The sequence below is a fragment of the Eretmochelys imbricata genome, chromosome 25 (genome assembly GCF_965152235.1).
Source record: "Eretmochelys imbricata isolate rEreImb1 chromosome 25, rEreImb1.hap1, whole genome shotgun sequence".
NCBI lineage: Eukaryota > Metazoa > Chordata > Testudines > Cheloniidae > Eretmochelys > Eretmochelys imbricata.
Genome location: NC_135596.1, coordinates 13,340,703 through 13,477,400, shown reverse-complemented (window position 1 = coordinate 13,477,400; position 136,698 = coordinate 13,340,703). Strand labels below are relative to the sequence as shown.

Genomic DNA, 136,698 nt, shown 5'->3' with positions numbered 1-136,698 from the left:
GGCGCTGTACAAAGGCAAAACAAAAAGATAGTCCCTGCCCCCAAGAGCTCACCATCGCCCCAGCTTCATTCCTGTGTCACCTGCCCCCGAGGCGCTCAGGGCACTTTGCACAGGTCAGTAAGTCGCTAGGAGGTAGGAAGATACCGTCTCTCTATGACAAGGGAGTAAATGGAGTCACCGAGGGGTTAATAGACTGATTTTCAGCAGGGGTGCTGAATACTCACCACTCCAACTCCCATCAGTGGGAACAGGGGGTGCTCAGCACCCCTTAAAACTCAGGTCCCAGGGCTAGAATTTTCAGAGGGGCTCAGCACCCCCCAGACAGGGCCACACTTTCCCAAGAGCGCTGCACTTTGGGTGCTGAGCCCTTGGAAATCCGGCCTCAGTGTCTCAAGTTGGGCACCAAAACCCAGTGGCCCCTTTAAAGGACATCAGCATGAACTACCCTAGGCCAGCTGTCTGTTCCCTGCTATAGATTTAAACCCACGCTGGCCCCAACAGAGTCGCTCTGGATTTACATCCGTGTAAGTGGGATCAGAACCCGGCCCTTTGCGATTACCTTTGCACAAGCGCGGGGAAAGGCAGAGCCGTCATGCATGTGTGGAACGGACAGAAGGGCCGCACCCCGGGGTCTCAGATAACGGGGACAAAGGCATCACCCGGTTGCCCAGGGCGATCAGATCTTACGAGTGGACAGAGGAATAACTAATAATCATGCTGGTTGCTCAGGACTCTGTCTCTGTACTTCCCCGGGGGATGGTTACCGTGGTAGCTGTGATGGTTTCACACGGCCTCCCTGGCTCTTGCGAGAGACTTTTATGTGGGTGCAGGACCCAGTGGTTCCCAGTGCGAACGGGGAGACAGTGGGTCCTTTATTGTCCTGCATGTGAACTGCAGGGTGACCCAGTCTCCTTGCATCAGGATGGGAGCTGTATGGGTCGGGCTTTGAGCTTCCCCCCGAGCTCGCGACGTTTGCTGGCTGCCCCTTGGCTTCGGCGCCGGGTACCCTGGGAGAGCTCGCACAAGGCCAGCGTGAGAGCAGGAAGGACAACAGCAGCTTCCCCATTCCTCGCTCGGCGCCCGCTAAATGTCTAAGCTCGCCGGAGGGCTGGTGAGTGGGCAGCAGGTCACGTGCGTCTGTGTCCCAGCGTGTCAGCATGCGTGTGTCTCCGCACGCTTGTGTGCGCTCTAGCCCACGCCTCACAGAGCACGGGCGCCTTTCAGGACGCGGGCGCGAGCCGCCACATCTCACGGCGGGTGTGCCTTCCGGGGTCTCTCTCAATGCGATCGTGGCTCAGGGCAGCAGCGGGCAGGGGTGCCCACCGCTCTGGCTGTGCAGGGGTGCCTCCGCGTGGGCGTGCACGTGGCTCGGGGTGCCAGCGGGCACCCTGGAGGGAGACGGCGCGTGGGCTGCCGGTGTGGAGTGCGAGCGCGTGCCCGGGGACAAGGAGGTAACAGCCACTGCCCAGGCTCCTGGCACTTCACTGAGCGAGGGTACTCTGAGGACGTGAGGAACCAGCCCTGCCCTATGCCTTGGGGCAGCGGGAAGGGGCCAGGATTTAACTAGATTGAGGGGAAGTTTCGTTATCTGCCACAGCAGGGTTAACAGCCATGCTCGCAACGCCCTCCCCCACGGAGTGGCACCAGTACACAGTGAAATGGGGTAACGCAACCACCCTCCTTTGTAAAGCACCTTGAGATCTGCTGCTGAGAAGCTCCAGATAAGCTCTAGAGAGGGGTATTCGAGAGAGCCAGGCAGTAACACCAGCAGCTGCAGAAAGCCCCCTGGTAGTGGGGCCAAGGCAGAAGCCAAGTACCCCTCCCTCCAGCCTGTACAACCTCGACGGACGCCCTTGTGTCTGACCCCCCGGGGGCTGATCCAGGGACCTAAAAGCACGAGCTTCAGCTTGAGCTCAAGAACGAACCCTCCTCGGTGGGCCTGTAACAGACTCACGCACTCTGTGGATGGGGACTGTCACCCACTCATCAGCAAACTGCGCAAGGTCTCACCCACCTGAGATTTCAGGAGGGACGGGGCTAGTCTGGGTCTGAGCAGGGGGCTTCCTCTTCTCACCAGTTAGTGGATGCAAGACCGTCCCACCTGGAGTCACCCAGGTGGTCAGTCATTTAATCCTTAGGACCAGAGCTGGTGGGGAAATTCACTGGTTTTCCCCTGCAAAAAAATACTTCCACAAAACTCAGATATCCTGGTTTCTTTTCTGTCTGTCTCCATGTTTCAAGGCCAAAAACATGCAAAGAAAACAGGCTTTTTTCACAAAATCTCTGCTCCGTCAAAATACCCTTTCCTGTTTTAAAACCCTTTCAGTGGAAAAATCCCAAACTTGCTTGACTTAGGACCCAAGGGTTTCAAACTGCTCTGCAGACATCAATGAGTTAAATCTCACAACAGTCCTGCGGGGAAAGGTTATCATTCCCATGTGACAGAGGGGGAAACCGAGGCATGGATCAGGCTCCGAGGCAGGAGTCCTATGCTTCAATCACTTCCCCACTCTCTCCTCACCACAACCCAGGGGTCCTGGCTCCCAGACTCCTTTGCACTAACCACCAGACTTTTCTCCCTCTCCAAGCCAGAAGAGAACCAAGGAGTCCTGACTCCCAGTCCTCCTTCGCTCCCCACCTCCTAGAGCTGGGCCAAAGCACCCAATGTCCTGTCCTCGACTCCTGTGCCTTAAACACCTTCCCTACTGCCCCCAGCAGGGCAACAGTTTCTGGTCCTCCCCAGTCTGATTGCACTTTGGGCCTCCCTTTTCCTCTTCCCAATGTCCTTCCCGAGCCAGCCAACCGGCTCCCCTCCACCAGCTCTGCCAAGACCCTGCGCAGGCCCCACTCGGCAGAGATAATGGGCCGAGGGTTCCTTTAAACCAGAGCCAAGCCGATTTCCCACTAAATAAATAAAGAAGAGACAAGCCCCAATGGGAGACAAAAGGCTCCGCGGCTCTTTGAAGCCTCATGAATCTTGCGTCGTGGGCGATTCCCAGGCGATGCTGAATAAATCATGGCAATCAGGAAAAGCCAAGGAGATGCTGCCAACGGGGCCAGCCAATCACAGCCGGGCCAAGGCTCTCTGGTTGCTACGGTGACAGCCAATAGCATCCCAGCAGCCGGAATATAAAGGCAAAGAGGCTTTCAATTTCTTTTCCTGGGCTCTCGACCATGCCATCAAATATAGATGCAAGCGTGCTTGTTAATTCCAGCTCCATCCTGGGTTTCTGGGCCCAGCTCAAGACATCAACAGTCTGTGGTGAAATAAAAAGTGAGGGTCGGCGTTGTGAAAAGCAGAACGCTGGTGCCGATCAGCCAGCGTCTTCCCTTGCAACGGGACAAGCTCCCCAAAACCTTCAGGGACTGGGGCAGTTTTTATCAAAGTCTTTACTCAGGTTGCAAGCTCTTCGGGGCAGTGTCTCTCACTGCGCATATGTACAGCTCCCAGCACAATGGCCTTCTGATGCCTGACAGACTCTGGGCGCATCCGTAATGCACATAATAGAAGGATGTGAGCATATAAAACTCCACCAGCTACTAGATGCATGGGGCTATTAGTAGAACCAAGAATGCTGATCTAGAGCCCAGTTTAACTCTTTGGGGCAGAGACTGTGTCTTTGTTCTGTATTTATACAGGACCAAGCGCAGAGGCCCAGTGCTGATGTCTCACTTTACACACACAAGCTTCAGAGCAGGATCTAGCCAAGTGGTCATCAGGTTGACATAAAGCAGATGGGTCTGAGTAAAAACCACTTCAGCCTATTTCCTAGTTCCACCTATAATACCTGCCTATTACATAGCGCTTTCAGTCATTAGATCTCACAGCACCTTACAAAGGAGGGTGGTATCATTAGCATCACCTTAGAGATGGGGAAACTGAGGCACAGAGAGGGGAAGTGATTCACCAGTGGCAACACTGAGACTAAAACTAAGGTCTCCTGACTGTCAGGCTGTACCCTCTAGACCTCCAGCTAATGGGGTTTGATTGCCAGATGCAGACAGGGCTGCAAGTGGGTTGCTAAGAAACCCAATCAGGAAATCATAAAGACCTTTACATTAAAGGAAAATTGGGGAGGTTGAGGACATTTCCCCTCCTTGACACAGGGACCCTTTGTCTGAGTGATGCGCTCAGAGCACCCGTGGGCATTAGAAACCAACAACAAATAATAGAAAGCAGTGGAATTTCCACCACAGAGTAAATCCAATCCCCGTCTCTGACTGCACCCGGGCAAGTGGCAGAGGATCCCCGCGGGACAGCCCTCTGTAATATCACAGCATCACAATGGGTTTGTTTGCCTCCGAGGAAGGATTTAATAGGAAAGCAATAGCACCCCCTGCCCCCACCCACACCTTGCACGCACCCTTTGCCCATGGCACACAAAGCCCCCTCCAGCCAGCCTTTCCATCAGCTGCTTTAATCAGCATTTGTCTTTCTGCTCCAGCGGGCAAATGAATTATTTAGGTGCCCCAGGTTCCCGGCTGTGATGGGGAATGGGGTGTGGCTGCTGGCAGTATTTCCCCAGCCTCGGCTCCTCCATCCCCCACAAACTCCATCCCTGGGAATGCTACTATGCCTGGGGGAGGAATTCCTATAGGACACCCTCTAATCCCCACTCTCTCCCACAGTCTGGTATCTCCTTCCCCACCCCTCCTCCACTTTTCCTCTTGTGCTCTGTCTTTTTCTCCTTCCACCTTTCATTCCCTTCCTTGCTCCTTGTTCCCCTGACTTTCTGCATGCCCTCACTCCTGTTTCCAATTATCCAGCCCTTCATCAGATCAAATGAGTTGACCCCCCCCCCCGGCATCTGTTTAAACAGCTCTCATCTCCAGATCACATATTGTTCATCGAACATCTAAGCCCAGCTCCCTTGCTGGCGTGAATGGTCATTGCTTCCCTGAAATCAATGCAGACATGACAATTTACCCCTGCTGACCACCTGACCTCTTGGGCCCAATTCCTCATAGCCCCAACCTGGCCCAGCCATTTACACCAATCAAAAAGAGCATAACACACAATCAGATCAGACCTACATCCATTCTGCACTGGTGCTCGTGAGCACACAAGGAGACCTGTGCCTATCAGCTCCTTGCTCCCGCAACTCCTTCAACTGGCAGACGCCCACGCCCCAGAGAGAGAAGCAGCTCAAAGAATGAGAAACATCGACTCTAGAGTTGGTGTAGATTGTTTCCCTTAAACCGAATGCTTTTAAAAATCATTCCCTCATTAACCTTCATACCAACCCCAGCCCAGCCGCAAAGGGGCAATGCTCACACAGATGGAGAATGCAAATTAACCCTGGCTGCTGGGCACATGCTCCATTCCCAGAGGTAGAAGGTAGAAGCCAGGGTCAGAGTCCAGCTGGGGCATGCTCAGGTTCTAATGAAATAGGAGCTGCATTGGAGTTTCCTGGGGCTGAGGTGGGTGTTGAGATATTTACCAGGGATCCTGAGGACCTCCCAAGCTTTGAGGGCATTTTCCGATCTTTCCTTTGCTGTGCTTGCCTTTCGCGCAGCCGGGGAGATGGCCCAGTGCACGCTGACGTCAATGTGGAAACTTGCGGTTGACATCAGTAGAAGTGGGATTGACTCTTCTTTTGCGGGGGCGTAGGCAATTTGGTTTTAAATCGGGGCTAGCGGAGGGACCGAGTTACAAATGAATATCACTTGAATGAATCGTTTTGTTCCGTGGCAAAATTTGCCCACTTCAAATCAAGTGAGATGGATGAGCTTCTGTTCCGCACTCAGCATTTCCTTTGTGCATGAATGCAGTCCCAGAAGAATGCACTCCCTAAGGCCCATGCAGACTGAGGGCTGGGTTTTCCATAGCGGGCATCACCCCGCTGGGGTTCTGTGTTCGGACTTCCTGGGCTTCTCTGAACATCTGGCCCTTCGTGGAGCCATACACTTGTAGGGACCGACATGACCATCTAGTCCAACCTCCGACACCAGATGGGCCAGAGTACCCCACCCACCAATTTCTGGGTCGACCCCACAGCGTCTGTTGGATCTGCAGCACCTCTTTTAGGAAGATGTCCACTTGCGATTGAGGGACTTGAAGTGATGGAGACGCCACAAGACCACTAGGTCAGTTGTTGCCGGAGTTAAAAACGAGTCCCTTATTCCTAATCTGAACTTGTCTAACTTCTGCTTCTGACCATTAGATGCTTGTTCCTGCTAGATAAAGAGCCCGGTACTAGGGAAATCTCTTCACCATGCAGGGACTTGTAAACCATGATCAGGTAGGTCACAGTCGTAACGCTCCTTTGGATAAAGCAGATAGGAAGCGTTTTTCACGCCAAGGCATTCTAACCACGTCAGGGAAGAAATATATTGACTCCTTTTTAATTAGCTTCGATTCCCATCCTAGCATCTTTCTGTCCTTGGCCTCAGATGCTACCGATGGCAGAAGCAGGGCTCCTCCAGTCACAGCCGAACATCTTATTCACTTTATTTTGCAACATCAGTTTCTTTAATGAAAACAATCCAAAGTATTCGCTCCCCCACCCTCTCACTAGACACGCACAGATTGTAAGGTCAGAAGGAAGTATTAATCTGACCTTGTTGCATAGCAGAGGCTGGGGTGAATAATGAAATATCTGCAAGATAAAGAGGGAAAATGAAAACCTGTCCAGTTTTCTTAAACCATTACATTCAATTTGGTGCCACAAATTTCACTTTTCCCCCCTACTAAATATTTGAAGAGTCATTATCTTTGGCCCCCTTGTTATTCACCTCTCTGAAGGCTCTTGTTCCCAAAGGAAGGCTGGCCTAATGAGTAGGATACTGGACGGGTGACTAAGATCTAGGTTCTATTCCTTGGCCTGCCTGTTACCTTGGGCAAATCACAGCTGCCTTGCACCTCAGTTTCCCCAGCAGTAAAATAAGGGTAATATTTCTTCCTGACCTCGCAGGATAGAGAAGAACTGTACCTTGGGAAGAGGCATGTTGCCTGGGTCACTGTCTCTCTTCCTACCCATTGTCTGTCACACCTACTGAGCTCATCGGCTCTTTGGGGCGGGCCCAGCCCCTCCCTGGGTGCTGGTGTGGCACCGAGCCCCGCAGCTGGAGCTCCGAGCTAGAACGCAGATAACAATCATCTGCAGTTTGCTGGCATGCACACCGCCACTTTACCTTGCTGTGCTCCAGGCCGAGTCCAAGCACTGTGTCATGTTATTCACGCCGTGCTGTAACCGCTTGGCGACTCTGTAGCGCTTCTCAGCCATAGATCTCCAAGCGCTTTACAAAGGCAAGTCAATGTCACATCCCCATCCTACAGAGGGGAAAACCGAGGCATGGACAAGTTCTCTCCACTGGGGGCGGAAAAGGCATAACGTGCTTGATGTACAGCCAACAGCCCCATCAGCCTCCTCTTAGGTCTCCCCGTCTGCATGGGCGTTTTGGTCTGGGGGAACCTGAGTGAGTCATAGATTTTTATGGCCAGAAGAGACCATTGGAGCACCAGTCACCCCTTTATTGAGCCCAGTAACGTATGTTTGGCTAGAGCAGGTGTCCCAGACAGGCACCTTTCCAGAGAAGCTCTAACATTCGCTTCAGCAACGCAGGGCTCTTCTCTGGACCGGAAAGTGCGTTCTGAGCGTCGGAGCTCACTTCTTCTCAATGCAGCCGGCACGCACGTGCGCGCTCTCTCGCTCACTCAGACACACACAGTGACAGGCTGAGCCGCGGGACAAGCAATCTGAGGCCTGTGTTATTTTAAGGTTCTCATCATTATAAATTAATGTCATGTTCTCCCACGAGGGGGATTTAATTCTTAGCAGCTAGGTAATTCTTCACACCTTCCAAAGGCAAATCAACGCAGCACAAACCCAGAGGAACGAGTGACCCTATGCTCGTTATTAGATCCCCGGCCCCAACCTGAGTCTTTCTGCTCCGGTGCCATATCTGGGCGCCAGTTGTTGTCCCCATTTTATAGCTTGGGGAAACTGAGGTAGTACTGGACTTGCTCAAGGCCACTCAGAGTCAGTGGAAGAGCCGGGATTAGAACTCAGAGCTCCTGTGCTCACAGCACCAGCTGCTCTGAATGTTCCCCCCACCTTTTTGGATCCCTCCCCATGGGCAGCCACCATCTTTCTGACTACAGGCTGGAAGCCAAGGGCGGGGGAAAGGCCTTGGGGTGAGTCATTCAAGCTATAATAAAAAATACTGGATAGTAGAAGCAGTAGAAGTCTAACCCCCCTCACCCCACCCCATGCACAGGGGTAACTGCGGGGTTTATGCTGCCGTATGGAGACTCCCATTAGACAGTAGCACAGGCCAATAGATAGCAGCAGCACTTGGCTGGGACTCAGGAGACCTGGGTTCTAGTCCCAACTCTGCCACTGACCTGCTGTGGGACTTTGGAAAAGTTGTTCCCCCGTGTGTACCTCAGTTTCTCCCCCCCACTCCACTCTTTCCTATTTAGATTGGAAGCTCTTTGGGGCAGGGGCTCTCTCACTGTGTGTATGTGCAGCACCTTGCACAATAGAGTCCTGATCTCACTTGGGACACTCAGTGATTCAGATGCCCATAGTAACTCCTTGTGCCCAGCCCCCATGTAGGGTTCAGCACCATGGACAGAACTTAGGGTCTCTTCTGGCCTAGCCACATCTCTGGAAGAGGCCAGTGGCTGACATTAAAGTGACATAGGTGGAGGTAGAGAGTGGCCATGTGGACACGCACACACAATTAGTAGATAATTAGCACATGCAGACTGACCAAGCAAGATTGAGAACATGTAACAGGGAGCAATGTGGGGCTCGTTATTTCACTATAAGGCGGGTGGCACTTTGTGTAGAGAACTGATGTGCACCTGGCCCAAGTTGCTAATAGTCAAGGGCCTGTGGCAAGGCCAGTGGAATCTAGCGACCAGAGCAGAAGACTGGGAATCAGGACTCCTGGGTTCTATTCCCAGCTCTGGGAAGGGGAGGGTGGTGTAATATTCAGGACATCTGGGTTCTGGTCCCAGCTCTGCCATTGACTCACTGTGTGGCTATGAGCAATGTCTTTTCCCCGCTCCAGGCCTCAGTTTACTGATCTGTAACTGTACAGGTTCTCAGGGAAGCGACGGTGCTTCATTATCTGACATTGGCCAAGCCTTTGACGTAGAGGTCATGAGCCAGGCACCCGGCGGCGCAGATCACCCCCCGAGGATCTGGCTCAGTACCGTTATACACTCCAGAGTGTTTTGATAGTTTTGGAAAAATATCAGCCAGGAAATCAATTAAGAGACACGGCTCCTGCCCCCTGCAAAGCCCTTATGTAACTTGGCGGCAAGCTCCCAATGCGGCTCCCGGCTCTCACTGCCAACCTAAGCCACTATCCCAGTCACTAGCCCTCATCAGGCATCAGCTGCTGGCCTCTGTCCCAGCAGAACCCCAAGACTTTGCCAGCAGGGGGAAGAAACTCCACTCTCCCCCAGCCTTACGGTTGATCAATGCACACAAAAAAAGCCTTTGATTTCCAGGGCCAGATCCCCATCTGGTGCAGCACTGTAACTCCACTGAACTCATTAAAGGTGACGATTTACACACGCTGAGGACCTGGCCCCTGTTCTAAGTCTGGCACAAACCTGCCCCTCTGAAGTGTCTCATTGCACCCAGCAACACAGAAAGGGATGGAGCTTTAGCCCGCTGCACAGCAAGGTCTAGCCGAGGGCACCCCCTCTCGTGACAGCCCTCTCGACAGTGACCAGCGGAGCTAGGCCATCTGGACCTGCCAAGATGGCAGAGACCCATGTGCCATCTCCAGGGGCAAAGAGGAATTTCATTCGCCCTTTGCCCCCTGGGACTATCAGTGCTCCCCATACACTCTGGTTCCCTTCCCCAGACCTGGAGAAGAGCTCTGGGAAGCTCGAAAGCATCTCCCTTCCTGCAACAGAAGCTGGTCCAATAAGATGTATTTCCCCCCCCCCCCCAACCTTGTCTCTGTTTCAGCCTGGGACCAACACTGCAGACGCTCCTGTGTTCATTTCCAGGAAGTCTAATTCCCTGCAGCCCTGCAAGAACCCAAGCGACGGTATCCATGGATACTCCTGATGAGGGGGAAAATCTACTGGTCCTGACATTCGGGAGCCTTCCTCTTCGTCGTGGAGATCTGCCGGGGACACAACACGTCACCTCGGCCTGCGGCTCTCACGAGGCAACGGCCAATTTTAGTCGATGCAGCGCAAGGAGGGGATGCGGGGGGGGGGACGGGGGAAACAATAGCATTGTGTTGATTGGCTCCTCCATGTGCTAGAATTAAAATCACTGCTAGGGACTAGATCTATTCTGCACCATCCCCAGGCTCAGGAGTCTTCGCTACCAGCCCAGATGTTGCGGGGAGATTCCTAGGGTGGAAAGTCAAACCAGCTTCCCCTTGCTTAGCCAGGAGCTGGCTTTGTACCCAGAGGGGGCTAGAGGTAGGTGGGAGAGAGCCGGGCATTCATGGGTGGGGGTAGGGGGGTGCGAGGTGCTTCTGCTGTCACCTGGTCCTTCTAGGGCGTAGGTCAGCAAGGGGGAAGTAGGCGACTGGGTGTAAAGCATCTGCCTCCATCTCCTGTTGCTACAACCTTGGCCAATAACAGGAGCTTCTTCCCTAACACTCCTGGCCTTGTGTCCCACCCGCCCCACCCCTAGGGGAGCTGGTTCAGTTCCTGCAGGGTTCACCCTGCTATGGGACGTTTGATCCCCAGGAGCACGGGGTCAGAGGGGAGCTGTGCAAAAATGGGACGGGCGCCCCCCCCTCCACAGGGGGGCTCCCAGGGGAGGTTTATTCTCCATCGGGACCAAGCCAGTGGAAAGAGGAGTTTGTGACAGTGAACAGAGGGTGAATAATGAATGAGCAATCAGCCTGCTATCGCCCCCCCCGCAGCTGCGAAAGGCAGCTGCTTGGCCACTCCGCACCCAGCAGCTGCTGTCACACAGATGCCTTTGGGAATGGGGTGCAGAGAGCTGGGTGGGGGGAGCACGAAAGGGAGAGGGAAACACACAGCGAGGTTACAAAGGGGTGTTGCGGGAGGGGGCTGCATCTGCTGTTGCCTGGCTTCAAATTAGTGCAGGTCAAAACTCAGACTCAGACCCCACTCTCACCCCCAGGGGCGCCCTCCAGCTCAGGAAGGCCAGCAAGGGGGGGCTGCGTGGGTGGGGACAGAGGCGCCGGGGGCTGCCAGTCACACGCAGCAACTGCAGAGAGCAGAGGACAGCCCCGCTGGAAGAAAAGCAAGCACGTCCATCACAACAGACACCTCCTCTGCATGGCAGCCCCCTCCCCGGCAGGTCCCAGGGGGCATTAAACAAACACCATGTTGTTACCAGCTTCCACTAATTGAAACCGGAGTCAAGGCTGGTTCCAGGCGAAGGGGGACCCAGCTGGGGGAGCGAGGGGGGGGGAGAAACCCAATAACCAGCAGCACAAACAGCCCCAAGGGAGGGTTTGCCAGAGAGCTAGCCCCACCCGCCTCTGAACATATCCCAGGCTATACTGCAGGGACGATTACAAACCGGAGGCAGCTCAATGCATCCACTCCCCCACACCAATAAAGCCAACGCAAGCCTCTCAGGAAGCAAGGGGGCGTCAAGTGGGCACAGAGGGGAACAGAGAACCCCACACCAACCAGGCCTGGTGGTCCGGGTTCTCTCCAGCAGCCTCTGTGCACAGCCCAGTCTCCAAGGCACAACTGATGGGCTCATAAGAAAAGATGGAGAAAGCCGGAATGAAATAACGAGGCCACATCTCACAGAGCGAGATCCTGCACAGATGGCCCGGCTGCAGCACCTCCCCGCCTGGGCACGGCCCGACAACCCGCCACGATCCCGGGGATCCGTATTCATTTCTTATCTGTTTTTGCTCTGAAATAAACAAAGTGTCCCGGGCTCAGGACCTGCCTTGGGATTTTTATATTTCCACAAATCACCAGGAACCAGGATAGATCCTTCCTCTTGGCACACACCCCTGGGCAGATTTGCGTCTGCCAGCCCCTGCTCTGGGGGCCGGGAGACCTAGTGGGAATGATTAAAGGGAGGAGAGATAGGAGAGGAAGTAGGAAAGTGAAGGGAGGCAGCAGGCCAGATCCTGATCTCAGGGACACTTGGGTGAATCTGGAGTCGCTCCACTTAACTCAATGGATTTAGGGCTAGATCCTGATCTCAGTGGCACCCAGAGTCACTCCCCTGACTTCAGGATGTGGCCCTCATGCCCAGTGAGGCTGGTGCAAATTCAGAGCCAGTCCCCTGACAACTCTGATGAAGCTACTCCAGATTTGCACTGACATCCCCGAGATCAGGATCCAGCCCCCAAGAGGAGATTCAAATTCTGCTTTCTGTTACCCCCACACAATCCCCCAGAAGTCCACAGGAATGGAAGGCAGAACTGGCCCCAGTATGGGTTGTATACACAAGAGAGCAGAGGTGCTAGAAATGGAAAGACCTAGGTGATTTAGGATCTCCATTGGAGGCCTCCCCTCTCACTGCCTCAGTTTCCCCTCCCAGCCTTTATCTATCTGGTCTCTTAATTGCAAACTCCCTGTGACAGGGACTGTCTCCCACTGGGGCCATGCAGGGCCCGGCACAGTGGAGCCTCTAAGCAATAATACAGCATGTTTCACAGCGCCCCGTCCAGCCTGGATTTAATGGCCACCCAGGGGAGACTCTTCAACTGTCTCCAAGATCTCACTGCCAGGATAAGAGTCCAAGCCCCCCTGTCAACACTCCCATGCTGCCCGAGTTCTGTCAGATCTCCCCTTCGCCGTCCCTGCCCCTCCCTCCTGCCAGCACCTGCAGGCGCAGCGATGGGATGCGGTGGGCACCTGGGAGGCAGCAAAGCTCGATTCCCAGGGAACTAGGACGGGTCCCAGACCATTTCAGGGCAGAGCAACATACCACCTGCAGTCACACCAGCAGGGCTGGCCTTTGATTAGGGCGCTGGGACGACCCCAGCCAGGCTATTGCGTTTCTGCCTGTTTTCAAGCCTCCCCTGACTAAGGTCTCCAGGCCCCTGGCTTCGGGTGGAGCTCCTCGCAGCAAACACGGGGTGGGGACAGGCTGTGAACTGAAGAACAGCGGAGATGTGGAGTGGGTACAACCCCAGAGCGGAGAGGGGCAAGAGACAACAGTGGCCAGGCAGCAGAGGGGAAAATAACGGGGGGGAAGAGGACTGGCTGTCTCCTATGCCCTGGGATCCCACCTCCTAACCACACCTGCCCCAGCCCCGGTAAGTGTCACCCAGAATTAGAGGGTCCATTAGCACAGGAGCATCAATTCACCCTGAAAAGGGAGGCAGAGCCCTCCGCCTGCATGGCAACGCTACGGTCAGGTGACCTGATTTTACAGGGACAGTCCCAATATTTGGGATTTTTCTTATATAGGCTCCTAACACCCCCCACTCTCTGTCCCAATTTTTCACACTTGCTGTCTGGTCAGGTCACTGCGGAGAGAGCCGGCCACAAGAATACAATGCAAGAAGCTGTTTAAAATCATCTGCCACTGTCCCTCAATCCTGACGTGCAGCCCCCGTTATCTCAGTCCTGGGTTCCCCCCAGCCCCCAACCCCCAGCTCTTCTGGTGCCCCTCAATCCTGACTCACAGCCCCCCTGCTACTCCAAACCCAGGGCCTCCCCTGCCATTCCCAACACCCAGCTCCGCTGAAGACCTTCAGTCCTGCCCTGCACTCCCCTCGGCAGCTCCAGCCCCGGGTCCCCCCCCCCGCAGCAAGACATCAGTGCCTTGGAAAAGCTATTTCGCAATGAAATTCAGGCCGGTCTCTACAGGGCTGTCAGATACTCAGCATTCCCGAACGAAGCCAGACACCAAGCCCCAGTTTAACATTCTGCCCCTCCCAATTATGCCCCAGGAGTACAGAACTCAGCAGTACAATTCGAGACGCCAGCCCCTGCCCCCCTCCTATGAAAACACCCTCCGGATCCAGGAGAGACGTACAAGGCCCAACCGTCAGGCCTCCGAATTTCAAAGCAATGCTGCCAGCAGGCTTCTAGGGGCGCTGCACGGCCAGGGGGGCTGTTTGATGTGTCATCGCAAAAGACGGAGGCCCAGACTGCTTGCGGTCACTAAGATATCCCCTGGCATTTTCCCCACGAGACAGGAACCCCAGCGTCCTAGCTAGATCCCAGCATGGGGCGATGGGGGGGGTTATGTGCTCCCTGAAATTCCCTGCATCGAAGAGACGTGTTGGGCCATGTGTCTAGTGCAGCACAGCTGCTGAGCTCCACCCCAGAAACAGCTGCAGCTCAGGGAGTGCGCGCAGGGGCGGTCTGGGATGCTGCTGGATGAAAGGCAATATGATATCAGGCCAAATTCCTTCCTGGTGTAACTCCACTGGAGTCGGTGGAGTTACACCCAGGATGGAGCTGGCCCATCATTGTGACTGATGGCTAGGCTGTGAGGGTAAGAGGATGATCAGCCAGAACAACAGACCCTGCATCGATCCAGCTCCACCCCGCACCCACCACCGGGTCACCTCCCCGTCCCCCAGCACAACAGAGGTTCCAGATCCCTGCCTGGCTGGGCAACAGACACCCCCCCCCCAACATCCCTGCAATCCCCCTGCCATGGAATCGGCAAGCTGCCAGGAACCCAGCAGCAGCCCGCCATGCCCACTGGCACCCAGCCGCACTGTAACCCTTTGTGGGAAGCCCAGCCACCCAGAGTCCATAGCTGCGTAGAGGAATCCGAGGTACAGAGCCCTCCGTGCAGAGATGGGGATGGAGAATCAGCCCAGTGCATCACCGTATAGACACAGCGGCATGGAGAGGTGGGCAAAAAAAGACAAACAGAGCCGCTGTCGTGGATCTCTCGGTCTCTCTCTGGGTAGAACCTGCCCTACCAAGCAGCACGCGCAAAGCCCTGGCTGCTTGGCCCACAGCTAGCCCTGCTTGGTCTGTTATGCAATTAACGCCTCTAGAAAATGCACACACACCTTGCCATTGTGCCGAAGCCATCGGCAGCCAGGCAGGGCCAAGGCTCTGCCTCCCACTGCAGGGAGCTTTGTTTCCGTTCTCCAACTCAAAGGGTCCCCATTCTGGGCTCCCCACTGAACCTGCTAGATCTGATTTGTCATCACAGCTCCACATCGGACTCAACCCGAGCCAGGACACACATTCTGCGGCCACGTCCCCTCCAGTCCAGGCACCTCCCTGCGCCATGGGGCTAGACATGGAGGAGATGATGATGTCGACCGTGCCCCAATCTCCCTCCAAATAAAACAGCGCGTGGATCAAAAGCCCCACCGCGATCGCTCCATGCGGAGACCACAGTCCCCAAACATGCCCCCCACCCTCTATGTCTCCTGCACCAACCCCCCCCAAGATCCCCTGCAGCTTCAGGGAGGCTGCTGCTGACCCTGCTTAATATGCAACTCAGGATGGCAGCCGGAATATACAGCTACCAGCGGGGGGGGGGAGGGGGAAGAGGGGGAATATCATTCCTTTTCTCCCCCGACCCTCGTCAGCTGGCTTTGCCAGTTGATTGCACCTGAAATATCCATCGCCTTTTGCTTTACCTCGTCTCCAAAGAAGGTCGAATGCAGAAAGGACAGGAACCAAAGCAGTCCCATGTAGCCCGCATCCTGCAGCTGTATCTGTCTCTCTCTGTCTCCTCCTAAAGGGCTGGGTCCTTGGCGTGGAATTTTTTACAAGTGTGTGGGGCTCCCAGCCCTAGGTGGCAGCAGATCCCATTTGGCTCCAGCTATTAGATCTAATGCAACAGCAATGAAAGAGGAAAATTCAAGGGTGCAAGGCAAGCTGCAAAGGAGCGTGAGCCTTGGAAAAATATGGGGTGGGGTAGGAGCAGGGTGGTGAATACACAAGACCTGAAGAGACAGCCAGGGAGACGCTGACGGTGCCAGAAGCATCAGGGGGACGGCAGGTCGCATCTGAAACCATCAGATGAAAATACACAAATCTCCTCTTAGACTAAGCGAGGCCAGTGATCAACTGTTCTCCACAGGCCCCGGCTGCAGGCCGAGAAGAAATCTGCTAAGTTTGCGGCAAGGGAGATTTAGGTTGGATATTAGGAAAAACTTTCTGACTATGACGCTAGTTACACTCCGGAAAAGGCTGCCACGGGAGTTTTTGAGAACAGGCTGGAGTGGACAGCCACTGCTCGGGGACGGTCTAGGTTTACTTCATACCGCTTCAGCGCAGGGGTTTGGACCTCTTGAGGCCTCATCCAGCCAGATGTTCCTATTATTCTATTCCATAAACGGACAAAAAAAATGTTTCCAGAACCCCCCCGAGATTGTTAGAACCAAGAGAACTTTAACAATCAAATCTGTTGCTTTACCATTTATTTCAGTTCAAGTAACAATTCAAAAGCTGCCGAGCCACGGCTGGAGGTGCCGTGACACACCATTCATGCCACCGTGCTGTCTCAGCTGCATTACTACAATCGCTTCAACGGGAGTTCAGCTGGCCACTTGCAGAAACTCCTTCCTGACCCTTATTATCCGAGAAGCAAACCCTCCACCGTTTCCAAACCCCATCCCCATCAGACACTTGTCTTCTCGGATTCTCCGTTAGGTAGGGTGACCAGACGTCCCGTTTTTCAGCCCTCCTGCAGGTGTCCCAACTTTTTCTTAAAAATGGGCAAATTGTCCCATATTTTCTGTCTCCCCCATTTCTTTTTAACAGGGGCTCTGTTCACTTGATGTTAATTTGAACGTTTGTACTGTATAGTTCTGACTGATTGCTGTTGAACTTGCTCGAATAAGAGTAATTTAACCAGGGGGTCCCGTATTCAGCAGAGGGAAATATGGTCACCCTGCCTTTAGGCCCTGATCTTGTAATCCTTCAGCATCTGCAGGATCGAGCTCTTACTATTGAATTTCACCCTCTGGGGGGAGAGGGGGGCGCAGAGCGTGGCCCCATTGAAGTCAGTGGGGGCTTTCTATGTCTATTTCTAGTCAGTTTCACTTCCTGGTTCTCAGGCCCTCATACTGAGGACAAGTAACAGCCCTTAGTTATCTGGCATCTTCAATCCCTAGATCTTAAAGCCCCTTCGCAAGGAGGGGTTAAATTTCACTGTCCTCATTTTACAGATGGGGGAAACTGAGGTGCGGGAAAGGTGAGCCAGTGAGTGAGAGGCAGAGCCAAAAAATAGAACACAGGAGTCCTGACCCCAATGCCACTCCCTTCTCATCTCCAGACCGCATGCCCTTCCCAGAGCTGGGAGTACAACCCAGGAGTCCTAGTCCAGCCCTTCCACTACCTCAGCCTATCAGGGTGATTTCCTCCCTTTATACCCTCCTGTTGGGCAGCGAGACTGCTTCCCTTTCGCCCCTTGCCCCAGCCTTTACAAAGCCGGGGCATAAAGGGGAACAGGGGTTTTGTAAGCTGCAAAATCAACACCTGGACCTTGCAGGATCCTACAGGATGTGCGTCAGAAGGGGATATTCCTGATCCTCAGCTACACTTGTGCCCTGGAGCATAGAAATCGTACCTAAGACTTCAGAGCAGTTCTCGGCAAAGACCCCCACCCCTGCCCTAACGGTGGCACAGAACAGGGTCTAAGTTTAAAATCAGGCCACTCTCCCTGTGCTTACACCTCTCATGTGCCAGCAGTACAGAGGTGAATCGAATGACCCTGCAGCCTCCCTGCCTGTGCAATCACATCCTGCTCCCTTCCCCTCCTGAGGGCTCCCGGTCAGTTCTGTTCTAGCCTCTTGCCCAGTCCTGGCTGCTCCAAACCAGCCCGAGCCATGAACACGCCTGCACCTTGCATGCTACTCCACCCCCCGCTATTTACAGCGAAACAAAGCAGCAGCGGGAGAGGTCCCTGGGCATTTCCTGGTGTCCTCAGTGCCTGGGAGGAGAAGGGTTGAGAACGGTGCCGCAGGAAAGGACCATGCAACTCCAGGAGATTTCACTGAACAAACTCTAACGACCTTGATGCAAACTCCCAGGTAAAGGGGAAGCTGGGTTGGATCCTCCTCCTTAGTTTTCTCACTTCTGCCCTGCCCTGCCCCTGGACCGTAACTAACTGGCCACATCCCCAACAGGTGTAAACCGGGGTCGCTCCCATTGCCTTCCAAATTAGGCTAATGTACGCCCGGGGAGGATCTGGCCTGTTATTTTGTGAAAGAGGAAGGCAGCACTGCTGTCTCTCACGGCATCTCACACTTTTCTTGAAGCCCCAGCACTTTGGTCCACATGATTAAGTGGAAAAGAGACGACTGAGGGAGGATAGGCTAGAGATCTATAAAATCTTGACTGGTGAAGACAGTGAATCAGGAAGTGCTATTTACCCCTTCTCATAACACAGGAACCAGGGGTCACCCAATGAAATGAATAGGCAGCAGGTTTAAAACAAACGAAAGGAAGTATTTCCGTCACACAGCGTGCAGTCAACCTGTGGAACTCCTTGCCAGGGGTTGTTGTGAAAGCCAAACTTATACCGGGATTCTAAAAAGAACTAGATACGTTCATGGAGGATAGGCACATCAATGGCTATTAGCCAGGATGGGCAGGGATGGTGTCCCTAGCCTCTCTTTGCCGGAAGCTGGGAATGAGCGACAGGGGATGGATCACTGGCTGATTCCCTGTTCTGTTCATTCCCTCTGGGGCACCTGGCACTGGCCAGTATCAGAAGACAGGACCCTGGCTAGATGGACCCTTGGTCTGAGCCTGTATGACTGTGTCAGGCCCTTCTGGTTGCAGAGAAGAGCATGAAAATCTGACTTGCGGGGAGGCTAAAGGCTGAGAAACCAGGAGACAGGGAAAAGAGCCCACGTGTTATTTTAAATCTCCTCATTTCTAAACCAGCCTCAGGATTTTGAGGGTCTGGATCATTATTTTTGGTTGGGGTTAGCGAGAGAGGAAGGGATCTGATTAGGGGTCAATCCAACAGTCACCATTTTCTAAAAAGTGAGTCTGGGCACCCCACTCAAGACCCCAGACGTCTCCATGTCAGGGCATTTTACCCACAATCTGGGAGGTTTCCTCTCTCTGCCCCCCCCAGCCCCAGCCCCAGCCCGGCCGATTAGCGCAGTTCATGGAGGGTTCCAAGAGCAGCTCCAGCCAGACCCCAAGGGGCTCAATAGCGTTGAACGGAGGCGTGTGCCCTGCCTGGACTCCGCAGCCGCTGGCTCCGGCCACATTAATCTCCTTTGCCTCCGAGCGGCCGGGGCTGAGCGCGCTGGCCACCGACTGCACACGCTTTCTTCAGCCCCTGCTCCTCGCTCCTGGCACCCACTGCCCCCCCCCCGCCGCACCTCCCCCGGCTATTCCAGTCCTGGGCTTTCCCGTACACAGCTCTGCCAACGCCCTGAACTGCAGCCCCCCTGTTAGTCCTGCTCTGGGATCCCCACCCTCAGCTCTGCTGCTGCCCCACAGTCCAAACCCACCCCGTTGCCCCTCACTCCTCAAGTACGAAGTATTCCATGCCTGGGCCACTCCTGCGCAGAGACTGATGATGACTTTGACTAATTGGCTCCCTAGTTAAAGCCCCTCCTCCCCCTCCCAAGGATCAGCTGTCAGCTTTCCACGGGGGTAGCCTTCTCCCCCCACCGTCCGCCCATTTCTCTTTGTCTGATTTCAACTTTCTTAATAACTAAGATGACAATTTGAAGTCCCAGCTGAGATCAGGGCCCCATTGTGTCAGGCGCTGCACAGATGGAATGAAACCATTCCTGCCCCAAAGAGCTCCCGGTCTAAATATACAAAGGGGCAGGAGAGGAAACTGGGGCACAGCGAAGGGCAGGGACTTGCCTACAGTCAGCCAGCAGGTCAGTGGCAGGAATAGAACCCAGGTCTCCTAGCTCCCAGGCCACAGGACCAGCAATAGCCATTCTCCCACTAGCCAGGCCTGGTACAATCTCAGCCAATCAAGATGGCCAGCATGAGGCTTACCAGAGCAGCTCAGCGGGTGAGGGCCAGGCCCTGCACTGTGCCAAGTTTAGAGAGTGATGGAGCCATAGCTCTGAATACAGGGAAAGGCCCCTGGGGCTCTGATCAGGACCACGAGGCATGAAATCCTGACAAACTGATGCAGAGATGCAAGAAGAACAGCAGCTTCCCCTCCCATCACTGACCGGGGGTGGGGGGCAGGTGGAAGCTCCACCAGGGTCCCTGCTTTGATGGGCCAGCAGAAATCATTGTCACGTGACAGCCTCCAAAGAGCCTGTTAAAGAACCCACCGGGGAACAGGCAGGTTGGTCTGCAGGAAGGGCCCAGAGACGCGGGAGGAGGAGAGCTCTCCTCCAAAGCTGCAAGGGGCAAGGTCACCCCGGTGCCCCCTGAACCATTCCTTGGAACCTCGCCAGAGCAAGGGAGCAAGGAATGGGAAACAGGCCTCCTGGGTGCTGCGTCCTCCTCTGGCAATTAGGACTAGTGGCTCAGAACAGGGGGCTGGAAGTCAGGACTCCTGGGTTCTCTTGCCAGCTCTGGGAGGGGCATTGGGTCTAGGGGCTAGAATAGACGGGGCTGGGATCCAGGACTCCCTATCAATGACAAGCTGGGTAAATGAGTGCCATTTCCCCTCTCTGTGCCTCAGGTTACTCCTCCGGGAGGGAAGAGAAGTTGGAGCCCTGCAGATGCCACGTGAGACAGGCTTTGAGGCAGAAAAGCAAATCACCCAGAGTCTTCCCTCTGTCGGGTCTCAGGGAGGTAGGAACATGCAGCCCCCATCTATCCGCACTAGGGTTTGCGAGTGAGTTTCCAGCACCTCACCATCGGTGGTATTGACAGATCAAACAACGTAGCACCAGAGACAATACCTGATCTTCATCCACCGCCTGGAAGAGATCATCTAGCCAAAGGCCGGTGCAGCCTCCGTGCCATGGTCAGGTCTGTGCCCACTGCAGCTTCTCTGCCAGGCCCAGGTCTGTCCCAGGACTGACGTGGGTCAGGCAGGCAGAGGCTCTGTCTCTCGGCTCCACAGGATCGGTGCTATAGACCCAGCCTTGGCACTGTCTCTAAGAGGAGCCCCTTCAATGCGCCAGACCCCCTAGGGCGTCTCACTCTGCCTCCCGGGGAAGCCAGGCAGCTGGACCTCTGGGCCTGGTTCACACCGTGAGCTCCATTCAGCGAGTCCCCTGAGGGAGACTTTCCTGTCTGCAGGGATTAGCACACCTCGCCCAGTGTTTACAGTGACACCCACACGGCGCTGGGAGAGTCCGGTTCCTCCATTAACTGGAACCCAGCCTAGGAAGTTCTTTGGGTAGGCTAGAGAACTGAAGGGTAAAGCAGAGCCCATTTTGGTTAGCCCAGAATGCTGTAGGGAACCCCTTGGTTCAGGCTCTGTCTGTCTTTCTGTCTGACCTCCTTTGAGAGAGCCCTGACTCCTTCCAGCAGCCAACTCTTACCTCCACACCTCACCCTCTCCAGTCCTTTGATCTCGAGCTGGGGGAATTGTTCATCTGCCCTGAGGAGCGACGGGAAGTCCATATCCCTCAGGGTTGTTGGTTGCTAGGTTCCAATGTCCTGGCGACTGGATTCACCACTGTCTTCTCAGATGCTCCATTTATTGGAGGTTAAGGCCCAGACAGCCAGGCAACACCCATACCTAAGTCTCTTTGCCTGCCCCGAAAGCAAACAGTCCTTTTCCATCCCCACTGGGTAACAATGCAGCGCATGGGGAAACTGAGGCACAAACAGGACTCAAAACCATTACAAAATATTCCCACTTTGGGACACTCTCCCCCTAGGGAAGCAGGCAGACTGCTCCCACCATCCCTGCTCAGAGGCCCAGCCCACGTTCTGTCAGCTCCTTCATCCTGGCTAATGCTGAGCAGCTCTGAGCTGCTCCTTCTGAGCCTCAAAGACCTGATCCTTCCAGCCGGAGCAGCTCGTTACCTGGCTGTCTGTGGCAGTGAAGTCCTCTCTGGTAGAATCATAGAATATCAGGGTTGGAAGGGACCTCAGGAGATCACCTAGTCGAACCCCCTGCTCAAAGCAGGACCAATCCCCAATTTTTGCCTGATCCCTAAATAGCCCCCTCAAAGATTGATCTCACAACCCTGGGTTTAGGAGGCCAATGATCAAACCACTGAGCTCTCCCTCCCCCAAGGGCATGCACCCAGACAGGGTACGTGTCCTAAATGTACGATCCGAGCCTAGGAGCTGGGCCCCATCGTGCTGCATTGACACAGTGAGACTGGCCCTGCCTCACAGAGCTGGCAATCTAAGCACACCAGATAGACAAAGGGTGGGACGGGAAACTGAGGCACAGAGTAGGGAAGTGACTTGCCCAAGGTCACCCAGCAGGTCAGTGACAGAGCCAGGTCCCCCAGTGACCACGCCCGCGCCTTAATCACTCGCCTGGCCTTCCTCTCGAACACCCTTTCCATCCATGAGACAGTATTTCTAAGACTCCGACTGGGCTGATCTCTAATGTCATCCAGAGGGTTCTGGCCATTTCTCCCCTCCCCGTGCTCCCTAACGGCCACGTACCGTGTATACTCCTCTGCACGACCCACCTACATCTCTCCTCCTCCGCCCACAGGCTGCCATGGGGTTGGACACCGTCGCGAGCCCATGGAGCGGCACCAGCAGGCACACCCCCCCGGCTGCGTGGGGCTGGCTTGGCCGGGGTCTTCACGCTGCGGCTGGGTGCCATGGCGGTTGGAGCCGGGACCCTGTGGCGGGACGAGGTGGGAGACTTGGCCCTGCAACGCCAGCACGGAGAGCTGCCGCCGCACCTGCTTCGACGCCGCCTTCCCCATCTCGCCCTGCAGCCTGTTTGCCCTGCTGCTGGTGGTGATCTTCAGCCATGCTCTGGCCAGCTCCTGGCACTTCCGCCCACACGGCGAGGCCAAGGGCAGCTGGCTGCAGCCCAAGCCCGGGGGTAAGCAGCAGCGGCTCTGGCTGCTCTTGGGAAGTCTCTTGGCCAAGGCTGTCCTAGAAGGCATCTTCCTGGTGACGTTCCACATGCTTTACAGCCACTTCCCCGCGCTAGTGCAATGCCCTCCCTCTGCCTGCCCGCCAGCCGTGACCTGTGCCATTCTGAATGCCAGGGAGAAGGACATCTTTAACCACTTCATGGCCGGCTCCTCCTGGGCTGGTCTCCTGTTCAGTCTGCTGGGGATGCAGCACGCCGCCGTTCAGATCTTCCAGGAGGCTTCTGGAAAAGCTCCGCGAAAAAGCACATCCAGGAAACTATGTGTGTAACTGGCCAGGTGTCACGGTGACTCCTCTGGGTCACCAGCAAGGGTTGAGCCCATGACTTTCAGTGCTAACAAGGAGGAGCCACTATTGCTTGAGCTAAAGGAGTAACTCCTCCAGCTGATAGCACCACTAGGCTATTATCCAGCCGCTAGCAGGGGACAAAGGCACACTCTGTGTGAGGGTGAGTTGCATAATCACCCCAGAGGGAGAATGAGGATGGTGATGGAGGGGGTGTATATAGGAGTAAGGGTCATGGGTTTTGTCATTGCACCATCGATCTCACACAAGAGTGACAATTTAAGCGACTCCGAAATGATCCCCAACAGAAGATCAGACCCTTACGTAACAAAGGATGGCAGCTCTTTGGGACAAGGACTGTTTCTTTGTGCTGTTTATACAGCACCTAGCACGATGGGGCCTGGCGCCATATCGAGGGCCCCTGGGTGCTACCATGATACAGCTAATAGGGTGACATTTAGATGGGGGAATTTAAGCCGGATAACTGGAAACATATGCTAAAGGGCAGAGCTGATTGTGTGAAATAAGCTCCCAAAGGGAACTAAGAAAGGGCTCGTGGTTAAAGACATTTAGAGTTGGAGTAGACAAAGCTCTGTTTATCTACTCACATGGCCCACATCAGCAGGCCTCCATTAGCGTTTATGCTCACCACCCCTCTACAGCGCATGGAAATATTAGTCTCATCTTAGAGAATGGAGGTGCAGTGTAAGTGCAATGATTTGACCAAGATCACCCAAGAAGCCTGTAGCAGAGCCAAGAAGGCCCAGGCCCACGCCTTAACCCCAAACCAGCCTTCCTCCCTGGAGAGCCACCCTGCACTGGCAGGAGCTGCATGTGGATGGCTTCTCCGGCTGCTACATTTAAAAGCCAGGTGTGTTTGAAAGTGCGTTGAGAAAAGACAATAGAGAAGAGCCAAATGAACCTAAAAAGCTGCTAGGGAATTTCAAGTTGTGCATCCAAATTCTAGCTGAGAGTCATGCATCTGATTTAAACTCTTCATCTCAGGAAGGGCTAAAAGCTCTGACCCCAGCAGCCAAACCCACACTGCTGCTTCAGAGGAAGGATTTTGCAATGCAAATCCTCTCTGATCACTGGTCAAAGAGAAAGAGGCAGTAAGCAAATTTCACATGATCTCCAGAAATATTGACCAAATGGGAATAATCTCACAGCGACATCTGCTGGCCAAAAAACATTACCCGGCTGCAAGCCAGCCTGGCCTGCAAATATCCTTCTGGCTCTCAGGCGGGGTAGCCTGGAGGTCATGCGGTTTTACAACAGCCTGGGCAAACATCAGTCTTCCAGACAGTTTCTGGAGCCATGGTAACGGCCACGTACGCTCATGCCTCCCAGAGGCAATGCACCGGCGTGATCTATAGAGCATAAAACACCTGGCCACATGGTTCTGCTGGATGAAGCAGAAAATGGTGTTAAGAGTAGCGGGCAAACACACCGGGCACAGGGAACTGCTCTTCCCCTTCGGGGATCCCACTGCCCCACGCGCCAGCCACTTTGCTGTGCCATCCCCGGCATCTCGTTATCATGCAGGATGGCGCAGTACAACTTCTTTGGCGCTGATGCTCCTCGTGGGTTAAGAGAGCTGCGTTCTTTACTCAGACCATTGCTGGGGTACCTGGAAAACAAACGGGTAGCAGTGAATGCCTGTCCCCGGCCATTCACATGGAGATTAGCTTTGGTGCACAAAGGACATTCCGACACCAGGCAACGCAGTTCTCTCCTTTCCAAAGCCATCCAAGTCCTGGGTTATTATTTAAGCTCCTGGACAGGCAGTCATTCAGGGACAAGGGGAGGGTGCAAAGCCCCTTTTTGAAGCTAGGCTACTCCAAAGAGAACAAAGCCGGTAGAGCATGAAAAGGCTTTTTAGAACCAGCCACAAAGATCCCCTTTTGAACCCCGCTGCTAACTGACCTGACGCCCCCATCGTACGTTCCACCAGATGCTAGCACCAACAAAGAGCAAGTAAATGCAGGGCAGCCATGATGTATTCACCGCGGGCGCCGGGCCGGGCAACAAGGCTGCAGCAGTTGTTTTGGTGGGGGAGGTAAATCTAGCATTGGTGAAAGGTCCTAGATTGGTAGATCAAGGCCAAGCCGGAAACAGGTACAGCACAGAGAACAGCGATATGAGCTTCCCACTAACACACCTGTCTGTATCTTGTCATATTTAACTGTAGACTCCTTGGGGCATGGGCCAGCTTTTAGTCCTATGTCTGTACCGCACCTGGCATAATAGGGTCCTGCTCCAGGAGTAAGGCTCCTAGGGGCTACAGTAATACAAATAAATCTCTTGGCCTGGCTGTAGAAAGACCATCTTTTTGAGGGTATCCAAGTCCCCCGACTTCTCTGCTGAAACTACAATGATGGTGATATTGTGGACGCATGTCCAATAGGAAATGGAACGAGACCCACCTGTATTTTTCACACGGGCCATCAAACAGCCATCAGAGTAGTTACCATTCTGGTTCCGGTTGACCTGAGCCGAATTTGCTATGTTCATTACCAAGCCCCTGCATGGGGAACCGAATGGACAGCAATTGATGCGAGACCACTCTGTAGCATCTTTCAGCCCCAAATGCTCCAGGCTAGTTTACAAATCAACCTACCACTGGAGTGCAGGGACCTTTGGGGAGAAACATGGCAGCCGTTAAACGTGGCTGGGAAAGTGGCATTACCAGCCTCAGTTATAGGGCTTATAGAACAGTCAGAGCTTCATCCTAGGCACACTAGAGTTAGAGGAGTTATTCTCCCTACCGCCCAGGATTCATTCCAACCCCCTCTAGCTGTAGTGTGCGAGAGGTATCCAAGCCTGACCTCACTTAGCTTGCAAGATTATAAAAGCACAGGCCAAAGGGAGACCTCAGTAGTTTGAAGAAGAAAAGGAGCCAGGTTGCTCCAATCCCTGTGTTTTAAAACATGTTTTCCATGAGGCATAATTAGAGGAAGCTCCCAAAACTCTGCATTTCAGTCTGAGGGAATGGAGGGACACCAGAACTACCCAGTGGCTTGCAGAACAAGGAAAAGGGCTACCGTTTGTTTGGGTCATTGACTGACGTTTCATACACCTGCTGCCACACGCAGAGGGGAATCTGTTGAACCCACTTGGGATTAGACCCTAGAACAAACAGCCATGGCAAACCACATGGACTTCTGTTTCACCTTAATATTACTAGATAAGAGAAGGAAAAACTGATGAGACTAGAGCTGTGTCAGGAGGACTGAAGAACCAGGGTCTGAATACACAAGCCCTTTTATAACCATGTTTCTGCCATCGGGAACCTTTAGTAAAATCCTGTTTCCATGGAGTATCAATTACTTTTCAGATTGTGCTACAGAAAGCAATGCAGCTGTAGGGAAGCATGCTTAGGACATGGTATTTTAGACAAGTCCCATTAGGGTTTCATTTATTCAATGTTGTTTTTCTTTCTGATTTTACACACACCCAACACTGAAACCACTCTGATTAGTTTCCATACAGGTGTTTGTTTTCAGTGGGAAAGGATTCAGGACCTCTCAAAGGTACAATTACTGAAATCAGCACGGGATTTCCCATGGCAGACCATGTAAGGAAAAGATGCATTCACATTTCTAGTCCATCTTCAGTGTTGTTCTCTAGCATTTACCCAGAGATTATGCCAGATGAGATTTTTCTGCACACTGGGATGCATCATTGGCCTAAAGGGTTTATTGTGATATAGTAAATGTTTTTGGAAGTCATGGAAGCTTGGAAAAAAATTATTTTCATCCTTTTCTGTCAGCCACAGATTCTTACATCCTTCAGATGTTCCGGGTAATCACCACATTTGTTTACTCTATCAGCATGGAAGTAACTTCATGGAAGTAACAAGAAAGGCCCTAGGACAGAAAGCAGCTGTGCACAGGAGGGGAACATACTTGGGACACCAAACCAAAAAACACTCAATAGCTTTCAAAGAGGCAGCGATACCGTACTAACAATTTTTAGAGGAAGAGGATATTGACATCGAAGAATCCAGAGTGCATTCCTCAGACTAGAACATCTACCAGCCAATAAACCTGATCTCTGCCTCCCTTTTATATTCAATATGTACTTAAAAGGTGACCATGCAAGATTCCAGAAGACTGGGCACATAGCCTGCCCCCCGCCCCCATCATACCATAAAGAGGTGTGAAAGGATTTTACTCCTGCTTTTTAAGTACCAAGACGGTCAATTCTAGTCTTGCAGGAGAATATGGGTTGTTTATAATGAGCTCTCATCCCTTCATTGACGAGAGGGTCTCGAATCTTATCAGGGACATCGCTACTCCAAATGGTGACTGGAATCAGTAAAAGTTCTAGAACAGTCTGCGTAAGACATCTTCCCCCTATATTTCAACTTTCACATTTAGCAGTTGTGATGTCATTTCACCCATTTTCAAGTCAGTCTCCCCGGGCTCGACCGCATTGGAATTTCTCGTGTTAAAAATAAAAAAGAAGAAACATTGAAAAAATTCTTATCAGACCCGCAAAGAGGCTTATTAGGGCACAAGCCCATTCCCCCTCCCACCCACCACCAGAGATGGCATTCCTTGACCAACAAGCTGTGCAGCTGGAGACAAGGCACGTGGAGTATCCCTTCCAGCGCCAGGAAGGGATATTCCACCTGACTTGTCCCCGGTTGCACACCACAAAGCATTTTCAGTGAGCTTATGCAGACACATGGACTCAATTCTCTACAGAATCCCCAGGCCTACACACAAACTCCTAGTGGCATTTAGCTTCAGCCCAAATGGAAGGGAAATTTTCAAGACCCTACCCAGAGAGGGACCAGAGACAGTGTCGGGCAGGAGCATTTTCTTTATTTACATATAGAAAACATTTTCCCGAAGCATCATTTACTTCAGAGGAATGAACCTAGATGAGTGGGTGGCACCGATACCAGGTCTGCCGTGTTTCACTGGCTTGTAAGTGATGGAAAACTCGCCCAGGTAGTGGCCAATCATCTCGGGCTGCAAGAGAAAAGACAGGGTGACTATTCAGAAACACGACTGATCTGACGTGACAAGCGGCCGAGAGCCTAAAACAGGAGAGTTTGGATTTCATGGCTCAGAGCTCTAGGATGACTGTTTAGAACTACTCTTTAAAAATGCAATACCTCCACCCACATCTATCAGGTGCTTGGTGCAGGCAGAGATGGGCATGCCATTTGTAGCCAATTCAATTAATGTAGCCCTCTTTCTGTGCCCAAATTATCCAGGCGGACTGACTGATCTTTCATTGAACAACAATGTGAACGTTTCAGCCTTCAGACTGCTCCAGAGTTCCCTGCTACTATTGTTTTGAGCAAGCACAAGTCACACCTGGCCACTTGCTGGCAATAGCTGCGTCCCTGCTAGGAACACTTACCAATATAACTACAGTGCTAAGGAACGTCTACTGTAAATGTGGCTTGGGTGTTGCTTAGGCCACTGCAATTAGCTACAGCAATCCACACTGATAGACAGCCAAAGACGGAGATGTTCAAAGGCACAAGTGGCCATTATGAGTTAGTATCCCAGGTGTCTCACTCCCATTTCACATCTAACTGCCAGCTGTGCCTTTAAAAAAAAAAAATCACTCCCCCAAGTGTACAACTCAAACATTCCCCCAACCAGAGAGCCCAAACAGGTAGATCTACCCTAAGCCTTCCACAGGTTTGCAGGTTAGATTTCAACCACAAACAAAGCAGGCAAAGAAAACGTTGGTCAGTTGTTTAATCCTTCCTCGTAACCTCAGATCACACCACACTGCACCTGCTGGCTACTTCATTTCCAGTTAGATTTGCAAGATGGATTTCTCGATACAGCAAGACACACTGTGGCTCTGTAACTGAGCTCTTGCCCTGCCACCACCAGGCAGGTGAGCGTAGGGGTGAGGGGGTACAGGACTGCCGCAAAGGGTCTGTCTACATTGCAAGAAGCAACATGTTCTTAATCTCCTTAGCTTAGCCAAGTTAAGAGCAAGCTTTTTGTTGCACTGCCGACAGATCCTTCCCCCAGTTACTTCTCTCGTACACCGCAGCACTATGCACAACTGATTCATTCACTGAATTACCAGAAGGGCAAGGAACCTCTTGCAAAGCTTCAGCATAGGTCTTAACAAGCTAAGAAGAAAAAGCCTTGTATGTAGCACATTCCCCAAAGTCAGACACCACCTTCTCAAAAGAAAATAGAGAATGACAACAAAGTTTGGTTTTTTTTTAAAAAAACAAAAAGCTCCCACAACAATCTGTCTTTCACTGGTGTTAAAGCGTCATACACAAAGACTCTCCTCCAAGAGGCAGAACAGGCCAAGGCCCCAGCTGGAACAGAAGTTCAAGCAAATTAAAGGGCAAATGGCTTACACTTTCAAAATCAATCCAGCGCAGGAAATTTCAGGAGCAGGGACGGGGCCTAAGCAAGCAGGATGCTGGTAAGTTTCTGCTGCTGTCAGGCAGTATTTAAACCTTTCGCTCCTGCATGACTCACCTTGATTTCCACCTGGTTGAAGGTTTTGCCGTTGTATACGCCAACCATGCTGCCCACCATCTCGGGGAGGATGATCATGTCGCGCAGGTGAGTTTTGACTACCTCTGGCTTCTCCATGGGAGGGGCCTCCTTCTTGGCCTTGCGAAGGCGCTTCAGGAGGGAATGCTGCTTGCGCCGCAGGCCGCGGTTCAGACGCCTGCGCTGGCGGGCACTGTACAGCTGCATCAGCTGCTCACTGAAGTAACAAAAAGGACCAGACCAGCTCAAGAAGAGTCAGCTCACATGTAATATTTAGATTCAGTGAGGAAAGGAGTGAAACACCGGACCTGGCGCCAGGGACTCCTGGGTTCTTTTGCCAGCCGTGGGAGGATAGAATTATCATCTGTTCCGTTTGGAAAGATTCAGGAGCGAGCAAATCTGTAGTCTAGTATGCAGGGCAGCCGAAAGTCCAGAGAAACTGTGGAAAGTTTTCTGAATGGCCAGAGGTCCCTGCTCTGGCAACTTCCCTTCCTGCAAGCTGGGGTCTATGGCTCCTCTCAGCAGCTGCACCCCACCTGGGTCCTAGCGCCCTCAGAGTTAGGGCCTCTCCCCCACACAGTTCTGGGCCCACGGAATGCTGGGGGAGTGGCCCCATCTTGACACCACCCCATCTCCCACATGCTTGGTCCAAATTAAGGATACCAGAAATACGAATGAACATAGCAAATTACTTCTATAAGAACACTCAAGTAAAGTAGCGGACAACAAAATGTTGCTTTTCGATAGTCCTTTGTACTCAAAGATTCCAGGTCACATTACTAATATGAATGCATTTACCCTAATTAAGTCTCCAGGAGAAAGACTGATAGTATCTTTATTTTATAGATGGGGAAACTAAACAGAAGGCATGGTCTTGTTATAAAGGTTTTTGCCTGAGTGGATAGCAAAAAAGCTGTTCTATCCAAATTAAGGAACCACAGCTTAATCCCAATGTATTCTTGGTTCAGAATATGGCCCACTCTCATTGTTAGATGAGACAATAGAAGTCATATAATACACTTGGCCCCAAACTATTTCACAATCCTGTTTACGCCTGGCTACTTCTGCAGCAAAGACAGGGCCTACGGGTCTGTCGCATAGAATTAGATACCTTGATTCCCAGTCCTGGGCTCTCACCACAAGACCTGCCTTCATCTCTTAACATAACCTCATTGCTTGGTCTGGTGGGGGGGAGGGGGGGAGAAGAAGGGTGCCAATAAGCAAGAGTTTCTTACTAGGACATATCGAGGAGCTGATCCAGATCAACACCTCTGTAGGTGAATTTCCTAAAGGTCCGTTTCTTCTTCTGTTCGACTTCCGCCTGGATGGAGAGAACCAGAGGAAAACCAGATTAGGCCTCCAAATTACAAAGACATCTACACAGACTGTGACATTCTGCCAGATACCTTGGCTGCCCTGCTCCCCTGTGTTTATCAGCCCAGTTATTGCCCACGTTTACGTGTTGGGGGGGGAAGAGGAGCACATGCATGGTAGTTCATTAGTCTTGGTAAAAGTGCTCTGAGGAACCAATATAAATGCTGTATTATTCATACTGATTCACTGGTACAGAAATCGATATTAATGCTCCTTTCACTTTGGAGCACACAAACATTCCATCTCGCAGAGCTAATGAAACACCCCCCCCCCCCCCCCAAGGTGAAGCATTCACATGGCTTAACTGGCCAAATCCATATTTACAAGAGGATGGTTACTGGACATATCTGGAACCAGTTTAGCCTGGTTCATAAACCAATCCTGCTCAGCATGCTTCCATAAGCTTCGCAGCCCTGTGCCAGCACTCCACATACAACAGACCCGCACACGCACCTTCAGCACCCTGCCTGGCCCTACAACAATCCACAGCTCCCCGGAGTGGCACACAAGTTCCATCGGCCTCCACCATCAGCACCCCACACAGAACACACACACACACACACCCCCCACCCCTGCACCGACATGCGGCATTCAGACAACCCCCCGGGTGCCCAGTCATGCCCCAGCACACCTTACACATGCTCAGCCCCACATATTGTACACAGACAATCTCACAACACCCCCCCCCCAAGACACAACTCTCCCTCAACACAAAACTCCCCAGAGTCACCGACACCGCCTACAACGCAACCTCACCGCACGTACCCGCAGCGCCTCCAACAGCCCCCCAAGACACATGCACAACACACACCCCAACTACCCCACCGCAACCCCCCCCCACTCCTTCCCCGGCTCCCCCTCCCCCCACAACGCACCCGCCCTCCTCTCCAGCCCGCTCCGCTCAGGCCCCATCCCCGGAGAAGCCGGGTGCCTCCCCGTCCCCGCCAGGGCCCGAGCCGGGCTGCAGCCAGAGCCGGGCCCGTTCCCCGCCCATACAGCCCCAGGCGGGCAGGGGGCAGCGCCCTCCGAAGGTATCGGCGCCCGGAGCCCCAGCCGAGCCCGCCCCGAAGCGGATGAAGCCGGATTAAGGGCCCCGGCCCATCCCACCCTCACCCACCATCTTGGCCGCGTCTCTGCGGAAAAGGCTGATCTCGTCCGGGCGGCCCCTGATGTCGCGAGAGCAGAGCAAGGGGCAGGCCTCGCCCACTACGGCTTCAGCGCGGCGTTTCCGCCCTCACTAAGATTTAAAGGGGCCGCCGCTAAAAAAAGGGAAGTGGGCGGGGAGAGGAGGGAAGCGGTGTTAAAGTCTCACTCATCACTGCTGGCGCAGCACGTGGGGTGCCAGCAGCTTCATGGCTCACCTGTCCATTTCTAGGGCACCTCCCTACCCCAGGCCAACCCTAAAGTCTCACCTGGCTGGCCCCCTATCTCCTCTGCCCTATCCCCATTCCCACACTTGGTTAGCAATGCTGAGGGCTGTTTTCTTAGCACCCCTGCCCCACTCCTCCTCCCAGTATTTATTATTATTAATACTAATCATAGAATCATAGAATATCAGGGTTGGAAGGGACCTCAGGAGGTCATCTAGTCCAAGCCCCGATCACAACCAGCATTCAGCTACCTGTACCAGGGTATTTCTTGCAGCACTCAGCACAGATATGAAAAAATAAGGGACTGTTAGCAACCCTACTTATTCCTCCACCCTACTCCAGGCACCCGCTTACCCCAGTCCCCTCTGGGCACCCACCTAGCCTAGCCCCAGCTGAGCACAGCCCCCAGTTGGCATAGGCTACTTCCCAAGGTTGCTACCCTGGGCACCTACTCTGGGTAGATGCGTCCATTTCGGTCAAATTACAATTTTTGGAGGAAAAAATAGTTTAAAACGGAAAACTGTTCAGGTTTCAATTTGCTTGTTCAAAGAAAAGCTGAAAAAGTTTGAGAAACATAAAAACTGTTTCCCTCCATTTTCATCAACATTTCTCACAGAAAAAAAATCCCTGTTTGATTCTAGTTGTTTGGCTAGAATATAGATTTGAGTCCTTGTGAGCGTTATTAACCAAATTCATTTTAAGATAAAAAAGAAAAATTACAGAAGGCTATTTGATAGTTTCATTTTGAATGACAGTGGCTCAATAAAACCTGAGTGACCTAACATAGCACAATGGGACCAATTCTCAATTACTCCATTCCTGTACTTGGGGACATGAAGGGAAGAGCAACTGTGTCACCTGCAGTCTCCCCATGTTCTGAGTACCCTGAGGCCCTGCCTGCCCCCTTGGTGTAAGTTAGAGCAGCCTCAGGGCTGCTCTAATTTATGCTCTGCTTTTCATAGCTCCCTCTAGGCCCTGGGAAGCAGCAAATAGTCATAATCACAGTACACACTGGCTATGCTTACAATTTGCTCTCGATGCCAGGGGCTGGGAGCAAGGCTGTCAGGTGATTTGGAGTCCTTATGCTTACACACCAACCATATAGCTGCCTGGACAGGGGTGAGTTTTGGGAGGGTGACAAGGAGTGGATGGAATTCCAGGAAGATGAAGAGGCTGCAGAAATTGGAGCAAAAGCAGGTGATGAGGAGCAGAAGGTTGAGGGGAATCCCCACTGAGAAAGGGCAAGAGGCTATTTGGGGGGCAGGCAAAAGAAATCCCCACCAGTGCAGGACTTACCAGAACAAGACATGAGGTCCAGGTGGAGGCAGAGAAGCTGCTGCATAGCTGAGTAGGCTATGAAGCAAAGCAGAAGGCTTAGGCAGGGTGCTAGTCCCAGGTACGCAAGTAGCCACCTTTCAGAAGTAGGAGACCACTTGGCCATTTTCAGGTGGGAAGCATGTCTGATTAAATGGCTGGCCCCAGCTGAGACCCCTATGAAGAAGGATGCTCCGCTTCAGAGCTAGGAGCTTTGCTTTTTATCCTCTCCCCTGGGCTGAAGCAGAAATCTCAGGCGTCTGGCTTCTCTCCTTACTCTTCTTTTTTTCTTGTCTCCTAGTCCTTCCTTAGTCCAGATGGAGGGAGAGAGCAGGAAAGATGAGGCAATGCCTCTGTGCTTCCAAGATGAGGTGGCAAAGAAAACCTAAGGGAGGCAGCAAGGCTGAGATTTATATGGGTTTCAGAACTGCTGCCTCCTTGCTTCCCAGCAGTGGCACCATAAAACTGTCTGTTCTTTTTCCACTCATCTAGGGAGCAGAGACACAGATGTACATAAATTTGTCTCACACATGAGGTATGTCTTCAAGTCAGAGTTAACCTGGGTTCTTACTCAGGTGTTGCCCCTAAGCCCTCTCCAATCCACACACAACACCCTCTCACCTGAATTTGGTGGTGCTCTGAACCCAGGCTAGCTGGGGACATGGATTAGAACTTGGGTGCTGCTTTCACTCAGATTGGTCCTCACCCACTTTTAGTTTGGATGAGGCCAGATCACTCAAGTACGGATAGTCCTCCAATGCCTTCCCACAATTCCCTCCCCGTGCCCAGAACAGACAAGAGCGTCCCCTGCAATTCACTGGGGAAGAATCACAAAGCATCTCAGTTTACTGCTGCAGCAGCACAGAGAACTATGGGACATGCCCCCAGAAGTCAGCTAGGGCTTTCACTAGTCTAGACCCAACTGCCAAACCCCTGAGTTAAGTGCAGTGAAGACATGCCCAAGATCAGATTTCCTAATAGAACTGTTCCTCCAATACCATCGCTGGGTCATTTCTCTCTTGCTCACAGAATTTGGAGAGCCTCCAGCCCGCTATGCTTTGTGAGATGATTCACACAAGTGTTAGGCGAAGGTGCTGCAGACAAATGCTGGCTCAGCTCTTAGCACGGGTTGATTCAGTTTCTGTTGCTGGGCACAGTTGCACTTCAAACAGATTTAATGGTTTATTAAACAAAACCTGTGCAACCATTTGAAACATCCCCTTCCATGTTGCAATTCCAAACAGCTGAAGTGCAGGAGAACTGAAAAGCAAACCCGGTCTAGAAATTCAACACATCCAGTCAAGCTTGAACATTCAAGCTGCACGAAATACAAGATGAAAAGCATAAATAAAGAAGAGTTAAGATATTCTCCATTATCCTGCCCCTTGTTGCAGTCAGTTACACCAATGCAACATGAGCGTACAATGCTTTCAAGTCAGACTCCTAGGATTTTACTCTTTGCTTTGGTTTAAATGACCCAATGTAAAATCCTTCCATTCAGATTGCTGGCCACAATGCAGTTTTTTGCTTTAAGCTTTGCGGTTCCTCTTCTGCCAGTGCCTGCCTTGCTGCTGAGGTGGCATTTGTGACACTAACACAACAGGAGCACAGTGCCACTGCAAAATCTGCTTTCACTCCCCATTTAACAGTGATTGGACAATACAAACACAAGCTGTTTAACATCCAGAGACCATGCTTTAGCTCTGAGAATCAGTGTAAATGAATCCACTATAGAAATTAATTTACCAGCCCCAAGAACAGCCAGAAATTGCATAGGAACCTGCTTCACATGGTCACTCCAGTTTTTCCTTTTGCAAAACTGGGGGCTCAACAGAAGGTGCAGAGGGGGCTACAACCACCATTCTTCTCTGGAGAGGGCAGAAATTGGGGTTAACCTCTCAATGCATTATCTATTCAACTAGGAGAGTCTCTATTCACTCTGCATCTATCCTACCATTTAAAATCCCAGTTTAGCTTTTTTCTGCTTGCCTCACCCATTTAAAAAAAAAGAAAAAAGCTAACTCTACCCCAGAATTATCAACGCTCGACTAAGTGCCAGGCCTGGAGTTAGCAGAAGCTAGTGGACTCTTGATTCAGAGCCTAGGAGTATCAGAGGTGAACAACTGAGGCTGGAGAACAAGAAGCGGTGGTTAGGTGTAAGAAGCAGAAAGGCTGAGTGTTCAAACAATGCAAAGACAATCCAGAATTTAGCTTTTTTTTTTTTTTAAAGAGTTATGGTCAAGTGACATTTAAAGATGGGATCAGAGGGCAGTGCTAGCATCCAAAATAAACAGACACACACAAGGGCTTAGTTTGAGTTCCTTGAACTGTCTCCTCCCTACGTAAGTGTCACACAGTTTGTTATATTTGTACTGAGATTGCAAGCATAACTCTCATACAGCAGGTAGCAGCAGAGATGGGAAATGCTGCAAGTGGAATCTTCCAGCATTAATAGAACTATATTGTGTTCAGAAGCTTGCACCTAATTCATCCAGTCTCTACAATTCTGACCCATAGTCTTCCCCGGATGTGCCAGTTGTCTCTGCAGTACAAATGGTGACAACGCTAAAAGCAAGTTGGAACTAGACATGCACAGACAAGGGACCCAGCCCCGGCTTCGCAATCTACACAATCAGTGGACAAAAGATGGAAAGTCGAAGGACATCACGTAGCAACAGAGCAGCGCTGGTGCTGGAAGGTTAGTTCTGTGTTTTAACACTAAGATTTACAGGCCAAATAAAGTGTTTACAGGACTTAGCAGAGGCACTGGAAATTCAGGTTGGAGGGAGCTCCTCAGAACAGGAGGCTGCATGGAAGAAAGAAAAAGCAAGTTGGGGCTGTTTAGTTACTTGCAAAGAGGTAGGTAGAAGCCAAGTTATGCAGGGGTTTGAAGGTAAGAACAAGGAGCTTAAATGTGACACAGAGGTTCAGGGGAAGCCAGTGAATGGGTTTGGAGAGGATCTGGGCATAGTGGGAGTGGCTGATGTAGGAGTAGATCTGTGGTATATTTTGGACGTGTTGATGAAGTGTCATGCAAGCCTACAAGTTCAAACTAGTTTAGTTTGCACTCTGAACCAAATATGAACCCAGCTCTGTGAAGGTGATAACACAGTTCACTAGCTCCCTAAGACCTGCCCCTGAAGCACTTTCTTGAATAAAGCAGCTAGCTCACATAGCAATTTGCAACCAATTGGAGTTTAATCCTCTATCACTGCTCAAACCAGCACAAAGCTGATTCCAGAGGAATTATGCAGTGAAGGATTTTTTCATAGATCAGATCCTTGATATGGGGAGGTAACACTACCTGGACTTGTATGAGGACACATGGGAAAATATATATATTGCCACTGCTTTTATATAAATTTTATATATAACTGAATGCCAAATCTTAGAGGAGTTAGTCCCACCCTCTTCTTTGAGATGGATATATTCTTGTTAGACATTTATGTACTTTGACCTCACCTCTTAAATTGAGAGCTTGAATATGTTTACATGCTACATTTAGGGTTTAAGATTACTTTGCAGCCTGATAATCTTGAAACTTAACCCATCTTTAATTCTAGACTAAAGCAGATCACTGATTTAATGTGCTAGTGCTCCGTAATGCATCAATTCCTGCTTATAGTCATGCACATGTAAGAGACAGAAGAGGGTTTTGGAGACTCATAATGGTACACTGAGTCTTTCAACTGTAGATTACCAGTTCAACTCGAGATCAGTCTGGTGTGGACCTAAAGCTACTGACAGGTTTCAGAGTAGCAGCCGTGTTAGTCTGTATTCGCAAAAAGAAAAGGAGTACTTGTGGCACCTTAGAGACTAACCAATTTATTTGAGCATATGCTTTCGTGAGCTACAGCTCACTTCATCGGATTGTTAAACCCTGGATTTGTGCTGGAAATGGCCCACCTTGATTATCACACACATTGTAAGGAGAGTGATCACTTTAGATAAGCTATTACCAGCAGGAGAGTGGGGTGGAGAGAGAAAACCTTTTGAAGTGATAAACACCCATTTTTTCATGGTCTGTGTGTATAAAACATCCTCACTGCATTTTCCACTTTATGCATCCGATGAAGTGAGCTGTAGCTCACGAAAGCTTATGCTCAAATAAACTGGTTAGTCTCTAAGGTGCCACAAGTACTCCTTTTCTTAAAGCTACTGAGGTTCTTCAGTAGCCTATGAAATTAATTGAATGGTCTCAGTCCAGATCCTACATCAATCCAATCATATCACTTGCATTAAGGGCTAAAAGGGCATGAAGAGCGCATTATGCTTTCACTTCTAGGCAGTACCTAAAGATCCTGGTTGAGGCACAGGGCAAAAAGTGTGGGTAAGGGTGCACTGACGCTCTACCCACAAGGATTTCTTTTCCAGGGCTGTCAATATGGCAACTTTCATGAGAACCCAATTCACATGGAAAAATTTGTAAGAAAAAAAAAATGGAGACAGGCTTATGTTTCTAATCCAAATGTACTTCTCTTTATTCAAACCAGGGGTAATCACTGGTTAGTGCAAAATGCACCTAAACCTTTTGCCTGAGGGAAATCTACATCTTAACAAGGCCTCCGTTAACCCCTAATGAAATCCACAGAGGATTTTAAAGAGTTTGAAGCACAGATTTAAATGCTGTACTTCATAAGTGACTCTGTGCATCAACAAGTCTGCACCTGCATTGTTACCAGTTCTATACTGTCAGGTAACAAAAGCAAAATACACTCAGTAGATTTCTTCTTCTAACTCCCAGAGTTTCTGGACCAACTGCCCCACCACTATGTTTGAAGTAAAGGGGTTGAAACTGACCATCACTTCCAACATTGCTAACGGAAACCCTGTTTTAAATTAAAAAATAAGCCAGCATACATAGTAGAAAATTTCTCTTAAAAATTTCACAATCTGTAAATGTATATATTTTTCTTTAAACATAAAAGTTTACAATATACGGTAAAACAAAGGCTCAGGAAAAATAATTTCAAAAAAAGAAACCTGAAGTTTTGAATTAAAGCTGAAGACATTTTTAAAACCCTGTAGTTTGAACCAGTGACATTTTCTTTATTTGTGCTGATGGGTTAGAGAAAGGAATATATTTAAAACCTGCAGTCCAAACACCCACAGCGTTGCCTTCAAAAGCCATCCCCTCTCCCGTTCCCCTCCCCCAATGTTGTTAGATTTTTCCTCCATCAAGTATGTGATTGTCACAAGTTCAGAAGTCTGGGATTCCCGGCTTCAGCTGCTACCAGATATCCCACTGTGGACAGGATTCCCTGATTGCCAGCATGTGCTAGCGTCTGTAGGGGTGAAATCCTTGCACATTATGGTTCTGTCCTCGTCCAAAACCACTTCCTCCTGCAGGTGGGCCACTTGATGGTGGCACCGAGGGGCCTCCATAGGAGGGGGGCTGCTGGCTAGGGTCGGAGAAACCTTGTCCAAAACCACTCAAGTCTTGTCCATAACCTGGGAAGAAGAGGAAAAGTCTGCAGTAAGCTTCTATTACAGTCCACAAGCTCAAAGATAGAGGTGCAGCACCAACTGAAAACTGATGCCACACATACCAATGCACAGCCCTATGAACACACAGTGATGTGCTGATCTAACACCCAGATGATAGTTGCTTTTACATTTGACCAAGTTATTTGGATTTACATGTAGAAAATACAGGTAATGACAAAAGGCAGAGAGGAGGGGGGACTGAATGCCTAATTGGAGATAGTGCTTTTCACTCTCTATCAAATCTTACCCAGGCTGGTGGTGACCAAAATGTCATGCTACTGCTGTTCAGAGGCTTATGTAAAGTGGGTTGGTAGTATCTATTAGTCCATAATGGATAAGTGTTCATATTAGCAAAACTAGCATTCTGTCAATTTCAGCAGAGGTAGAGAAAATTAATGGGGAAACATCTGTCTGAAAAGCTGATAGTTACTATAGCTGATGTTTCTAACTGAAAGGAGTTAGTGAAAGATTGTGATTTTCTGTTTATTTTGTGTTCAGCCAATTTTAGTTTCCTGTGTATAGTCAAGTTTTCCTTTGCTGAAAAGAACCCTATAAGATAACCCTAGGAAATTGCTTTAAAAAGGAGTTTTAAATACTAGGCTCTGAATGTATTGTTTTTAAGACGACGGTTGCATCAGAAACTGGAATTTTCTGAAATTGTGAATTAAAAAACCCAAGTTGACAGTGTCCCTTTCAAAGGATGTGGTGACTGGACTCCCATAAACTTCCATCAGATCCACAGGCCAGAATCAGGAAGCTTGTTATTGCTTCTACTGCCCACATTATGTGGTTAAAAAGGGACTTCAGCTAATTGCCATCCAGATCCAACACCCTACCCTGCCATTAACTCGTTGCACAGAACCAGCTTAAATAAGCAAATGGTGTGGCACGTTTCTTCTCAAAGACAGCTCAAAAGAATAGCAAAAGCCATTTTATCATCAGCTTCTCACATAACTGAAGCAGGCAGACTATATTTCCAATGTAGCAAAAACACAGAAGCAACAGATAAATAGTTATATTGGAATAGCCATCCCTTCTGTGTACCCTTGCTATTCATACTAACACAGCCACTGAGTTAGTCTAAACTGTTTCACCAGACTTACTCATTTTAAAACTAAAAGTGAGCTGTCCCTCTGTGAACTTTATGCTCATTTATTCTGTAAATCAGTATCTTTCTGACTGTGTAACAACTAGCTTCCTGTCTCTGAAGAGATCATAAAGGTAACTACGGAATCAGGAGACTTCTACCTCCTACCAAATCTTCCTCCTGCCTTGTCAATGAGATTGTAACCTCCATTCTGCAACATAATCTGGAGCAGAGGTCAGAGATTTTGGAGCAACAGGTTTAGAGTAAACAGGATGACAGAGGAGACAGAGACCACCTTTCAATTTGGAGGAAAAAACTAAATTCCTGGAAGGCAAATGGATGTGTATTAACAGTAACTTACTAAAAGAAGTTAAGAAATCTAACAGAATCTTTCTAGTGATTAAAATACAACTGTCAGTCACTACAATGGCATCAACGTGAAATTCCACTATGCAAGACAGCCCTGTTAAGAATCCTGTAACTACTCAGTGGATCTGAGTCAAATTTTTTTCTGCACAGGGTTAAAGCAGGTTTAACTCTGCTAATCCAAAGCAACAGTCTCTTGGCATCTCTTCAGTATTTCAATTTCAAGCTCTGCCTGTCTCACAGGACTTACTACCACTAATGAACCCAACAGTACTACCATGGGCTTCCCCGTTTGAAGATTTCTCAAGCTGCTAATTCAGCCATTTTTGACACAAAGATCAGTAGGCAATCTTAAATGCATTAATTTAATGCCAAGGGTTGGGGTTCGGAGTGAAGATAATCACGTTACTCTCAGCAGCACTGTGGCTTGCAGTGAAAAGTTAAGAAAACCAGAGCTCTGCTGGTTTGTTGGCCACAAAGGAATCCAGCAGTCAAACCAACAGCTGTTGGTTTTTTTGGGCACTGTTCTCTCCTCTAGCGAACTATCCCACCATTGGTCTGCACTGTCACTTCCAAAAGCGACACACAGCTGATTCACTGCTCCCGAGTGACCTGGATTCTAAGTCAGTCGTGTCAACAGTAGCAGGGGATATTGACTCTGTTGCTTAGGGTAACTAAATGCAATTTGCTTACACAAGACAATTTAAGTCTTGCCAATGCAAGATCTTGGGAAAGCGAACAGCAGAGCAGCCATATTCCAACGACGCATTTTTACTTATGCCAACTAACAGATATTTAAACTAGATTATCCTTGAACTGTAAAAAGCAAACATTTCCAAGCCACCATACTTATCTCACCCACCCTCAAAGAGAAGAGACCCTGCAAGAAATAAAAGTTAATTTCCCAAATGCAGATAAAGTAAGAGCATTGGTTGTAAATAGGCTCCACCTACCTAGGATATATCACTGCTCAGCCTGACCATAAGAGTGTAAACAAAGTATTGGCGCGTAGCCTGAAGGGTCTTGAGAATAGGTACCCAGCCCTAGTAAGAAATGAGGAGACCAGGGTGACTAACCCCAAGACAGCCCTGTACAGAGATATAATTATTTTTTTTTTGGGGGGTGAGGGAGACACACCCTTGTTAGAGTTTAATTTACTAGAGTGTTTACATTTATCTCAGCTGTAAACATAGCAGCATTTATGATGCTGTGAAGCCAGGATTAATCTGTAAATGCCAAAATGATTAAATACTTTGATGCCTCTTTAAAGTCTATAAACTCTATGCATTTAAGTGAAAACATGAAAAACTTGTTAACTGCCTTTTGTATACCAATGCTGCTAGCTGAATTGCAAATGACACATGAAGTTCAAAAGATCTTAAAGAGGTTAAAAAGATCTTAAACATAGCTTTATAAACATGAAGAGGTTATTGACTTGGGTGGTAATACACTAAGTTGAACACTTCTAATGCTGTGTAAATATACTGTGAGTGCAGTCTTGCACAGAAGTAGTTTGCTTTCTGGCATGAATTTTGGGGTGAGAGAGATTAATCCCACTAATGCATTTAACAACATTATCTAACCCTCTTCCTCCTTCCAAAAAATCCATTAACCCCTAAGGACTAACTATAACCAGCATTTCAGATACTCGCTGGGGGGAAAAATGTCTCCAAGATTTATACAAGATGCAGCTGGTACTACATATTCCTTACACCAGACACCCCAACTATCCCTCACAACATTGTTTTGAAAGTCAGGCAATTAAACTGAGTAGTGAGGTTTTTTAAATGATAATTGGAGGTTACTACATAAAAGTCTTGCAACAGGAACTTTAGAGCAGAATTCCCTGTATGGAAAGTTTATATATAATCAATTACGCCTTTGCTGTTTGGATCCATTTTAATTATTGGTATTAAAAGACTTGGCTACCAAGTCTGAGACAAGATAAATTTGTATGTATCAGTTTTTATTCTAATCAGTAGAAGTTTCCCCTCATATGTAACAAAGGCACGTTTCCGACAAGACAAGAAAATCTTCCACCTGAAGTCAAATTGGGGGAACTTTCGATCCCAGCTACTGTGTCTGTGACATAAGCTTAAGAACATCTCTAACTAAACCCATCATAACTAACACCCTCACCTTATGCATGTCAAGAACAACTGAAAAGCTGATCTCCTATCGGAAGTCTTATACTTCAGATTATTTGGACTATAGAAAATCCTTTCAAAGAGCTTTATGGAGCAGACATTTCGTAATGAACAGCTTCTGCAGGTATTTTATATGGGACTAGTAAGGCATGCATAAACACAGGGGAAAAGTGGTTAAAATGCAGGGACAGAGTGGAAATTCTTGATTCTTGGGCTCACCTTGTGTAGTATGCTGCCTTCAGAAGTTACCAATGGCCAGTGATCAAGAAGAAGGCACACCCACCCAGCTAATTGGGCAATGCTGCTCATGGAAGGCTTGGGTGCAAGGGTCAAATGAAAGAACTCCTTCCTGATCTCTACAAATAGTCATCTTTCAGCCAGTAGCACAAGACTTTGACTTCCCATATTTTGTCTTACTGTAGCTTACCTATTAAATCATTCTTTATCACCTACTTGCAGCAATGAGTTCCAGAGACTGATAAAGTTTTCCCTAGTAAGTATCCGCTTTTGTTTTAAATTAGCTGCATCAATTTCAACAAGTCTTATGAAACAGGGTCAAAAGGGGCATGCAGGTCAGATTTCGCTATACCCTTTATTGTTTTTTGTCTTAGTCAATTCCCATTACTCTAGAGTAATGAGATACTACTTTTAAGTATCATTATTCTCCATGCTGAGCCCACCCTCTTATGCAAGCCCCATCACTCAACCATTTTCAGTGCCCTTTTCACTGTGCTTTGGTTCAATTCTAGTGCATCTTCCTTGAGGTGAGATTACCAGAATTCCCTTTGGCTGCTACTGTGTTAACCAAGACATTTCAACAGAAAAGGAAGCAAAACTACTGAGCACCTTGCAGTGTGAAATTGTTAGTTGAACAAAAAAGAGTTTAAACTTGAGCATTTGGGGGAATGCAAGTGGTGACTTAGCCTACCACCGCACAGATCTCTAGAGAGCCAGTTATTTAGTGATTCAGGAAATGGGCAATACTTCAGGCTGGGCAGGAAGGAAACAATACTGTGATATCAGAGTACTGCATGTTTTGGGGGGCCCTTGAGAGCCAGTAGCTGGCATTCCCACCATTAGTACAAATGCTGTCAGCATTAATACACTGCTCCTGGAAACTGTGACTTTTCACCAAAACATTATGAATAAAAGGAAAGCAGAACCTTGGGGCTGAGGGGAAAGGTTGCCGCTCTGAGTGTATTTTATATGCAGTTACTTACCAAACTGGCTATAAGGGAATTCTGGCTGAGCAGTTGGGGGTTTGCTCATGTCCTGAGTTGCCTGAGATGGTGGTGGTGGCGGTGGGAAAGCTAGTGGTGTTGCCCCAGGAGTGGCAGGTGGAGGGGGTACTCCAGGAGGGGCAAACTGGTCAGGTGGAGGAGGTGGAGCACCATATCCAAAACCTGATAAATAAGAGGCAGAGCATAAAATCTGTGACATGATACGAGGCCAAAAGCACTTGGACTTTTCACTTGGCTTCAGAGTAATTTAACATTTTGTTGTAAACCCTTTGTAAGGTGTCTACAAAAAAGAGATTACTACTTGTTGCCTGCAGCTGAAGTAAAGGGATTGATTTAACCATCTCTTGACAGTCATCCTATCCACAACTAAAGTCATTTAAGAGATGTGAAATCTTACACCTGTTACACAGACTGCATGTGCTTAACAGCAATTGAACCATCTTACCTAGCAAATAATAGCTGAAGAGGTAGCCACAGGTACCGAAAGGTGTATTGGGGGAGCAGGGAAAGTCATGGTGAGACACCCCTCCAAAAAGCCTTTCATCCATCCAAATAAGGAAGTTGCCAAAAGCCACAGACTGAAAAATCCTGGACAGGCTGCTTCCCCAAAGCACAAGAATTGGAACTAAGAGGTGCATAATGGCTGTTCAAGAAACTTTGGATAATTAAGGGCATCTTTCTGCCAGTTTTAACCCAATTGTGCATAGGAATTTTAAAGGAATATAAAGGAGTTAGGTGCCCAAATCCCATTTAAATTCAATGAGAGTAGGGTGCCTAATTTCTTCGGCTAGAATTTTCAAGGGAGCCTGTGTCTCTAGTCTTCAACGTGTAGTATTACTATGTAGAATACCTCAGTTCTAGAAAAGAGGAGGTCAAAAGTAAAAGTCCTCAGTCAAAACCGAAAAACTGAGAGGTTATGGTATTACTGAGTATTACTAATATGATTCAAGATGGATGGATTCAAAGAAACAGGATCTGAAAATATACTGATTTCTAGTTACAGTACAGAAATATTTGAGTGGATCCACATGTGGATCAAATGTGAATGACTCCACTGAATTTACAGAAAGGCACGAAATAAAGACAAACAGAAGTGACTAAAACCCGTTCTTGTGTTCAATAGCACATCATTGGTTCGAGACTCACAGAGGACACTTACTAAATGGTGGAGGGGTGCCATAGCCCTGTGGGAACCCTTGTGGAGGTGGGAATCCTCCAGGAGGCGTAGAAACTATATATGAGGTAAAAGGTGGTGGAGGAGGCGGGGCTCCTCTTCCTGGAGGAGGCGGTCCATACCCACCTAGAAAATCCAGTACAGAGTTGTGAGAACAAGCGGTGCCTTCATCTAAATTCAGCAACAGCAACTTTTTAATACAAAGTCAAAATTACCCCAAACAGAACAAAGAAGTTGTTACTGTAACTGGGAACCAAACTCTGGGAAACTCTCCCCCCTCCATCTATGGATATGAACATTGGGAAATGCTGAGAGAACCCTGACTGTAAATAACTCTACACTTCTCTTCTTCGTATTTAATTTCTTGATGGCCAGTATCAATTTAATTGCATTATCAGCAAAAGGGTGTATTCCAATTCCCAACACTGAATAGTTAAGAACAGAACAGTTCCCCCACTCCATATTTTTTCCAATACAAACTCAAAAGTTAGTTTCAAAACTGGCCTAGAAGCACTGTACTTGAGAAATTTACAGCCACCATCAATTCTCATTGAAATGCAATTTACATCTGCACTACCAGTTGGCCTTTTCTACAGTTTACAATACACTAAACAATGAAACTTTTGTTCCCTACTTACCAATTGCCTGTCCAGCTGGTACCCACATTCCTAAAACAATGAAACAGAATGATAGTTTATCCACTTATATATTGAAACTGTTCTATTAAAAATGGCATACAATGCAATTCTGAAAAAAGCAGTTTTCTACATTGATTAAAGAGCTAATGCAAGAAGTGTCCAGGAGTCTCAAAACTCAAATTACACTCAGTGTTCAAACTGAGAGCATATTCTAGTGTTAAAAATAATTCCATAACATTGTTTAAAAAGACTAAGGATTACAAAGGTGAAGCTATAGATACAAGGTGTTTCAAATATAATGCTGATAAGAGTTATCATTCAGCTATTTCAAGTGTTTTAGACTCATGGAACCTCATTTTATATTTGCTGCAGTGTGAAGGTAGAAAGTTTAACTTATTTAAGAGTTCTTCATTTAATCCCTCCCACAGACGGATATAATGATACCTTTCCCTGCAAATAACCAAGATGAAAGTGATCTAGTTTCTCAATCTGAGTTTGCAGATTAGCAAAACCATGCAGACTGTCAAAGCCTCAGCTGCAGCTTTCAAGTAAATAAGCACCAGGGGGAAATGGTAAGCCATCCTATGGGGGCATAATGGACAAGGTGACGCCAGCCCCTATCTCCATGGTAATAATTTCTCATATCTGAGAAAGGCAGGTTATATATTCGTTAGATGTGACTCAATTATAGAATCATAGAATATCAGGGTTGGAAGGGACCTCAGGAGGTCATCTAGTCCAACCCCCTGCTCAAAGCAGGACCAATCCCCAACTAATTCATCCACCAATTATGCCACCTCATTTCTTCATATGGCATGAAAACATTCTTTAGATGAATTCAACACGTTTATTCCATCTCCAGAATCTTGTTGGTTTTTTTTTATGGCATTCAAAACTAAAACAAGCATCTGCTCCTTCCAGCCCTAAAGGGCTCAAGCTAAATCAAGAAAATTATAAGCATTAAGTGCTCCCCTGCATCACCACTAACAATTAACCCCAGAGCTGCTTGTTACTTTTCCAGGCTACACTAAGTAATGAAATACAAAGACACGAGATAGCCTGTTTTTCCTTCATATTTCACGTGTAGTTTCTCTTGAAACTCATTTCAGATTTCATCTTTGAAAATCTGTGTTCCATAAATATTTTGAATCCGGGTCCCATGCCACCCACATTCCCACAGCTGCAGAATCATGGAATTCTCCCTGACTTCTCCCCACTACTAGGTAAAAAGAACATGCTGATTTGGTACTCCTGCTCCCCACACTTAAACAGAATGGATGAAGCACCAATCACAGTACTGATCCCCACTTAATCAGGCTGGGGGATGTTGAGGAAACAGAACTTGTGATGGCAAGACCCACTGATTTCTGCAGCATGTAACAAAAATCATTCTGAAAAAAATAAACTAAGGAAAAACCCAAGCAGAATTGGGGAAAACAGATGCACAGTACTTTAGTTCTCTACTGTATTACATCACTGCATAGATGGTTTCACTCCACTTGGAAGTATCTGTATCACTAATGAGATGATGTTACCTTTTGAAAGAATAATGCAAGTTAAATGTGGTCAGTAACAAAACCATGGCTAGTGAAAGACACTGCCAGTTTTAAGGAAGACAGGAATCACACCTTTGACTCTGGGTCTCTGAAACCCCCAAAAGAAAATTTACCTTGAGGGCTGTATCCTTGTTGCCAGGTAGGAGGGGGCTGACCTGCCCAGCCATTGGCAGCACTTGGCATGATCCGGCTTCCCCACTGGCTGGCACCCGGTGGCCCTGGAGTTTGGCTTTTGCTATCACGAGGTTCTGCACGTTTTACCTCCACCTAAACAAACAGATTAGCCATTTAGGAGATGATGTAGGTTAGTTCACCCCCCTTCCCTTCACACACACCCTTAATTACACTTAAGACTACACTTAGCACCTTATGACTTATGTCTAAATACTTAATTATAAAACTAGTTAGGCCAGTAATTAAAAAATGTTTCTCAGGTACAATAGATGCGATAGTAAGACATTACAAGTCCTATATCAACATATATTTAAAGCAAAACATGTCCTACAAACAATTTCTGTTCCATTATATTAAGTAGTCATTTGCTTGCTCATCTTAAAGCAGCAGTACCCTCTTACAATGGCTCTTTGCTAAAAATTTATAGGCACAATCTTTTTAACTTAGCCTTTAGACTATATTTTAAATGTTCACTGTGACATTTACAAAGAAGAAAACAATTTTAGTAAAGATCTTTCTACAAGCAAAGAGTCCACTCTGAAAAAGGATACTAATGCTTTAACATTTATGGATGATTGGGGTTCATTTGGAAGTTATAGTTTAAACCCACCCCATCTACCTGCAATTTCAGCTCTGTTCATACCTGAGAAACACACATTCGTTTGTTTGGTTTTTTACTTAGGTTTTATTTAAATGTCTAATGGAAGATAAAGACTTACCTTCCCCAGGCTAACGCTTAAAGAATCTCAAATAACTCAAACAATGTCAGAGGGAATGGATGTGATAAGAGAATCTTACATTACATCTAACAAAAAAGTAAACAAACATGCAAGTAATAAAAATGGACAGTTGAGTCAATAAGAAGCAAATCTTCATACTGTGTTAAGTCAGTGACAAAAACCTTCCTGTTTTTAAAAGTGTTAATAAGCCTCAGTGCTTAACTTATTTCATGTAAAGATAAAATGTCTTAGGGCCCCAGGCATCAAGTGCATCTGACCTACTTCAAATAAGCTCCACATTCAATATAAACCTCTCAACAAAAAAATCCAGTTTCTGATTTAATGAAACACTCAGCACTCATGTATGCTGAATTAAAGTATTTTTTTATTTTACGATTAATTTTAGTGGATGCCAGAGTACAAAGAAAATAAACCTCAATCGCTAATGGGCCTGAGTAGTACGGAAAATAAAAGTATTCTTCCTGCTATGTCTTAAAACCATTCATGTTAGAGAACAAACAGGAAATTGGCACAGCACAAGGACAAAGGCCTCCCTCCCCTTCTTCTGAAGATGCCTCAAGGACATTATACATGACAGTAACCAAACCTCTGTCAGCTGAAGGCCCTGCTAGAGAGGAACCAAGGGAATTCCTCAAAGAATTCAAATTAATGAGCCTTAACTCATTTTCCTGAAGGGAATTCAGTTACTGCTTACACAAGCAAAATCCTGCTCGTAATTTTAAATTTTTTCTTTCAGTAACATACGGAAGCAGATTCACTTCAGCAATTCTTTTTTGAGAATTAAAAATGTATTTCAAAGTCTTGAAGCGTCTATTAATAATAAATGAAGGGGGTGGACTATCTAATGTTACATTTATCTAAATGGCAGATTTAATTAACCTGTACACTGGCATTTGGATGTGTTAAGACGCCTAAACTAGGGATTGGGACAACCTAATGCAAACAAATTTTAGGATCAAGGTGAGAATTCTAGACCTGCTCAAGGCCAAAGTTATAAACACAAGAGGAAGAACTACCTAGGTTTCTTTCATGCAACCTGGGAAAATACTGCATACATTTGTGCATGTTTTAGATTTACAGGAGGCTCGCCACAGATTTACAGAACCATAAAAAAGTAGCCGTGGCATCCCTTGGTTCTGCTCATAAATGGCATACTGCTTTGCAATCTGTCCTCTAATTTAAGTAGTTCTTCCAAAGTTTAAGGGAATATCAGTGAAAAAGCAATAGATGCACAGAGGATAACATAAGTAAATAAATGTGCCAATCCTGAAAACACACAACTTTACTCATGTAAATAGCTGCATTGATTCAACTACTCACAGTAAGAAAGTTATGTTCGTTCCTCCTTCCAAGATTTGGGTCAAAAGTGTGTTCACGTAGATAATTCATTTGTATTAATTAGTAAACCATTCTTTTTCTCAATGTGACTATAGTTTCAGTGTATCGAAATAGGGTAGTAACGCTTTAAATGGTTAAACTTTAACAGTGACTTTTTAAAGCACTTTGTACAGAGCATTGTAATTTAACAATGCAAATTTTGCACTAACCCACAAGAACACATTACCTGTCAGCTAAGGAAATGCCTGAGAGCTACTAGGCTGTAGAAATCTTAAATTCAACATGGAAAAATGTTTGAGTTAAAGGAATATGACAAAGTCCTTTGGTTTTGATGCAAGTTTCTTTGGGGTACTTTTCACTGTAGATTTTCAACGGCCTTCTAACATCTGTGTTTTCAAATTCAGGTTAAGCTGTATAAAGCGGAAATATTTTCAATTTTACCAGAATTTCCCTTTCAGAAGCTGTGGTATTCACAATATAATTAAGATTTAGGAATTTCTCTCAGGGACTACTTATTCATCTACTTCTAGATTTTCCACAGGTGAATCTTAATGTTCACATTTGATTAATACAATCAAAAGGAGTAGAAAGGCGGAATCCCTCACCTATCAAACCTCCTTGTGCTGACAACACAGTATGAAGATGAAACAACCAGAGGTCACTTAACTGCATTGTGGTTAAATACTATATAGAATATGTGGGTTCGTATCAAAGTTTCACAGTAAGTGACCCAATTTTTAAAAAACCAATCCTTCATGATGTTTTATGGTCTTTTTTGGGGGGTTAAAGTTTAAGAGTATAAAGGCAGATCCCCTCAAAGTGCCTCAAAATTCGAATATTAAATGCACATCTGAAGGAGTGGTATGTTAAACCGAGCCTTAGACAGCTCAGAGATTTCACTGGGATCTCAATTTACAAACATATGAGAATTAAAACTAACTTCTATCCCTGCTGCTGAAAAGGAAAATAGTGAGCAGTCACGTAGCAGTGCATAAACCATGACTATTCATATAGTCAATTTATTCAGATACAAATTCTGCTCAAATGGAGCAGTTTGCTACTTGTATAATGGTCAAAGGCTCATCTGAACTGTTTAAATAACTTGCATAAATACTCAGGCCTTCAAGGTCTGTTTCCTTCTCATGGGATAGGCAGCAAGTTAAGGAGAGGTTCCCCTCATATCCATTGTCTTATGCAAACTCAAGGGACTTTCCCCATCATCATGGACAAAGCCCTGAATTTGGATTTTCTTTAACTTTTTAGGATCTCCCTGCTTAACCCACAAATTACTGATTCTATTTCACCAGTGAAATTGCCAATTGCCCAAGGCTTGGTTTTGTCTTAAGGTAAAATAAAACTACAACTACACACTTTTTTGCCCATGATGTCGTGAAAATGCATGTTGACAGCCTGGTCCACTGATTGTTCGTCCTCGAAAGTAATAAATCCAAAACCTAGCCAACGACGAAGAGTGAATCAAGGTAGCAGGGTGTTGTGACACAAAACAGGATGATGAACAGTATTAGGGGCGGACCAAGGGTTCAAGCAGGGGCTTCAGATAACCAAGGCTTGTGTTATGAAGTTCTCAAAAATCAGTCCTCTGAGAAAACTGTAGTGTGTACTTTATATATAAATTATCGGGCAATTAATGCCTCAGCTTAGTTTTATACATGCAACATTACAAACTGAAACAATTAAAATCAATGTTTAGTTTCTTATATCTAATCTAAACTAAAATGGGTGGAGAGATAAACACTACTACAACACCCTAAATGTTACTGTACCACAACTTCTAAAAACAATGTTTGTGGAACAGCAGGTTAAAATAAGGCAGCTTTGCTCTTATCCTTGAACCAAAATATATCCTAGGATTAGGAACCCAGGTAAAACTTACACTTGTCACAGTTACTAATGCTGCAAAGTAACCCCCTCTTCCCCCCCCGCCCAAAAAAAAAATTGTGTTTGTGTGTGGGCTATTTACTTTCTTAGAAAACAGTACAAATTTAAAGAAAATTTTTTTGAAATGTAGCTGATAAAGCATGAGAATTTTTACCATTCCATGGATGAATGATAAGCTTCAGAAATTAACAGCCTAGGTCAGAGATTCTCAAACTTCTTATATCTTAACACAGAGAGCACTTAATGGACATTACCCCTTCCAATCATAGCTCTCCTGTGCCAAATATAGCAGTTGCCTACACAGCAAACAGGAAGTATTTAGCTGTTTAAGCTAACCAGTGTTGCCTTTAAAAAAAAAACAAAAAACACTCATGTCTCTTGCTTGTCAATTCCCCTCTGCCCAATCTGTTTTGTTGCTATCCCTTCCCCTTGCTGCCTGATTCCCTTCTTCCTCAATCTCAGTATATGTTCCCCAGTAGCCTTTTTCCCTGCACATCTCTACCACCGGTTCTCTGGTGTTCCTAAGGGCAACTAATTTCCTCCTCTCATCTATAGCAGCAATCCAGCTGGATCCTCCTAGCATCCAGCTGCTTTTACAGGCAGCTAGGTTCCAATGCCCATAGAAGCAGCTGGAAAGGAGAAGGTACCAGCACCATGTGAGCTGAGAACTCTCTGCAGTCACAGTTTGAGAACCACTTCGCTTAGGCTGTAGCTGCTGACACTGCCTAGAGAGTGGAAAAGTAGTGGTTAATTTCACAGAACATTAAGGCTGAGTCATGCCATCAACCACTCACTGCTGGTGGAATAACCAAATCCCAGGAAAGGTAAGAACACATGCAGTATATAACAGTTTTGCCATTCTTTAAATTAGCTAAGGGGTACAGCAGTAAAATTAGAAAGAAAAAAAAAACAAAACAAGGTGCAGCATCAAAAGCATATGGAATATGGGTGCATTTCTGCTTTTCTGAAACCCAAGATTTCCCCCTTGGTTTGCATTTTGCTTTGCAGCTAGTGCTGACAGCAGCCATATATTGCTCTAAAGCGTTAAACAGAAATACAGTATCTATAACAGTTAGTGTCTCTCTAAGCTTATCCAACTGGGTTGGGTAAGCCCAAAGAGGCCTATTGTAGAGAAGGTTTATATATAAAATACACAAAGATACAGGCCAAAATAGATTCCAGCAGGTCAAATTCTGCTGTCAGCAACAAGAGCAAAAGACATCACTAAAATAAAATTAAAATAAAAGGAAAAAACTTTTAGCATTTCCCACACACAAGAGACTGGCAGTATAAACGAAGTTTTGTTGGTCTATGATGAAAGCAGCCTCAAAACTGAAAGCAGCATTTCATCAATATATTTGTCTGAAGTTAACTGGAATTCTCACCAGCACTGGAGCAGAAAGAGGACACATTCAAGTCTGCATTGAGTATTAGATCAGTTTAATATTATAGCTTTCCGTCTCAAAAGATGAGGGAAAAACAGATGATACCCATCCAACTACTGAGATGGTCCGTTAAAGTTTGTTCACATAAAATTGGGCGAAGACAGTAGACAGATGCCATGTATCAGGCAAACAGACAATTTTTTAAAGACCCAAACACCATAACATAAAAAGAGTATTTAAGAAATGAGAATGATTACAGATGACAGAACTCCAGAGCAGATGGGAACGGCCACAAAATTTTAAGAGGATGTAGTAAAAAAACGATAAATATAGCTATTGGAAGACTTGCTCTAACTTTTTCGAAGGCAAAAATTTACTGATGGACTAGACAGATTAACACATTGTGTTTAAGATGAGATCTAGGGGGGCTCAAGAAAAGAGAACAGTGAAGCTGGATTGCAGCTAGAGCGAAGAAACTGAACACACACAGAAAGAACCTGTGAGCTATTGAAACGTAGTTGGTTTAGTTAATGAAACAGCATGAAAACAAAGATCACAACAAACAAAGCAGATTATTTCTTTTAGGAAGCAACAACAATAATAAATAATAATAATAATGTTGGCTATGCTTTTACTTTACTTGGAATTTAGAAAAGTTCTTGATAAAGCACTGCACAAAAGACTACAACAACATGAGTAGGTATGGGATGTGGAAAGGACAGGATTATGTGTAAAGTGAAGGACTGGGGACTTGAGTATTGAAGACCCAGGGCCAGAGTCTCAGAGGTCAACACAGCAACCATGATTTATATCACCTGAGGATCTGGCCCCTAGTTTTCTTGTTGTAAGCAGTCTGAGATGGAGGAAGTAGCAGTATACTGCCATAGGGGACAGTAACAGGGCCAATTTTGATCTCTTTCTCTCAGTGACTTGGTAAAATGACATGCACTAAGGGATTTGTAGAAAGTGAGAAACAACTAAAGTCAAAGGAGGAAGGTAAAATTCAGAATAATATGGATAGAAAAGAATTTGGGCAGATAAGTGGGCGTCTGCAATTTAATGCATAGAAATTTAAGATAATAAGTCAAAAGAACAAGAAGAGTATAAGCTCAATAGCATTTTACATAACAAAGTACCAAGCAGGAGAAAAATATTCTTGGATGTACAAACAGCAGCACTGAATATAAACCATGAGGAAATTTTTCTAACATTTTCTGTGGGATTAAGGAGGCCATGTTTAGAAACTGTGTGCAGTTATGTTATGAAGAGGATACAGAAATGGAGAACACAAAAGCAAGCTTCGACAGTGACAGGACTGAGGGATTTCAGTCATTTTTTAAAATTAGACAAATCAAAGAGAATTGTGGGGTACAACTACTCCCTCAAATGGATGGACTTGTAGGCTTTCATCCCAGATGTCTTAAAGTTCTGCTTTACCCTTTAATATTGTGAGTGGATTGGGAGCCTTCTATCCATTGTTTAGTGCAGCTTTAGCAGTGGAGCCATTAATTCAAACCAGCTGTGATGTTTTAGTCCTTTTTGCTCAGAGGTTGCAAGATTGGGATAAATATTTCAAAGATACAGGTGATGCAATAATTTCTAAAAGATAGTTTTAAAACTCCAGGCAAGTTTTAATCAGGTGTTTATTTTGGTCTCCACTGCCGCCTCTATTTAAAATAAGATGCTCTACAGCATTTACTGAATGGATGAATTTGTTTTCTATTTAAGGAGAACAGAACAGTTGCAAGAGGATTAAGACTATTATCAAGGCAAAAACAAAACAAATATATTGAAACTTCGTTTACACCCCAATAAAGACAAAGCCCGCCCTTCCTCTGACTGTGGAACTGGCCTGTACCTCTGTGATAAATTATCACCTAGAGAGAAGAAATCTAAAGAGATATCGTTAATCACAGTTAAACAATTCACAGAGAGAAAAAGGAAAAAAAAAAAGAAAAAAAAACAAACTTACTTAACATTACTGTACTTTACTATGAAACACTTAAATATGCCACTAAGGATGTATGTCTAAATTAAAAATAAAACTAAGACTTGACTTAGCTTAATAAATATGAAGTGAATATAGTTCTTAATAATGGAGTCAGAGGAGAAATGAAAGTTCAGATGGCAAACTATTCTCTAGCATGTCTCACATGCTACAAGGTGATCAGTGCAACTAAACTTCATGTACTTTTACAATATTGCCTCTGTAATAGTCAACAAATAGATGATTGATGCAATGAAAAGCGGATGACATGAAAATTACTTCATATTTTGACCAAAGGTTACAGACTCGCTCATATAGCCTATTAACTGCTTTCCTTCTTAAGGAACACAAATAATAATTCTAGCATGAATGGGGACATATAGTTCCTGCAAACATATAAACAACTTCTCAAAGGCATGTAATTTATGTAATTTAAGAAAATTGTTTTTCCTTGAATTTCAAGTGAAGACATTTAACCAAAACAAAAAGCACAAATGGATGAATCTGATTCCAATCTCATGTTTAGAGATAATTTGAACCACAAAGAAAAAAACTGAATACAAAGCAACTGTAGACTTTAACATACCTTCATGTTAAAACAGGGGAGGTGGGAAATCTGAGGCAAATTAGTTAATTGAACGTTTTCAATATTATTTTAAAAACCACATGTTCGTTCAGATGTTTAATTCTGTTCATATTCAAGTAAAAAGAACCAGCAAAAAATGAATATGTAACATCTGACTTTAAAAACACAAAGACACCAAATGAAGCTGTGTATGAAAAGCCTACGTTTGTGATATTTGTCCACTGAAATCTTTTCCTGAGGCAATGTAAAAAAACAAAAAACAAAAAAACAAAAAAAAAAACCACTACGTTTTTTGATGGTGTGAAATAGTTTGCCATCTGACTACAGGAGAGGATGAAGAAATTTCAAGGACAAACTAGATCAGCCTTTACCTCGGGGCCTCTGTTTCTCCGCATCATAGATCATTACAACTTCAGTGACCTGGAAGAGAGAAGGGAAATTCTACTAACTATGTTATCAGAGGAGTGATACAAGCAGAGTAGATCAGGCTGGTTTCCAGCACTCATTCCACAAAGCACAATTAAATGTCTGATGTAGCCATCAATATTTGTCTGTCACAGCACATGCAAATAAACTCCAGTAAAGAGCAACACTTCCCATTTATGAAAATTCTAATTGAGTTCATTTGTTCCTAGCAGCTAAAGTATAACCACATTGCTGCTTATTTAGGACTGCAACAAAATTTACCCACCAAAAACATTGATAAAGTGGTGTTACGGTTGCAAAACTGTTTATCCCACCAACCAGACCATAAAAATAAGGAAACAATTAAATCATTCAACATCCCTTTTCAGTACTACTTCACAGTCTCAACTACCTTTCTTCCACAACATGCACATTTCCACCCTCATCCTGAACGAAGCAGCCTTAATTCCAACTACTTTACTGACTAATATAGGATTTGTGTAGCTTTTCTGAATTGTATTGTATGTAGTTCCACACATGCTTATGCCTCTCCGTGGAGCGTGGTGTCCCTGAGATAAGACATTTCTGTGATGTTTAAGCAAAGTTATGCCAGTGGGTAATGCTAATGATTGTTCTACACGTGAATTGTTTAAATATGGAAGTGATTATAATGCTAAATTACAAAACTGGTGTTAAGTCTGAGATGTTATCACATACACATGCAGAGAAGCTGAAAGTTTTTGAGAACTATGATCATTTAAGCTGGAGGAAAACAGGATAAAAGTTCAAAAAATGCTTCCTTGGCAAACACTGGTAAATATTGCACAGAAAAGCCAACTGGGCCCTCGAGAGTTATTGTGAAAAATTTGTATTGAGACTAAATTCCATAAAATATTAAAGGTTTCAGAGTAGCAGCCATGTTTTAAGTGCAAGTTTCAATGCAAGCTTATTGGAGCTGAAATGGATGTCTCCATTTTATTTTGAAATACTCTGAAGTACAGAGTCTCCAAAATACTGTACAACTAGTTCAGAGCACATGCCTGAATTAAACAGAGTTCATCTGTACTGCTTTAGGGCTGATTATTTTCAATGTTAATCACCCCCTCCAGGTTTTTCAGAATAAAAATTCACTGCATAATTAATGTGATCTGCAGAGACTAACCCCAGGGGTGCCATTTATTTTAATGCCAATTTTAAAGGCAGCTTATTTGGCCATTTTCAAGATAAATATAAAAATAAACCAGAAAGTTTCCAGTTTCATAATCTTGTGGCTATTCCTATATCACTACATCCCTGCCTTAAAAAACTACTTTCAATTTAGCTTAGAACATTTGTATCTCAAGCAGCTGAAATAATCTATTAGTCTGATACCCATTTGTCTTGCTCTCCAACTTCTCTGAAAGATTCCAGTCATGTTTTGGAGATCACCACAAAAGATACACTCACTTGAAGGTATATTATCGAACTCTGCTGACTCAGGTTTGTCATCGTTTAGAGCTGGTAGGCCATTTGGCAGCATGATAGCAAGCCATATATTATTTTGACACATCTGTTCTGCTGGTCTGTTCGATACTGCTTTGGCTTGGTTTGAGTCCTCCTTGCCACACTGGTCAGTAATAATCCCCATAGGTCTCTTAGAATCAGAGCCTGCCTTTTTGTGTTGTGTCTTAGCTTCTAGTTTTTCAGGCTGCTATACCTGTAATTCTGTGTGCTCTTGAATGTGTTTTTCTCAGAATGCAGGATCCCAGATTTCTACAGGTACTTAAATGACTATACACACAATTCTTGTCTTAAGAATAAAGAAAAGGAGTACTTGTGGCACCTTAGAGACTAACCAATTTATTTGAGCATAAGCTTTCGTGAGCTACAGCTCACTTCATCGGGCTGTAGCTCACGAAAGCTTATGCTCAAATAAATTGGTTAGTCTCTAAGGTGCCACAAGTACTCCTGTTCTTTTTGGGAATACAGAGTAACACGGCTGTTACTCTGAAACCTGTCTTAAGAATGCTACCCTGGCTCCCCAAATTCTATTTTAACTATAAAGTGTTCTACTTACTTTTATGGCACTTACACTCAATGGTTGTGGCCTCCTATATCTGATGGAACTTAACCCTGTATCTCCCAAGCCATCCAGGTCAGAATTGGAAAGCCATAAGTCTGCGAGAAGAGCCTTTAGAAATTATGCTCCACAACTATGGATTCCATTCCCCATTTTTATTTGTAAACTCAGTCTGTCGCAGCTTTTCAAACTAAAGAAACATCTATTAGCCATTGGTGTTGGTAATTTTTTTTTTTTAAAAGATTGTTTTAATCAACTTTCATTGAAAAACATTATACCACTTGAGAAAGATGGCTATATAGATGCTTTGGACTGCTGATGGAATTTAGAAAGATAGGTGATTTAAAGGTGAAGATGGTGACAAAAGCATTTTGGAGTGATGGCAACCAATCAATAGCCACTGTGAATCTCTTTGCTTTTGACATTATGACCAATACAACTGACATGAACAGTCATATAAAATGTATACTACTCCACAATATTTTAAATTGAACTTAATATACAAACTAATCTTTGAACCTTGTAACAATTTACCTATTCCAGAAAAAATCTGACAATAAAAGTAGAAATAAATGTGAGTTTAATGAAGTCATATCTGGAAATTTTCATTCTATATCAACTTAAAACTGAAGCTGGCAAAATTTCAAGAAAAGCATGAGTAAGAAACTGCATGACTCGTAGTCTGACCCTAGAAATGAGATTCTAAAGACTGGAAGAATTCAGTTACTTTTAAAACAGCATCATGAAACCAAAACAATGTCAAGTGGATCACCAAAAAGTCTTTCACCAATTTGCTTACTTGGTAGAGGACAGAGACCTGTGGTGATGCAAATTCACTGAAGTACCTGCTGTTCCAAAAGCAAATGGAAAGTTTTCATAATAAAACTACAGAACACTAGAACAACAGCTGAAAGGAGGGTGATAAGTCACATTTATACTCAAGTCATAATTAAACTCGAGGGTTCCCCCCCCCCTTTGAAGGGGGGAGAGAAAATAGTATCAGGAATAGCTAAACCAAAGGAGGCAAGGGAAGGTGCATAACAAGTTGTGCACATGAGGGCAAGAGATCTTATGAAAAATGGCAAATGTGCTGCAAAAGTAAACATTTACTGTACTTTATCACAAAACACGTCAATATGTCTCTTTGGCAGTTTGCCTAAATTAACACTAAGATTTGACAGCTTAATGAAATCAGAATGAAGACAGGGGGAAAAAACATCTTGTAACCAGCTGATGCTTGCCATGATGATGAATGACTCACCACTCCGAATTTCTTGAAGTATTCCCTGAGCTCAGTCTCTCCACAGTTGTGGGGGATCCCACCAACAAAAATTTTATTTGATTTACTGTTATCACTTCTGGGTCCTTTCTGCTAAATCAAGAGGAATAAAATACTGTTAGTTAGAACTGTGATAAACACCGTAGCATAATCTCCTCCACTGGTACATGAAGGTGGGTTGTTCTAATCCATTTTGCATTCTAGGACTACAAAAGTCACAATTCAAATTGAAGTCCAAACTTGCAGGCCACCCATTTTATTTCAAATGGAGCAAAAGCCTGTTCTGGATTCATTAATTTGGTATGCTTAGCTATAACTTGGTGTTCTTTCTTGGTAAGGATGAGAACTGAGGGCAATGTTCTGAAAGCATTTATTTATTAATTTCTTAATTAAGCAGTATTAACCAGCAGGTTGTGAGTTGTGCATCCTCTTAACCTTAAGGGGATTTTTAGACACTATCATTTACATTCTTTCAATCCACAAAAGTTGGGTAATTAAAATATTACTGATGTCATTAGCAGAACTTGAATGTTGATTAGTCAATCACCCAAATAAAGGTGGAGGAACATCTGTAGTAGACCTGGGCTGTACTCTATCTAAACATTCCCGTGGCTATCGAAGAATCAGAGTCACGGATTACTTAAAGCCACTTTTTTTAAGTGAGAGCTACTTACAGCCTGGAAAAGGTTGAGGCCTATCAACAGTTGACTCTATACTCAATTTCAGCAACCATGAATTTACAAGCCAGGTGGACTTGGTTCACAACCAGTGGAAGGCTAAACATGTTATTCTGGGAAATCAAGATAAGAGTCCAAGTAAAACAGACTTCATTAAAGTAACTTTTTCATGGATTTCTACAATTCTGGGTAATTAGAACAATACTTTTTGGGGTAAATTGGGTAGCAGAGAATTTACACTGATCAGCCCTAAACTGTAGTCAGATAGTTTCTACTTCAGTATATTTGCTTACAGGATAGACACTCAGGATAAAATTTTCAGAAGTGACTAAGTGACTCAAAACCACAAGTTGTGTTAAAAAGGTGATGACACACTTAGGGCCCACATCTCAATGAAAGTCAAAAGGACGCAGGCTCCTAAGTCATTTAAGTCCTTCTGAAACTTTTACCCAAGTGCACCTATTCCCGCAGCCATTTTAAATATAATATATCCCCATCATATTCCCCAAGTAGATAGATGAAGCTTACACCAAGCAATTCATGTTCAGGATTTACTGTTCCTCAGAAACAGAGTTCAGATTTGGGGACAATTTATACCTTCAAGTCAGCGGCACTGCTATGGGTACCCGAATGGCCCCACAGTATGCCAACATTTTTATGCCTCACTTAGAACAACGCTTCCTCAGCTCTCGTCCCCTAGCACCCCTACTCTACTTGCGCTACACTGATGACGCCTTCATCATTTGGATGCATGGGAAGGAGGCCCTTGAGGAATTCCACCAGAATTTCAACAATTTCCACCCCACCATTCACCTCAGCCTGGACCAGTACACACAAGAGATCTACCTTCTGGACACTACAGTGCAAATAAGCAATAATCACAAACACCGCCCCCAGACCAGAAACCTACTGACCGCTAAACTTACCTACATGCCTCCAGCTTTCATCCAGACCACATCACATGATCCATTGTCTACAGCCAAGCCCTAATATACAACCTCATTTGCTCCAGTCCCTCAGGCAGAGACAAACACCTACAGGATCTCTATCAAGCGTTCTTAAAACTACAATACCCACCTGGGGAAGTGAAGAAACAGACTGTCAGAGCCAGAAGGGTACCCAGAAGTCACCTACTACAGGACAAGCCCAACAAAGAAAGTAACAGAAAGCCACTAACCATCACCTACGGCCGCCAAGTAAAACCTCTCCAGTGCATCATCAAGGATTTACAACCTCCTGAAGGACTACCCCTCCCTCTCACAGAACTTGGGAGACAAGCCAATCCTTGCTTACAGACAGCCCCCGAACCTGAAGCAAATACTCACCAGCAACTACACACCACACATCAAAAACACTAACCCAGGAACCAATCCCTGCAACAAACCCTGTTGCCAACTTTGTCTACATATCTATTCAAGGGACACAGTCATAGGACCTAACCACATTAGCCACACCATCAGGGGCTCATTCACCTGCACATCTACCAATGTGATATGTGCTAGAAATGCCCCTCTGCTATGTACACTGGCCAAACCAGACAGTCTCTACACAAAAGAATAAATTAACACAAACCAAACATCAAGAATTGTAACATTCAAAAACCAGTAGGAGAGCACTTCAATCTCCCTGGACACTCAATAACAGACTTAAAAGTGGCCATTCTTCAACAAAAAAACTTCAAAAACAGACTTCAATGAGAAACTGCAGAACTGGAATTAATTTTCAAACATGACACCATCAAATTAGGCCTGAATAAAGACTGGGAGTGGCCAGGTCACTACAAAAAGTAATTTCCCCTCTGTTGATACTCACACCTTCTTGTCAACTGTTGGGAATGGGTGACATCCACCTTGATTGAATTGGCCTCATTAGCACTGACTCTCCAACTTGGTAAGGCAACTCCCATCTTTTCATGTGCTGTAATATATATACCTGCCTACTGTATTTTTCACTTCATGCACCTGATAAAAGTGGGTTTTAGCCCACAAAAGCTTATGCCAAAATAAATGTTAGTGTCTAAGGTGCCACAAGGACTCCTTGTTGTCTTTGCTGATACAGACTAACACGGCTACCCCTCTGAAACAGAGCTCAATTTGTAGACCTAACCATAAAGGAAGACTGAAAGGGACATCAGTTGATTAAAAAAGGTCAGTCAAAAACCTTTTGCCTATAACTGCAAAGATTTCATCCTCATTTTGTGCTTTGCATGCTCACTCATAGATTTTAGAAGTTACACTATCCAAACAACAGATAAAAAAGTAGATGCTAAACAGCTACTTTACCAGTTAGATTAAAAAAAACCAACACCACCACCACCACACACAAACAGGAGACAGAACAGTACTAAAATTAAACAAGTAAAATAAATATATTTCAGAAAAAAATGTGTTCAAAATATAGCAGAACTTTAAACAGAGCAACAATCCAGTTTTCTTCCCCAAAAAGATGGCGGTGGAAGTTAAGCTATGGTACAATACCTGATGCTACCACAGTATAAGGAACATAAATAAGTTTTTAATTACCGTAATTCATCCCCCTACCTCTCCCGCCTCCCCCACCAAAAAAACCCAAAACCCAAAATACAAGTGTTGATGAAATTCTTGAACTTTGTTTGACTCTTGTAAATCAGACATAAGAGCTTATTCAGATTTAGCCTGTTTGAAATTTCACAAAAGCATACAATTTAACTTCTACTCTATTTATCCTTGCATAGTCACAGACCACCATTACCCACATTCAATCATACTTGCTTCTTGTCAAAGGTATTTCGTTGATTCCCACACTCTGGCTTGTTGTACATCTAGAAGCAATCAGTAGGTATGTCACAATGTCAGTTAAAACGGCAAGAATCTTTGAACAAAAGACCTAGTAGCATAACCAACAACTCCAACGAGAGCTGCACCCCTAGGAAAAAACCACTTGGCTGTTAGAACTAAAAATTCTGTTGAAGCAGCATGTATCAATGTAAACTCCTTCACACACCAGAATATAAAATGTAGTCAGCTTTAATTTAATTAAGAAGATATCTGGCCTTAATACCAACTGCTTACTGTGTTTTACACCAATACTTCTGCATTTCTCTCTCAGTTCCAAGCAGGCTAAAGAGCTTTCTAAAATGTATGTAAGATGATCAGGAACTGCGAGAAATACCAACATGATATTCATGATGTGTATGGGGTAAAGAGCACAGGCCGCTAGCCAGAAAGACCTTAGAATATATCTATCAGTATACTTTAAGGATCTCTCCTTACCCATCCCTCCTTTGGCCGTGTTCTTTCTGGTTGCATTCCCCGAGGCGTACATGGCTTTGGATCAATCTGTAACAAGTTCCAAATTGGTCAGTTCCGAGTGTGCAGAATATTTTGCTCTAATAAATGAATTCAAAGCAGCTGTGGATGCCACTCTCTAAACTTAACACTTCTGATAAAAGTTACCCCCAGATTACACATTTCAGAAAGAACTATATTAAACATAGCTTGAATTATTCATATGTCAACCACCACCCAAATTACTTTTACATTCACTGATTTTAAAAAAATATTAAAGACCTAGTCATAGTCTAAATAGTTAAAACCAAAGTGAAAGGTAAACTTACATTTCGACCATCTAATGTATGTGGTCTGCTAGCCAGTACTGTTCCCACACAGTTGGGATCTTTAAATTTGACAAATCCAAACCCTCGAGATTGGTTTGTTGTTTTATCTTTCATTATTACGCAGTCTACAACTTCTCCATACTGGGAAAAGTAGCTACGGAGAGTTTCTGTTAAAAAAAATATGGTATTAAGCAGAACCAGCAATTAAAGAGTATAACTTTTTGTAAAACTGATATGTCTAAATCTTCTAATATGCACTTGCTAAAACCTGGCACCTGATGATTTGTACCATTTAAAGAGGATATACTAGCCATGTATCTGAAAACCAAAGGTGCTCATTGTTTTAATTCCACTCAGGCAGATGGAAGAAAATAGTGCAGTAAATTAGTTTTCAAAACAGACATCTGCTATTTCTGAGTCAGCACTTTAAGGGATGTCAAAACCAACTTTTCCAAATACCAACCAACATAACCAGGGAATATAAAATTTCTCCATATCCTTGTCCAGGAGATATGAAAGTGACACAATGTAAAGATGAACACCACAATCAGGAGAGAAACTTAAATTTAAAGTTTCTTTACAGGAATTCTATTACCATCATTCATTAAAAAGCAACAAAATTGAAGATTAGTAGTAAAGACTCATTTGAATTTTCCAGAGATTTTACTACTATATTACTTTATAAGAAAGTATGAGGTATAAAGTTTTGTCCTTTGTAATGTTTTGGTATAATGGTTGTAGAATACATAACTTACCTTGTGTTGTACTCCAGTCTAGGCCACCCACAAACAACTTTCTGTAATTCAAACAACATATTGTGGTTAAGTATGAGGTCTGAATCAAACAACATGCATTATTGTAAGTAATAACATACACAACCTGTTTGTGCTTTCATCTAGCTAATGTAGTATTTTAGCATAGTTTGAAGAATTCAAAGCCTGTTACTCCCTGAAGATGAATTTCTCCTTTGCTTTTAAGTTTCCACTTTTATTTCAAGATTATCTTCAGCTATGTTACATACTATGAGTATAGGAAAAGATTTAAAAACACTGAAGTATTACTTCTTCTGCACCCCACAGGTATAGGATTGCACATTTATACCATGAATATATTTATTCTCATTTGAAATAGCAGATATGAAATGTGCTAGAAAAGCAGAAGGTAAATCAAACATCGATAGCTTCAACGTGAAATAAAAGAAAACAGATGTCTAGCACTAAAATATCCAGAAGAAAGACGACATCAAATATCTTTACTTATCTACTCTTTGGGGCCAAGCGGTGTTGTTCATGTTGTGAAAATCTCAGTTCAGACAGTATGATCAAGGATCTATTCACCATTTTATTCCCGAGTTAAGGGTCTGAAGTAGTGTGTAGGGTCTTGCATGGACCCTCTGAGAATAAGCTCAGAGAACATTAGTGTGACTGTTTTAATAAACCCATTAAACACTGAATGTTGAATGAAACATACAAAATTGTTAAGAACGATAAACAACAACCCAACTAGATAACAGATTATTTTAATAACTGTAGAGTAACCAACGGGATATGTAAACACTGAAAATACTGCAGTCCCTGTATCCCCTTTGTAAGGATAAACGTTATAGCAGATTTCCCAAGTTCTCTAATGTATGTCACTTTACCTTTCCTTCAAGAGATTATCTTTAAAACTACTGGGGTATGAAAATTTACTCCACCTCAATTACTAAAGTTATCTTGTACCAACTTCCAAATGTCAAGCAATAAAATGTGTACACACAGGGAAATGATATAGCAAATTTCTTGTATGCCATATGGTAAAAGCCCAATGGGAATCATGTTTACCAAAGATACATGCTTCACTTTAAAGCATGTTGAACTAAACACAATAATGAAAAATTCAGCCATCATTAATTCCAATCACCTGGAACTTCTGTATACAGCTTTCCCTTTGACCTAACTATAAACTTAGAGAACATTTGAATTCCCCCTACTCTCAAATCAGTAAGCTGGAATTGGTCCTTTAGGTGAGTTACACCCACTTGTCTTTGGTTTCCCAAAAATCAGAAAGAGAAAGTCAGACCCAAAAATCCATAAAAAGAAATTCTTACATAGCCATCAAAACATTAAAAGTGATTATTTGCTACTTATATGTTGCTACTTCACTTATCTTGGAAGACTAGTCTGATTCATTTTTGGTTACCATCAGATTCTAGTCAATAAGTGAAAGGAAAAGTAACTACAAAGTTCAGGTTAAAAACTGCAGGGGAAAGTTTAGTTTTTAAATGTGTAGTGGCTCAAAAAACAGGGAAACATTTCTAATGTTTGGTCTTTAGGTCTCTGAAAGCTCATTTTCACAATAAGTACATCATTCTAGGGAAAATCTAACCTAACAGCATCCCTGTCAAGTTGTCTGTTAACTGCAGTGAAAACTAAACAGCAGTTAGGCTCCGCTAGTTACAAAGTCCTAACAGTCAGTCTACAAAAAGATATTTCTGTAGCTAATTTCTGAAACAAAAATTAATGATTTGCAGTCTAAGATTGCAGACTGCACCATTTTTGTATGGTAGTCTCTCTGCTTGAAGAAGACACACAAGATACCAAATAAAAGTGGAAATTTATGCTAATTTGGTTCTATCTGAAAAGAGTCTTCTCCTAACAAGCTCTTATCATAGAATAAAACTATCTTTACATACTGCTACCCATTACCATAGTATCTGAGCACCTTCCACATAAAATTAATAGCAAAGATTTCTGCTTCATGGTAATAGAACAGAATGCCCAAGGCCTTTCCCACAGGGAAAATACATAGTCTAGTAATTCTGTAAACTTTGCTCTGCAGTCAGCACATCATGTTTTGTTTGATCCTACATTAGATATGAGGGTTTTTTTAAAAAAAACAACATTACTTGAAATTAATGACTCTCAGACTCATTAGTAAATTCTTAAATTATTTTAGTTTCCAGAAATAAGTTTATATTAAATGTGACATTCAAAGAAGACTGGGATGTAGTAAGAAGGCATTTCCTAGGAACCTTCGGGCACTAGGTAAAGACGACAAGCCCATTTGAACTAACTCTTATGAAAAATAACATTGCTGCTGTTGAAACCGAATGGCAAACATAAAATTGCGTGCTCCCCCCCTTTAAAAACAGAACACAGTCGGTCACTGAACATCTGGAATACCAAAATATGGTATTTAGTTTTAGTAAAATTGTCATAATAGGTAGCTTTGAAAACCAATCAAAATGCATTGCTTAGGTATGCTGGTTGGTCAGAATTTGTGCTTTTGTTACAAAGACAAGAGGTGTGACAGTGACATATGTATTCATACAATGCCTTTCATCTGAGTTTATCAAGGTGTTTAGAAGTTATTATTCAGTTTACCCATTTGAAAAATGTGAAACAGAAGTGACCCAGCCACAGTCATGAAAGTCAGACACAGAATTAGAAAATGAACCTTGGAGTACTGACTGAACTGTGAAACCATACCTACAATGTCACCTTATGATTCAGTTTAAAAGTAACAAGTGAGGACAGTCTCATGCCTGTTGTATATCAAGAAGTTATGGACCAAAACACTGACTATAAAAAATGGTCATTTCTTTAAATAACAAAATCAATTCTTAAACTAAAATGTAGCAGAAATCTGGGTCAAGGGCAAGTTTTTAGAAACAGCATCTAAATCTGTACCCACAAGTTCTCCATGTTACAGCATGCCCCAAAATTTCTATCTGTGCACAGATGCTGGACTACTTGATTTGCAACTGTATGCACATGCATATCAATTTTAGCATTTTAAAAAACCCTACATATACAAAAAGTGCATCCCATAATTAAAAGCTAACTTAAGGCCATCCCAACATTTGGCCCTCTTACTCAAAAGCAGCATCTTAATTAAAGGTCCACCTGTTATATTTTAGTAAGTAACTGAGTTCACACTAATATGACAGGGCTGTCTACTTCATAAGAAAATGTCCTGTTTTTCCTGATCTTTCCCCAGAGAAAAGAGGAAACCGTCGATTGTTTTTGTTTTCCACTTTGCTATAGTGCAGTGTATGGCCATAGCTCAGCTGAAGTCAGAAAAAAGTGTCTCCCCATGAGAGGAGAAAGTTTCATTTGTATTTTTCCCATTCTCAGCCCATAGATTTAAAAAAAAAAAAAAAAGAGCTACTTTACCCTATGAGAAAATGTTGCAACTTCCTCTCACCTGCTTTATGCAGAAGAAACTGGCTCTATTAAACAAATAGCTACTCCAGCTACTCCCTAACAATGGCTGCCATAAGGCACCAGTCAGCTCAGCAGGAGCTAATTTACAGAGTTGTGGGTGCAGTAGTAATTAATCAACAGGAATTTTGGATAATTCTGCTGTACAGAAGATTAGTAATAGTAGCATACACTTCACCTGTTCACTTGAGCTAGGAGCTCCAGGGAGGTATGGCAGTTTAGAAAATGGCTGCAGTCAAGCCTCAGGAGCTAAAATTTGATTCCAGGAGCTGTAATTTTAATTTTTCTTGAATTGTTGTTTTTTTTTTTAAACACACTTTACACCAGCTTGCTCCAAGACATCTCAAGCTTACCTCAGCTGCTCAGCAAATGACAGAAAATAAATATACTTTAAGAATTTAGGTTTCCAGAGTCTAAAAATAATGAACATATTGTACAAATTTTAATCTACTTATATGGTATTTTAAAATTTGCCTAGTTGGATCAGGGATTTCACCTCTAAGTCACTGGTTCATAGACAGACCAACTCAGCAATAACATAAGCCTTAACTGCACTAGAAAACTGATTTGCTGCTGAGAACAGTTCAGTCGGTTCACATGAACCAGTCCAGAAAATGACTATCAGCGTACAAAGGACAATTTTCAGCACTCGTACAGAAACACTGACTATGTCCACACTTAAATTGTTTTGGAGGAATGATCATTAGCATATCCTCACTAATGATACCAGTGTATACAGGGCTTCAGTGTTTTAACTACCATATAACCCAACCCTGCTGAAAGCTGGTCTAAATGATACAAAACCAAAAATGCCTGGGCACGCCCATCATTTGTTACCACCAGTGAAGCTGCACCAAGAGTAGTGTGCAACAGTGGGAGATTTCCTGGAAGATACTATTAAACAAGGCTTACATGTCAAGAATGTTTTCCATAATGGTGCTAAAAATGATTTTGTCCTGTCTCTAGCCATTGAAGTGTTTGCAGCATCAGTTCAAAGGAACCCACACATTGTGGACAACAGTTTTGAGTAACATGTCATTTTTTGGTTTTAACAAGTCTACCACCAGATGGTCTATTTGGTTATCTGAGCGAAGAAAATTTCTTTCCATCCAACTGTCCATAGGCAGATACAAAAACAGTTCTGGTAGCAGTCTCACCGAAGTGGCCAAGATGAGAACTGCACTCTTCCTTAGATCTGGTCCCCACAAAAGAGAAAGGTTTCAGATTAACAGCCTGTTAGTCTGTATTCGCAAAAAGAAAAGGAGTACTTGTGGCACCTTAGAGACTAACCAATTTATTTGAGCATAAGCTTTCGTGAGCTACAGCTCACTTCATCGGATGCATACAAAAGAGAAAGACACACAATGGCTTTCACTGCTCTTTCCTATGCTGTACCTATTCTGTGAAAAGAAAGTTTCTAATACTGCCTAACAGGAACAACACAAGAATTTTTTTTTAAAATAAATAAGGTAGTTTTGTGTATAACAAAATATTCACAATTAAATTTCACTATAAATAAAAAAGGCAACGATTTTAGCTTGTTTTAAACCAAGGACTCTGGATTAGCAATATGCTCTTCATCAGCCACATACAACTAGACTATGCCAGGTTATCAAATATAAAAAAATATACCATCTGTGGGTTTCTGACAGACCATCTAGTTGTTTGACTGCAGGGAGCTCCCCTTCTCGATAATGACCACTGAAACCTTCCAGCTCTGTTATAAATTATTTCAAGCCACCTCACAGACAAATATTCAAACAAAAAAGAAAGGTTGTCTAAGGTCAACTGCAGCAGCTGTATGTAAATAGAGCACTTCTATTTATATGCATACTATAGAATGGCAAAAGCCAAGACAATCTTAGCCTTCGGCTCTGTGATGGATGGATTCTAATATACTGAGCAAAAGTAAACCCTATTTAACCAACCCACCTGCCTAAAACAAGGATATAGGCACAATATAAAAGAAAGCTGACAGAAGCGAAATATTTAAGGACAGTGCAAGAGGATTGCTCATCTTGCAACATTTAGCTTATACCATCATCAACCTGTTCTCATGAGTCTTATTACACAAGCTGAGGCTTGGCCATTTACAGCTTTGCTTGTACGAACACTTAAGGACAGGTAGTCAGTAAACTCTTGCCATCAGTTCAAGTATTGTGCAAGTGTACTTCTCTCTCTCTCTCTCACACACACACACACACACACACAAATCAATGTTTTCACAAAGCTATATATAACAATTTACATTATGTAGCTGCTCTGATCAACCCATAGTACAGTTGAAGTTAACTTCTCTCAGACAAAGCTGATGGTTCTGAAGTTTTGCATGCTTCATCTCATCCCAGAGTAGTTTGCAGGGGACACTACATGTGGAGGAGGAATAAATGACATGCAAAGCAGCTCCATCCCAACTCTGGAGTCAATGTGTGAACTATGTCTAGAAATATTACACAACAATTGAAACTTTCAACTATGTGAAAGTTTTGAATTAACTATAACAGAAAGACTCTTATTAAACTAAATCTCTAATTAATATCCTAGCTGATAAATACGTCAGCTGTTTTCAGTGTCGTTTCAGTAGGCTACAGAGTCCTCCAGGAGTGCACCATTTTCTTTGACTCTCAGTAGTAACTGCAGTGAATAGTATCCACAAAATCTCTATCTGTCCCAGCTAGTGCAAGGGATTACAGCCCTTGTGTGTATAATGTATCATCCACCTAGGTGATACGCCTTGGAATCTCATGTAGGTTTTCCCTTCAATTACATAGGCTATCATAACCGATATGGTATGAAATAACAGAAGCAGGTTTCACCAGTAATCAAGAGAACACGAGTCTTAGGGGCTCACAGCAGTATGAGACTATATATACTCAGGTATTAAATATTTTCAACCACAAATCCCAAATTTACAAAACTAAAATTCCATGTGCTGTATGGCACAAATTCCCCTCCCTTCATTACCATCACCCTATTTCTCAATACAGCGGGAAGACAGTGAACTAATCAAAGATTTATTTTATTATATGAGTTTGCCAGGCTTCCATGAATGTCAGAACTGTAATATATGGCAATAAGCATGAAGTATAGGTAGCTAAAGTAATAAATCTCAAGACACAAGGAGCAGCAAAGTGATCTGAAAATAAAAGCCATGTCAGACAGAATAATCAAAAGGCAGGAAAAGCACACTACTACTCCATTCTCAGACATTATCTCTCAAATTGGAAGTTCTGAGTCCAGCAAACCCAGACATTTTACATATTGTAATACCATAAATATTTCAAACTGTTTCTCCAGAGTGATTATCACATATCAACTTTAGCAGTTACCCTGCTGGAAACACATAATTGATAGGAAAAAGTTTTCATATTTTTGTTCTACTATACAAATTACTTGAACAAGCTTGCAATGTTCTTTTTTTAAGTTAATGCTGACAGTTCAATTATCGCCACATATTTTGTTTCTCAACTTTTAAAAAAATGTCATCAACTTACATTTTTGCATTAGAAGGTAAAACACTCAGACTCAAGTAAATTTGGTAGCCACAGAAGATTTATAACAGCTTCCAAAATAAAAATTGTATTTCTTAAGATTAATTTCTAGTTGACTGCCAAACAGACTTGACACCATAGTAAGTTGTCTAAAACTGTAACATATCCTGTTTTTTTCACCTTTCTCTTCTAAGCATTTTTGAGTGGATGAATAAATTAATGACTATGTTTTTTACGAACTAAAACCGGATCCTTACACACCTAAATATAAACGTAAGGAGTGAAATTATGAGCAATTTGCAATCCACAACAAGCTCATTGTCCAGAATGTGAGTTAGCATAATATTCTGTCCAGTATTTATTTATAAGCCGGTTTTAAACATGTTACTCCAGAGCAACGAATTAGTCTCTTCGAGAAATGCAGCTGTTAATGCCCTCCCATGGGAGGGCATTTCATAAATTAGTTTCAACAGTAATTGGGGCTCAGGACACAAAAATAATACTTCCAGAACAGGAAAATGCCATAAACATAACCCAAGGGACAAACGCCATTCACTGAGACAAGTTATTTTCAAGACATTCAGTACTATTAAATCTCTTGTACTTCTGAGATCGTTCAGAACTTAAACACAGAGGGACACAATAGATGAACCATTATATGAGTCTAGTTCTGGACAATATAGTCTAAGGTTTTAGTTTATGATTTTATGTATATTTTAGTTTTTACAAGGATGAACAGTTTATCATGGTGGAAAAATTCACCGTCAACTGTTGATACATTTCACTACAACAAAACACTTGGCAACCAGTGTTGTGTAAAACTACTCTATAGTTTTCTGTCAATTCTCCCATACACTGTACACTGTCCTGTGATTCTTAATATTGCAAATGTTTGAGCAGTGTATGGAAAATGATATAAAATGCAATTTTAAATCCATGGTTTCAGAGTAACAGCAGTGTTAGTCTGTATTCGCAAAAAGAAAAGGAGTACTTGTGGCACCTTAAGAGACTAACCAATTTATTTGAGCATAAGCTTTCGTGAGCTTATGAAGTGAGTGATCACATCCGATGAAGTGAGCTGTAGCTCACGAAAGCTTATGCTCAAATAAATTGGTTAGTCTCTAAGGTGCCACAAATACTCCTTTTCTTAAATCCACGGGGAGCCAAATATGGCATTATCTATTTAAAATAGCCAAAGTCCACCAAAGACCTTTAAGCAGCCATTCAAGATTCCTAATGTGAAACTGATCTGTGGAAGCCTGTCAGTGGAAGGGAAGTTTAAAAGAGCACAGAGACACAGTACACGGTTCCTGTCTCTAGAAGGGAAGCAGAGGGAAGATAAAAAGACTCTCCGTTTCCGTCTTTGTCCTGCCAGTCTTTCTTGGAGGGGCAGAGATTTCAGCCCCGCAGTCAGATGTATGGTTCACCTTCAGTGGGCCCTTCCCGACACAAGGGGGAAAACTATGTGGGCAAAGCCTGATGAGACAGGGACTCCTCCTGCCCTGGGGCAAGACTGTCAGCAGATTTTGCATCTCCCTTCTTCCTCGCCTACCTCACAGTGAGGCCAAGATAGGTGCAGGGCTGCCGCAGTTGCCCTGGTCCCTTGATACCCGCTCCGTGGCCTGCCTGCGCTGACCCCACAGCTGGGACCGGCTGGGCTGCCCAGCACGCGGACACAGGGGTCCCAACGAGGCTGCGGTTCCCCCCCGCCCCGAGACACACGCGATGCTCCCGAGCCCGTGGAAATGGGGCTCCGCGGACGGTTCGAGTCAGGGCCCGGAGGAGGGAACAAGGGCTTCCGCTTCAGAGCTCGCAGGGAGCCCCTGTGACCTTGGGCCCCGGCTCGAAGCACCTGCAGCCGCCAGGCGCGGGACCGGCGCCGGCGGGGGGGGGGGGGGAACGGGACGGCACGTGGGGGGGAACCCCCCCCCCATGAGATGCGCGAGGACTCGGGATGGCGTCAGCCGCCAGCTCGTGGCCAGGGGCCGCGGGGCGGGGCAGCGCGGGGGGGAGGGGGGAATATCCCAGCTCCCCGGAACTGCCCAGTCTCAGCCCCTTCACTGGGGGGGGCTCCCCCCGCCCTGAACTCCTCCAGCGCCCTTCCCCCCCCCCCAACGGCTCGGCGTCCCCGGAGTCCCTCACCCGCCCCCCCTCACCCGATCTCGTCGGCGCCTCCCACGTTGTTCATGGCGGCGGCTCCAGGCAGCTTCCGGGCCGGGCCCGGCTCCCTCAGGCCCAGGCGGCGGCAGCAGCGGAAGGTCACGGGCTCCGCTTCCCTCCCGAGCTGCGCAACGGCGGCTCCGGCCCCCTCTTCCCCTCAGCGCCGCCCGCCAACCGCCGCTGCGCGTGCACCCTAGCCTCGCTACGGGGTCTCCGGGACCGCGCCCAACGGGCGGGTGAGGGGGAAAGGGGTAGCGCGCCTGCGCGGCAGGCGCAGGGCACCACGGGAAACGTAGTCCAGCGCGGGCTGGCTAACACGTGGGGCGGCCCCGCGGATGCGAGCCGGCCGGAGGGAGCGAGAGGGCAGTGCGTGCGAGAAAGAGAGGCCGCATGGGCGCTAAGGAGCGTGTGCGTGACACACCGCGTGGGAGCGAATGCATCAGATTTAGAGTGTGAAAGGGAATGGGAGGGTGGCAGGGAAGTTGTTTGCAAGTGAGGCCTGGGCTATGCTTAAAGATAAAAATAGATCAATCCACATCAATGGAAAAGCCCCTTCAGGGCGTAGGAAGCGTCTACACCACAGCGCCATAGCTGCGGGGCTGCACTTGCAGTGTAGACACAGTCAGAGTGTGTGCAAAGCATGGGGTGTACGGGGGACAGCGGTGTCCTTGGGTGTTTACTAGGGTGTGAGCCTGCCTATGGCTTTGCCTAGACTAGGGCCTGGTCTCCACACAGTTTTTGTGCTGGTATCACCATCACGTAGGGATGCGATTTTTAACCGAAATAGTTATCCCAGTACAACCCCTAGTGTGAACAGTTACACTGGTATAATGGTGCCTCACACCGGTGCAGCGTATCCCCCGTCCTGTAAGGGACAAGCTGTATCTGTGTAAGCGCATTTATACCAATATAGGTGTAACCACACTCCCGGGGTTATTCCACTTTACCCCGTCACTCTAGTTAAAGCAGCACAACTTTGTGTGTAGAAAAGCCTTAGGAAACACTCTACTTTTTTAGGCCTGGTCTACACTACAGGGTTAGGTTGATGTAAGCAGCCTTATGTTGACCTAGTTGTGGAAGTGTCTTCAGTTAAATTTGGCTCCCGCCAAGTTGAGTGCCTCTATACGCTGATTCAGTAATGCCACCTTCCCAAGCGGCATAGAGTCACGGTCAGTGTAGTTAGGTTGACGCAGTGTCAGCCTCCGATGAAGCGAGCTGTAGCCCACGAAAGCTCATGCTCAAATAAATTGGTTAGTCTCTAAGGTGCCACAAGTCCTCCTGTTCTTTTTGGGAATACAGACTAACACGGCTGCTACTCTGTAGATCCTGTGTTGCTTACTGACTGTTACTGGCTTTCAGGAGCTGTCCCACAATGCTCCACACCCACAGTACAATTGATACAAGCGCTCCTGGCGAGGACGCACACCACCGACACAAGGAGCCAAGTATGCACACCCACACACGAGTGATTTAATAACTGCAGTGGCTGTATGCTGACGTAAATTAGGGCGACATAATTTTATAGTGCAGACATCGCCTTAAGCGTCAGAGTTTAGCTAACTCCATTGAACCAATGTGACTGAAAAAAGCACCCTTTTTCCTATGCCTGAATTACCCGTAAAAAGTTTTACCAGCATCAGTGGAATCTATGAACTATGTCAGTGGTATAATATTTTGCCAACATAGTTATGCCAATAAAAGCTCTACTGTAGATACAGTTATACTGGGATAAGCACTTTTATACGGGTATAACTGTATCTACGCTATGGTTTTTTTGCTGCTTTGAGGCTAAGGGCATGGCTACACTGGAAACTTCAAAGCGCTGTCGCGGGAGCACTTCTGCAGCAGCGCTTTGAAGTGCGAGTGTGGTCACGCGCGAGCGCTAGGAGAGAGCTTTCCCAGCGCTCCTGGTAATCCACCTCCACAAGGGGATTGGCTCTCAGCGCTGGGAGCCTGTTTACACCAGCACTTTAAAGTGCTCTGACTTGCTGCGCTCAGGGGGGTGATTTTTCACACCCCTGAGCCAGCAAGATAGAGCGCTATAAAATGTAAGTGTAGCCAAGCTTTAAGTCTGCACTTAGCAGCTGCCCCACTGCAACGCTTCAGTATAGACACTCACTACAGTGATGGGAGGGGTACTCCCGTCACTGTAGTTAAGCCGACCTAACGCTGTCTACACTGGGGACTAGATTAGCTTAATTACTTGATCAGGATGTGGATTTTCCACAGCTCTGAGAGGTGTTGTGATGTCAATGTAAGTTTTCAGTGTAGACCAGCCCTAACTAAGCCAGCATAGTTAAAGCAGCAAAACTTTGAAATGTAGGCAAGGCCTTAGGCCTGGTCTACCCTAGGAAATTAGGTTGGTATAACTACATAGCTCGGGGGTATGAAAAATCCACATCCCTGAGCAATGCAGTTAAACCAACCTAACTCCTGGTGTAGACAGTGCTAGGGTGATGGGAGAATTCTTCCATCGACCTATCTATGCCGATGGGAGAACTCCTCCCGTCGCATAGGTCGTGTCTTCACTGAAGCACTACAGCAACGCAGCTGCCGTGTTTTAAGTGTAGACAAGCCCATACAAGACCTATGTGTGCAGCATCTATAGGTGCATGGATAGCTTGTGTTTGTGTGTAGCACAAGGGACAAGCATAAGCCAATGATATTGTAACAGGCAGTGAGTGGTTTTATTTCAATGTCAGAAGTAAACCTAGCCCTTGTCAACTAGTATTATTTACTGTTTTATATATATAACACCACTTGTGTATCTTAGGCCCCCAGCAGTCTGGGAGCACTATGATTCTGTAGATTTTTATGAATCAAATGACACCCCTTCTTCCCTTTCGATCACTAATTTGCCCACGGGATTACACATGCGCCCAGACTATAGAGGGCAGGAAAGGCAATTTAATCCCACACGTTGCACAGTTTGGGAGTGGTGTTTTATTTCTGCAGATTTATTTCGACCCAGGTGTCTGATCATTCTGGCACACGCCTTCGGGAGGAAAGTTCTTCAGGAGGAAAACATCCTCATTTTGGATTAAGTCTAAGGCACTTTTATTTGAAAACCTCACCCTATGGGGAGGAAGGATTTTGCTTATGTGGGTTTCAATGCAACATTTAAAATCTCACACGTGAGGTGTTTTTTTTTGGTTTGTCTTTTGGAAATCTAACTTTCTCTCCATTGAAATAGTCAAGCAGCGTGGATGCCCTGCTCACTCTCCTGATAATAGAGAACCAGGGACATCTAGTGGCTTTAGCTAAATCCCAGAAGGATATTTAAGGGTTTGATTTGCAGAAGTGCTGTGTACCCCAAACTCCGGCTGATTTCAGTGGACGCTGTGGGTACTCAGCACTTATGAAAACTATGCCCCTATGCCCTGCTCCTGCAAAGACTTGTTCATAGAATTCACTTTACTACCAAGTCGATGGGACTACTTACAGTAGTAAAGTTAAGCATATCCGTAAGTGTTTGCGAGATAGTTATTATCTCGGGGGCTTGGGCAAAGAGAATTAAATTTCACAGAAAAAGACTGATGCACTGACACACCCCAGTTTGGGATTGGTGTGGTATTTCCGTAGGCAGATGGCTTGCACAAAACTGACAACCGCATAAGTGATGCACATGGCATAAGGTTGGGCTAACAGTGCAATCTGTTTCGAGAGAAGAGAATTGCTTTTATCCCGGTGGGTAGAGTACAGATAATAAGCCCATGTGCTGGGCAGGGATATGCCATCCAACCACGCTGCACTTTTAGGGGTGGCTGATGGAGTGTGGTGGGACAGGAATTCCGTTGATAAATGTCTGTTGTGGCTGAGGACTTCTCCTTGCCTTGGGGAACTGTAAGTATGAGCCTAGCTCTTGAGCCATTGATTTCAGCTGCCTATTGCCCAGCAGTCAGCTCTCACGCACACACCCTTTTCCACACCAGCCAAATCTCCCTCTTTTAGAAGGGGACTCTCATTTAAGATACCTTCAGACTCTTATGCATGAAGGGATTTTGCTGCAGGTTTCAGTGCGGCGTTAATACTCTTGTTCCTTTAGCTTGCCTTGCCCCTTGGCAATGTCCTGTGTTGCAGGTAGTGTAAGCTGGCTCCATGTGTCAGACGGAATGCTTCCAGCTTTCACCCTGACCACACCACACGATCCATCGTCTACAGCCAAGCTCTGCGATACAACCGCATTTGCTCCAACCCCTCAGACAGAGACAAACACCTACAAGATCTCTGTCAAGCTTTCTTACAACTACAATACCCACCTGCGGAAGTGAAGAAACAGATTGATAGAGCCAGAAGAGTTCCCAGAAGTCACCTACTACAAGACAGGCCTAACAAAGAAAATAACAGAACGCCACTAGCCGTCACCTTCAGCCCCCAACTAAAACCCCTCCAACGCATTATTAAGGATCTACAACCTATTCTGAAGGATGACCCAACACTCTCACAAATCTTGGGAGACAGGCCAGTCCTTGCCTACAGACAGCCCCGCAACCTGAAGCAAATACTCACCAACAACCACATACCACACAACAGAACCACTAACCCAGGAACCTATCCTTGCAACAAAGCCCATTGCCAACTGTGCCCACATATCTATTCAGGGGACACCATCACAGGGCCTAATAACATCAGCCACACTATCAGAGGCTCGTTCACCTGCACATCCACCAATGTGATATATGCCATCATGTGCCAGCAATACCCCTCTGCCATTTACATTGGTCAAACGGGACAGTCTCTATGTAAAAGAATAAATGGACACAAATCAGATGTCAAGAATTATAACATTCATAAACCAGTCGGAGAACACTTCAATCTCTCTGGTCACGCAATCACAGACATGAAGGTCACTATCTTACAACAAAAAAACTTCAAATCCAGACTCCAGCGAGAAACTGCTGAATTGGAATTCATTTGCAAATTGGATACTATTAATTTAGGCTTAAATAGAGACTGGGAGTGGCTAAGTCATTATGCAAGGTAGCCTATTTCCCCTTGTTTTTTCCTAACCCCCCCGCCCCAGACGTTCGGGTTAAACTTGAATTTAAACTTGGAGAGTGGTCAGTTTGGATGAGCTATTGCCAGCAGGAGAGTGAGTTTGTGTGTGTGTTTCGGGGTGTGTGTGTGTGTGTGAGAAAGCCTGGATTTGTGCTGGAAATGGCCCACCTTGATTACCATGCACATTGTAGGGAGAGTGGTCACTTTGGATGAGCTATTACCAGCAGGAGAGTGAGTTTGTGTGTGTATGGGGGTGGGGGTGTGAGAAAACCTGGATTTGTGCAGGAAATGGCCCACCTTGATTATCATACACATTGCGAAGAGAGTGGTCACTTTGGATGGGCTATTACCAGCAGGAGAGTGAGTTTGTGTGGGGGGGGCGGAGGGTGAGAAAACCTGGATTTGTGCTGGAAATGGCCCATCTTGATGATCACTTTAGATAAGCTATTACCAGCAGGACAGTGGGGTGGGAGGAGGTATTGTTTCATGGTCTCTGTGTGAATATAATGTCTTCTGCAGTTTCCACGGTATGCATCCGATGAAGTGAGCTGTAGCTCAGGAAAGCTTATGCTCAACTAAATTGGTTAATCTCTAAGGTGCCACAAGTCCTCCTTTTCTTTTTGCAGAAAGAGTGCGTCCTTCCCTGACCACAGAGGGAGTGGAAGTGCTCTGTTTACACGTCTCCTTGCAACCTGCACTCGCTCTGCCTGGTAATCGGTGTCCATGCATTTCTCCAAGGCATCGGCAGATGTCCCTCCCCGTTCACATCTCTGCCCTCCTCCTCTCCCAATTTGTACTGGGCATGCTCCGGACCCACGGCCCAGAGAAGGGATCCCTTTTATCCAGAAGTAGCCTCTGCTCTTCTTTGCACACTCAGCCTTTTCTGGCTTGCCTATATAAAGCCAGCGAGATCACGAGGGCTCCCTTTCCCTCTCCTCCCCAGCCTGCTGGACTTTCCTCCCCCGGGTGGGAGAACTGGCAACACCATGAACTCCTCCGCAGCTGCTCCTATCTTCCTCCCGGGAGAGAACTGCACGCCGTCATGGAAGGGGGCAGACGCTGGCTTCAATCAGACGGACACCCACTTGGAGATCTTGGGCAAACCAGTGATGGAGAGGTGGGAGACCCCTTACATGCATTCTCTGGCGACGGTAGCAGCGTCCAAAGGTAACAGGCGAGTGAGGTCCCAGCTCCTTGCAGGGAGGTGGGGGGCGAGTAGTGGCAGCGGCCAGGCGTCCCGATGCACTCGGGGGGGTCCCGCGGGATGGTATCGGGAAGGGTGCGCTGTCGTTCCCCGCGCTGGGACTGCCCTGAGCGGGGCGGCTGCTTCTTGTCAGCCGAGGGAAGCGCCCCGAAGGCTTTGCGCATTTGGGAAGAACAGGGACGAGCAATAGGCGGGGGGCCCGCGGTGCGCTCAGGCGGGGGGACACGGAGCCGTTTGCAGACACGGCGGGGGCCCTTCGTGCGCTTCGGGGTCTGGCTCCACTTGATTCTCCCTTCGCCCTGCTCACGGCCCCGGGGGCCAGTGTCAAAGGCTCCCCGCTAGTTCGGCTTCCGTTATCAAGAGGAGCTGGGCTTTGCCCCTACCCTGGAACGAATTGATAATGTAACAAGCATTTCCTCCCCGTATGAAGACTGGCGTTGAATAAGGAGCTGAGCTCCCAGCATAGAGCCGAAAGCCTGGTGTTTTCTAAACCTTCCGGCCAAGTCCTCGCCCGGGCAACTATCTGCTGTGTGGCGAAGATATCAGAGTCACTGTCAGCTTTTTATGAATTGTTTCGCTCCCTGATTCAAAGAGCAATGGAAGCCATGTGTTTTGAGTACGTCAGAACAGTGCTTCAGGTCCCCTAAGGAAACTTTAAACATGGCTTGCCCAGGTGGATCGAGACGGCAAAGTTTTGGACTTTCATTCTACATAGATGCCTTTAAAGTATTTGATTTCTGCACAGCTTTGAGGGTAACATTGCGGGGGGAGGGGGAGGATCAGGCCTGTTGAAGCTTTTCAGTCTAAAGTCAAGAGAACTCCGACAGTGCACAAATAATCTCCTGTCCATTGTCCTTGGTGTTCACTCTTCTCTGTCATGCAATCCACATTTGAACTGTAAATGCCAGGCAAATCCATATGCTCCACGAGAAGCAGGGTTAAGAATAGCACCCCTGTAACAGTAGCTGGGTCAAACAGTTGTGCTCTGTGTCATAGAAGACGGGTTTCCAAATAGCTGCAGACTTATCCCTAGGGCAAGAGAGGGGGAGGGGAGGTCTGCAGTTCTGCATTGGAGGAGGGGCTAAAGTACCAGAAGGCTCAGGTGATCTCCTTGATCTTTGCACTTACCTTTCATTTAAAAACAAAGTGTCTGATCCAAAGCCCATTGAAATGAATGGAAAGAAAGACTCACACGGACTTCAGTACCCTAAGGTTTAGGCCCAAAGCTCTTGAAACATGTCACATGGAGATTTTTAGTGGCATGTCTACAAGCAGTGAATTTTTAGGTTTCAGAGTAACAGCCGTGTTAGTCTGTATTCGCAAAAAGAAAAGGAGTACTTGTGGCACCTTAGAGACGAACCAATTTATTTGAGCATAAGCTTTCGTGAGCTACAGCTCACTTCATTGGATGCATAATGTCTTCTGCAGTTTCCACAGTATGCATCCGATGAAGTGAGCTGTAGCTCACGAAAGCTTATGCTCAAATAAATTGGTTCGTCTCTAAGGTGCCACAAGCAGTGAATTGTTACCAGAGAAGCAGCCCAGAGGGATCAGGTAGTTTCCTTTTGTTAGGAAAAAGTCTAACCACATTTCATATAAGTAATGAAGGTATTACAGGTTTTTAAAATTGGTTTGGAGAAAAAAATCCTCAAAGTTTGGAAGGGCAATAACCCCTTTTAGGGCATAAACTCACCTCTTTCTGATGGGGGTCAGGAAAAAACGTTCTCCAAGGGCAGGTTAATTTCTGAACCTTCTTTTGAAGCACCTGGTGATGGCCACTGTCAGAGAGGAGTTTGACCCCTGCTTTTATCCAGTCTGTTTTGCAGTGTTGCTGTAGCCATGTTTGTGCCAGGATATGAGAGAGACAAGGTGGGGGAGGGAATATCTTTTACTGGACCAACTTCTGTTGGTGAAAGACAAGCTTTTGAGCTCCACAGAGCTTTTCTTCAGGTCTGGCAGTCCTCTGTCCCTATGGATTCAAACATTATGTGGAGTCTTTGTCCAGCTCCAGCCAATGTAATGTTATTCCAATGCACTATGGCCAGAATAGTGTAATAATACTTCAGACTTATCCAGGGCTACATTTTCAAAGCATCCTCCCAAACAGTTAGGCTCTGATTCCGAACACGCACTTATACAAGCACATGAGCAGCCCCCTTGACATCAGTGGGATTGTCACATGTTTAAGGTTAAGCCTGCAGGTAAGTGTTTGCATGATCAGGAGTGATTTTAAGAAATAAGAGTGATTTTCAGTCTCCATGGCCCATCCAATCCTTGGTCACGTTGCTGAGACTGCAGAGAGAGGAGACCCAGCTAGAGCCAGCTGCGTGGGGGCAGACATCAAGACCAAAAAGCCTTCAGACAGCAATGACTGTTGGTCACTAGCAGCCTGGCTTGGACCCGCACCAGTGACCTATAGGTGAAAGGCTCTATATTGCCCCAGCCAGTTCCTCCCACGTTCGTATCTGAGCACAGAAGACTAAGGGACCAGCTGCCTTGTATCCTGCGATCAAGACAGCTGTCATTTAACTCTCGAGCATGCCTACAGAACATTGGTAGCCAGGCTGTGACCTGTCTTTCCCCAGGTGGCCGTGTGCTGGAAGTGGGGTTTGGCATGGCCATCGCGGCCACGAAACTGGAAGAGTTCGACATTGAGGAGCACTGGATCATAGAATGCAATGAGGGCGTCTTCCAGAGGCTGCAGGAGTGGGCCAAGAAACAGCCACACAAGGTACGAGCAGCTCCGCTCGCTGTAGACAAGGATGCATTGCAGACTCTGTGCAGCTTTGTAGCTACAGCTGAGCTCAGCAGGGATTATCAACGGGCTACAATATGGCCTGGGATGGGGGGACTTATCCCAATCTCTGGCTGTGTAGCTATGTTCATATACAGCCCTTATCACCAGGCTCCGAGCGCCTTGCAGTTGGTAAAGGATTTTGTCCCCCACTCCCCAAAGCATTACCCTCATCTTACAGCTGGGGAGGTGAGGCACAAGCTAGATTGTGGTTTGCCCAAGGTCACATAGGAAGACTGTCGGAGCCAGGAATTGACTCCAGATCGCAAGTCGCTCCCCAGTGCCCTAACCACTGGGCCAGCCTTCCTGCCCATTTCTTACCCTCTAGATTTCCCTGAGGGTATGTCTACACTATGATATTAGGTCGATATTACAGAAGTCGATTTTTAGAAATAGATTTTATACAGTTGATTGCGTACGTCCACACTAAGCACATTAAGTCAGCAGAGTGCATCCTCACTACCATGGCTAGCATTGGCTTATGGAGCGGTGCACCGTGGGTAACTATCCCACAGTTCCCGCAGTCTCCGCCGCCCATTGGAATTCTGGGTTAAGCTCCCAATGCCTGATGGGGCAAAAACATTGTCGCGGGTGGTTTTGGTTACATGTCGTCAGTCGCCCCTCCCTCCGTGAAAGCAACAGCAGACAATCGTTTTGCGCCTTTTTTCCATGCGGACGCCATACTGCTTTCAGCAGAGAGTGCAGTAGGACTGCTAACCGTCGTCATCCACCGCTTCCACTGCAGCTCCGTTCTGCTGCTATTGTCTCAATAGCGAATTTCTCCGTGTTGTCTGTCATGGGCTCCTGGGTACCTGTGTTCTTCCTTGGGAAATGTGTGCGGTGCTGTCGTCCTCCACCGCTTCCGCTGCAACTCTGCTCTCCTGAATCCACCTTGCAGGTCCTCTCGTCGTTCTCTATAAATATCTATTTTCATGGCATCCATCGTCAGCCACCGCTTCCGCTGCAGCTCTGCTCTCCTGCAGACGCCATGCCACGGCAAGCATGGAGCCCGCTCAGATCACCGTGGCAGTTATGAGCATTCTAAGCACCTCGCGCATTATCCTGCAGTATGTGCAGAACCAGAACCTGCAAAAGCAGGCAAGGAGGCAACGGTAGCGCGGTGACAAGAGTGATGAGGACATGGACACAGACTTCTCTCAAAGTACGGGTCCTGTCAATTTGGACATCCTGGTGGCAATGGGGCAGGCTCATGCCGTGGAATGCCAATTCTGGGCCTGGGAAAGAAGCACAGACTGGTGGGACCACATAGTGTTGCAGGTCTGGGATGATTCCCAGTGGCTGCAAAACTTTTGCGTGCGTTAAGGGCACTTTCATGGAACTTTGTGACTTGCTTTCCCCTGCCTTGAAGTGCAAGAATACCAAGAAGAGAGCAGCCCTTACAGTTCACAAGCGAGTGGCGATAGCCCTCTGGAAGCTTGCAACGCCAGACAGCTACTGGTCAGTCGGTAATCAATTTGGAGTGGGCAAATCTACTGTAGGGGCTGCTGTGATCCAAGTAGCCAGCACAATCACTGAGCTGCTGCTGTCAAGGGTAGTGACTCTGGGAAATGCGCAAGTCATAGTGGATGGCTTTGCTGCAATGGGATTCCCTAACTGTGGCGCGGTGATAGACGGAATGCATATCCCTATCTTGGGACTGGACCACTTTGGCAGCCAGTACGTAAACTGCAAGGAGTATTTTTCAATGGTACAGAATGCACTGGTGGATCACAAGGGACGTTTCACAGACATCAACATGCGATGGCCAGGAAAGGTACATGACGCTCGCATCTTCAGGAACTCTGGTCTGTTTGAACAGCTGCAGGAAGGGATTTACTTCCCAGACCAGAAAATAACTGTTGGGGATATTGAAATGCCTATAGTTATCCTTGGGGATCCAGCCTACCCCTTAATGCCATGGCTCATGAAGCCATATACAGGCAGCCTGGACAGTAGTCAGGAGCTGTTCGACTATAGGCTGAGCAAGTGCAGAATGGTGGTAGACTGTGCATTTGGATGTTTAAAAGCTTGCTGGCGCAGTTTACTGACTCAGTTAGACCTCAGCGAAACCAATATTCCCATTGGCTGCTTGCTGTGTGCTCCACAGTATCTGTGAGAGTAAGGGGGAGATGTTTATGGCGGGGTGGGAGGTTGAGGCAAATCGCTTGGCCACTGATTATGCGCAGCCAGACACCAGGGCATCAGAGAAGCTTTAAAACCCAGTTTCATGACTGGCCAGGCTATGGTGTGACAATTCTGTTTGTTTCTCCTTGATGAAAACCCTCCCCCTTGGTTCACTCTACTTCCCCGTAAGCCAACCGCCCTCCCCCCTTCAATCATCACTTGCAGAGGCAATAAAGTCATTGTTGTTTCAAAATCATGCATTCTTTATTAATTCATCACAGAAACAGGGGGATAACTGCCAAGGTAGCCTGGGAGGGGTGGGGGAGGAGGGAAGCACCAAGTTGGGTGGTGGAGGAGGGAAGGACAAGGCCACACTGCACTTCAAAACTTATTGAATGCCAGCCTTCTGTTGCTTGGGCAGTCCTCTGGGGTGGAGTGGTTGGGTGCCCGGAGGCCCTCCCCGCCACGTTCTTGGGCATCTGGGTGAGGAAGCTATGGAACTTGGGGAGGAGGGCGGGTGGTTACACAGGGGCTGCAGTGGTGGTCTGTGCTCCTGCAGCCTTTCCTGCAGCTCCACCAGATGCTGGAGCATATCAGTTTGATCCCCCAATAGCCTCAGCATTGCATCCTGCCTCCTCTCACCTTGCTCCCCCCACCTCTCATCTCGCTCGTCCCTCCTGTCCTCGTGTTCACTTTCTGCTTTCCTGGACTCTGACACTGTTTGCCTCCACGCATTCTGCTGAGCTCTTTCATTGTGGGAGGACTGCATGAGCTCAGAGAACATTTCATCGCGAGTGCGTTTTTTTCGCCTTCTTATCTGCGCTAGCCTCTGGGACAGAGATGATGGGGGAGCATTGAAACATTTGCATCTGCGGGAGGAAAAAAAGGGAGAGTAGTATTTAAAAAGACACATTTTAGAGAACAATGGGTAGACTCTTTCATGGTGAACCAAGCTGTTAACATTTCATAGCACATGTGCTTTCGGTACAAGGTCGCATTTTGCCTCTTATATTGAGGGCCTGCTGGTTTGGTGCGAAAGATCACACACGCAGGGCCAGGCAATGGAATTCGGCTTGCAGGCAGCCATGGTAAGCCACAGTCTTTCAGCTTCTTCAGCCTTCATATCACGTGGGAATGGTTTCAAACAGCAGTGCCCTCCTTTCCCATACCAAGCACCCATTGCGTTGGCCATTTAAAAGGAGGGGCTGCGGTTTTTGGGTTAACATGCAGCACAAACCCAACTAAACCTCCCCCCCCCCATTCTCTGGGATGATCACTCTCCTGAGGAGAGCACAGAGAGATAAAGAACGGATGTTGTTTGAATGCCAGCAAACACCGGGACTATACGCTGCCATGCTTTGTTATGCAATGATTCCAGACTACGTGCTACTGGCCTGGCATGGTAAAGTGTCCTACTATGGAGGACGGAATAAGGCTGCCCTCCCGAGAAACCTTTTGCAAAGGCTTTGGGAGTACCTCCAGGAGAGCTTCATGGAGATGTCCCTGGAGGATTTCCGCTCCAGTCCCAGACATGTTAACAGACTTTTCCAGTAGCTGTACTGGCCACAAATGCATCCCAAGTCTTCAGGGCAAATTAATCATTAAACACGCTTGCTTTTAAACCATGTATTACATTTACAAAGGTACACTCACCAGAGGTGCCTTCTCCGGCTTCCTGGTCCGGGAGCCCGCCTTGGGAGGGTATTGGCTCCAGGATGATAAATAGTTCCTGGCTGTTGGGGAGAATGGTTTCTCCGCTTGCCTGCTGTGCGCTATCGTCCTCCTCCTCTTCCTCATCCCCAAAATCGTCATCCCTGTTGCATGAGACTCCCCCCTTGCAGGTGTCCACAGACAGGGGTGGGGTAGTGGTAGGGCCCCCTCTAGAATTGCATGCAACTCATCATAGAAGCGGCATGTCTGGGGCTCTGACCTGGAGCGGCTGTTTGCCTCTTTGGTTTTTTGGTAGGCTTGCCTGAGATCCTTAATATTCACATGGCACTGCTGTGGGTCCCTGTTTTAGCCTCTGTCCATCATACCCTTGGAGATTTTGGCAAATATTTTGGCATTTCGTTTTTTGGAACGGAGTTCTGATAGCATGGATTCGTCTCTCCATACAGCGATCAGATCCAGTACCTCCCGTTCGGTCCATGCTGGAGCTCTTTTGTGATTCTGGGACTGTGCTGATCAACTTGCCATGCTGGCCAAACAGGAAATGAAATTCAAAAGTTTCTGGGGCTTTTCCTGTGTATCTGGTTAGTACATCTGAATTGAAAGTGCTGTCCAGAGTGGACACAACGGAGCACTCTGGGATAGCTCCCGGAGGCCAATACCATCGAATTGCGTCTACACTACCCCAAATGTGACTCGGCGATGTCGATTTCAGTGCTAATCCCCTGGTTGGGGAGGAGTGCAGAAATCTATTTTAAGAGTCCTTTAAGTTGACAAACATGGCTTTGTCATGTGGACGGGTGCAGGGTTAAATCGATCTAACGCTGCTAAATTCGACCTAAACTCGTAGTGTAGACCAGGGCTGAGCTGAATGAGGAAATCTTTGGAACCAGAGTTAAAAAAAACCAAAACTTTCATAACTTGGAAGCAGAAGAAAAGTTTAGCAACACACAACCACTCCATTAAGCAAAACATTAACTCACTCAGTAAAGCGAAGGCTGGCCCCACACGGTTGCTGTACATTCACTAGTATCAAGTTGTTTATTAATTTGCACCATAAACCCGTTTTTTAAATCGGTCACAATGTATTAGCGTCCCCTTGATGGGGTAGAGGATCCTCAGTTAATCCATCACATATGGGCACCGCACCCTGGGTTACATGGATGCCACTCCAGTGAGGACCAGCGAGATGCCAGTGGGGTTGAATTTGACTTGTGGACTCTCCCCTTCCCCCCCCCTCTGCCCCCACCACTTTTACTAGGCCAAATCCATCCCTAGTGTAACTTACACTGCAGCAAATGGACTTGAATTACACCAGGGTGGGATTTGGCCCAATATCTGTGTGTTAGAAGTTGCAAATGCTGGTCTTGTGACACACATTCTCTCTCTCTCTCGCCAAATCCTTGGTGCAGATCAGCTTCGCTCCGTTGCGGCTACCGCCCTCCACTGACGTACACCCATTGTGGAGCTGGACTTTTATATTTAATCAGGGCTTGTTAAGAGGAAAACAACTTTAATGCTGCATGTAGTGGACATTGATCCAACTCCTCCTTCCTGCCCCATTCCCTGGGTGTTTCTTATTCTCGCTTTGGTCAATCATTGATCAGAATCTGTGCCTCCCTACCATCTGGTGACTTCTCCTTGTCTTGCCTGAAGGTCGTCCCCTTGAAGGGGCTGTGGGAAGACGTGGCGCCGACGCTGCCAGATGGACACTTTGACGGTAAGGGAAGCAGATTGAAATAAAATCCAAAGAGATCATTGGAATCCCAGGGGTGGGTTGTGGAGAAGGAGGCTGCTGGGCAGTGAGGACCTCCACAACACCCATGGATCAGGGGCCCAGAGAAAGACAAACTACGCCAGAGCCAGCAAGCCCGAGTTTACTGGGCAGGATTTAGAGTGGCACGTGGTCTGGCCTGAAATGTTATGAAATCTAGGACAGGTGTGGCCATTAGACAATGGAGGGATTCAAATGGAGCATGAATCAGGGGCGCTAGCTATATACTCGATAGAAGGGTGCTACGTAAACCCAGTCTGAACAGGACCTGAATTTAGTCATGCTAGGAGTAAGAATGTTCATGCACCCATAGGAAAATATACCAGGTGGCCTAATTTTCATGGGTGTTGAGCACCTGAAACTCCCATCCAATTCAATGGGAGCTGACCTTGCTCAGGCTCTATGAAAAAACTCAGGCCCTAAGATTAAGTACCATGCATTGCTGGAGGAGCTGCACATTAGCTACATGGGAGGCTGTGTGACCTAGTGGATAGAGCACCAGAGCCCCATTGGGCTAGGCGGTGTACCCACATACGGTGAGAGACAATCTCTGCCCTACAGGGCTTACAGTCTAAATCAACAAGACAGAAGCCTGGCGGGGAAACTGAGGCACACAAAAGGGAGGTGACTTGCCCAAGGCCAGTGGCAGAGCCAAGAATAGAACTGATGCCTCCTGACTCCCAGCTCAGTGCCCTGGCCGCTAGGCCCTGCTGCCTCATTAGCTCGCACTGAAGCAGGAGAGATGAAATTCAGCTAGCCAGCTTAGCCCAGCCTCCCAAAGCTTGGCAGAAGGAAAGCACGTTGCTGTCGGTACGATGAAGCTATCGCCAACACTGGTGTTATCAAATGCATGGGACTCAAATGTCATGTGTTAAGGGGGGAAGACATGCCAAGCAGCCAGCTACGAAGAGGAATCTTAGCCCAACTAAACGATCCCAGTCTGTGCTACAGCATATCTTGCAGCTAATGCATTATTTCCCTCCGTTTCCCTGGACAGGCATCCTCTATGATACCTATCCCCTGTCAGCAGAAACCTGGCACACTCACCAGTTCAGCTTTATCAAGGTAACAGACTCTCCTGCAGTTCTCCAACGAGCAGGATTCTTCCCTCGTTATCCGCATATTGCAAGCCCCCTGCTAGCGTTTCTGCAGCAGCTCCAGGCATTTGGGGGCCTGCTCAGACAAGGTGCTGAGTGCTCTCAGCTCCGGTTGGGTTTCACTGGGGACTGAGGACATATCACCTGACAGGGTCAGGACTTTAATTCCTCAGAGGCCTCTCTGAGCTGGAGAGTTAGATCTGTAGCCCACCTCCAAAGCCACACGGAAGTCGTCATGAGACGGACCTGGCCCCGAGAGACTTGCTAGGATGGGCCTTTGCCGGTTGTTACGTTACAGCCATCAGCTTCTCCATGCTGCTTTGGGGCCCAGCAGTGTTTTAGGAACGTGGGATTTTCGCACGTAGCCCACGTTTGTCTCCTGTGGCACCTTTCCTACCAACGCTACTCAAGAAGTGTTTTGCTGGAGTTACGTGGGAGAGGGACTGACCCTAGCAAGGGGCAATTGAAGCTTTCACAGATTCTCTGAAAGGAAATGGAGAGGGGAGATGTCGGGGGAGGTTGTTCTAGATGGCAGGTGCTATAGTAGGATGGCCAGGTGCCTGGTTTTTGACTGGAAAATCCAGTCCAAAAGGGGGCCTGACAGTGTCCAGTCAGATCTACTGACCAGACACCCAAAGTCCAGTTACTGCAAGCAGGAAGACACTGTCATCACCCACTCCAGCCCTACCTCTGCAGGCAAGTAGCGAGAGACGGGGGGAGGAGAAGAGTCGAAGGGGGCAGAGCCTCAGGAGAAGAGGCGGGATGGGGCGGGGCTTTGGTGGAAAAGGCGGGACAGGGGATGTTCCCGCACTCCTGCTGGAGTGTCCGTTTTTTAAATATTACAAGTTGGCAACCCTATGCTACGGAGGGAAGGCAGAGAGGAGCACGGTGTTTAGGGCAGCCCCTAAATCCCATCAGCCTCCCATTTGTTTCCCTCTTCCACAGGGTCACGCTTTCCGCTTGCTGAAAGCTGGCGGTGTGCTCACCTACTGCAACCTGACATCCTGGGGGGAGCTGCTCAAGACGGAGTACACGGACATTGAGAAGATGTTTGAGGTGAGGAGGGGCAGAGGCTCGGAGAGCCTGACGGCAGATATGACCACAGGCAAGGGGGTGCCAAACCCTGCAGTCGTTTCTCACTCACCCAAGGTGGCTGCTGACAGGAGCATACAGACACCAGAGTCCTACCGCCTGCCCAACTGTGGGTGCAAAGCTGCATTAGGCCTCACACCTGCCATTCTGTTTGCGGACACCAACGAGCACATGAGTTTTACAGGCCTGGATTAGATCCACATAAAAACAGGCCAGTCCTCAGCACTTTGGAAACAGGCCCTCCGTTAAACGGCACGGCTAGATAACAGGCAGGTGATAATATGAGCAGGAAGGAACGGTTGACAAGTAGGGCTTGGCGGGACCCAGTTCAAGGATACACTTCAGAAGCACCATAAAGTACAGTGGGTGTTTTTCCAGGACAGTTCTAAAGCTTCACCCATCTTAGTAGCTGGGGCAGTGTCATTTTAATGTAACCAGACTGGTTAAACAAAGGGTTAGGCGTCTCCTTCCTCGAGGATCACGTTGGGACAGACTGTGTGTTCAGGCAGCGGTGGCTCAGAACCTCACCGGTCTCTGTCTTACGTGTCCCTCCCTTAGGAGACTCAAGTTGCACACCTGATGGAGGCAGGGTTCAAGAAGGAGAACGTAAGCACCAGCGTGATGGACTTGATCCCGCCTGAGGACTGCCGGTACTACTCCTTCCACAAAATGATCACGCCCACCATCATCAAAGAGTGAGCAGCCACCCAGCACCCTCTCCTGTCTCGCTCACTCAGCTGCTACAACAAAGAGAGAGGGAAGAAATCCTGCCAGCAGGAGTGAAAACTAAATCATCAAGGACTGGCTATTTACAATCCGGGGAGGGAATATTCATCGCTCTACAGTACTAATGAGGGAAGATTAACATATCGATTGGACTTTCCAATAAGATTGAGAGGAGGGGAAGATTTGGGAAATTACAGTTGGAAGTTTATCACAGTTTAGAACTAGCACATCTGTAGTGGACCCTGCACCACAAAGGGTCCAAGTGACTAGGACTGGGATTCAGGACTCCTGCCTTCTAGTCCCAGCTCTGCCACTGAGCTGCTGGTGTTTATAAGCAAGTCACTGCCCCGTCTGTGCCTCAGTTTCCCCATCCACAATACATTATCCCTTTCTCCCCCTCAGCCAATGCTTTGAGATCTATGGCTCTAAGACCCTAGGTCAGAGCTAGGTGTTATTTGGTAAACGAAACCTGCCCCAAGGCCTGGCTGTGGATCTGGGGCATTTCTCCTACGTTTTTAAAGAATGTTTTTATTGTGGGGTTTGACCTGCACTCAGAGCCCTCGCTGTAGGCTCCACAGCTGTTGATTAAAATGAAAATCAGTAGGGGACTGTAGGTAGGGATTGAATGAGGGATTTTCTAATCGGAGTTTCCAGTAAAAAAAAAGACAGTGTTCCAAAGATCAAGACTTGACTCTCCCCGACCAGCCGAGTAAAGTACCCTCTACCCCACAGAGTTTAATTCTGAAAGCCTGGCATTTGCATAATTAAATGAGATTCAGATAACTCCCAGAGCATATCCCGTGGGAATCTCCACTTATATTTTTGGCCAATGGCCTGTTTTTAATTAAGATTTTGGTAATGAATTCTTATGACCTTCCTGGAAGTTTACCACAACATGACTGACTATCCACCTCTGTACGTAGATGTGGTGGACATGCTATTAATACGAACACTAAAGACAGTAAATTGACTTAAAAACTACAGCTCAAGACTTCAGAATAATTTATTTTCATTTTTTATAAGCACACATAACTCTGCAGTGGCTCTGTGCTCGTCATTACAGGTGGCCTGAAGTGCTGGTAGCAAACCACCAATCTGTTTACTCTCCTGTGGTCCTGATGGTGGCAGCCTAAGATTGGCTTAGAAGCTTTCTATTCCTGTCCCATTTTCACAAAAGCCGCTGCTTTTTAATAAGATTGCTGGGCAAGATTCTAGATAAAGCAGGTGCCTAAATATAGACTATAAGCCCCACCCACAAACCAAGTCCCCATTGAGCTAGGGGCTGTCCAAATGCATGGTCCCTGCCCCACAGAGCTTCCAATCTAAGACAAGAGATAACACATGAACACTGACTGAAATGGGGGAGCAAAGAAAACAACGAGAATGTTGGTCAGCATGACAGGCAGGGATCTCAGAACTGAGTTAAGCAACCAGATAAGAGGCCTGATGTACAGAAGTGCTAAGTATCCAATGGGACCTAGCTATAAAGAGAGGTCAAATACAGTTATGTTGTATGCATAGACGTCGTGGAACAGGGAGATAAATCCTTCTCTGTACAGCTCTGGTGCTGCAGTACCTGGGACATTGTACTAGGCATCACATTATCAGAAAGATGATGATAAACTGGATGGAGTTGAGAGAAGAGCTGCAAAATCTATCCGGAGGCCAGAGGGACTCATTTAGCAGTAAAGATTATAAAAGGGGCGGGAATTAATGGGTTGGCTGAAGTGACGACTGAAGACAGTTCACAGATACTGTATATGAAAAGTGTAAACATCAAAGAGAGCAGGGCTTTAGGGTGGCAAAGGGAGGTATAGAAGCTGCAGTAATGGGCTGAAATGAAGACTGTAAATGTTGATTTAGGTCCATATCAGCCTCTGGTGTAGCTGTGTTTTTGCTGACAGCATCAAGCTCAGAATTTTGCAGGTGAGGAAGTGGAGATGAGACGTCTGGGAGTTTGGTTTAGAGCAGGCTTGGGACTGATTTACAAAACATCCCATCGATGGCAAAGCTGGGGACACATCTCGGTCCTGATTGCCACAGAGGGGTAAAAAAATCCAAATAAATCTCATCTATGCAAGCTGAATCTAACCCTGTTATCATCAAAGAGGTAGGAGTAGAGAGGTACTTTCCCCCCAGTTTAAAATCAAACCAGGACTCTGTGAAACATTCGAAACACACTTATGTATCTGCCTCAACTCCTCTGGTGTTTGAAATTGGTTTGCCCAGTTTTGTTTGGCCGCTTGCACAGTTAACACTATTTTACGTAAACAACATCACTACACAAGAGGGGCCAGTTTCCCGAACCTGCAATTTCCACTGCAGCCAGGGGGTCAAACTCAGAGTCACAGAAGGGAGGCAGGCTGCAGAACAGATGTTTGGCAACAGCAGCTAACAATGTGAAGAACCTAGTGGGCATGCTCTGTCCCCCGCGTGAACCATTCCACCCAGGAACCAGTGTATTTGGAATCCTATCCGATTTAACCCATATACCCATGGGGGGTAAATGTGTGGGGGGAGGGCACCCAGAACACCTGGAAGGGGGGCACTGGGTGAGTTGCAGAGAGTCCCTGAAAAAGAGAGGGATGGGAGGATGGCGCCCAGGGAGCACCTGGGATGTGCAATGACACTGGCTGTGAAGCGTGCCCCCCCAGTTTAAATAAACGAGTAGGAACGTTTAAGGACAGGAGATCACGTTAAACAGATCACATTTTATTGTGAGGCTTGTGCAGACCACAGCTGCAGTGTGCGTGACAATACCAATACATTTCTCTGTCAGGGAAGGGGGTGAATAGCTAGGTCATAAATAAGGGAGGCTATTTCCTGTACCAGATTTGAATCTTCTTCTCCCGCTTGATTTTCTTCTGCAGCTGCAGGATTCCATAGAGCAGTGCTTCAGCGGTAGGTGGGCAGCCTGAGGGAGAGAGGGAGAGCCTGAGAACTGTATGCTCTTCGGGGCCGCATTTGTCCAGCGCCTAGCACGGGGCGGGAGGGTCCTGCTCCATGACTGAAACTCCAAGGTGCTACCTCAGTACACATAATAGACAACAGCCAACCAGCTGCACTGGGTGGGCTAAAGACACCAGCTGACATACAACAGGGTCACTCAGAGAGAGACTGCATAAATGAATACGTTTTAAGGCCAGAAGGGACCCATTAGACCATCTAGTTTGACCTCCAGCATAGCACAGTTCCAGAGAATTTCACCCAGTTACCCCTGGATGGAGCCCAATAACTTGACTAAAACATCTCTTCCAGAAAGGCAGCCGGTCTTGTTCCGAAGATGTCCCGTGGCAGTTTATTCCAGGGGGGTTTTAATCACCCTCACTGTTAAGTTGGAAATAAGGCATAAGTTTTTCTCTTGCATTAAAAAAAGCAGCCGTCACAGACGAGAGGGCTGTATTTTTACACGTTAGAACAGAGATGCACTTGGAAAAGTTTTATGAATGTCAGAACTGCTTTTCCTTGTAAATAACTTGGTATGTTGACACAGAACATTCCTTCCTTGTGGACTCATGAATACCCCTGTGCCATGCCCAGACTGAACTGGATGCAATCGCCTGTCTAGAAGTTACAAGGATTTGACTTTCTTCCCAATTCCTTGTTTGAACACAATGTAATGAAAGCCTGAAAATGTAAGTGATGCAGTTTAAAATTTAAACAAAAGGCCCTTCAGTAGCAACAGACTGGACTGGAGTCATAACATATTACAATCACAGTCCAAACTAAAATACAGCGATAGGTTGCTGCAGCTATGTTCCAGCTTGCTGCGCTTAGAGTAACATGCTGTAATCCCACAGAGACAAGCAGAGTTTCTTTTTACCTGGAACGTAGATGTCCACTGGCACAATGCGGTCGCAGCCCCTCACCACGGAGTAGGAGTAGTGGTAGTAACCACCACCATTAGCGCAGCTACAAAAGACGTAAAGGGTTCAGTGTCCTCTGAAGTGCAACTCGGGAGCACCAGGCAAGAGTTACACAGAAGGCAAGGCAAGGCAAGACTTGACCCGTGCATCAGAGATGCCGAGAGAACAGAGCCACACGGCAGTTAAAGCAAAAGACTTTAAAGCCATGGGCAAGTTTCAGACAGTTCAGTGCTGAGTCAATATTGTGGCCATTCAACATGAACATAAAGGGCCGAGCTCTCAAGACACAAGAGCCTAAGTGACACATGCAGATGAATAATTGTGCACCAGTGCATCTCCCCATGGCTTAGGCTCCTGGTTCTGAGAATCTCTGGATGCCCCCGCTGCTTTCCTGACAGACCAGATTCTGAGCAAGGGACTTAAGAATTTCATTCGTTTAAAAGAAATCTATGTTCTAAAACTCTCCGTGTCAGTCACACAACAATAACCCAAACCTGCGGCATGATCTGTGCATACAAATGGGGTTTTAGAAACCAGACTGGTTAAAATTACTGCTGCTCCTGCTGACGCATGCTGCTCGTTCCGATACACATTCTTAGGGTAGGTCTATACTGCACTCACGGGTGGGACTGCAGCTCATGTAGACCCACCCCAGACAGCTTTAATCTAGCTAGCTGGGGTCCTGGAGCAGGGAAGCTGCAGCAGTGCCTGCTTCAGCACAGGCTAGTCCCACAAGTAATTATGCAGGCTCCTGGGCGGGTTTGCGGAGAACACTCTGCAGCCCGTGCAGACATAGCTTCACTGCTCCAGGACCTGAGCTAGTCAGAGTAGAGCACCCTCAGTATGCCTACAGGAGGCGCAATTACACCCCACGACTGCATACCCTGACTTAACACAGGCAGTGGCAACAGATTTCCTTCCAGCAAATTGTAAGATAATAAGGAAGCCTCTGGCATTTACCTTCCCATGGAGACCACGTAGCGTGGTTCAGGCATCTGGTCATAAACCTGGAGGAGAGAGAGATTTCACAGTGAAACTCCTTTTACATTGGAGTTATAAAGCTGCACTTGCCAACGTGGCCAGAATCCATACCTTCCGAAGGGCTGGGGCCATTTTGTTGGTCAGGGTGCCGGCCACAATCATGACGTCCGCCTGCCGGGGGCTGGCCCGGAACACCACCCCGAAGCGATCCATGTCATAGCGAGGAGCCGCCATGTGCATCATCTCCACCGCACAGCATGCCAGGCCAAAGGTCATTGGCCACAGGGAGCTCTGGGACGGAAGAGATCTAAGTTAGGTTAACAGGACTGGGGTCTGCAGCACTGAGACCCGCGTGGGCCGCTCCAAACGTTTCAAGGGACAGGAAGTCTGGGGGTCGGGGGGGGATAGCAAAGGTGTTTTACGTTCTGTATGACGCATGTAGTGCTACAGATGGATGTGGGCTTTGCATGCAAAAGAGAAGGCAAGACCTCTGCCCCACGGTGCTTTACACCTGGGCGTACGCACGCAGCCTTTCAGGATGCCCAAGCTATACCTGCAGCACCACTGAAATGCAGCCTGTTCTGGGACAGACGGGCAGATGCCAGTGCATAACAAATTGCACGAGGGCCTAGGAGAATGGAGAAAAGCAATCCTGGCCAGGACAAAGCCTTATTCTCCAGAGCAGAGACACCTCAGTTTAAGGTGTCATCTGAAGAGCCCCACCGGCTGAACTCAGCGTAGCCACCTCAGATACAGATAGAGACAAGAAAGCAACATTTGCTGGAATATTCAAGGTAGGAGGGAAACCACAGAGGAACAGGGTGACTCTCTCAGCACGATATTTAAGTAAGTTTGTAGCACCTTCAGATTAAGACGTTAGTCCTCTGTCTGAAGCAGAAACCCCCAAACCTCCAGCTCTGGCCAAGGAACATGTGCTATTTCATCGCAGGGCACCAGAGGTTTTGAACTTGATTGCTGCCCTTTCAAAGAGACAGGCTCATCTACCTTCCCGCGAGCACTCCAAAGCCTTTGTGACCCATTCTTGTTTACAGGCCATGGGCGCTCCTGGCCACTCACCCTACGAGCCCAGTTGATTAGGTCATCGAGTTTGGTAACAATATACTCTCCCCGGCTGGTAGGGACGTAGGATTTTTTCTGGACGACGGTACTGCTCTTTTGCTGGACCTGGGATGGGCTGAGAACAAACAGCATGGACGGCTACACCAGCTTACAATCTATCCGCATATTAACAGAGTCACTGATTAAGGTGTCTCAGCTCTGAGGGCATTCGATCCCCTGAAGGGCCTGGAATAAGCTCCTCATAGTCAATTCAATACCAGCTGCTGCTGCTGCTAAAGATGGCACAATAGGGCGAGGGTAAACTCAGCGGTCACCTTTGGACCAGCCAGTTTAAACGCCAGAGGAAATCTCACAGTACCACCCCATTCGGGACAATAAAGCATGTCTGGTCTGGGCTGGAAATGCAGGGGATGGTGCAGTTCAGGACAGGGATGCACTGGCAGGCCTGTGCATGGGATCCAGGATTGGAAGAGCAAGTCACAACGAAGGTGCTCTGGTAAGGAGCCGGGGGTCTGGAATAGCCAGGGATACGGCTGGCCAGCTCAGAGGGAAGGACGCACCTGGCTCACATACCAGTGCTGTTTGTGCCCCACTTTCACAAGCACTGGAACTCGTCCCCAAATTAAAGACCAGGATTCCAGGCGATGAAGAGGAGGAGCACAACACATAGAACATTGTGAATATCAGTCATCTGCCTTGTGACGCAGGAGGCTGAAGATGGCGAGGGTTCTGGATCACAGGCTGTATATACTGCATCGCGTTTTGTTTTGGAGAGTTCTAACCGTTAAAAATAGCGCACCAGGCTGAGTGAGCTCTATGCTGTTCAAACAAGCAGACTCCACATTGTGGGGAAAAATCCAGATATCGTGGAATCTGCTGCTCAGGCAGGGAGCCTTCACTGGGACCTTCATTACACTCGGGCTACCTGGCAGGCTCATCTCTAGGACCCAATGCCTTGCCATTTAATACTGATTGCTAAGAGGAGAGAGAGAAACTGGGCTTCCTTCGGCCATACACCAGAACAGAACTGTAGCAAACAGACATTCCTTTCCTGTATCACTTGCAATCTCCCACCTGAAGAAGTGACACTCAGCTAAAGAACTTAGATGGTCGCGTGGCGTTACCTGTCAGCATGGCCGATCGCTGGCGTCTTATGGAGTGACTGAGCGTGGACAGGTGTCACAGTGCTAGGCCTGTAAAAATGAACACAGCTGAACATCACGGTGCAGCAGCAACATTTTGCCAGTTATGTCGTCCCTTCCACCCTAGGATCTCACAGTACGTTACGGACACTATCTAATTAAGCCCCTCAGCCCCGTGAAGCATAATACCCCATTTACAGACAGCTAAACGGACGAATGGAGGAAGTAAGCGTTCTGACCAAAGTTTGTGGCAGAGTGAGAACAGAATCGGAGTCCTGACTTCCAGCCCTGCGATCTAACCGCGGGGCAACATTTTCCAGTGACCCTACCATAATCAGACAAGCCAGGCTTGTTTCCCTGAATGTCCATTTAGAACTTGACATTACTGTCTCCAAACGAACAGCAACAACCCAAGCAGAGAGCTGTGCAGCTGCATTCAGCGCAAATTCACTCTCACTTGAGGAGAAATACGTTAAAGGAATAGGGCTGTAGAGACGGCAGATTGGAAGGATTCATGAGAAAGGCATGAAGAGGGCTGCAAGCAGCAAAATGATTTAATCCATTTTGCCACCCTCCCCCCACAAGTAAATATCTTCTTTGTGGTTGCTCAACCAACCAGGTGCAACTTACCGCAAAAGAAATATCCCAACCCGGGCCAGGCGAGGAGCTGTGAACAAAAGCCACAGGGCAGTTTACCTTTAACACAGCCAGAATCTCAATGAAAGATGATAATGGTGCTGCACTGCCCTGCCATCTCAGGAGCAGCATTCCACTAAGTCTGCTATTCCTCCCCCAAGGCCCAGAGTGAGAATAATGCGGGGTAGGCAGGGGAGGGAGAGGAGGGATGTCCAAGCCCCAGGTAAGAGATTTAATACTGACCAACCTGCCTCATCATCATCATTCTCAAATGGGTATAATTCTGCAAGGTTTGGAAAGCTAAGCAGATCTTTCAGTCATAAAACTCTAACCCATTCCCCACAAAGTCACATTCACCCACTAAAATATATTAGCCCTGAAACCAAGCAAAGCAATAAATAAGTAAATGCACACACAGACTGGTGCTTTTTTAAATATCAAGAACAATGCACTTCAAGCAAGTGTTACTGAGCCTCTGTCCAAATCACAAGTGTGATTAAAAGAAAGAGTGCCTACAATTCACTGTCTAGGGCAAAAGTAGGTCAGTGACTTAATGACACCCTTTCAACGGTCCCTTGAAATTGTTAACTACTTATGCTAAACAATCTGTCCCCCCTTGGATTTAGCCGTGACACACTCAGTTAGTTTCCCAGACCTGAAGAAGAGCTCTGTGGAGCTCAAAAACTTGTCTCTCTCCCCGCAACAGAAGTTGGTCCAATAAAAGATATTACCCCACCCGCCTTGTCACTATTCCAAACCGTCACACTGACAGCCCAGCACCTAGCACTGCATGGGTGGAAGTCAGCAATCTAGTACCCATCTGGGATCGGGACAGCAGCCTAATATTTGGGGACCCTAGCATTTGCCACTCCCCAAATCCAGTTCAGAGCCTGCTGTAGTGAATTTCTTGGTTTGCTCGGCGCCCCGCGGCCTGTTGATCAACAGCCCAGGACTTGCCACCCGTGCGAGTGCGTCAGACAAGCCACCCTGCGCCGTCACAACCCCGCTGCAGGGATTTCGGTGCCCGCACTGCTCCCCAAGAGACCCCAGAGGATCAGGCTGCCAAAATCCACCGGCTGGAGGGAGCGGAGAGTTCCTTTCAAGGCACTTTACAAGAGGATCCTGCCAGGGTGTGTCTCCCACACACCGAACACGCACAATCCAGACCCCTAAGCTGGGGGGCATAAGGGGGGGGTCCTTCCTACTAGAGAGGCTGGGCTGAGCCCACTGGAGAGGGTCCCCCCAGACAAAAGGGGAGCGACCCCCCTTTCCACCTTCTTCAGCCCTAGAAGGGGGGGGCTCCCCCATCCCCCAGGTAAGGGGGTGTCCCTGCCTCCTGCCCCCCCGCTCACCAGCCAGCGCAGCCATCTTGCCTCCAGCCCTTCAGCCAACCTCTGCCTGGCAGGGGCCGCGCACCCGCCTAAGCCATCCGGCCGGAGCCGGTGCAGCCCCCACACCGCTCCCCGGCAGGCCGGGGAAACGCAGGGAGGCCCTCCAGGTTCCGCCTGCCTGAGGGGTGCGGATCTGTGTGCGTGAAAGGAGGTAGGTGTGCGTGGGTGTAAGGAGGGGTGTGCGCGTGTTTGTGTGAAAGGAGGGAGGGGTGTGGGTGTGTGTGTGAAAGGAGGGGTGTGTGTGAAAGGAGGTAGGGGTGTGTGTGAAAGGAGGGAGGGGTGTGTGGGTGTGTGTGAAAGGAGGTAGGGGTGTGTGTGAAAGGCTGGCCGTGCAATTATTTGCGTGGGGGGGGGGGTGTTCAAAAGGTGAAGCCAGGATACTTGGTGCGGACTCAGACCTGCAACGTGGGATGGCCAAGGGGGCACAAAATACACGTGCTTGGTACTCACTTGTCCCAGACACTTGCACAGTGTTTGTTTGCAGCGCAGACTGGGCACAGGATTGGTAAGGGGGGTGCAAAGGACACCCCCAGCTGCACTGACGTGTGTGTGTGCAAAGAAACACATTCTCCCTCCTTGCGTCGGGTCAGCTCTTGGCTCGCTGCCTCTTCCCTGCCCCACGTAGTGTCCCACACACGCTCCCGTCCCCTGTCCTTCGGGAAGAGGATTTATTTCCTTTGCACAAGCCCCAGCTCCCCACTCGCAACCTGGGCCGCTCCCTCGCATCCCCCCACACCCAGCCTATCGGGGGGGTAAAAAGCAGGTCCGCGTCCCTGGGTGGGCTCGAACCACCAACCTTTCGGTTAACAGCCGAACGCGCTAACCGATTGCGCCACAGAGACCCGGCTGGCGGGACCGTGCCCGCAGCCCGCCACGCGCCACCTGGCGCTGTGCCGGCCCCAGGGCGGACTTTGTGCAGAACAAGGCGGCGGAAACGATCCCCGGGCGAGCGAGGACGGGAGGGGCTGGAAAAGGGACTGGGTGGCCTGATTCCCTCCCGATTCAGAGCCGCTGTGTTTGCACGGCTACAGCTAATACTCCGCGGGAAAGGAGAAGAAACTTAGTTGTTTTTTACATGTGCGGCGTTGGACGTTCCGATCAGCCGTGCAAAGCAATTCGGGGCTACTTCCAGGGAGGGTGGTGCCCTCAGGGGGCCTGGCCACGTGGCCCCTCCTAGTCCTTCCCCTTTGGGGTGAGCCTGATGGGGCCAGGGCCTCGTGCATCCCCTGGGCTTTAGTTTTGCGGGACGTTTGGACGCCTCCCAGAAGTGTGCGGGGGGGGGGTGTTTTGTGAAGCCAGGCTGAGATTCTCCTGCAAAGGGAGGAGATGGTCTTGCGACATTGTGAAATCCGCGGGGGGCACCTTCCCAGGAAGGGGGCCTTTGTGCTTGCGGGCGGGCACATCCCCAACACGGGCTGACTTTCGAGACAACTCGCAGACAACTCGCATGGGTGCAGCCAGCCCCAGGACGCTGTCTTAGGTGAGAGGGCCCATTGCAGCGGCTCCAGGTCCTCTTCTTGCAGCAGCATGAGTGTCGGCAACCTCCTCTACCAGGGGGCAGGGCCAGTGGCCAGAACCCCAAGCTAGAATTTGATCTGATTTAAAACAAAAAACAAAAAAAAAAAACCCTCTGAGGGATTTGTGTTCACCCCCTCATAGTCCTGTGCTTTGCTCACCCGAGGAAGCCCGGATGACTGTCTCTCTTGCATCTTGAAAAGGGGTACTTGCGGCACCTCTTGCATCTGAGCAACCAGCATTTGCAAAGGAGTAAGGGCAGAAATATGGCCTACTTTCTGGGGACATATTTCATATAGATAGCCACATTTTAGACCCCCCTCCACGCACATCCGCTGCAATCTGCCTCTCTTCTCACCCACTTAATGAATCAGTAACAATATCAACCGTGCCGGAGTCATTCTAGAGGGGCAAAGGCGTATCCGCCCTGCATGTTTTCCCTGGACTGGCTTGGCCAGCGTCTTCCTCGGTTGTGTACAGCACTGCACACTGATGGCTGTCAAATCAAAGAAGGGAGGAAGTGGACCTCTGTATACCTTGGCAATGGGCTAACCAAAGCACTCGATCAATACATGAACAAACACACTTTAAAGCCCCTTTAATAAAGCCTTAAACATCAATCTTCAATTTCAGGGTAAAGAGGAGAGAAACAGGCTTTTAACCAGCCGAAATAGCTCAGTTGGGAGAGCGTTAGACTGAAGATCTAAAGGTCCCTGGTTCGATCCCGGGTTTCGGCAGATGTTTTCCTTTGTCAGAGGAGGTTAGTTTTGGCAGTTTCCATGTCGCCAGCATCAGCATTAGGTTCCTGGCTTGTTTCAAAGCCCCGCTGGCTTGCGGGGTATTCGCTTACAGCAAATGCAGCCCCCACTGAGCCATCACGTCACCTGCTAAACCCCAATATGTAAGTGGGAGCTAAGAGCCACTGTTGCAAATCTCCCTTTGAACTCCTACCTCTGCAACTAAGCAACTGGCTCAGGTACAGTCCACAGTACATTTTATTTTTTTAACTAGAGAACCAGACATGTGGAAGGATTTTACAAAAAATCTCCATACTCTCAAAACCTGTAACAATTAAGTACCTCCCTTTCCCCAGTCTAAATCCCTTAGACCCCCCTCCCTAGAAGGCAGAAGCCCCTAGTCCCACAATTCTGCCACAGGGCAGAAGCCCAGTCCTGTAGGCAGGAATGGGGGGAGTGGGGGGGTGCCCTCCAGGTGCCACACATTAACTGTAAACAAGCCACACCTGCCATAGACACTTATTTTAGATTAAGAGGGGCATATATTGATTGAGTGGACAGATTCCTGAACAGCATGACCACAGTGGGATTTATACAGGTTTGCATACTTTAGATAAAACAGTGCAATATCCATTCAGATGAGGTTCTTGCAAGGATCAGCATTTTCTCTGCGAAATGTGTCTGATGGATGTAGCAGTAAGATGCTATTCTTCAAAAGTGATATGCAACAGTACAATATTTGGAGCTGCAGCTGGATAAGCAATAGTGCCTCTTCGTTTATTCTCATGCCCTGCAAAATTCTTCCTTCTATTTACAGAGAGTTAAAATTTCATTACCCAAAAGAACAGCTTAACAACTACAAAACATGGAGTCTACACACACAAAATTTAACAGAACTTTCCTCCCTAGGATTTTGTCCATACACTGTTTAAATATGAAGGAATACACCATAGATGCATATCAATGAACTAGTTTAAGGAAGGGGAAAAGTATTTAGGGTGAGGACTTGTTTACATAGGGATATTTATCAACCTAGCTACCCTGATTATAACTCCCCACCTAGACACAGTTCCAGAATAAGTGTCTCTTTTTCTGGTTTAATTTATGTTGCTTTGGAAGTGACAAGCTAAATCCCAAAGAGGGACTCGTTCAGAAGAGCATTCACATTAGAAGTTACAATTAGGCCAGTAAGTGTCTCCATGTAGCTTAGCCCTAAAGTACTGAACAAGATTCCATAAGCAGGGTTTCAAAAACGATTAAACTGTGTTGGGACAAAACCCGCATCTGAGTTATTTGAAGGCCTGTTCTTATTACAGTTCTAAAGGGTAAATTGCCTTCAACATATACACTAAAGTTATCAAAATGTTATTAAAAATAATACTGTCGGGAGATCTCATAAGGTTCAATTTAGACAAACGCATCACAAATACTTTTGGATGCTTACCCAAAACCCTCCATGGATGAGAAATAAACACAGGCAGATACAAGTTAAACATTTTTAAAAAAATCACTTCACTCACAGAATATTGGAAGTGCTATTTTTAAATTGTACTGTACACCCAGCGGTGAGCTGGAGCCAGTTTGCACCGGTTCACGCGAACCGGTTGTTAAAGGGGTGGGCAAACTGTGGCCCCTGGGCCACATGAGGGACCATCCTTTCCGTCCTGCCTGAGCTCTCAGCCGGGGAAGCTCCCCTGAGAATTTTTACTCACCCAGCGGCACTCTGGGCCTTCGGTGGTGGGTCCTTCACTCGCTCTGGGCCTTTGGTGGCAGGCTCTTCAGTGCCACCGAAGACCCAGAGCGATTGAAGGAACCGGTTCTTCAGCTTCTAGCAGCTCATCACTGTGTACACCCCTATGAAGAACAAGCTACTGACTGAAATTCTTTTTGGTTACTCTGCTTTATTAAAAATTACAATACAGGTCACGGCTTTCTTATATTCACCCAGATGTTATCTTACAAGATAAACAAAATATTTCAACATACATACTGTATCAAATGTCATTTAATGGTATTTGACATACCCATAGTTGGAAGAAAACAACCAAACAAACTTTCAGACAATACAAAAAACTTCCAGCTGCGTTTTGTAACGGAGAGCAATGGGTTACATCTGCTGTATCTGAAGCAGCTAAATTTAAATGAAGCAGAAATAATAAACCTTGGAGAGTTCATGCCTCGTTAGGTACCAGTTTTAGTTGGTATTTAAGAAACTGAAGTCACACTACCATGAAAAGGTAAATACTGCACATAATGGAAAGTAAATATTATTGCATTAGGCAATATCAATCTGAATGTACTGTTACATTAAATACAATATCTTATCATGGGAATTCACAAAGATGGTCTACAGATTTATCTGTACTTTACAGAAATGGTCTGTGCACTTTCTAGAAAGTATTTATCATCTCAATTTAGTTTACAGATCCAGTTAAGCCTTTGGATACATATGTGCAGCACCCACTGAAGTCAATGACAGCCAAATGTGGATTTGAGTGCAGAATTTGGCCTCAACATACCCATAAAAATAACAGTTTAAAAAAAAAAAAAAAAAAAAGCTATCCAGCCTTTGGTTTCTTGACGATAATGTTTAAATTTTGTTTTTAATATTTTCAAGGCTAAGTTGTGATAGGCACATATTAAAAATGTAAGAAACTTCAACATGATGTACTACTTTAGGACAATCCATTCTTGGTTAACAAAGTGCAATTAGATTAAATATTACTCCTAGTTTGTATTTAATAAAAGTCTTATGTTAGGATGCGATTAGAAGAGGAAAGGGGAAAAAATGAACATGGAAAAGAGTGTGATACATATAAAGCATCAGAATTTTTGAGCTTCCTTCTCCTCAGACTGTAATTCAAGAACATGAGATATTAGAATTTCAGCTACTGTGGCATTGTTTGGAAGTCCCATAAACATTATGGCAACATTGATGAAAAGTGCATGTGTGGTTATGGTTTATTTCAGGAGGGGAAATGGGTACCACATTGTGATTTAAACCATTCCCTCCCTCCCCCCTGACTTTAAGAGAGCTACGTCTGTTGTGGCCCATTATCTCTGGGAACAGTGGCTGCAGTAGTTTTTTTGTTTGTTTTTTAAATCTCTCTTCTGAACATGAAGCTTGCACATTTTAAAGAGATAGCACCTAGCCTCAGAAATCTCCATCTATAATTAATGTCTGCCAAAGCAGCTTTCAAGACCTTTGCAGAGTTGAAGGTACATTTATATAACTGGCTTATAATTAAAGGTTTTATACCTTGACAAAAAGTGTATATAAATTGCATTATCCCTTTTTCAAAAAGTTTTTGTGAAAAGTAATATGAAAGAACATTTTAGTACAATATCCTTACATCCATTTGTTACATTCATGTTCTTAATAGAAGGTCACTAAACCATAGAAAGGAGGATGGACTGTCAAGATACAGAGCACTTAGTGTCATTTGAAGAACTATTCAGATGAGTACAATATATATATACACGCACAATATCAATATGCCATTTTACATTCCATTTTCTCACAAGGAATTAGATTTGAAAAAAAAATTAAGCTACAGCATTTAATTCCATATAAATCAAACTACACACCTCAGTTCAGACTGTATACCACACCCCGATCAGAGATTCACACTACAAATAGAATATAAATAGCTAACCTTTTTGATTGGCTCTTCCCAAATTAAGAAGTATTTTGTCAATGAATCCTGATGTCAGCCAGCTTCACTGTAGGCCAGCCAACAGTAATTTGTTTGCAACACACTAATGAATTTATGATACCATGATGTGAGCTGCTTCTAATGCTGGCACAGGCCCAGAAGCATGCAGATTTTATTTTTGAATAGGTTAGACAAAAAATACCAAATGTGCCCCTAGAAACTGTGGTTTCATTAACCTACAATATGCTAAACATGACACTCATTGAATTTATTGCTTCATCTTTCTAAATGAGGTGAAGCTGGTCGTATTATAAAATAATTCTAGTGTGTTGGAATGCCTTCTCTTACACTAAAGTTCAAAGTTGCCCTCTTAACAGAAAGAGAGCTTCTGTGTCTTGGGTTCCATTCATGGGTGGTATTTTTATTTCCCCATAGGTATATAAATTAAAGTAGAGCAAGGACAATCCACCTCTGATAATTTTAGAATAGGAAACCCAGTATATTTAGCAGTAATGAAGCTACCAAAGAACACTTGGCTATATAAAATCCTGTAACTCTACATTTCTATCATCACAGGTTCCTCTGATGGCAGACCTTTGTTTCCAAGATATTCCGAAAGGCTAATCCACCCAAAATTAAATACAAACTACATGATTATGTCAAAAGCCTCACAAAGCATTTGCCATTTATCCTCTTAGATTGTTACTAAATGTACATTTCAAGTAAGGTAGGGTGACGTCAAGCTAACTGACTAGCAATACATCCATAAAAATGTATATTGCATCTTTGTAAAATTCATTTTATAGGGAGTTCAGCATTAGATCACTCAGAGGAAAGCAATGAGCAGTTCCATAGAATAAAGAACAAACTTACAATAAGACATAGAAGTACAACTGCATCTGAAAGAACACAGCACTCTGAAGACTCAGCATATTCACTAAAGAATATTTACATGTTGATAAAAAAGTAAAAATATTTCATTTTATACAAAAAAATTGCTTTCTTCTCCATGATATACATTCAGTGCCAGTGCAGACTTTAAAGCTCCCTACTGCTGTTTCTATACGCTGTCTTCAGGGGCTAGGTCAGTCTTCAGCAGCTCCAGTTTCTTTTTTTCTAGAATTTCTTTGTCAAATATTTCTCTTTCCCTGAAAGAAAAATCCAAACATTGCACTGAACTCCTACATTTAAAAAATAAACTTACTTTCTTCTTTAAAACAAAAACAAAAAACCCCAACACACACTATTGTCAGTAGGAATATTTCCAACATTTAATCATTTCAGCAGTTGGATAATGAAAGAAGTTATAATTGTAAAGCTAAGTGGGCAAAATACATTTTTAAAATGTAAGCATTTCGGAATATGAATCTGTTATTTATTTTTGAACACCCACAATCTTGGGTCTTCATTTTGTCTAGAAGTTTGCATTTTCACCATAACAAAAACATCTAAACTAGTTTTTAAAATCAAAAACTGAATACAGTAGAACCTCAGAGTTACAAACACCGCGGGAATGGAGATTGTTTGTAACTCTGAAACGTTCATAGCTCTGAACAAAATGTTATGGTTGCTCTTTCAAAATGTTTACAAATGAACATTGACTTAATACAGCTTTGAAACTTTACTGTGCAGAAGAACAATGCTGCTTTTAACCACCTTAATTTAAATGAAACAAGCACAGAAACAGTTTCCTTACCTTGTCAATTTTTATTTTTTTTTTTTTTTTAATTTTCCCCTTTATTTTTCTAGTAGTTTACATTTAACAGTATCTGCTTTCCACGCCCCCTCCCCATCTCTGCTGCTGCCTGATTGCGTACTTCCGGTTCCAAATGAGGTGTGTGGTTGACTGGTCAGCTCATAAGTCTGAGGTCCTACTGTACATGCACTAAGAGAAACTAACGGAGTCTCCATTTCCTCTTCATCTTCAAATTATTCCTTTGTATATGTCACAACTGTGCTATATAAACAATGACTAGTATTATGCAAAAAGAAAAGGAGGACTTGTGGCACCTTAGAGACTAACCAATTTATTTGAGCATAAGCTTTCGTGAGCTACAGCTCACTTCATCAGATGCATACTGTGGAAACTGCAGAAGACATTATATACACAGAGACCATGAAACAATACTTCCTCCCACCCCACTCTCCTGCTGGTAATAGTTCATCCAAAGTGACCACTCTCCCTACAATGTGCATGATAATCAAGGTGGGCCATTTCCAGCACAAATCCAGGTTTTCTCATGCTGCCCCCCCCAAACACACAAACTCCCCACTCTCCTGCTGGTAATAGCTCATCCAAACTGACCACTCTCCTTACAATGTGTATGATAATCAAGGTGATAATCATAAATCCAAGTTTAACCAGAATGTCGGGGGTGGGGGTGGGGGGGGAGATAGGCTACCTTGAATAATGACTTAGCCTTGAATAATGACTGGTTTATGAATTTTATAATGTTATAATTATAATTATGATGTTATAATACTCACCAACAACCACATACCACACAACAGAACCACTAACCCAGGAACCTATCCTTGCAACAAAGCCCGTTGCCAACTGTGCCCACATATCTATTCAGGGGACACTATCACAGGGCCTAATAACATCAGCCACACTATCAGAGGCTCGTTCACCTGCACATCCACCAACGTGATATATGCCATCATGTGCCAGCAATGCCCCTCTGCCATGTACATTGGTCAAACTGGACAGTCTCTACGTAAAAGAATAAATGGACACAAATCAGATGTCAAGAATTATAACATTCATAAACCAGTCGGAGAACACTTCAATCTCTCTGGTCACGCAATCACAGACATGAAGGTCGCTATCTTACAACAAAAAAAACTTCAAATCCAGACTCCAGCGAGAAACTGCTGAATTGGAATTCACTTGCAAATTGGATACTATTAATTTAGGCTTAAATAGAGACTGGGAGTGGCTAAGTCATTATGCAAGGTAGCCTATTTCCCCTTGTTTTTTCCTACCCCGCCCCTAGACGTTCTGGTTAAACTTGGATTTATGCTGGAAATGGCCCACCTTGATTATCATACACATTGTAAGGAGAGTGGTCACTTTAGATAAGCTATTACCAGCAGGAGAGTGGGGTGGGAGGAGGTATTGTTTCATGGTCTCTGTGTGTATAATGTCTTCTGCAGTTTCCACAGTATGCATCCAATGAAGTGAGCTGTAGCTCACGAAAGCTTATGCTCAAATAAATTGGTTAGTCTCTAAGGTGCCACAAGTACTCCTTTTCTTTTTGCGAATACAGACTAACATGGCTGTTACTCTGAAACCTAGTATTATGCAGTAATCTTCTATGCACCAATTTAATTGAGTTTAGTTACTGTTGCTCAATATTTTACAATGGCTTCCATATCAGCCCCAAGGTAACCCTCAGATTAGGATTTTAGTAGTCTGATTTCTTCCTTTGTGTGTGACCCATTACAAGAGTAATATACTTGCCAGCATTTAGACTTCACAGCATGTATGTTTCAAATTCCTATCTTCTTTTAAAAGCTTAGGCCAGATTCTCTCCTGCAACAATATATTTCTCATGTACTGAGTGTAAGCATGCACCATAGAGCCTGTTATGGCTACCTATTACTTAAGCGGTCATAAACTCAACTGAAATTAGAGCAGCCTATGGGCTGGGGAGACTCCATTCTATCCCCTCTCCATGCCACCCCAAACTCACTTCCTCCCCTGATATGCCCCCTTATGCCAGGAGGAGGCTGGCAAAGGCACACTCCACCAGCATTATGCGAGTTAAGAATTCCCCTCTACCAACAGAATTCACAACTGGGCAGCTGCAGCCACATTACACCCTCTGAGTGCCACTCATGCAGCACAAAGGGGACTGAACTGGAGCAGAGACTCTAGCCTTTCTTTTTTTTTTTTTTTTTTTTAAAGTAAGATGAAAAGCCAAATGCTAAGTTTTTTTAAGGAGTTACAATTTCTGACAAGTTTCCATGTTGGAATAGTCAACTCTTGCTTTAAATATGAATATACAGTAATATTGTTGCAAAAGCTGAGGGACGGCTGGAAAAGCCCACTTTTGTGACGATTTTACTGATTGAGAAAACGAGGTAAAACCTAATGAGTCTTATTTCCTTATGAACTGGAAGTTGGGGCTCTATGCTGATTTTTGTATGCAAAGATGGGTGAGAATCAGGCTAATTTCTGGGCAAAAAGTCTGACAAGTAAAATTCTGGTGATTACAATAACTACCATACCTTTTGCTGACAGATGGTCCCTTTATGTACTTTTCCTCTGCTTTCTTGTAGTCTATATCATCCACAGCAGAAATTGCATAAATGATTGCCTGTAAGCACAGAGTTTATTGATACTAGTGAAAAATTAAAGTTTAAATTATATGCACAATAATCTGAAAACAGCAACTGAAATGGTCTCAGCAGATTAACAAAATTCTGGAAAAAGGTTTTACCTAATTTTGTAAAGTTCGCTCATCGTGCTTTTAGAGAAAGAAAGAGTGTGTATTTAAAGATATGAAATTCAGGAACAACTTTTCCTGTAACCCACTTGGAAGGATCTTTTTGCAACCACAAGAGCTGGAAGTTTAAATTTTGTTTTAAAAGAAATTTTAGTTTCTATAGAAGTTGGAAAAGATCCTTACAAGGATTTTTCATTTCTTTTTATAAGCTACATGACAGAAGTATTTAGAGTTTAGGAAAAGTTGTTTGTGTAATTTTCTAAAAATGCACAGATTGGAATAATAAAAGCATTTCAGAAAGGCAAATTATAATTAGCATACTGTGAGAAGCAGCCATCTTCCCTAAAAGTAACATTGTGACACCAGAAATACATGAGCCTAGAGAGATATTGTATAGTGCTCTTATTCTACATTAAGGCAATTTTTGACAAACCATTACTGTTTGATATTTAAACTGGTGCTTACATAAGAATAAGTCAAGCTGGACAACTGTTTATAAATTGAGACAGCTGCCGTTATGCTGGTGTGCATACTCACTTTTCAACAAGATAACACCAGCAGGAGGCGCATAATGCTAATTTGGAACTTTATTTTCAAAGAGTATTTAAAAACTTATACATGTTTGCTTTCAGATTGCTGTGCTGAACCAAATGGACTCTTTTGACTTCCCAAGGCTGAGCCACATACACATGGTTTAACAATAAATACATAAATATAATAAATAATAATAATAAATAATAAACGGTCCAGCTTTTAATCTTAAAAAGAAAAGGAGTACTTGTGGCACCTTAGAGACTAACCAATTTATCTGAGCATAAGCTTTCATGGGCGACAGCTCACTTCATCGGATGCATTCAGTGATGAAAGCTTATGCTCAAATAAATTGGTTAGTTTCTAAGGTGCCACAAGTACTCCTTTTCTTTTTGCGAATACAGACTAACACAGCTGCTACTCTGAAACCTTTTAATCTTAGTTGCCTAAATCCAGAGTTAGGCACTTAATCTGAAGAACCCAAGATTAAAAACTGGGCCCATGAATTTTAACTTGTCTTGCTCAAATGTCACTCAATAACTGGAGAACATTCAGCAAGTCTCTGAACCAAGGTCAAACAGTAAAGATGTTCACTTACTTCAGGCAAAAGGACATCCAAAATAAATTTTATTCTATCACCATTTTTTACATCCAGCTTCCTGGTATCTATTTCATGACAGACTTCTTGCAAATAATTCACCACGAGGTCCAACTGCTCTTCATCCTCAAGGTAGGTCTCACAGGTCATATACTGACTTGAATTCAGAAATTCTCTCAGCCACCTGGACTGCTTTTTGCTTTTCAAAATAGCCAAAAGATGCTCCTCTGCCCCCTTTGTCTTCACTATGAAGTCAACTATCTTTAAATTGGCTTTGTCTCTGGCGGCCCTCATTCTATCAGGAAGAACTTTCTTGGAGGGTTTGATAGGTGTAGTTTCTGACAAAGAGTCTTCAAGGTCTTCCTCTGCTACGATTGGGAAGGTCATTTGTATTTTACCGTGATTAACTTCTTTTCTAACTGGATAGCCTGAAAGAAAGGCCAGCCTTAAAGTAAGTGCATCCAAATACATTGCAGATAAGAAAAATAAAATGTTTTTGATTCAGAAAGAGAAACCTTTACTATGCCAGAAAAGAAACTAAAGAATTGAAATTTGGATAGAAGTGGTTTTGAAATGTATTTGTTCTCAGAACATAGGAGTTCCCATGCTGAAGTGGGCCACTGGTTGCTCTAATGTGGCATCAGGTCTTCATTGGCAGCCAATGTCTGATTGACAAAGAATGAAGGCACCCCATAATGCACATTACTATTTGTGCAATTCTGGATGACAGTGAGATTGGGCCGAGTGAAGTAAAAAAAAAAAAAAAAAAAAAAAATCAAACAGGAAAAATTCCTGCCTAGCGCTTATACCCATCAGTTTATTCCTTGAGGAGTGACAACAGAGGTCTTCTCTAACTATGAAGTATCTTGTGTATTAAATTCATGATCATTTGCTGGTGTATAGTACTGAACATACTCAGTGAGATACAGATAAGGAGTCTTTGCCTCAAAATGCATTCTGTCCAAAAGACAGACAGCTGATCAGAGGCACTGCAAGAACCCTGAAGGAATTAACTTACATTTTATCTCCATCCTGGTCACTACAGTAGTAGATTTGACCAACTCACCAAATACCTTGTAATACGGCATGTTTAGGACGGAGTCTGTTCAAGTGAGGACAGGATTACCAAGGGATAGAGGTGGAAGAAAAATGCAGCCAGGTTGTTAGCTATATGTAATTTTACAGAGTCTATTAAAAACAGGCTAAATTATGCCAGTCATTACATCTGGTCTAAAACGAGCCATGCCCAGGAAAATAAACCAGTGCACAGAAGACGTGGCATTTTGCTGGAAAGCAGCACAGTCGTCAGGACAGCCGCAGCAGCTGAGGAGGAAAGAAGAACGATTGGCGCCATGCCAGTGGCAGAAATGAAGAGTGTCCAGGAAACGAGAAGAGAACTTATCACCCAGAACTGTAGGCAGGCCTAGGAACAGAAACCTCTCCTAAAAGAGACCAACAGCCATCTTTGGCATGAGTCAGGCAGCACCTCCACCTTAATCTGTATATCAAATAACACGACGCTTACACCCCTCATTGTCATCTGCAGGCTTAGTGCATCCCTCTTTTCCATATCATGCTATAGTCCGCGTTTGGGACTGTTTGCAGGAAAAGATCAGTTTTGACAAGTTTCAAAAAACAGATTGTTTTGCGGTCAAAATGATTTTTTGTTTTGAAATTTAAGTTAATTTATAGGAAAAATAAAGGTCAAAATCAAAATGTTTTGATTTCCCTTCTGATTTTATTCCCCCACCCCCAATTTTCAGTTTTCCAAAACGTTTAAGATTTATGTTTTGTCCCAATTCAAGATGGGAAAGTTTTCAAAATCTTAAAAATTCTTAAGGGACAGGAAAACTGTTTCCTGCCCAATTTGACATCGAATGCCTCCCCTCCCCCCGAATGCTTCTCTTGATCCCACTTTCTAACATCCCAACTCAATGCTTTGAAGTCTTGATGCTTTCTCTGTATCCTGAATAGTTGGAGTGCTGGGCCCTGCTTAAGCCTGATCCTCACTTCCTTATTTTGGCAGCAGAACGGGACCAACCCTCAGCTCACCCATTTTTTATACCTGTTCTCCCTTCCAGCTCACTGTGAAGACACAAGCACTATCTATAAACACATGGTGCTGGTACCTTGCCAACCATTCACACTGTGTCAAATAAGGGAAAGCTCCCCAGGTCTTAGCAAGTGTCTTGAGGAAAAAAAAACAGAACAGTAGTATGGATTTCACCCTGCCCCATCTCTTTCTCTGGGGGCTGCACTGATGGGAGGAGATGAAGGCAAGTAGGTATTTCTGATCTGACAATATGAAACAACTGTCATTCGTTTGCATGAGCACAGAAAAACATGTGCTATAAAAACTAAGATATTTTCATTGCCAAAATTTTTAGGCAAGTTAACAGCAAAATTTTTAGGCATCCCTGAAGTATGTTGTCAGAAACACTCAGTTACGGAGTTGGAAATCCTAACTGCAAGCATTTGGTAGACTAATATGTAGGAAGCTATCTACACTGGCTGACATGGACAGGAGGAAAAAACTCAGCCTCACCATGGAAATACTTACTGATGTCATCAGCACAGTATTCCAAGAAGGATCCTGTAAAAGAACGACAACCTGAAAAACAAACAAACAAACAAACAAAAAAACCTTTTATCAACCCAATTAGAATCTCTGAAAACAAAAAAGTTTGAGATTTTCTACGCAAAGACTGCACCTGAAGAAACTTTACAGCTTTTAGGCAAATATCCTAAATTTAAGGTGCTATAATCAAGACACGATTCAACCATTAAAATACCTTAGTGCAACAGGCATGCAGAGTGAAAATTTTAAAACAGAGAAGCCACTTAAAGATGTCCTGCACAGATAAAGTGCCAATATTTATCAGGTGAACATTTCCAAGCTATGAAGGGTATTCAGCACATTATGTAAACACCACATTGCCCATAATTCAGCACCTTTCAACTGAGCATTTCAAAGCCTAAATATTGACCTGTTTGAAGGTGTGGCCCAAGGATCTAATGCCAGAACCGACAGCCAGGAACACCTGAGTTCCAATCCCAATTTGTAGGGCAACTCTTTCGGCCATGAGCACGTCACTTGCCTCAGCTTCTTCCTCATCCATCAGATGGGAAAACCTACTTTTTAAAGAGGTGTTCTGAAGATCTGTCAGTCTCTAATGGACTGTGTAAATATTGATTATTTTTTCAGCTTCCATAGCATCCAGCCCACAGCAGGTGGCCCCGTGAAGCCCACAATGCACGGTGCTATAAAATTAGAGCAACCACAGAACCCCTTGCACAGCTAACTCATAACTGCGGTGCGGGAGCAGAACAGGAATATGTTTTTTGTCTTTGAACATTTTCTCTTGCAGACTTTATATAATATATAAACTAGAAAACCAGGTGTATACGTTTCTTCTGAGGATTCAAAGCACATTGAAAATATTGATTAATGAAGACTCAGCATCCAATGAGGTATAATTATCACAAAGGTGGGAAAACCGAGGCACAAAAAGGAAGAGTTAACTTCAGCCTGCAATAAATCCCAGGTCTCAAGTCTTCTACTCTACCACAATGTCCTGTAAGTATAAAGGCCTCAGCTACACTGGATCTAAAGAAAGACAATATTGTGATAGATATATACTAGAATGGACATGGTTGACAGCCTTGACCCATTTGCTTACCTACTCTAATTCTGTAGTCAGCAATCAATTCAATGCACCACTCAATTTCCTGGCTGTAGTCCTCTTTGGCCTTGTCCTACAATAAAAAAAGTTAACAGGTTGGATTTAAACTGAATAATTTTCTCTCTCTCGACCAATCAAAAAATAATGCAGGGATGTTTTGTCAGTGTTTTTCTGCAACAGAGTAATGTGTCCATTTGCCATCATAAAATGAATAAGTCTTGCTTATGAAATTGCTTGTTTCTATTTCCAAGGGGAGAAATGGTTCCCAAGTTTTTGGACTGCATTATAGAGGAATCTGAAGATTTCTTAAGGCTTGCAGAAGTGCAAGCTAACTTTGGCTGAGTTTTGATCTCTGCCATCCTGCAATTAACACAGAAGTAATTAGATTTTTAAATGAGTAGGGTTCCACACATTACTCAGATTTGAACACCTGCCCCATTTAGGGTTAGGATTACTGTTGGAAGCTGGTGAACATTCAAAACAAGTCATCTTCTGGGAGTCCAGTCACACTGGGAAGTTGGCTGTAGAATGCATTCTGTTTGACAGCCCAGACAGAATGGTTTTAGGAGCCTGAGCACTCTTCCCCCTCACAAAGAGCAAGTTTCAGAGTAACAGCCGTGTTAGTCTGTATTCGCAAAAAGAAAAGGAGTACTTGTGGCACCTTAGAGACTAACCAATTTATTTGAGCATAAGCTTTCGTGAGCTACAGCTCGCTTCATCAGATGCGTACTGTGGAAAAGTATGCATCCGATGAAGTGAGCTGTAGCTCACGAAGGCTTATGCTCAAATAAATTGGTTAGTCTCTAAGGTGCCACAAGTACTCCTTTTCTTTTTACAAAGAGCAAGGTTTACTTTATACACTCCAAACCAGCCAACTACATTAACTGACTGACAGAAAATAGCATCCACATCTCCCTGTTTCGCAGAATGTATACAACACCCACAATTCGGTCCATTGGTTGGTCTCCAGCCTTGTAAACATACATTCCTTTCCCACTTGCTTGTAGCTGCAGGTTTCCCTCTGCCAGAGCTCACAGGTGAGCTGGGATATCTATTCTAGGTCAAAGGGCATTTGAAGCTCATCTTACTCAGCATCAGCTGGGAGAGAGCATGGCTTGCAGTTCCAGTGCAGAGGGATTAATTTTGTCTATTACATAGTGTAACAGCCATTTGATCCATATGGCTGTGAGCTTTATCAGTAAATATAATCCAATAATTTTATCCCTTTAAAATGGTTAAAATACATTTCAGAAATCTGTAAGCTTTCAATGTAGACTAAAAAGAGTACATGCTATTATGAACCCATTTCAAGGATATAGAAAACCATACTGAAATCAATGCACTTTGTATACTAGTACACAATCCACAAATACACACATGCTAGAAGACACTAAGAAAAACATTTATAGTGAATATAATAAAAGAAAAGGGTATGCATCCGATGAAGTGAGCTGTAGCTCACGAAAGCTCGTGCTCAAATAAATTGGTTAGTCTCTAAGGTGCCACAAGTACTCCTTTTCTTTTTGCGAATACAGACTAACACGGCTGTTACTCTGAAACCAGTGAATATAATGTAGCTCATCTTACATGTTAGACATTTATGAGAGAACTCAGTCCTCACTGAATAAATACAAAATATTAAGTACTTTTAAAATACTAAAAACCTGAAGACAATCCAAATACAAATTTTTTGAGAAAGTAATTTGGAGAGTCTTTTGGATTATTTGCCTATGGATTCTTTCTGGTCTTGGCAATGCTTTTGGCACTTGTCTTTTTAAGGTTTGATTTGAATTTTGAAAACCTAAAACTAATTTCAATAAAAATGCAAATGCTCAGGAACAGAAGCAATGCACTGTGCCGCTGTAACAAGCTGGAACTTCAGGTCTGTCTCACAAGTATGCTCTAGTTGGGCAAAAATTTATGTACCTACTAACGGAGCATTTATGACTTACCAAACTACCACCCATTTAGACAGATTCAAGCAGAAACTCCTTTAGGCCTGGTCTATGCTAGGAAACTAACCAGTTGTAAACAATATCTCTAAGCAGTACTGAAGTGAGTTTAACTCCCAGTGTAGAAAGGACAACACTGTTTTCAGCACTGTTACAGAAATTGTGAAGCTTTCTGTAATGCGTGCTGAATGTGGTTTTGTCCTAAGACAACAGTTAAAGAAAGCCAGTTGCTGACCGCTGTTAGCTATGGATTACCTTACAAGTACAGGCACTTAGAGAGCTGTGAGCTTGGAAGCAGTAAGTCAAACAAAAACCAGTTCTAGAGACTGTCCGAGGTATCCACCCTCCAATGCACCCTCCATTTTGAAAGATGTATCATCCCTTGAATACCTACATTCAATTACTTTGTTCAAGATTACATTCCAGCTGGAAAAGGTTATATGAACAATAGATTTGAAAAAAAGGCAAGATATATTTGCATGAAATTGTATTATGGAATAAAGAACCAATTAAGGCCAATAAGTAGGGATTCTGTTTTAAGGTAATGATATCATATACTGAAGAAAAACGTGAAGTCTGCTTCTTATTACTGTACTTACTATTAGCTTCTGCTTTTCTTTACAGTCAAAGTGCTTTAGATTTCTGAGACCTATAGAGAAACTTCATGGGGAAAAAAAAAAAAGAGGAACACAGTTAGTGCATACAGACAAGCTTAGATTCTCACTCCACATCCCTCCGAATTCTACATCTTTCTGCAGGTTAGGTTCCATAACTAGTTTAAGAATAGAATTTGTACTAGTTTTAATTCTTATGAGCTACCAGTTCATATTCAAGGAACTGTTTGATACTAAACTGGGTAAGGCACAAGACAACAGAACAACGGATTCAGGAGTGACATTGATGAGCTTTGAGGGAAACTATGTCCAGTGGTCTTCGGCTACAGAGATAAAGATGGCCACATGAAGACTGAAGTGCAAGTTTAAAGTTGCTTTGCAGACTTAAGCTAACCCATAAGGACAGTGTTACGAATTATACCTGATAGGACATGCACACAACTGCTGCGAATTAGACCTGGTAGGACACACACACAAATGCTACAAATTACACCTGGTAGGTCACACACAGTTGAATCTAGGCTGAGGCACATAAACAAAGTCCACAACTGCAGAGTTCCCAAAAAACACCAAGTTTATTATGCTTGAGCATGGTGCCCCCCTGCTAGCCAGGTGGGGACCCTGAATACAGATTATACATAGGTTATATACCTCTTAGCAAAGCATGTTGCCCTTGTGCATCAGAAACCTTAGCCAATAAACAAACCCTTTTCTTATCTACCACCTATCCCTGCTTGGTGCATTCCTCGTGCTAAACTAGTATGTTAATTACACAGCATGGTCCTAAAGCGATGCATCAGTAACTTTTATTATCAGGATGGGAGGCCTCACATCAAAGGCCAGGAGACAGGGAGTTAGAGACAGACAAAGAACAGATACCGGGAGTCAAGGCAGGCTGGAGACAAGGAGGAGGATTTTCACAGGAATGCAGTATCAAAGAAACACTCCTCCTGGTGCATGATGTACTTGCTTTTAGACAATGGTGGGCCCCAAACCAAATTGGAGTCACATGTGCTAACTTTTCCTTAACAGGCACCTCCACCTTTACAAAATCGCACATGTTGAGTGTATGTATGATCTGCAACACACTGAACAAAAGTTTGATAAAACGCATGCACATTTTAAGGGGTGGGATGAGGAAGACCTCTCGAGGTTGCTGGCGGTTGTAACAGGATTCCGTGGTGGACATGCCATTAACAGCTAAGAGCTACTTTATGCCAACTCAAAACCAGAACAACTGGCTGCGCTGTGCTGTGCTTCGGTACTAGCAGAAGGAATTCTGTTCGCATTGCCTCGGCTACCCTGGTTGTTAAGGCTCTTACCACAATTCTAACAAATGTTAAGTGAAGTTCGGAAGCTAATCAACAAACTATACCCCTTCGCCGTCTTGCCATTCATGCCCGCTTCTATCAGCCGCACATTTGCTTTTTTATATTTCCGTGTCACTCTTTTTATCTGTTGAAAATATAAAGACAAGTTAACATCCTAGAAACCTGACTGCTTATAAAGCAAATCACATTATTTCCACCTGCATTTTCATATGTTGCTCCACGTACCGTTACAGAAAACGGACATTGAGAGTCAAGTTTAATCAAACAGGCAAACAAATAAAGCGAATAAAATTGGTACACTAAGAACAGCATGCGTGCACATGGCTGTATTAGTGGCTTGATGATGCAATTTATTTTACTTTATTTGAATTTATTCCCTTATTGCCGCACACTGGAAAAAAGCGAAGTAGCATGATCAAAACAAATTTACAGATTAAAGACAAGAATATCTGATAATGTAGAGTTAATTCATCTTTGGATTCTACCTGTGAACACTGTATTATGATGTACATTAATCATTCTTCCCTATCCAGGACAGAGTAATGCGTGTTCACAGCCACAAGAGGGATCACTTTGCTGGCTGTTCTGACAGGTAGCAACATAATACAAAGCAACGAATAAGGAGGAACTCATGAGAGTTTACTACCTAATAGAATGGGTTTCAGTGGAGAATTTATTATGTATTACAAAGCTCTCTGAGTGATTATCACCTTCTACACTGGAATCTGTAGCAAGTGCTCTCTCTTTAGACACCAGACTTGCAGCTACACACTTCAACAAGCATGTCATCCTTAACATCTGTGTCTTACTTAAAAGGTTACTGTGATGGGTTCCCAGTGAGGTTTGAAAAGGAAAAATATTGGTCTTGTGCCCTTTTTTCTACTTTCTAGGGTTTAAAGATCGCATCAAGAGATTTCCCAAAAAACCATTTTTCGCCCCTGCTCGTTTTTTACATCCAAAATACAGGTTCTCTCTACCCCAAAATATTACAGTGATTAGAGAATGAGGGAAACATCACAAGAATCAAGACAGATGAGCAATTTAGCAAGGCACTGATTTTTAATCAGGGGGATAAAGCTTTGGAGCGTGGGTTGTTTTTCATTAAAAAAATATTTAATTCAAATGCCTAATGAGCACTTTGAATCTATAAGAGACATTTTTTGTCCAAAACCCTGGTTTTTCAGTGGAACTAAGCACTAAGACATTTTAGATACTACCTTTCTCCACACACCCCCAAAAGATATTCTTCCAGCTAAACTAGAGAAGTCTAGACATTGAAGTTCCTGATATTTTAAAAGGTAAAAAATCAAAAGAAAAGTAAAAACCTTTAAATGCCTTTTATGCATAAAAATCCTTCACAGTTCATCTAACCAGCTCAGATCTGCACCGCACACCTTGCCATGTGAAAGCAAAATCTATCCTGCTTTCAGGTAGCCATTGTTTTTAAATGTTGTTCAAAGTAACACGCCATAGGGAGGAGTGCTGAGTGTTCTCAACTTATCCTGAAGTCAGTGAGGGCTGAAGATACTCAATACAGCCATACAGGATTTCAGAATCAGACCCTCGGATCCCGTTTTCAAAAAAGTAGTAAGATGCTGTTCTTACCACTGCTGGCCAATATGGATATCTTGGCAATTTGCACCAGACCAACATCCCTGGTTCAATTGAACATGGTTCTACAGCACAAAAATAAAAGTTAACTGGACTACATAATTAGACAAGTGTAATATTTACATAGCATCATTGATGCTCAAACAAGAAAGACGAAGTCCCTGAACTACAGCCTCAAGTTACACTAAGAAACAAGGGTCCCTTTGTGCTAGGCATTGTACACAATACATAAAATGACTGTCCCTGCCCCAGAGAACTTACAATCTCAGTATCTCCATTAGTCTCCTAGGAACACAGGAATTGCAAAACTGGATCAAACTCATGATCCATCTAGTCCAGTGTCCTCTCCAACAGTGGCCAGTGCCAGATGCTTCAGAGGAACATGCAAGCAACCCTGCAGCTGGCAAATATGAAATAATCTGCCCTCCATGACAATCTCAATGCAATCCCAAATAGGTAGAGATTAGTGGCAGGTCTTAAGACATTCTATTAGCATTAACTATAACAATCCTGGAGAGTTTTGTTATCCAGATAAGTGCAATCCCTCTTGGGACGCTGATAAGTTTTTTGGCCTTGACAACATTCTGTGGCAACAAGTTCCATAGTCTAATTATGTGTTCTGTGGGGAAAAAATCCTTTTATTGAAACTGAAATATAATAAATTCATATCCATTAGCTGTTCCCTTGTTCCTGTGTTATGAGACAAGGAGAACAGAAGCTCCTGAGCTAGTCTCTACACTAGTCATTATCCTGTATGTTATCACCATGTCTTTTTGTCATTATCCCCTTTTTAAGGTAAACCAGCCCAATCTTTTTCATCTCTATTTGCACAAGAGTTTTTTCCATGGCCTAATCATTCTCATCATCCTTCTTTTAACCCCTAATAAGGATATTGCAGAATTAGTAAGATAGGGTAACAAGTACCACACATAGTATTCAAGAGGAGTGCGCACCACATATTTATATAATGGCATAATAATTTTTTGGAGTGTCCTCCAACATGGATCAGACAGAGAAAAAGATTTGGTGAAGGTGAATGAGGGAGCCAAAGAGACAAGGATAGAAGTTTTTGTGAACTATGCCTAGAGGGAAGCAAGAGTGGTGTGACAGGGTGCAAGTGGATACTTCTAGTTCCATGTTGGGACTGGATAGCATACACATCCCCTGACATTCACCCACACCTGGAGTGAGAGGGGAGAAAGACAAGTCATCACATCATAGCGGCTCTTTCCAAAGACTACTGTAGTACTGGTAAAAGGAATTGACTGTCAGAGGCCTGAAGGAAACCCATGTTTCTGGGAGCAGAGACAGAAGACAACATGACCTGAGGATATTCCTTTAAGAGGAGTTTGCATGCAGCTTCTGGAGCTGTGCATGAACATGCTGCCACACTCAAATGAACAAAATGACATTCACAGTTTCTAACAAGAACAAGTCTAATGAATAAAAACATTTATGTTTGTTACCAAGGTATTAGTAAACAAAGTCTAAATCATATTTAAGTCTTCAATGACTAAGGCTCACAGAAATAGTTACATTCTCTTCTTACCTTGACGTAAAAGAATACTAGGAAGTTCTTCATCTTCTTCTTCTTCTTCCTCCTCATCTACCAAAGTTGTATCGAGAGATATCTCTCCTGGAGAGCTAAACTTCAAAGACAGATCAGAGGATTCCAATCCTGTAAGCAAAGTGAGAAGAGCTGTTTTATCATAATTTTTTTCTGGTCGAGCGAGGTATCTTAATTTGAAAAATATCCCAATAGTATCTTGAATTACAGAGTTCATTACATCTATTAAGCTATGACAATTTGCCATTGTGCATTCCAACTTAAGCACACTGACAACTCCATTTGATTTTAATGGAGTTACTTCAAACTTACCCTGATGTAAAATCAGAATCTGGCCAGTGAATAAAGAGTTAAGAGCTTAAGAAATTAGGAAGAGGAGGGAAGCAGGACTTCTGTAAATAAGTGTCTGGAAACAGTAAGGATCTTTAAAAAAGAAGGGGGGTGGGGAAGAGACTTCTGCTAGGGTAGAATCCTTATGACTTAGAGAAAGGGAGAAAGTCAAAAGGTTGCATGGACTGCCTGAATTGAAGGAAACAATAAAATACATTTTAGACAGACAAGCTAGTAGCAGTGTTGAGTACTGGAGAAATAATTATTCAAATATAAAATGATACACGAATTAGTTCACAGGTATTTAGCCATATTTTACAGGGTGGCTTGCCCTTGGGCTAGGGAGCCTGGGGCCAAACCAACCCTGATTACACAATGAGCCCTACCTGAGGGGAATAAGGCAATTCCATATGAAGGGCAGAAGATGGCTGCAGTCAGGGGGAAGCTCAGAAGACTGCAGAGGAGCTCCTGCAGGGAAGACCCTGAGACCAAGGGAATTGCTCCAGCTAGGAAGAACTGGGAGTAGCCTGCAAAGGCAAAAGGGACTCTGACCGACCAGGGGAGTTTTGTCTATAACTAGTTAAAGGCTGGAGAGACAACTTTTGCATTTAGTTTTGAAACTTTAAGTTAATAAATTAAACCCTACAGAAGGCAGTGGTGACCAGACTGGAAAAACCTTGTGCGGAGTTGTTTGGGGATCCAAGAAGGGAAACTGAGGTGAGGGACTGCATGCTGGGCTGCCCTGAGGCCATAGGGGATGCGATGAAGTGGCTACTCGTCTGCATCATATGATTCCACTAAGCCACACAACAGGATCTACAGAGATTAATCCATAAGTAAGAAGTTCAGTGTTGTCCCACACACTGGAAAAAAATAAGAATATATTTGTAGATATGATACTAGCCTGCTTCTTTGCACAGTATGAAAATAAAGAAAGCAGCAAGCTATGGCTTGGTTTTGACTAAGACTGAGTCTTTGAAAAAATGTAGTGGCAAGGAAGCATCTAAACACTTATTACTAATTTAATTGACTTCATAATTTGAAATAGAACAAATTAGCAAGAACAATTGACGCTCTTTAGAACAGTGAATTTGGGAAAAAAAGAAATCAAACAAGATACAAAAGAGCAGTAAGAGAGGCAAGGTGTGAAATTGACTGCTCAAAATACAAGTATTGCCAAAGATTATCTGCCTCCTTATAACAATACACTTGTCAATGGATGTAGAAATTGTAGATATTCAAGTAGTAAAACATCAAGCCAAGGTCAAAAGATGAAGGAGACTGAAGCCAAGAATTAACACTGGAGAATTACAGGAGGAATCAACAAGGCATTAAAATATAAGCTTGTGCAATTTTCACGTGAACTGTTCAGCGAAGGAACCAGAACCCCTAAAAAGTGCGCTAAGAAACTTATCAGTTATTATTAGAATGTTGAAGAGCAGGAAAAATCCTACCAATTAATGGAAGGTTTGCAAGTTTCCACTATATTTCTTAGTAACATTGAACTGCAAAATAGGCAGATAATTATCTGACAGTGCACAAAAAGTTAAAACATTTAGTAAAGCGGAAATGATATGTTATGGGTACTGTAAAGATGCTCATTGTCCCCCCACACTAACATCTTGTCAGTAGAGAGAGCCAATGATTATACCACTGTATAATGTTTCTCTAAACAAAAGCTCACTGTTGTAATGATTATTGTATCGGATATTTACATGAATAGGATTTGTAAAAACTTCCTAAATGAAGAGTTTAACAAACAATAAAAATAAAATTTAGTAAATCACATCTAGTACTGGTAAATTGTTCTGTATCGTAACTCTCAACCCAAAGCATTGTTGGAATGCAGAAACTGTTGAACTGTCCATCTCACTGAGCAATTCTGAAATTTCCCAAACAGGGAAATATCTTCCTTCTAGCCAATATGACTGAACAGTTTCCACATTTAAATTTCAGGGAAACTTTTTTTTTTTTTTTTTTAAAAGATAAAGTCAGAGGGACTGGCCATGATGGACTTTAGTATAAAATGAGTATTCAGAGAATCCCTTCCCCAAGATATTGCAACTTCCCACAAAAATAGATAAGCAATATTTGAAAATCAAATGACATAAAAGTCCTAGTTCCCCCAATGAAATACTCTACCTTCTTCGTCTTCATCAAAATCAGGTAGCTGACAGTTTTTAGCTTTATTCACAGGACTATGTGAAGTATCCTTATTCTCCTCTTTTTTAAGCTCAGAAAGAGGGCTATCAGAATATTTTTTGTGTTTAGAAGCCCCAGATAAAGGTTCATAGCAACTTATGCATCCCCCTTTTCTGTGCAGAGGTGAAACTGCAGTAGTCCTTTGTTTCCAGCTAGCACACTTTGAATTCACAGGCTTTTTGCTCCCATCTAACATTTTATATTTCCTTGCAGGAGCGTCTCTCTCTTCACTGATGTTACTCTCTAATTCAGGTGAGGTACTCGTAATAGAAAAATCCAGAAATCTCTTTTTGGGCAGACTCCTAACATTTGGCCTTGTTCCAGCAGATATTAACATAGTAGAATTGCAGAAAGCAGATACTGGGGTACTCTCTCTAACAGAAACATGTTCTGAATCATCTGGAAATTTAGTGCTAAGAGATGAGGGTTCGCCTGCATCTCTTGGTCTCTTTCTTCCTTTCTTACTTTTCTCATTCTCTTTTAGCAAAAGTGATGAGCTTTTTCCTGTTTTCGACTTTGGCAACAATTTGGATTTTACTTTTTTCTGTTTAGTTAATGTTTTTACTTTTGATTTAGATGTCTTGCAATGCTGACCTTCTGACCTCCACGTGCTAGAAAAGTCCCCAGATTTCGATACTGAAGATTTTCTTCCATTTCCACACATTTTAGCTGTCTCCTTGGAACTGAGCCGACATTTTTGTTTGGTTTTTTTTGTATCAGTTTGTGGGCTGGGTGTCTTTTGTTCCCTTTTTTTCTTCAAGGTCTCACCCCCTTCCAATTCTATTTTTGGGGGAGATATTGGACACCTAGTCACAGGAGGAGATAATGAAGTTCTTATTTTCTTTTCTTTCTGGGCTGATCGAGTAGTTCGTCCCTCAACTGAAGGCCTTACTTGTTTTGGAGAGGCACTCAAAATATCTAGAGCGATTTTAAGAGCCTTGCGATACTTCAGTTCTTCCACAGCATGACTAGGTTTATTCCTCTGGTCTGTTGAAAGAGACATGCAAGAAGTTATGACAACTTTTCCTTTGTGTATTAAAAATATGATGTACTGTTTTTATAGTACCTCTTGCACAGTGCATCACAGAATGCATGGCAAAAAGCACCATTAGTTTTAAAGGAAGACAGTAAGTAAATGCGAACAAAAAGGCTCATGTTTCTTGGATTACAAATTTGAAATAGACTTGTACAGGTTAAAAACACATCCTGGCAAAGATTCTCTGTTACGTCTCCGACGGTGCAGCATGGAAAGCCTAGCACAGGGGAAGGAAAAGCAAAATTGAATAAAAGAGCATATAACTAAACTGCTACCAAAATGGTCAGACCATTTTCCACAAGCAGATTTGAGATGCCAACTAAATGAAGCAAGCTGGAAACCCATAAGGAAAATGATTCACAGGCATTAAGGCCAGTAGAGACCATTACAATCTTCTAGTCTGATCTCCTGCGTAACAAAGGCCAAAGAACCTTGCTCAGTAAACTGTGCATCAGGGCCATAACTTCTGATTAAACTTTATAGCATCTCTTTCCTAAAGATACCCAGTCCTGATTTAAAAACTTCAGATTATGAAGACTCCACAACATCCCTAGGTAAGGTGTTCCAATGGTGAATTACACTCGCTGTTAAAAATGTGCACCTTATTTCGTATCTGAATTTGTCTAGTTTCAGCTTCCAACCACTGGATCCAATTATGCCTTTTCCTGCTATACTAAAGTGCCCTTTACTGTCAGAAGTCTCTTCCCCATACAGGTATTGGTAGACTGTGATCAAATCACCTCAAAACTTCTCTTGGATAAATAGACTGAAGCCAGGTCAACACTTGCAAGGATTTGCCGGTATAGTGATACTGGTATACTACAGCAGCAAAGCACTCTTGCGTGGATGCAATTCATACTGGGAAAACTTTTTCCAGTATAAAACTTATACCACCCCTCCTAACAAAATAAGGTATACCAGCACAAACTGCATCTACAGTAGGGGCTTTTGGCAGCAGAGCAACATCAGTCACACCTCATCAGACCCCTGACCAACATAGCTAAGCTGGCAACAAGTTTTTAGCGTACATCTGGCCTGAACTTCTTCAGCTAGGAGACATCTTTTCCCGACATGGAGCCTGGAGACAGAAAAATGAAGCAGCTTTGCCCAAGGCAACATAGCAAATCAGTGGCAGAGCCATAATCAGAACTCAAGACCTGCTGACTCCCATTTGTCCTCATGCCTGTAAGAATAAAGTTTCCATATCTGTGTTGCTTCACACACCATTTCCAAATTACAAGTAATTTAAACATGGGAGTTTAGAGATCTATAGGTGACCATCTTACTACTAAATAAGCTTTTCTTAAAAAATAACTGTTACATGGCTTGCACAGAAGTCACTCCTCAGAGTACAGATTGGTATCACATTACAGAGATGGCATATTTGGGGAGCATCAGAGGTAGTTGTTTGTGATGTTTCATGTATCCACATGGAGACTGTTTTTGGAAGCCTTCCAGGGAAATGAATGAGTCAGGTATTTAGATATTCACCCACCCATTTCTTCCTTTTCTACCACCCATGTAAAGCATTAAAAACTTTAAAGTATCCCACCTAATTCAGAGGCAATGACTTTTATGCGCTCCTCCTTCAAAGGCTCCGTGTCCGTACAGTTCACATTAGTCCTGAAAATACAGTAAAATTGTCCTTGAGTCTTAAATTGGTAATGACATGACATTGTTTTAGAAGTCTCGTTTTCTTTAGGCAGTAAGAAATCAATACCTCTTCCTCAGAATTTTGAATAGCAGAAATCAACTGTCATATTGACAGAAGAACATTGCAACTTGCTGGTTAGTGTGGACTGCATGGCCAATAATAAAATCAAGAGGTTGACTGGTAAGGTGGAATATATCAAGTCCACTATCTAAAATATTTCAATGATTACACGATACTATACTGAAGTACAGTAATCAAAAAAGAAATTTTATCTTTTGCCTTCTGAAATACAAGGAGGGTTTGCTATTTTTAATGACCATGAAACAGGTTTCAAATCAAAACCTAGAACAGTTTAAGAATGGCATGTTAGTACAATTCAACAGTCATAAGATTTTATGCATTTAAAAACGGACAAAATTCTGGTTAGCCAACAAGACACTTCAGAAATCAATTAATCTTGTTTTAGAGACAGCTTCAAGAACCAATGATTACAGTATGTTTGCCATACATTTGCATTCTTAAATATAAGATGATTAATGACAAGGGTACTTAACTGTTCTTCCAGACCGAGTATTTCAACTTTGAAAGAGGCTGCTTTTGCTTTAGAAACAATTGGTCTTCTGGAAGTTCTGATTTTGTATAAAACCTAAATGAAGAAGGAAGTATAATTTTTACAGCCATGCACACAATGTTCATAAGGGTAAAGATGGCATACAGCATGCATCCCAAATGAAGGCATGAGGAAAAACTCAGAAAGCTATGCTGTAAGGAAGAGCCTCATCCTAGCTATATCGGATATGGGATATGCAATGGAATCCATCTTAACATTAAGTATTCCCCCTCCTCACATAATTTTTTATAACATTATTTGCATATCAAACTATTAATGGAACAGTACTACCTATGCACACTGACGTCCCTGAAGCCTTGGAAAGTACCACAATATCAATGTTAGCTTTTAGTCAAAACATGCAACATTGCCTGTAACTGTTTTTTTAAGGTTTCAGAGTAGCAGCCGTGTTAGTCTGTATTCGCAAAAAGAAAAGGAGTACTAGTGGCACCTTAGAGACTAACCAATTTATTTGAGCATAAGCTTTTGTGAGCTACAGCTCAATTCATCGGATGCATTCAGTGGAAAATACAGTGAGGAGATTTATATACACACAGAACATGAAAAAATGGGTGTTATCATACACACTGTTAGGAGAGTGATCACTTAAGATGAGCTATTACCAGTGGGGGGGGGGGGGAAGGGGGGAGAGGGAAGAGAACCTTTTGTAGTGATAATCAAGGTGGGCCATTTCCAGCAGTTAACAGGAACGTCAGAGGAGCAGTGGGGGGCGGGGGGGGGGGAATAAACATGGGGAAATAGTTTTACTTTGTGTAATGACATCCACTCCCAGTCTCTATTCAAGCCTAAGTTAATTGTATCCAGTTTGCAAATTAATTCCAATTCAGCAGTCTCTTGTTGGAGTCTGTTTTTTAAGTCTTTTTGTTGTAATATTGTGACCTTTAGGTCTGAAATCGAGTGACCAGAGAGATTGAAGTGTTCTCCGACTGGTTTATGAATGTTATAATTCTTGACATCTGATTTGTGTCTAAAGTTTATATATTTACTTGGATCTGCTGTAAAAAAGTCACAATTGATTAGAAGATCCCATATCACTCCATGGAAACAAACATTCCATGATTGTTGTAAGAGGCTATTTTAAGAAAACTAATTGTACACAAGACGGAGATAGAAGAGATTCTATTCAATCAAGTCTGTCCCCTAGCAGGATATAACCTTTAACAGAGCCAAAAGGCCACAGATATTCATGTTTCTACTCCGAAGACGTTTTTCTATTCTTGTTATTTCTCACACTTGCTGACCTGAAAATAGACAACCAATTTGCTTTCCAACCTGCCTAGAGAATCTGAAACATTTTCAAACAAAAATAGTATGTGTTTATGTCAGCATGGAAAGAAATTTTAGCTATGCCACGGAGAAAATTGCCCTCCCACAACTAACTCATGGAAATGCAAGAGACTTGGATTGGCCAACGAAACTAACTGAGTTTAAGAACATCAATAAATGTACTTGCTTTCTTTGATGATTTAGAATATTTTGTTACATTATTTTAGTCTGATCTTTTCTGAAGCAGATCAACACAAAAGGTGTGCTCTATATTCATGGTGCCAACTTCTCTACCAGATTGTCCCAAATCTCATTTTGTTTTGCTTCATGCTGTTGAATGAAATCTAAAGTGAATAGCTCTGGAGCATCTTGTGAATAAAAGAAACCATTTCACAGAATACGGTTGCTAATGTAATAGTGCTGTTATTCCTTTCCCCCTACCCTTGCCTATGTCCAATGAAACTTTAAATAGACAACGTGCAAAACAAATTTTGGATTTATGTTGGTATTTAAATCACGTTCACTCTGGTGGCATCTTAGTGTCTTTATTTTGGCACATACACAGTTCCTGAAAAACTTGATATAATAGGAGCAAACACACAGCAAAGTAGATTAACTATGCTTGGAACAAATTAAGATCTCTCTTGTTGAACATAAGTTAAGAACGATATATTTGATGAGTACCCTTCTTATTGTTATATCCAAATCTACTAAAATACAGGGAACCAATAAAGATCTCTAGTTTTCCTAAAAAAAGCTACCCATTTGCACTAGGAAATATAAAACATTATTTGTAAATTCATATTACGATACTTTTATGGTAATTGAAATCTCCTAAATAAATTCAAATTACAAAACTCCTAGTTTACTAACAAAACAAGCATCTTACAATAAAAACATAACTGTGCACAAGGGACCTTTTCCATTAAGAACTCCCTTCTAGTCCATGTGGCTTGTGTTTCAAAATAGCAAGTACAATGTTTTGGGTGAGTAATGCTCTTTCTTGTTGCCTTGCAGAAGAAACAGGGAACAGTCAGTGAAAAATTAGTATAAAGGAGGCTAACGTACTGGAAAAAATTATGCAAAGGAAGTGAAAAGGAGTTGAGGAAAAGACAGACAAATTATAAAGGAAATAACAGGAATGAAGAACATGGCACAGATAAGTACATCCTTATCTTGTGTTAAGCTACCTCCCAGGAATGATAAGAAACTAAGGAGAAGAGTTGGAGAATTAAACTGGGAACACGCTTATGAATACATTTAACAAAATGAACTGACACAAAAGTATCAGTTGTTTAAGCTGGGAAGTGGAAAGTAAAGTGATACTTTACATCAAGCAGACGTTACTGACTTTACGTTAGGTTAATATAAAAGTTATCTTCCCTCAATAAAAGGATTTTTTAAAGTATGACAGGGAATAAGGCTGCATCTCCACAATAAGCGGGGAAACCTTCTATCTTATCTATTAAAGCTTACATTTGGCTTCAACTCCTTGCCATCCAGATTAAAAGCCTCTGGCGAACATTCAAGACAAATCTGCTGACAGTCTAAGCAACTCTTAACTAGAAAGACTTCCCTAGTTGCCTCTTTGCCATCATATCAAACAAACTACTTTTTTTCATTTCAAAGTCTGTCCTGATCTATCCCCACTCTACCTGCCATCTCTCATTCAGTATTAAAGTAGACTCCCGCCTCTGCTTGGCCCATGAGGCCAATTTCCATCGCCCATTTGCTAAATTTTCAAACAAGCACCTTCACGCTTCTGCTGACGCTTCCCCCCATGCTTGGGAGAAGCTCCCTATAAATATTTGCAAAACTCACTCATTTTCCTTCAAAACTCTCTTTTGTTGTGAGGAAAAAAAAAAAGCTGACAACAGCTAGGCTGCTGGTGTGCTAAGATCACTGCCTATCATGTGGACAGATACTGTCTTGTTGCTTCCTTGTATGCCCCCATCTGTCTGTATCCATCTGTTCTCATTTTATACTTAGATTGTAAGTTGTGTGGAGCAGGAGGCTCTGTCTGTGCATCATCTAATACAATGGGTCCATATACATTAGTCCAGGACTGAGGTTCCTAGATGCTACCAAAACACAAATCATCAACCTCATGTTTACTTGGAAATCATAATTTCTAAATAAGATTTGTCCCTGTCAATAATTCCAATTTTTTTGGCCTAGGTAATTCATTTCTGGTGTTGTCTCCAAATAGGAAATTTCAAATAGAATAAGTTGCTTGGCTTTTGAGCACATATCACATGACGCATCCCTCTCCCACACTCCCTACCTTTTCCTGATATCTGGAAGAGGGTGGGAGAAAACCTCCAAAAAGTTTCTCCTCATTCCTATACCTATTTAAATGGTACCATAATGCTCTCACCTTTGCTGGCCATAGACGGTTCTTCCATTTGCACAGGATATATTCTTGATCGGTCATGACTGTGTTTCATGTAGGATAAGCAAGGTAACTACTGCCAGGCTCAGTGTATTCTGAAACAAAAATGATATTACATGGATCTCTAAGTGTAACAGTCTTTTAACAACTCAATTTACCTTATGAAATAAGAGTTATGCAATATCTCAAAACAATTTAATACTACATAATTATTGCTTATTTAATATTATAAATTTCTGTTAATTTCTCCCATATTGTTTTGTACATACACATCCCAGCATTATCAAGGATAGCTATTAATATTAATGCACAAAGTGAAAATCATTCTAGTCTAGTGCAACACACCACCAATGTGTTTCAGGCTGCTAGAGTGGTCCTGTTGTATTGAGAAATTAGTGAATAAAGTGAACCTGCAGATGAGAATAAAATAATGATATTCAGTTATCATCGCAGTCCAGTGCATGCCAGAGGGGACTAACGTACCCGTCTACTTTGCCCGCTGAGCTAGTTGGAAAGGATAAAATATTCAATTTTTACCAAATTCAGATAACCAGTGTTTCTACAGTATCAGAGGGGGAGCCATGTTAGTGTGGATCTGTAAAAGCGGCAAAGAGTCCTGTGGCACCTTATAGACTAACAGACGTATTGGAGCATAAGCTTTCGTGGGTGAAAGAATCCCCACTTCGTCAGATGCTCCAATACATCTGTTAGTCTATAAGGTGCCACAGGACTCTTTGCCAATGTTTCTACAAAATACCCAAACAGTCTAATTTATAGCATTGCAAAGTAAGCGCTTCCCAGGTTTATCTAGGTGAATTGTCACATCCTGTAACTTATCCCAAACTTGGCTACCCTTTTTGAGGTTTATTTAGAGAACGTGAATTTTTCAGATTCTGAATGTTTTACATGTTTGTTAGAGACCTGAAAAATTCAATGAATTACATACATATTAAGAGCCAAAAAAGCTTCATGTACTTACAAGGCTGAAGACTTAATTTACATGAAGTCTTGTTGTTTGGTCCTACATATGAAAGGTTAAGTGAAAAGTAAAGTATAATTTTTACATTTAAATACAGTACTTAAAAGAGACCATACTTGTCACCTTGTTTGCATTAGGACAAACACTTATGATTGTAATATGATATATTTACAAATAACTTTTTCCCTCCCTTATATTTTGCATTTCTTCAGACAATTTTGTACTTTGAATACAGATTACATCCCATTTCCTACCTCTCAAACACAGACACATTGCTAGTGCTCAATAAATAACTTTGTTTTCGCAAGAATACTAAAAACATCATAAAGGTATAAATTATAATTGCTACATAAGTGATGTTAGTGCAGAAATACTACCCTACGTTTAGTTCCCAGAACGGTCCACTTTAGTCCCTAGCTCAGAAAGATCGATACATGCCCACTTACTAGTTTATTCAGCTTACTTCAGTTTTGTTGTACTCAAGCTAAATTGAACTCACTCCAAAAACGTGCAGTAGGCGATGTCCCAGAAAAAGGTTTGTTCCACCAGTCAACAAAAGTATACCTCAATAGCGGCAGATGGGCTCGTGCAAAAAGAGGGACCAGGACAGTATCTGGGACCCCAAAAACTTGAGCAATCACGAGTTCCAAGACAGAAGAGAGAGGCCAGCCTGCTCAAGTGCAGCAGTCCCCGCTCCACCCCCAAGTGCCAACCCACCCCACAAAAACTACCGTGGAAAAGTGGGCGCAGAGGCAAAAGTCCCACAGCTCGGGGGGGGGGCATGGAGGGGGGGAGAAAACAAGAGGGGGGCCCTTTAAAGTCTCACACACAAACCCCTGGAGAGAAAGGGCTGGTCTGTCTTGTACACACAGCCCAGCCCCCTCTTAACGGGAAGAGGGGCACCCCCCCCCCCCGAGATCGCCCTTGTGTGGGTCAGGGCAAGGGGGTGAGGAACCCAGCGGGGGGGGGGTCCCACGCGCCCCCTCTGAGGAGAGCTGAGTAGTTTGAGCCACCCGCCCCACAGAAGGGTCCCAGCCCCCAATTCCTCAGGAGCCCCCTATTGGGAGGGAGACCCCGCGGGTGGGGGGGGAGAATAGGGGTGTACAGGCCCCCCCCCCGAGGAGGGCTGAGCTGTCTGAGCTACCAGGAGATCCCATGCTAAGGGGAGAGCCCAAGCGCCACCCCCGAACCTGGGGAACCCCCCGATGACCAACCCGCACGCGCAGCCCCCCCCGTTACCTCAGAGCGCTACGCACGCAGCTGCCCAGTCAGAGGAGACCCAGCCCCGCCCCCTTCGCTCACCGCGCGTACACAAGAGCAGGACCCGGCCCTCCGGCCCCTTCCGCCATACCTAGCCTCGACCTGGCTCCGCCCCAACGGCGGCTCCGCGCGCCAGGCCCGGCCCCGCCCACCGCGCGCCGCCCAGGCGGCCACCGTAACTCCCGCTCATGCGCGCAAGTTGTAACTTTGTCAGCCTCGCGCAAGCGGGCCAGGGGGCGGGGGAGCGCGGGCGGCCAATCAGAAGGCGGCCTCCGCCCCGCCCCACCGGCACGAGGCTTGGAGGGGGGATGGGTCCGCCAAGTGGGTGACGTGAGTGATGCGGCCTGTCAGCACGCCGGGACGTGAGGCAACCGCTTCAGGCGGTATCACGGGGTGGCCCTGGCGTGGGGATTGGGTGCTGTGGTGACATCATGAGGTGACGTAGAAACCTGAGGCCGTGAGCTCCGCGTGTCCCGACCTGACCCAAGGAAATATGCTGTGGGGATCCTGACAGCTGATTGAACTGGACACTCTCCTGGTCAGTTTCATGCCTCCCCATGGAAGTCTCATGAAACTGACACAATTCTTGTCAATTTCATGCCTTTCCTTCCCCCAGATTCATGAAACCTGCACAATCCTGGTCAGTTTCAGCTTCCCCCCCATAGACTCATGAAATGGACACACTCCTGGTCAGTTTCATGCCTTTCCTCCCCCCCATAGACTCATGAAATGGACACGCTCCTGGTCAGTTTCATGCCTTTCCTCCCCCCCCCCATAGACTCATGAAATGGACACACTCCTGGTCAGTTTCATGCCTTTCCTCCCCCCCCATACACTCATGAAATCTGCACAATCCTGGTCAGTTTCATGCCTCCCCCTCCAAAGACTCATGAAACTGACCAGATTGGTCTTTTTTCTTTTCACCATTGAGGTGGGGGGCCAGGAAAGGGACAAGAATCATGTCAATTTCAGCCAGGCTTTTCCAGGGTCCCTGGCTGGGAAACAGCTCTGACATGCAGACTGCCCCAGTGATCCTGGAAACCCATCCCAGGACTTCCAGGCCGCCAGCTCCATGTCAGGGAGCTTGGAATCCCTGGGGTCCTTGACCCAGTGGCAGTCTATGTAGTGGGGGTGCCCTGGAGTTGCAGACCTTGGAAGCCCAAGCTCTCCAGGCAAGCTGGCAGGATTCCATCAGAATTTTGCTTCTGGCTTATCGGAAGTGCATCAAACTCAATATGTTCCGACAGAACATTTCAGGTTAGACAAATCAACATTTTCCTGACTAGCTCTAGTCAGTAACAGACTATAGCCAGAAGTCCAGGCTACCCTTGCTGAGAGCAGCCACAAGGGTCCAACCCACTAACCAATCCTTAGGCTTGCATTGTGTAATCATGCCCCAGCCGGAACTTGAACTAGTACTTTTTCTACTTAACTACATCCTTTGCAATCTTCACAGAATCCACTTTCTTTATTCCCAGTTTTGGAAAAATATCTTTTACAATCCTCAAAAGCATTATCAGAGCCAACTACCAAACAAGTCAAGTGGGGCAGAGGGAGGCGTGAGTGAGTTTGTATGTGTTGCTCTATTTTAGTTTGAGACACTCCGGGAAAAACAAAAGGCCATGGGCTACCATGGGCCTTTGACGTTTACACTGTTTTTGTTTTATTGGTTGTTTATTTTCGTTGTGAGCTCCTAAACAGTTTAATGTCTGAACTCACTAGGCATGCTCTAATTCCAGCAGAGGTAACCTTGGAGTGGATGAGTGGTTTATAAACCTGCATTTAAAGAGTTCAGAATGTTCACTCCATCCAGCAGTGGGATTTAATAGAAATCTATAAGTGTGTTATAGTATGAAAAAAACAAACAAAAGATAGCCTAGAAGCCTAGGGAGCCATTGCTTTGTCAAGCCTAAGTCAGTGGAGTGGTGTTATAGCTCTGCTGGTCTCCAGATATTAGAGAGACAAGATGGGTGAGATAATCTCTCTTACTGGACCAACTTCTATTGGTGAAAGAGGCAAGCTTTCAAGCTTACATAGGGCTCTTCTTCAGGTCTAGGCCTAAAGTCATACATTTTAGGGCAGTCTCAACAGGATGACAGCCTAGAACAGGGGTAGTCAATAGGTGGACCCAGACCACCAGACATTTTTAACAGACCCCCAAATCTTTTTATTTACTTGTTATCATTATTGTTATTTTTATTATTATTTTCTCTTTCGTCTGGACCTTGACTATACTTTGCAAGCTTAACTTGGTCCACTTAGACAATAGATGGCCTACTTGGAAGGGCAGATTCTTATTACACTAAGGAGCCTTCATATAAAGGAAAATTAGGCTAAGAATCTTGTCCCTTTATCTTCTAGTCAAACAGAAGCCAGGCAAGAGAAGCCCTTAAAAACCTAGGCCCTAGATGTAGTATTCAGTTTCCTGAAGCCTGAAAGTCAGTTATGTGAAGGTGGATTCAGGCAACCATGTAAAAACGAGATCAGTTGAGAATTATTTGTCCCTATCAGATGAGCAACACAATCCCCTAACCTTCCCCTCTGTCTGACAGCTCAACAGTAAACACAAAGGATCCATGTGTTGTAATGATTAATATTTATTGATACTTTTATAAATACCGATAACACTGAAAATGTTAACACTTAATTGAATTAGTAAATTATTATTAAAACACATATCTACAGATCAAAGCTGTACGTTCTAGTTAGGTTTATTCCAGGGAGTACATTTTTCTCTACCTTTAAACTATCATTATTTACAGAATAATTCTTTTTTGAAATG

General features: G+C 45.1%; 5 protein-coding genes and 2 non-coding genes across 20 annotated transcripts; 2 read left to right on the top strand and 5 right to left on the bottom strand.

Annotated features, from left to right (window-relative positions):
• Positions 1–27,925: 27,925 nt before the first annotated feature.
• Positions 27,926–32,179, bottom strand: RPS15 (ribosomal protein S15). The gene is made up of 4 exons (XM_077842203.1): positions 32,102–32,179; positions 30,846–30,931; positions 29,593–29,827; positions 27,926–28,095 (listed from the first exon to the last, which is right to left on the bottom strand). Exons 1-4 carry the CDS (start codon positions 32,102–32,104, stop codon positions 27,982–27,984), a joined length of 438 nt encoding a protein of 145 aa, XP_077698329.1. The 5' UTR covers positions 32,105–32,179; the 3' UTR covers positions 27,926–27,981.
• Positions 32,180–38,119: 5,940 nt separating this feature from the next.
• Positions 38,120–73,542, bottom strand: DAZAP1 (DAZ associated protein 1). Of its 5 annotated transcripts, XM_077805411.1 has the most exons (13): positions 73,341–73,542; positions 64,244–64,284; positions 63,489–63,655; positions 63,145–63,210; positions 59,199–59,309; positions 55,845–55,893; positions 50,988–51,070; positions 47,478–47,631; positions 45,809–45,838; positions 45,156–45,296; positions 43,976–44,158; positions 41,562–41,651; positions 38,900–39,119 (listed from the first exon to the last, which is right to left on the bottom strand). In XM_077805411.1, the coding sequence occupies exons 1-12, from the start codon at positions 73,370–73,372 to the stop codon at positions 41,572–41,574; spliced, it is 1,137 nt and encodes a 378-aa protein (XP_077661537.1). In that variant the 5' UTR covers positions 73,373–73,542; the 3' UTR covers positions 38,900–39,119; positions 41,562–41,571. The 5 variants fall into 5 exon arrangements, with proteins under 5 accessions (XP_077661535.1, XP_077661536.1, XP_077661538.1 ...); XM_077805409.1 differs by lacking the exon at positions 41,562–41,651 and having other exon boundaries at positions 38,120–39,119; XM_077805410.1 differs by lacking the exon at positions 41,562–41,651 and having other exon boundaries at positions 38,120–39,119; positions 59,199–59,306.
• A 5,604-nt stretch (positions 73,543–79,146) lies between these two features.
• On the top strand, positions 79,147–91,799 carry GAMT (guanidinoacetate N-methyltransferase). Of its 2 annotated transcripts, XM_077842211.1 has the most exons (6): positions 79,147–79,509; positions 82,132–82,277; positions 87,789–87,852; positions 88,904–88,971; positions 89,949–90,059; positions 90,654–91,799. In XM_077842211.1, exons 1-6 carry the CDS (start codon positions 79,329–79,331, stop codon positions 90,792–90,794), a joined length of 711 nt encoding a protein of 236 aa, XP_077698337.1. In that variant the 5' UTR covers positions 79,147–79,328; the 3' UTR covers positions 90,795–91,799. The 2 variants fall into 2 exon arrangements, with proteins under 2 accessions (XP_077698337.1, XP_077698338.1); XM_077842212.1 differs by lacking the exons at positions 87,789–87,852; positions 88,904–88,971.
• A 1,713-nt stretch (positions 91,800–93,512) lies between these two features.
• NDUFS7 (NADH:ubiquinone oxidoreductase core subunit S7) lies at positions 93,513–99,981 on the bottom strand. Its single transcript, XM_077842147.1, has 8 exons — positions 99,879–99,981; positions 98,521–98,557; positions 97,873–97,941; positions 96,746–96,863; positions 95,780–95,959; positions 95,648–95,694; positions 94,645–94,733; positions 93,513–93,735 (listed from the first exon to the last, which is right to left on the bottom strand). Exons 1-8 carry the CDS (start codon positions 99,892–99,894, stop codon positions 93,638–93,640), a joined length of 654 nt encoding a protein of 217 aa, XP_077698273.1. The 5' UTR covers positions 99,895–99,981; the 3' UTR covers positions 93,513–93,637.
• A 704-nt stretch (positions 99,982–100,685) lies between these two features.
• Positions 100,686–100,759, bottom strand: TRNAN-GUU (transfer RNA asparagine (anticodon GUU)). Its single transcript has one exon. It is a non-coding gene; the product is annotated as a tRNA-Asn (tRNA).
• Positions 100,760–102,096: 1,337 nt separating this feature from the next.
• Positions 102,097–102,169, top strand: TRNAF-GAA (transfer RNA phenylalanine (anticodon GAA)). Its single transcript has one exon. It is a non-coding gene; the product is annotated as a tRNA-Phe (tRNA).
• Positions 102,170–104,045: 1,876 nt separating this feature from the next.
• On the bottom strand, positions 104,046–134,023 carry PWWP3A (PWWP domain containing 3A, DNA repair factor). Of its 9 annotated transcripts, XR_013344548.1 has the most exons (16): positions 133,896–133,991; positions 131,663–131,772; positions 127,943–128,034; positions 127,287–127,357; positions 124,639–125,685; positions 122,149–122,277; positions 120,594–120,664; positions 119,033–119,112; positions 117,643–117,703; positions 115,089–115,164; positions 113,969–114,019; positions 111,409–111,836; positions 110,062–110,150; positions 109,292–109,363; positions 108,460–108,541; positions 106,938–106,973 (listed from the first exon to the last, which is right to left on the bottom strand). XR_013344548.1 is itself a non-coding variant. In XM_077805432.1 (15 exons), the coding sequence occupies exons 3-15, from the start codon at positions 131,717–131,719 to the stop codon at positions 106,886–106,888; spliced, it is 2,340 nt and encodes a 779-aa protein (XP_077661558.1). In that variant the 5' UTR covers positions 131,720–131,772; positions 132,657–132,698; positions 133,896–133,993; the 3' UTR covers positions 104,046–106,885. The 9 variants fall into 9 exon arrangements, 7 of the variants coding, with proteins under 7 accessions (XP_077661558.1, XP_077661563.1, XP_077661559.1 ...); XR_013344549.1 differs by lacking the exon at positions 109,292–109,363 and having other exon boundaries at positions 104,046–106,973; XM_077805432.1 differs by lacking the exons at positions 108,460–108,541; positions 109,292–109,363 and adding an exon at positions 132,657–132,698 and having other exon boundaries at positions 104,046–106,973; positions 133,896–133,993.
• Positions 134,024–136,698: the final 2,675 nt, after the last annotated feature.

Coding starts and splice junctions, on each gene's coding strand:
- GAMT (XM_077842211.1), top strand. CDS start 79,329: ATGAACTCCTCCGCAGCTGCTCCTATCTTCCTCCCGGGAGAGAACTGC. Junction 79,510..82,131: donor GACGGTAGCAGCGTCCAAAG/GTAACAGGCGAG, acceptor GTCTTTCCCCAG/GTGGCCGTGTGCTGGAAGTG. Junction 90,060..90,653: donor ACATTGAGAAGATGTTTGAG/GTGAGGAGGGGC, acceptor TCCCTCCCTTAG/GAGACTCAAGTTGCACACCT.
- DAZAP1 (XM_077805409.1), bottom strand. CDS start 73,372: ATGAACAACGTGGGAGGCGCCGACGAGATCGG. Junction 45,297..45,808: donor ACCAGCTGGACAGGCAATTG/GTAAGTAGGGAA, acceptor TGGATTTTCTAG/GTGGGTATGGACCGCCTCCT. Junction 39,120..43,975: donor ATTCCCTTATAGCCAGTTTG/GTAAGTAACTGC, acceptor TCTTCTTCCCAG/GTTATGGACAAGACTTGAGT.
- RPS15 (XM_077842203.1), bottom strand. Junction 29,828..30,845: donor CAGCTCCTCGATATGTCCTA/GTAAGAAACTCT, acceptor TTGTTACTTCAG/TGAGCAGCTGATGCAGCTGT. Junction 28,096..29,592: donor TCAACCAGGTGGAAATCAAG/GTGAGTCATGCA, acceptor TTTCTCTTGCAG/CCCGAGATGATTGGCCACTA.
- PWWP3A (XM_077805434.1), bottom strand. CDS start 131,719: ATGACCGATCAAGAATATATCCTGTGCAAATGGAAGAACCGTCTATGG. Junction 122,278..124,638: donor TTTTGATGAAGACGAAGAAG/GTAGAGTATTTC, acceptor CTTTGCTTACAG/GATTGGAATCCTCTGATCTG. Junction 117,704..119,032: donor AATGGCAAGACGGCGAAGGG/GTATAGTTTGTT, acceptor TTCCCCATGAAG/TTTCTCTATAGGTCTCAGAA.
- NDUFS7 (XM_077842147.1), bottom strand. Junction 95,960..96,745: donor TAATCAACTGGGCTCGTAGG/GTGAGTGGCCAG, acceptor CTTCCGTCCCAG/AGCTCCCTGTGGCCAATGAC. Junction 95,695..95,779: donor TGGCCCCAGCCCTTCGGAAG/GTATGGATTCTG, acceptor TCTCTCCTCCAG/GTTTATGACCAGATGCCTGA.